Raw genomic sequence first — 144,179 nt, 5'->3', positions numbered from 1 at the left:
GTTGTACTTTGTTATCCCACCTCCCTGGCTCCCAAAGCATGCAGAGGAACTGTAAGATCTATGCCCAGGGAAATATCAATAGAAAATGCATTTAATGAGTTGGCGTGAAATGAACTGGTTAAGAAGTTATTTGGATTGGAAGGAGCCTTCTTTGTGAGCTATCTAGACACTTCCTACACCCTGTGACAAAACTGAATTAATTACCAGAACTGTGAAGAATGTTTACAATGGAACCAAAAACCATAGGAGAGTCACCTGGTTTCAGGTTTCATCACAAACTTGAGACCCATCCTAGGTTCACCAGGATGTTTACTATGGCTTGCAAACCTTCTGAGGGAACCTGGGCTTAGTATCAAGGAGATTTGCGCCAATTTACAGTTTTGCATCAAAACAAATGAAACTCTGATTTTGACTGACTTTCACTGACTTTTAAATCTTGGAGTTTATTTGCAGCTCAGTATCAAAGGGTACAAAATCCTTGTGAAATGAAACTGAAGACAGTGTTTTCAAATAAGCCTGAAATCCTAAACTACCAAGTCTCACATAAGGATCCATAAGTGTCTGTATATGAAAAGGAAGCCTAGTTTTGCTATCTCCAAAAATCTTTATCCATAGCTTGTTTAAATGACCCTTAGCCCAACAGCCAATTAAACAAGCAGCAAAGAAAACACATTCATTTCTATTCAAAATAGGAAATTAAATTGCACAAATTCTTTAGCTTTCCTGAATTCTTATATCAACCTATTCTAATTCAGGATTGTTTATATAACTTCATTTGCCAAGAAAATTTGTATCTGAAAATGAAGTTGCATAACCTTTAAACTATTACAGATCTCTGGCAGATCAAACACATTCAATTCTCTAATGATAGAGTTATCTCCTTAATCTCCTTGAGTAAAAACTCTTACTTCTAACAGAAAAGTGTTTTAACTGCTGTAATTGCAAGAGACTATGAGCTCTGAAGTGATCATGCTAATTCAATAAATTAGATAGTATTTTTCAAGTCTTTTCTACCTATTTATAGTGCACCAGCTACCCGAGGGTGGAATCCTAGACTTCAGTGAGGGGACAGACTTTGAAAGGTCAGAAAGATCCCATGTTCACAGAATACCAATCTATCTTGACCCCCGTCAGCATAGTATCTGAGCACCTCACAGTCTTTAATGTTTCTATCCTCACAATACCCCTGTGAGGCAGAGAAGTTCTATTACCCCTATTTTACAGAGGAATAGAAGCACAGACTTTCACCAATGTCACAGAAGAAATCTGCGGAGAAGGGAGGAATTGTATCCAGGTCTCCCCAAGCTTGCACCCTAACCACTGGATTGTGTTAACATAGAGTAAGTCAAATTCTACACCCATACAACCCCATTAGCTTTCTCAGTACTAGAGTGTAACAGAGCACAGAACCTGACTCACTCTGAAAATGGAGCTTTCTACAGGAACAGAGATTTGAAATTACTCACAGTCAAAAAGTGAAAACTAAAGGATATTACTACCAACTAAAAAATAAATATTAGTTGTTTATCACTCATTTCCCCCTCTATTTCTGATATCTAGGGTGGTGTTTCCTCACCAGGACTGCCTTCAAGATGGCATCATCACGTTTTCAAACATTCTTTCATATTAGGTTCACTTTGTTCCCTCTACTATTGCTGCCGTTCATCTGCCCTTTGCAAGTGTCCAGCAAAGACAAGCATGTTAGTCTCTACCAAAGATAAATATTAACTTTGTTAAGCAACCAGCAGAGGGAGCTGGTAAAGCAAAAGGCCAAGAAGGCTTCCACCTGAAAGCTTAAGGCAAAATTGATCTCTGGTGTAACTCCACTTTGATCTTCTCTTTCTGGGTACTTTCATCACAGTATCTGAGTGTCGCAGGTTCATTAATGTGTTATCCTTAAAATACCCCTTTGATGTCAGAAAGTATCATTATCCCCAATTTTACGGATGGGGAACTGAGACACAGAGGGTAAAATCTTGGCCCCCACTGAAGTTGATGGTGAAGTGTTTTGCCATTGACTTTAATGCGTCCAAGATTTCACCCAGAGAGATTACATGAGTTGTCCAAAGTCATGCGGGAAGTCTGTGTCAGAGCGAGGCACTAAACCCAGGTCTCCTTCGTCCTTGATCCAGTGACTTAGCAAAAGCGCATCCTTCCTTTCTGGATCAGAGGCTCCAGCAGCCCTAATACTGTTGATCCCTGGGTCCTGCTCGAGGCATTGCCTTGCAGGGTGATCCCAAAATAATTTCTCTGAACCAAAATTACTTGTATATGATTTTGTAAATATCCCGAGACAGCATAGGAAATCTGACTCTATCTCCTAAAACTTGGAAATAAAGTTGCATTTCCAATAATAAGAAATCCACAAGCAATTATGTATCTGTCTAAATATTTGTCAGTAAAGCTTCCCCCCCGCCCCCACCCCAAGCCTGCTACATCCAAAATAGTTAGTCACACCACGGAGCACAGCGATTTCTTTTTGAACGCCAGCCATCCAATCCCTGTTTTTTAGAAGCCACCAACAAAACTATGACCCTTTCCCCACACACATAATACAGCCAGTCACTCATGCATTAACAGCCATAAACCCCCAAAGGTCGTTTCCATGGCAACCCCAGGGTCCTTAATGACCCTGACAGTTCAATGATTTTGTTTTGTTTGAGAGTGAAGGAATAATAAGTCTTCTCCCATCCCCACCCCCTCTGCTGCACTGATATGCTGTTCATTATCTGATTCTAGGATCAGCCCTGGAGACAGAGTGGCAGCCAGCCCTGAAAGACAAGAGCCTCACTGCAGACAAAGAACAGTAAAGGAACTGAGCGTGCTCAGCATACTGCAGCAGCAGCAGCCTCATTAATTCCATCACCAGCCCGATGAGTTTAAGCAAGCGCCAGGGGTATTACAATAGTTTGTAGCAATATGTTGCATAAGTGAGCCCCAAATCACTGTGCAGTTATTTAGAAAGTACATCTTGCATACCACTAACAGGAGGGCTTTTATTAATGATGTATACCAGAAACACAATAAGACATCACAGCTACTCCGTAGCAAGACCTATCATTTTAATGATGTGATGAATAAGGCAATTAATGTACTTCAATCTATTCCCCATATGTATCATATTTAACGTCAGAAAACTAAAGAGATCTCCAAGAGAAAGTAGTCTAATAATGCATGGTTAAAACAGAGGAGGCTAGTCCTCTGCCACTGAATGCATGTTGCCTGCTCTGCTGCTGAGCGGGACTTTCTATTCTTTCATTTGAAACCAGTTTCAGCATCTGTAGACTTCCACTTGTGCTGTGAAACATAGCCCATGTATTCAATGGTCTAGAAACTGGCTCATTGTCGACCCTATATAGTTCTCTATTAAGCTCCGGGAAAATCTGCTTCTGTTTTTTACGTGAAAGTGTGTACATTCACCGAATCACATTCCACCATTATCCCATCACTGTTGACCTCAGTGCAATTATTGGCACTACATGGGGTGGCTATGGCTGAGATGTACAGTGTGTGTCTTGGAAGAGAGGGGGTCCAAAGTCTCTTGTATCTGCCCCAGGCCTGAACAAAGCTGTGCTTTGGGCTGGTCCCCGGACATAAATTGCAGAGCAACTTTCAAAACTCTAAAGTACACCGGCTGCCAATGGCCCCACGGTGCTCTTATAGTGGCAGGGGTATTGATTGTTGGTGTGCAGAGGCCTTAGCCACCCCCCGTTTGCCGGGGCTACATTCCCTATGCTGGCAGTTGGGAGGCTGATTGAAGGAGCCAATACCACTGGAGGATCCCTCTACAAGTGGGATGTTCACCCCTTGGCAACTACACTAACATTAGGGCTGGTTTGTGCCAGTGATATGATACAGAGTGACCACAGTGTGACCCAGGGTCATTATTACTGTATACACATTCTATTCCTGTCTGAACTGTATGGGCCTGATCCAAGTCCAGTCAAGTCAATGAGAGTCCTCCCACTGACTTCAATAGGCTTTGGATCTGGCCCTATATGATCTATCCATCTCATAACAATAAGGCTTATTACTTAGGACCCAAGCCTATGAGTTACTGAGCATGTACAATTCCGAATGACTTCAGTGGGGAAGCTGAGCATGCTAAACAGCTCAGGGGCCACTCAGAACCTGATAGCATTGGGCCGAAAGGGCAAATATCTTTGAGGGCTGGACCCTGTAAAGTGCTCAGCATTCTGAATTGTTCCTAAAGCACTTTAAGCACTTGGATAGTCCCAGTGAAGGCATTTTCTTCTGTAGATGAAGTCAGTGGGACTACTTGTGTTGACAGCTAGGCATGTGCATAAGTACTGTGCTGTCTAGGGGCCAGCAGCTGGCAGGATGGAAGAAAGCAAGGTCAGAATGAAATAACAGAGGTGAAAATTAAGGTGAATTTACTTGCCCAAGGCCAGAGAAGAACCAGAGTTGGTATTAGGACACAGGAGCTTCTGGCTGCCAGTCCTGTGTTCAGGCCAATAGACCCCTTTGCACTATCCTAGCATTCTTTTTCCTTGTCTATTACACCCTCAAATAAAGGGATTCGCTTTTTAAGCATGCCTGTGCTGTGTGTATTTCTCCTCCCTGCAGCCTAATGCAAGGTCACTGGAAAGTAGCACAGCAGCTTCCAAGCCTCCTGTGGGAAGAGAAGGAGATTTAAAAAAAAAAGAAAAAAGAAGAGTTGAGTGTCTTGCTTCTGCTGCTAATCAGCCTCAGCAGCATGCCTTGGTTGTATACTACAAAGGAAATGCAAATGATCAATTACAAACATATTCTTTAGACTAGCCCCTACGCTCCCAAATATCACATTTCTTCCTGTCCTCCATCCTTCTCTGTCTTCATGTTGGGCAGCAGCTCCTTTCCCACAGTGCCCTGCCCCCACCCCTTCAAACAAATTCTCTGCTTCTCTGTCTTTCGCCACCTCATATGTTATGTGGAAGGAGCTAAGAGTTTGTGATTCATCCTCTCTCCATCATCCCCTGTGTAGCTTGATAAAGTAACTTGTAATGTATGTCCGATAGCAATTAGAGATGCACAGATGTAGAGGGCTGCTCCCCCCTCCAAGTATGCACGTAACACACATAAATGTTAATGGGAGTTATGTACATTGTATGCATCAAGGGGTAAGAGTGGTCCCTAAAAGTGCTTAAAGTTGGGAAAACCCAGCTGGTGATCTTGATCATTTGGTGTGTTCATGCACAGGAAACAGCCCTCTGATTTCATCCAGTTTATGAGCCTAGGACACGCTTAATCAGAGTCAAGTCAGGAAGAGAATTAAGGCTGATATTTTCAGAACTAACCTAAGGTAGTTAGGGGAGGGAGTTGGGCATCTAATTCCTTTAGGATCCTTAGACAAGCCTAGCCTAAGAACATTATTGTTTATTTCTGTCCCTACAAAATACGAAAAAGTTAACTATGAAATTGTAAAGTTAACACTTTGGAGAGTTACTATGATTATCATTTGTAATATAGTCACATCCCCAGTGAGGTGAACTCTGTACAAACACATAGAGACATTCCCTGCCCCAAAGCATTTACAATCTAACCAGACAAAAGAAGTGCTATGATGCCCATTTTACAGACTGCAATCTGAGGCACAGACCTAGATGAAGTGTCTTACTGAACTTCACATAGACAGCCATTAACAGAGCCAGAAATAGTCCGCAGGTCTCCTGCAGTCTAATTCAGGGCCTCGATCACAAGACCATCCTCCACCTTCACAGTTTACCCTGGTGCTCTCCTTTTAAGTTCTTTGGTACCTCATGCAAGAACAACTTACAACTGGGCTGTTTGAAGGCACCAGGTCTCATCCTCTCCCTCATTTTTATTTCGTTCTGGTCACATGACACATACCAGTTCAAACTCTGGCTCCATCCAGGGACCAAAAAAATCACATTGGGTCAGATTCTGCAGTGCATATACCTACACCCCAAGTCATGGGCACTTGAAGGCACATAATTCTTGCCGCTTCCACTAACTGCAATATCTGTTGAAAACTGGAAGGGATAGTAAAACAGGTTTTAACTATGGGACAACATGAGGTGCAACAGCATCTGAAACCTTACAATGCAGATGTTTCCTCTGGGGATGTTAACGAGGAAGAAAAAAACCCAACATCTACAGTTTCTTCTTCCCCATGATTTATCTCCTCTTTCGACTCTGCTATCATCATTATTAAAGTGTAATTTATTTTAAAAGGAAAATGTTGCATTTGATTTTTTTTCACATGTGTAGTACTATGTGAAATTGGTCTGTTCCATGGAACACGGGATGGTTGCAACAGAGCACAGGGAGACAGGAGCGATGGATTCTATTCCCAGTTATGCCAATGACTCATTGCATGAACTTGGGCAAGTCCCGAAATTTCTGTAAACATCTGTGAAAGGGGTATAATAACCCCTTCTGCTAGGTGATGTGAAGCTTACTTCATGTTTGTAAAATATTTTAAGATTCCTGGATAAACAGTGCTATATAAGTGTCAAGTATCCTTAGCTCTACACCGCTTATTTTTTCAACTAACGTAGCCTATCCCTTTGCTTGTATATAACAGACTTAAGATGAGGCATCAGCAGGTGACATAAAGAAAAATGAGATTCCAAACTATACCCATACTTGTTTCTAACAGTACTTACCCTGGCTGTGATTTCCCTGGTAATCAGGGCATAGAGACTGAAATAAGAAAGACAGAATAACTATGCATTTTCCATTTCAGTGTGAAAAGGAAGACAATAACAGCAAAGGTTCAGCTACAACAGACCCCAAAAGCCATCTTTTTATTACCTGGATTGCTCAAATATAATCTATAGCAATTCGCCCAGGCCTCCTGAGGCTGAATCGGAAGATACTACTGTTATTCCTCTCAGTACTAGCTGTTTGTGATACTAGGGGCACAATTTGATGTCAGGACATAGGCTTCCACTTCCAGAAGGATAAGTATCTAGAGCTGGAATGAAATAAACAGAGCATCAGTAAATTTGGGCTCTGATGCTCTGGTTCTTTAGACTGGGATAATCATGAGATTTGGATATCCAATTTATTTCCCTTTAACTGCCAGGATCCCAGCTATGGGGGTATAGGTTGAGGCCAGGGTCTGGATTGGAGGGGACTCAAGAACATGGGCTAGGTCAGTCTAGAGGGTCAAGGCAAGAAGCTGTGACTTGTATCAGTGTCTCACTGTAGGAGTCAAGGGTCAATGAGCGGCACCAAGTGAGCCAGCCTAAGTAGGGTTAGTGGAACAGAAACAGGGCATGATATCAGGAGCAGAGCAGGGGACCAGGAACCAAGGCAGGGTGAGATGTCAGGAGTGGAGCAGGGGACCAGGAACTGTGGTATCAGGTATCAGGAGCAGGGAAAGATAGCAGGAGTGTGCAGCAGGGTCTGTTTTAAGCAGCAAGCCAGAGATACACCCAGTTTTACAGACAACCTCCAGCTCTTTCCCCTAGGCCTTAAATAGCATCTGTGGGCCAATGAGGAAATGCGGTAGGCTCTGCCAGTCAGGACCTCCATGGGCAGGACATCCAGTGGTGCTTGAACCCACAGGGCTCATAGGCAGAGATCTACCAAATTCACAGCCATGAACAACGCATCATGGGCCATGAAATCTCATCTCCCCCGTGATATCTGATATTTTGTGTGCTTTTACCGTATAGTATACTAGATTTCACGGGGAAGACTAGCATTTCTCAAATTGGGGGTCCTGACCCAAAAGGGAGTTGCAGGGGGGTCGCAGTATTGCCATCCTTACTTCTGTGCTGCCTTCAGAGCGGGGGGAGGGGGGCAGAAAGTGGTGGCTGTTGGCCGGGCGCCCAGCTCTGAAAGCCGAACCCAGCCTGTAGCCACACTGGAGCAAGGGTGGCAATACCATACCAGGCCATCCTTACTTCTGAGCTGCTGCTGGCGGTGGCTCTGCCTTCAGACCTGGGCTCGCAGCCAGGAGCCGCTGCTCTCTAGCTGCCCAGCTCCGAAGGCAGTGCTGCCGCCAGCAGCACCACAGAAGTAAGGGTAGTAGTACCACAATCCCCCCAACAATAACCTTGCAACCCCCCGCAACTCCTTTTTGGGTCAGGACCCCTCCAATTACAACACTGTGAAATTTCAGATTTAAATAGCTGAAATCATGACATTTACTATTTTAAAAATCCTATCACCATGATATTGACCAAAATGTACAGTGAATTTGGTAGGGCCCTATTCATAGGTTGCTGTCCCCTGCTTCACCAGAGCTGTTGGGCGGGGGTGTGGACATGGCTGCTGCCAAGTAGCCTGTAAACCGAGGTTCCTGACCTATGCTTCCTTGCACCAACCAACATAAAACAAGTTGACATTTATTGCAAAAAAAAAAAAAAAATTAACACGTTGGAACTGATTTCTGTAGGTTTTTCAGCCAATTCAATGACAGACGAGTATTATCCTTTATTCACATTGCAACTGATTGCTAGGCTGGTTTCCTGACACAATTATAAGAGCCTAAGGGTTGCTCTAATTTGTCTAATAGGACAACCAGGTTGTGACAGCTGTTGGGGATTGCAGGGGCAAAGGGCAGCTCTGGCGACTCCCCATTTCTGGCCCTGTCTTACAGCAACCACAAGGAGAGGCATGCTGTAGGAGCTGCTACACAGATTGCCCCCAAAGATTGCCAGAATTGGGGTAATCCTCCTGTGAGCAACTATGCCAAATCAGAGCCAGATCCCTAACTGGAGTTTTGCAACAGATTTTAGGAAGATGAGAATCAGCCCTTCAGTTTGCCAATACATTTTAGCATCTTTGATCAATGAGTGACTTGCATATAGCTACCTCATATTCAAGTCAGATTTGTAGCTTGCATACCCAGGCCAATTCTTCCCATTGCTGTTTTTCTGGATTGGGGGTATTTGCCATCTGTTTCTAAGCACAGCTTATCTAAACCAGCAAGAAAGGAGATGTGTCACAGGAAGAAAGCATGCAAGTAATTAAAACTGGCTGTTTTGGGAAACCTTTCTCTTCCACATTCACTGCAATGCCTGTTCTTTTTCCCTTCTCAATCCCTAATTTTTTTGCTTTATCTGTTAATGTCCTGATGAAGGACAGTACAGTAACTCCTCACTTATAGTTGTCCCGGTTAACGTTGTTATGTTGCTGATCAATTAGGGAACATGCTCATTTGAATTTGCTCAATACTCCCTTATAACCTTGTTTGGCAGCCGCCTGCTTTGTCCACTGCTTGGAGAAAAAGCAGCCCATTGCAGCTAGCTGGTGGGGGCTTGGAACCAGGGTGGACTGGCAGCCCCCCTATCAGCTCCCCTCTCCCCTAAGTTCCCTGTGCGACAGCTGCCCAGCAGGCTACCAATTGCCGGCAGTTCAGCTGTCCCTCCCCCCCACTGCCACATGCTGCTCCTGCCCTCTGCCTTGGAGCTGCTCCCTGAGCCTCCTGCTTGCTGTGCAGGGGAGGGGGGAAGGAGGCACTAATGTCAGGGTGCCCTGTCTCCATAGAGCAGGGGAGAACACGACAGGGCTCAGGACAGAGAGAGCTTGCTGGAAGCAGCTGCTGTCTCAACTTGCTGATCTACTTAAAAAGGCAATGTACTTAGAGTGGGTTTAGCGTACTTAAAGGGGCAATGCACAGCTCGCTCGCTCTCACACACAAGGTGTGTGTCTCTGTCTCTGTCTGCCATGCTGTCTCCTCTCCCTCCATTCGTGCTGCCTTGCGGAGTGTGAGGCTACATTAACAACAATGTGTTAACCCTTGAGGGCTCAGCTGAGTGCTAGTTCATCATTTAGCAGTAAGGCATTCCCTGGGAAATATCCCACCCTCTTCCGCCCTCTGACTTCACCACCTCAACCAAGCTTCACAATCATCATTGCTGTGTACAGTATTAAATTGTTTGTTTAAAACATATACTATATATATATAAATATATATTGTGATGGGGCAAGGCCAGATGGTTATAGGAAAGTAGTGAGAAACAGGTATGTTAGCCCCAGGCTAAACAAATCCCTGTTACCATGGTAACCAAATGGCAGTCGTTCCAGGTTAATCAAGACACCTGGGGCCAATTAAGATCCTTCCAGAAAGCAGTGGAGACAGCTTGGTTGATTGGGACACCTGAAGCCAATCAGGGGCTGTCTGAAACTAGTTAAAAGCCTCCCACTTAGTCAGGGGGGAGAGGTATCAGGAGCTGTAGGAAGGAGCCATGCTGCTTGAGAAACTGAGCAGTACAAACCTTATCAGGCACAAGAAAGGAGGCCCTGAGGTAAGGGTGATGTAGATATTGAGGAAGTGGGGGCTGCTGTGGGGAAGTGGCCCAGGGAATTGTACTCGTCCTGTTTCCAAAAAATCAGCTACCAAGAGCTGCTACTATCGGGGTCCCTGGGCTGGATCCCAGAGTAGAGGGTGAGCCTGGGCTCCCCCCTTCCCTCCCTGATTAATCACTGGGACTGGAAGACAACAGAGACTGTGCAAGGGAGGATAGCTTCTCCTCACCTCCCTTGCTGGCTTATGATGAAAATGGCTCAGTAGGCTGTGACCCTGTGGCTAGCATAATCTGCCAGGAAGCATGGGACCCACTGAGACAAGGTTGGAGCTTTGTCACTATATATAAAATACAGTCTTTTGTCTAGTGAAAAAAAATTCCCTGGAACCTAAACCCCCCATTTACATAAATTCTTATGGGGAAATTGGAGTCGTTTAACATCGTTTTGCTTAAAGTTGCATTTTTCAGGAACATAACTACAATGTTAAGTGAGGAGTTACTGTAATACACCAATCTTGAGGCTGTCTTAACAATCCTATTATTTTTTTAAAAATAATCAATGTAGGATTTTTTTCCATATGCTTTCTGGTGTGGGAGCATTTAGGGTTCATGACTGCAAGCTTTTCTCTGCAAGCCCAAGAGATGGAAATGTAATAAAAAAATCTCCAGTAAATCACAGGACTCCTGGAGCTGGGGTTTTAAGAAAAATACTCAATATTGTAAGATTCTCAGTAAAATTGAGAGAGCTGGTCACACTGGGATATTTTAAGCATCACCACTTCCTCCATCATCTCACCAATAGTTGCGAGCATGCTGCTGGAAATGAAAGAGGCAGCACACAAGTTACTAAAGCAGGAACAAATCTGTCTGAGGAAGAATTTTGTTTTGTTTTTCTGTCTCACTTTGTCTCTCCTGCTCTGAAAACAGCTGAAGGAGAACTCTTTGCATTCCTTTTACATTAATTATAGTTTCTGTATAGGTGTGATAGATCTCTGCCTCATATTTTACACAGGCTACTCAGTGTATTAATTATAGCGTTCACTGATCTTGTGAGAATAATTCATGATTTTTTCATACACAATACGATGAAGCTTGGCAGGATTCAGTTTAAATAGGTAGTTGTCAATTTCACCTGACACACAGAAATCAGTGTGGAAAAAGTCTATTGATAGCAGTGGGCGAGCACAGCTTTTTTTCATCGTGTGTACCCCAGCCACGCAGGAAACCCTCTGTAGGCCCACTGTCAGAGCCTTGCCCATTCAGTTATGGGCTGGGCGCACAGGGGCTGCCCCTGAGCAGGAACCATTCATCTGCAGTGTAGCTACCTCCATGGCTGGGGGCTCAGTCTCCTCCTCACGGCCCTGGCTGGGTGGTGTCTGCACTGTCCCACCAGGACTGCTGCCTTCCCTATACCTTATGTCTGCAGGGATCCGGTGTCACCAGCCCTGTGGCTGCGTGCGGGCCCCCTTCTAAAATTTATTACAATTGATAAAAATTGAAAGAAAAAGGTTAAAAGTAAAAGTCAATATTAACCACTGAATTTACAAAAATAAAAATCAAATTCTACCAAGCCTAACTTTGTGTGTGTGCATATAAATTAGATGTGTGCATGGGGGTATGTATACCTACATACCAACACACATACATGTGTTCATATTCATTCAGACAGACATGGTATGCAAACACACATGTACCTCAGACGGTGGCATTCTGGCTAAAATGCTACTCAGATTTCTCACCTGTTCTGTCATATCCAGGACTAAATTTACTGGTTCCATTAGCCTGAGCAGTTTGCAGTACGTTATTACCAATTGCCATCATGAACATATTTTGTAAGCAAGGCCATGCTACACTTGTGGACCAAATGGTGTATGCCAAATGATTATACAGTCCTTGAGGCACTGAGTGTATAAACATTTACAGTACAACAGATCTTTGGCCAAGTGGCCAAGTAATTGATTGCAAGCCTCTGAATGTCACTGGATTTTATTTATAAAACCTCATAACACTGGCTCTACTTCATGCAGAACTAGCACTGGCAGTTTTTAAAAGTAGGATGCTCTTAGGTGAACTCAGGAGCAGACAATCTTTGGAGCAAATCGAGTAGAACAAATAAGAGCAGGTCTCGCCCCAGTTACCATTTCTCCTGAATTCATGGTATCTGACAATTAAGCAAATGTATTACATAGATATCCTGTCTTGCTGTAGCATGAGTGAACACAAATAGAACTGCTCCATAGGGATAATTACAAGAAAAACAGCATTGCAATGAACTCTGTTAAAAATTATTGGTGGGGGGAGAGAAATCTCTTTGAACTATAATAGTAGAATGTTAATTTCTCTTGTTTAAAATGAGGGACTGAGAATGTGATTGAGGAAGCTATGAAAGTGATATGATTACGTTTGTTTTCTCATGATGCACTTTATTTTGGCTTGCTTTTCAAGACTTAAGGGAGGTTTTCAAAGGAACAGTGACAATGCCAGTGGAGTTAGGTGTCTTTCGTAGCAATGTAAAGGGACATACTATAACAGGTTAGATTCTTTTTTAAATTTTTTCAGATGAGTAGGATCCCGATCCTACAAAGACACATGCATAGGCTTAACTTTACACACTATATGTAACCCCTATGACTTCACTGGAACTACTCACAGTATGTAGAGTTAAACACGTGTGTAAGACTTCGCAGGATCAGGGACTGGGAGAGTTTCTGTCAACCTACTGCACTTAGAGAAAATGTTGTTTAGCCAGTTTCTTTTTCTGGCCCCTGATTCAGCAAAGCATTTAAGCATATGCCAGACATTAAGCAGGCGCTTAAGTATATCGCTTTTCTTCTGTTACCTGAGGAAGGATCATCATTCAGGGAGAAATCCACCTCTGAGAGAGACACTCATAAACCTTACAAATTTGTGTAGCACTTTGTGCACCAGTAGGCCAGGGCACAGCATCTGGAACCCTACTCTCTCTCTCCCCTCCCCTCAAATCTGGTTTTCTTTTAAATATCATCCCTGTCACATGTGCTTGTGCTGCTTCATGGCTGGTAGAAATGTTAGCTTTTTTTCAGGTAAGCAGAGCAGCATTGGGACAGTAAGTGTGCATGCCAGGGTCTAAGTATTTCACGTGACATCATCCTAGCCACTATCTTTATAAACAGAAATATTCTGACAGGGAATTAATGTACCTTTAAAAAGCCTGACACAGAAACAAATCTGAAAAAAACCCACATTTTTAAATGACTGAAGATGAACTACAAGAAGAATTAACTGGATAGTAGACCTAATGTGTCCAAGTTTTGATTAATCTGAGCACCTCCTTGCTAGAGGCAATTGTTCAGAAAGTGTGGGGTGCTGGGTTTAATATCCAGCAGCACTTTAATTTGCCATATGGTCTCCACAGTACAGAGTAAGAAGTTGATACTAAATGAAATCATTTCAAAGGTGAGTTACAGAAGAGTGCAATGTACCCAAACTCTAGTTAGAAATTAAACAGACAGGTCTGATGTATAATATTTATATTACAGTAGCACCCAAAGGCCACACTCAGGATTATGCTGGCTGCTGTATAACACTACTTCAAACATACTGAAACCTACCCCCATCTGACACAAAGTCAGGAAGAAACTCTCCTTCACAGTCCAGTGGCTGTGTTGCTAATCCACAACCACAATGACAGCCCTGCTTCAAATTACACAGGAGGGCATGCCAAACTGGCCCCTGGCAGCTGCAGGGATCTGTGGAATGCAAAGGTGGTTTAAAGCCAGCTTTGCTTCCCCTCTAGCCCTGCACTGAGCACAGGCTGGCCAGATCAAGGACTCAAAACAGCTAATGTGGTTTTCTTTGCTCAAGATTTATAATTATAAAGCTCTTGAAACACTGGGACATCAGCCCCACAGTTCAGAGAGACTGGCTAGTGAACTGCATCTGGCAGACAAACTAAATCCCTTCCAACAGGAAGAGGGCAGCAGCAGCATCTCCAGAATAGATACGGAATAACAGAACTATTATCGTGAGAAATGGCAATGACCTATTGATCCATCTGCCAATGCTGGATGGCTTTTACAACATATTTGCTAGGATTTTTCTGGTCTAACTTCAAAATTCCCAAATATTGGTATCTCCAACTTCCTTTGAGACTTCATTCCACAGTTTCACAGCTCTCACTGTCAAGAAGGTGAGTTTTGTTCCCTGAGATTTATCCTAAATTTTGAGTTTCTTAATTTCATCCCTGTGTGTCACACAAACAGTTCCTCTCCCTCCTTGGCGTTTACAAATATTTATGAAGGGTCTAGATTGCTCTGATGTCCTCTCTTAGCCTTCACAATGAACTGCTTAAATCTTGCCTCACATCAGTTCCCCCAGGAACCCATGATCATTTTTGTTGTTCTTATCTGTTCCCCTCCCCTCTCTCTGACTTGTCGAGCTCTTTCTGTCCTTGCAGTGCCCATGGTAGAGTTCTGGCAAACAGCAGCAGTGGAGCAAACACACTGGCGAGAAAAGGAGACCAGCAGCAGAGAAAACTACTGCGCTGAGAACCAGTAGGGTCATGCACATGTTGGGTTTCAGACTTTAGTAGAAGGATGAAGGAAAAAGGATGAAAGTCTTTTTAATGTTGTAAGTATAGGAGTTCTTACAAAACATTGGGCCAATAAGCACTAGAGGTGCCTAAGGCTAACCAGCCTTTAGGGGGCTGATAAAGGACCAGCATGTGTCAGGTCTTATTTAATGGAACCAAATTAATTATTATTCAGAATTAGATGCCATTTAGCATAGCTTACATTACTGATGACTTGCTAATTTGGCTGGCTCTGATGTAATTACAATTCATTTACGTCCTTAATCCTAATGCCCTAACCTGGTTTTGATTTAATCAGGCTATGTAGAGGTATCACAATCAAAGCTGCATTGAAGAGCTCAGTGCTAAAAAGAGATAATTACACCTTACAGAGCATATACTTTCCTGCCACCTACATATCTTGAATCACTGAATAAGAATAGATAATTCTCACTCAATATGTCAGTATCCTGAAAATCCAAGATGGCAAAGTTGGTTAAAGAGCAGCGGAGAGCTGCAGACTCTGCTCACTATACTAAGGTCTCCTCTTGGGAATGTACTAGGAATCTTCCAAACACCTCATCTGGAAACTAAAATCTGTGCAAAAGCCCAAAGTAAAAAAACAGATCCTCAAGCATGTGCGGAGGGCACAGCTGAAAGGGAGCAAAGCAGAACTGCCCTCCACCATCTAGAAAAATATTTTCATGCAGGAGAAAATGACTGACAGAGGGTCTGATTCAACCCTGCATTGGCACAGAACACTGTGATGACTGAGAAGAGATGGTTTGTGCTTCCCCTCTTGGGGGGGGGGGGGGCGGGTCCAGTTCAGTTTTTGGTGCAGCTGAGGGTAGTCCTTAAGGCTGCTCTACCTTGTGCGCTGACTGGTATGGTCCCTAAGGGCCTTCTGGCAGTTGCAATGCCCCCTTCCACTCCTAATATACCCCCTGTACCAAGTGGTCCTGCAGGGGGGAGGAGTGCGACAGTAGAGTTGGCTCTGCACCTACCAGACAGGTGCCTTCCGTTGAAGGTACTCCCCAGTGGGGGACTTATAGCTGAAGAGTGATCATGAATCAAGCTCAAAGTCTCATCCTGAGAAGTGAGAATATAAATATGTCCCCACACTATTTTATTAGCCTGTTGATGTATCCACTTAGCTTCCTGATTTTTCTGACCCTGTGAATAAAGTCGAATCTCTGTCTAATTTTCTTCCATAGTCCTTTTGTTATACTCCAGGGTTGTATGGGTCTCAGAACATTTTTCTCACTACAAGTTTAATGTGTTTTGTCTCTTTTGACTGTTAACTCCTAGGACACCAAGGCAAGATACACACCTTGAGCAAATGGCAGTGAGATACTGAGGAGGGATATACTTGTCTAGGGCACCTTAGGCAACCACTGTCACCACAGCTAAGAATGCGATTGGCAGTGAGCGTGACCATTTCTTTAGGATGTAGATTTGCTACACTCATCCTTTTTACTTCACAGTGAGACTACAGTAATGAGCTCTACATGCAGCTATGTGTTGGGATCACTCGGGAACATAACAAAACAGAACACCACAACATTTGGCCCATGTCCCAGGCTAGCACAGTTCCCTCCATTTCTCTCTTCTCCTCAAAACAAGTCCCAGTTGCAACCCTCACGATAAAGAGCCCCTCCACTCCAAGTTGGCTGTCAGCCTCTCTCCCTGCTCACCTCTCTTCGGCTTCATTCAGCAAGGCATGCTGCTTACTGAACTGAAGAAAGGAGAAGGATTCACACCTCACTAAGAGAGCTGACTGTGGAAAAGTGAGTGGTTTCCTCTTTGGGGATAGCTAGGGTGGAACTCTTAGGCAGGCATCCCAACCCAGCTCCAGTTCCCACCCATCACAAACTCTTTTTCCTCCCATGTATGGCAGCCCTTAGTGAGCTCATCACAAACCAGGAAATTAGCCAATCCCCAGGCTATATGCACCTGGGAACTGGCCAGTTTCTTGACTGGAATCTAATTCTAATCACCTTAATTATCATGCTTTGTAACTATCACACTGATTGGCTCTCAGCCCTTATAAACACCCTGCGGTGTCCTAGAGTACTGTTTCAAAACAATGACTGTTAGCTGTGGCATTTCTGGCAACTGTAGTAAAATTCCCTCAATCTTGCCTTCTCCCTCTGGTTACTCTCTCATTTGCCCTACCCCAGTCATAGTCAGTGGGAAGGATGGATGGCAGACCTTTCTGTCCCAATCTTGTCACATGCCTATCATTGTACTCAGGCCCCAGTTTAGGAAAACATTTAAACACTGCTTTATGCCCATCCTTGTTCAGCAAAGCACATAAGCTTGTGCTTAACTTCAAACATATGATTAAGTCAATGAGCTTTAAGCTCAGGCTTAAGTGTTTTGTTGAACAGGGATGGACTACTGAACCAGAACCTCAGAAACCAGCCACAGGCTTCTGACCAAAAGGTGGAAGCACTTCACTTTAGCTGTTTCATGGGTCTCTAAAGTCAATTTTTATATTTGAGTTTTGCTGGAAGAGAGAAGAGCAAGACCTATTTTTGGGGGGAAGGGGAGGATGGTATTAACATAGTCAGGAAAATGCCACCTCTACAGCAGACAGAGCATTCCCTGGCACTCCAGAGCTGATGTTCTGAGCTGACTACTCCATCTACAGTAGGCTTGCTCCAGAGACAATAATTCTTGCCATCCCACTGAGAAGGCTGTTATGAGTCACTTTCAATTATTTGAAATATGGACTTCACTCAGAGAATTCTAGGAATAGCTGCTCCAGCTGTTCTGGAGAGATAGAGAGCAGCCACAGGAGACATCTTTAGACCTCTGGTGAAATCAGAGGAAGCGGAGTGTGCATTAAAGATCTCACATAAACATTTAAGAGTTTTTCCTATTCAGCTGGGAGTCAAGGAGAAGCGAAATGTGGTCTATGACTAGAAGGTGGTTTGTATTCCATGCATCAAGGCTGCTCTTGAATTTGGCAGACAGAATAGCAAAGACCCTGAATGGATCCTTTTATCAAGTGTCTGAACAGTTACTTGATGTAAGAGGTTTGTATACCTGTAGCCAGCAATGTAAACGTCTGAGACAAATTACAAGGCAGTTGTAGTGTTACAGTGAAGGATGAAAGTGCACACAGGAAGGCGAACAAGCAGAGCATTACAACAGCCACTTAATGGCAAACACATTTATTAACATCAAGTGCCATGTTTGTAGGTTTTCCCCACTGCAACCAGCTGCAGATACTAGCTATTTAAAAAGGGTGAAACAGTACAGTGAATAAAATGGAGGGTTTGGGGTTTTTTTCAGTGTACTCTGCCTGTGTTCTTGGCAGTGGAACCAGCTCTTAGCTCTGCCTTCTATGGAACAAAAGCCATGTTGGCACACATTGAGTAACTTGATTTCACAGGGCCTCCTGGGAAGAATGTGCAGGAGGTGGGCTCTGAGTCTGGCAGCCACATCCTTGAATAAAAAGAGAAGGAGAAGGGCAGGAAGGAAAGAGCAGGCAAGGTCGCCATACCATACGTGAGAAGCGCTTGCACACACTGCCCCAAAGTACTCAATGAAAGAAGCATTCAAGGTGAGCCAATCTACTTAGTGTATATTATTGCAGCACATTTCACAGACTAATGTTCTTTTATTAGCAACTCTTCTCATAGGATTTTATTGCAATGTTATAGATCTGAAAGGAACAGATCTTTTTAAACAATGGGAAAAATAATAAAATGGTAAAAATGCATCAAAATTTGAAGTATTCAAATACACTAAAAAGCAGGATTAACATTTTTTCCTTCTATCACTGTGACAACACTGGACCACATCCAGTGTTGGAGGGATAGCTCAGTGGTTTGAGCACTGGCCTGCTAAACCCAGGGTTGTGAGCTCAAACCTTGAGGGGGCCATTTAGGGATCTGGGGCAAAATTGGGGATTGGTCCTGCTTTGAGCAGGGGGTTGGACTAGATGACCTCCTGAGGTCCCTTCCAACCCTGATATTCTATGATCCTCAGCCAGTGTAAATAGTCATACTCTGACTTTGATGGAGCTATGCCAAACTTACACTAGTTGAGGATTTGCCCCATTGTGTGGGTTTTGTGATGACTTTGGTGGGATATTTACAGAGAACAATTACAGAAATGAAAGTATGCTATCATGGAATTCCAGACCAATATAAAGGTGTGTTTACAGTCAGGTTGGATGGCTCAAGGATACAGAAACTTTAATCTCTGGGGCATTAGTATGCACCAGACCAAAGATGAAATGGCTAGAAATTGTTGCCATGTGCGGCATATGAAAAATGAGCTAGTGGCCTTCATCTAGTTCCTGTAGTACAGGTGTCTGTCTCAAAAACATCCATTACCATACACACTTTCAGGGGTGCTGGAACAATTTGTATAGTGGGGTGCTGAGAGCCATTGAACCGACTGTAAACCCCCTTCAAGCTAGGGGGTGCTGCAGCACCCCCTGCACCCATAGCTCCAGCATCTATGCACACTTTACCTGACAGCTCAGTAGAGAGGTGAAGGACAGAATAAGCATGGGGACCGATTTACTGACTCTCTCTAATCCCTTGAGGTGGTCCCTCGAAAACGGAGATGATCCACATTAACAGGTTGGGTTGCAGAAGCAGGCATATTGTCAGAGGCAGTACTGTATCTGCTTTGCTGAGGACTAGAGATATCAGCTGTGTTAAACCAGCACCAACTTTAAAAGAATATAACTTGCAGAACTACTGGACCATAATATATATTATATTCTCATCCTCTTTCTCTTTCTCACTTTCTCATCTGGGTAATCTAGCTAGCCTATTGCCATACTGTCTGTACACCATTTATAGCTTCATGTCTCTGCCAGCATAGCTATATACCACTTGAAGAGTTTAACAATATAAAGCTTCTAAAGGAAAATTGCAGTGCAAAAAAGAATAACTTCACCAAGACCAAATGCCAGAACTGCTTCGATTTGCTTTGCAGAGCAGGTTACGAGTATCTCTTTCTTGTCTACAAGTTTCTTGTCTACAGACTAGGGCAAGGTTCTTGAACTACGAAGCAACTGAAAACATGGGCAGTCCTGAAAATTACAAACTGCTACAAAGCTAAAGTTAAATCATGGCAGGACTTTGTTTTCCCTGTGTTTGTAATTTCCTGCTTTGACAGGTACGAACAGTATCCAAAGCACATTAGGGGAGAAATGGACTACGATTTTTACTCTGTCTCCAGTGGTGTCTCAGAGTATGACTGGGATTGGTCATTTAATTTAACATTGGTGTGTTTACTCTCATGCAGAGGGTTAAACTAATCATCACACTGGACGCCAGGGCAGATTTTCTTTCTGGGCATACTGGCATTCCACACCCCCCTTGACGCCACCCTAGGAGCTGTAATGGAGGGAGAACCCCTCTCCTAGTCTTCTTCACATTGGTATATACTACGGGCCAGATTCTGCTACTCTCCTTCATGATGTAGCTTCCTTGGCAATGGATTAGCTACTCAAGGCACAAAAGCACCACTCAGCAGGAGTAAAGACATGGGAATCTGGCCCAAAGTGAAAAATAATATTAGGTCCTCTAATCCAGAATGCATTAATAATAAAGAAAAAGCAAATATTATTCAGCAATAATCATGGGAACCTCCGAGTAAGTTACATTGAAGTAATAACAATGCCGGATGGATCACATTCTTCTTTGCTCTCCCAGTTTGAATCTTCTATATTTTTTTAAAGGTTCCCGACACATTACTCACATAAGTAATCCATCCTCACATAATTCTGTTTACTTCAATGGGACTAGTGGCAAGAGTAAGCATTACTCACATGCGTAAGCTTTGCTTACGCATGGATTTTTTTTTTATTTAGGAAAATAGATTATGAAGTGGCAGTTATATGCTGGCTCCTTGATCGATATGAGTTATCTTCTGAATCAGTCTGAATGAGCTGCTGGTTGAATAATGCAGATGATTCTGTGGTTTGATAACTGGGTATCCCAAACAAAATTCAGACAGTTTTGGATAGTTTACGATGGTCACTTCATTATTTTTGTTGGCATATCATCCTGGGTTAGTAGGTTAAGTAGTTTATCCTCAACTGAACCAAGTAATACTATCAGAACTCACTGGCCATCCACTTACACGTTAGAAGTCTTTCCTTGTTCATCTCTAGCTCAACTGATGTGAATGGTGATCTTGAACTTCTATTTTTGTTCCTTGTTTCTCTTAGTGTTCATGTGCTTCCTATCGTATTGCAGCTGCTGTGTCACTAAGGCTCCAGCTTCTTGTCTCTCTTGACAAGTCATGCACAGCACGTTCTCTGGCTCTTGTTAAGACAATCTCATTCTCTCACTGACTTACATTGATTTATCATCATTTTATTTCAGATATAGGCTACATAGCAATTGGCATATTTATTTCTAATCCGCTCTTTAAAATGGCATCATTCAGAGGTGCTTAACCACATTACTTAATTTTCAGTTTGTATTGCTATTGATTTCTAATATTCTTAAGATATGGCACATCACTCAATAAAGCATTCTCTTTATATAATTTATCTGAGAAATATCTGCTAAATATCTGAGAATTTCCACTGGAGGATTGTGAAACAAAGGTTTGGACTGGTTGCTAAGTGAGCTGATGCGGTTCATCTGCTGGATATGACGTGTGTGTGTGTGTGTTTATTGTTAAAATAATTTGTGAAATAAAAAGGAGTGTAAAGCGTACTAGCAAAATGGATCTTTCGTAGGCTGTGTTGGCTCTTTAAGGGAGGTTCTAACTCCAGGGCTGCCCTATTCCTGCTTTCCACCCAAAACAGAGGCACTGGAGGGCAGGTTGTTCTTAGCTAACACGGAACTGGTAGGCTTTGCTGGGAAAAGGAGTAGGGATATCAGGCAACCAGAGTAGACCCAGAGTGAAGGGCTGGTGGTTGCGCTCTCCAGTGAGGAGAGGTACTGGAAGGGAACCAGACCTCTGATGGATGTCTAGAGAGCTTGGAACAGAGTAATGAATGAAGCCTGAGGAAAAGGCTTGGATGGGAGGAGTTTGCTGTACGAGGGCTACAAGAACTACTCTCTGAGCAACTTGGTTTAAACCAGATCTCATAAGGGTTTAACATGTTGACAATTTTTGCAATTTATTGCATATCTCACGATACAAGGTTCTTTCCTGAAAGCCCCAGCGCCTGGTGTTTAGTGATTACATAAGAATATCAACTTTTACTAAAATCTTGGAAGTTTCTAGCCCTTCTGGTAGTAGAGAAAAGCTTCAAAACATAAACCAAATGTATCCCAAAGCCTCAGAAACCACAAGACAAATTAAAAAGAACTCAATATGTATTCTTTAAATCTCATGATTTCTGGGAGGCTGACTCATTTTTTAACACTTGGGATCAGCAATATCGGGTACATTTGAGACTTCAGTAGGGTTGTCCCTGGACCAAACCCCAGTAGAGGCAAGAACAGGTTGGAATGGGCTGGAGAAGAGTCACTTCTCTACACAATCCTATGAAGTCTCAATAAATGATAGGTTTGGTTCAAAAGAAAAAGCCCATCATTATTTTGCAAATATGAATGTCAGTTCAATTTGTTTACATGTGAAACAGTTAGTACTTGTGAATTCACCATCCTTCATGCTGGTCTGCATGATTCTGTCAAAAACAAAAAATTGGTTGATGTAAAATTAGGAGCATTAGATGGTGGATACATGAGTTTCCATTTGATACATGCATTTGCCCCACAGTGGCTTTGGTGCAGAAGTTTGAATATCAGTATTAGATACTACAAGAATAATCCACAGAATGCCACTTGGAAACGTATGCTATGGTTGAACATGCTGAAACATGAAATAGTCAGAAATAATAGGACTGCTTTGTAAAGGGAAAAAAAAAAAAGCCCAATTTTGCCAGCTTCTGTCTTTGGCAAATGCTATTCAACAAGCTGCTGCAAAGCTAAAGTTAAAAGTCAAACTTACACAAGTTGAGGATTTGCCCCATTGTGTGGGTTTTGTGACCACTAACCAGTGCCGATGATTCTACTGTATGCAGAGAGACAGCCTTATTTTGAGCAAGGAAGAGGAATCCAAATCAAATAAATTGAGAATCAACCCCAACATTCAACCCAAACTAATATTAAATACAAATTCTCCTTCAGTTAATAGAAATGCTACAAAATGTACCATGAGAAAGGCTGTTCATTAAATATTTCTGCCCTACTGGAAGAAAGGTAGTGCTGGAAATCTTATGGGAACAGCTTGGTCTCTTAAACAGACCTGGGCAAACAGTGCCAAAATTTAACTCTGAAGTTTTGATCCCATTGTTTAAGCTTGTTCACTTTGTGTGAGTATTCCAGCAACCAACTCTCCTGCTGAAAAGGGATCTATAGATGAAGTCGGCAACAGGTTCATAGACCGTGAAATTCAAATTAGCAGACACAAGTACTGGCACTGGAAATCTGGTCCTAAGCGTTATGCTCATCCAGTCAGAAAAAAACGTCACCTATGTGTGCAGTGAAAACCATTCAAATGGCCAATATGAATTTGGAATATTGAATTCTCAAAGGACCTCTTACAGCAAACAGCTGGTTAACAATTCACAGCCTGAAATATGTTAGCACCAAACGTTGGCTGAATAATTTTGGACAACGAACAAATTAGTAAAAACAGCCTGACGAATCATTTACAAACAGAAAAAAGGGCAAAATGCAAAAGATAAATTGTGTGTTGTGAAGGTTTTTGATGGGCTTTCCAGCCCATTATTGGCAGACTTGAAATCTCACTAAGCCTCTACACTTTTGAGTGTTTATGCTAATTATGATGCTATTAACAGCGCTGGGAATCCAAGTTATTTCTGCAGCTGGAGTTCTATTGTGTGTGACTTCAAATGACACTTTATACCACGGCAGGTCAATCAAAAGCCATTTTCTCCATAAGAAACAGCAACTTGTTGGAATTATTAAATATTGTGACTAGTATTTTGAATTAATCGGCAAGAATTTCAAATGTTCATCATGCAAAACTGTACACACATTTTCATCCTCCTGATTTATAGGCACCTACTTAGTCATATACATGTTCAAAATCCTAATTCTCATACACATGCCCCAGTGCTTTTGAGGTCAATATAATAAATTCAGCAACATACTGCCAGCTTCATGTGATAAAGAAAAACAAGGGCAAAAATGACTTCTATCTAACTAACAGATCGAAGAACCATTCCTGCTCTCACTGAAGTCGAGCCAAATTTCCATTGATTACACTAGAGTAAGACTGAATCTAGTGATGGTGTTCCTCAATTTGAATTATTCATTGTTCAAAACGGGGACTCTTTAGGTAGAAGACAATAGGTGCATAAGGGAATAGACGATGAATATGAATAAAACCAAGAGAAGGTAAAGAAGCCAGAGAGGACAAGGCATAAACAAGCCAATTACACTAGTTCTTGAACTGGAATCTTAAATAATGCATAAAGTAAGACAAGGACATGCAGCAGAGCTAATGCTTGCAAATAAATGACTGTACAATGCATAACATTCCCATTGTAAGGATGTCATGAAGAATACAAAATTTGAAAGAATAGGAAATACATTGAAAAAAGTAATTCAATAAAATAGAATTTTTAAAAAATAATTTAATAAAAATCATGGTCAGAGAAATTTAACAGAGAGAACAAATTGAAATCTAGTGGAGACAAGCGTATAGCTGTAAGCTAAACAGCCTATAAAATTAGCATATTTCCTCATAGTCTGTGAGTACTATTCGTTCAAAATCTTTGCAACTATTCCTTTCTAATGTTATTCAATTAGTAACCACCTCCCAGTGTTAGGTCTGCATGCTAAGGGTCCCAGGGAGCTGTCTGCTCTCTCCAGCTTTTCATGTGAATTTAGCATTGGTGGAAGATGCCAGAGCAACAGCTGTGAAGACTGGCGTATTCAGTACAATCACAGACAAGACTTAGCACTGCAAGTGTCAGTACAAGTTTCTAATGTGCCTAAATTGCAGATGGCTTCTAGAAGTGAAAGAGCAGTTCAGTCTCTATGCCCATGCAGGCCTTGGCTTCACTGCAAAGGCTAGCAGGAAGCTTACTGATTAGATATGGACAACAGTCTAGTGTCCAGTGGAAAGACCTCATTTCAAGCAGGCTATCATCAAAGGGTCACTTGTGGTCACCCTGACCCTGCAATGAGCTCTGTGCGGGTAGACTCCTTCAGCTGCAGAGTCCTACTAAAGTCATGGGGGCACCACATGGGCACAGCAGCCTGCGCTCATAAAGTACATTGCAGGAGCTTGCGTAACATTGGAAGGTCAATGAGGTCAGTCTGAAAGTGACAGTCTACACTTCCTTTTCCCAGTCTTCTGCCTCATTCAGTCCTGTAGAGAAAGATGTTTTCATGTGGAGGTTGAGTGAAACCATGAATTAACAGGTTTACTGAACCAACCCCATGCCACAGGGAATTCATTATTAAATATGAGGATCTCTCATATAAGGAGTTGAAAACCTGAGCAAAAACAACGATTGTCACAGGTAATACTGTTCGCACTGGCCTCATATCTCAGCCAAGAAGATCTTTGTTGATGTCTCACCAAAAAGGATGATTTAGTGGTTAAGGCACGGGACTGGGAGCTGGGAGACATGGGTTTTGCTCATGGCTGTCGCATAGATGCGGCACATGACTTTGGGCAAGTTGCTTCCTTTCTGTGATTCAATTTCTTGATCTATAAAATGGGGATAACTACAATTTCCCCCTAACATGCAAGAGATCCTGAGGCTAAATTAATTGATGGTTATATAGGGCCATTCAGTCCTCAGATAGAATGTGCTATGTACCATAAGAACAAGATATTGTTTTATAATTTTGATTTGTGACCTAGTGAGCACTGGCTGAAAGTGCCCTACTGAAATATCTTCAATACAAAGACTGTCCTCTTTGTAAACAAATTTGCCCTTTACTTTATCATAAGCAAAGGAGGTATGACATGTCATGACCTATCAATCAAACTTCAAACAGCAATTGCTAGTGCTATCATAGCAAGGTTAAATGTGACTGTACACAGAAACATTCCAGTAATGAAATTATGAATCAAACAGAAATCTTCTTTGGTTCTTAATGTAAATAGAACAGTCTTAAAGGGTTACTATCCAGGCTAAGCAAATCATTTTCAAATAAATGATATACTGAATACATTTTCCTTTTTGGATGTTTGGGAATAATCCATTCTGCAAACAGATCACAGAATGCCCTGATGCTTCTCAGATACATTTGTTATAACCACATTTCTTCAGTGGGTAATTTTTATAGTCTGCTGATCACTTGCAAAGACTGTTGGGGAATACTGACATTTAAAATTTGTGCTGTTTCACTGTTAGTTGTGTGTGACATGTGGTGGTATTTCCATTCCCTGAATGGAGCACTTATGTAACGTAGCACAAAACTCCAGTTGCAAATTTTACAATTAACATACAACTCAAAATTTGCACTATGTTGGTTGGTTATCTACTGTAAGGCATCAGTTCACACACTTTGGGCCTGATTTTCCTTTGTACCTTCTGCAAAATAGTAACATATGCCTGTGTAAAATGAGTGCATCAGCACTAGTCCTGGTATACATTTATTTTATTATTTTAATGTTAGATTTAAAATAATAAAGATGGCTATCCAAGACTCTAGACACCCTAACATAATTATCTATCTAATGGTTATGATTAAATTAAATCTCAGCAATATTAAAATCTTTAGTTCCACAGAAATCAGCCAGCCAGCCACCTATCCCCTTCATCCTCAAGGAAGGATAACCTCAGCTCTCCCTAAAACCGCTCTCAAACAGATTCAGGCTGTTTCAGACCAAGGGGGATAAAACAAGAGCCCTCATGGAGAATATCCTACCAGACACCCCCCTCTTTTATAACGAGGCGAACCCAACTTGAGCACCCCTGCTTGATGTTGCAGACCATGGCCTGCTGCCACTCACCCACACAAGGAGACGCAGAGGCCAGCATCCTCTCTGTGCCTCAGGTTTCCCTGAAGGGGCTTGACTGAGAAGCTGACTGCAGCTGTGACAATATGGGCCAGTGAGAGAGGAGATCTCTTGGGTGGGCTGGTCCTGGGCCATTTAGAGCTTTATAGGTGACCAAATACCTTGAACTCCCCCCCAGAGACCAATGGGAAGCCAGTACAGATCCTAAAGCACCAAGGTGAAACGACCCACTCAGTAAGCAAGTTGCTGCGTTCTGCACCAGTTTCAATTCCAAATGTTTTTAAGGGGTAGCATCACATAGAGCACACTGCAACAGTCTAAATCTAGAGGCGACAGATAACAGTGGCATAATCCATATCCAAAAGAAAGGTCACAACCTCCTGACTAGACGCAGGTGGTGAAAAGCTGACTAGATCACTGCTATAATACAATTCTCAAACAGCACCTGGGGTCTAAAATCACCCCTATGCTGTGAACGCTTCACTAAGGGCAGACATACTCCTTCAATCAGCGGCTGATATCACCTCTGCTGTCTCTTCCAGCTGCTTCCCTCACCCCACCAGGATCACCTCAGTTGTGTGCTGGCAGAAGCTCAACCCTGATACTTTCATCTGTGCCCCAATCCTGAGGACGTTATTCTGATCTGGTAATGTTTTATATCCACTTTATTCTATCATTTAGGCACCTACATTTGGATTGAGATGTCTAACACTAGCAACCTGTGGTTGAAAAATCTGGCCATGATTACTACTATTGTGCCTTCCCACAGTCAGTCATTTGTCCAAGCTATATCTATTTCTACCTATCTACTTGACAAGGCAGTGTGGCCAAGTGGATAGTGCACTGAACTGCCTTTCAGAAGCCCTGGCCTCTATTCCTGTTCTTGGCCTGCTGGGTGACCTTGGGAAATCACTTAACCTCTCCATGCCTCAGTTCCCCCTTTTGTGAAATGGAGAAAATTATATTTACCATCCTTTGTAAAGCGCTTTGAGATCTATGGATGAAGAGTGCCAGAGAAGAACTAGATAATATTATTTCTTTTCATCTTTCCCTATAATGTCAGTATTCCTGACCTTTATTATTTCTTTTCCTCTTTGAATTCCATCCAATTTATCAATGTATGTCTAGTATTGAGATGCTCAGAAGGGTAGCCAGTGAGGTACAGGATGTATCAACCTCAAAAATCCTACATAAAAAAAGATGGTCAATTTCCCTGGTCTGCAATAGGATGCCTTTTCATACATGGTCCAAAAATATGATTGGCTTTTTTGCCATCATCTCCCATTGCAAGCTGATAAATCTTAAAATTTGGAGAATTAGGTCATGGCCAAAACGTACAGAAAGAGGGCAAGGGAAGCAAGCAAGAAGGAATGAAAAACGCAGAAATAAAGGTTATTGGAAATAAAGGGATGATCTGGCAGATAAAGAATACGAGAGATGAGGAGACTGAAAAATAAAGTGACAGAGAATTTAAGAATCATGCAGAATATGAAAAGCCTAAAGAAGAAGAAAAAAATCCACCATCAAGCCGAGACTCGTAGCAGAGATGCAACTGTTCTTATCTGCACTTCAGGGCATGAAATAATTCCTTTTTTTAATTTTGTCTTTTTAATCCTGTCAATTGGAGCTGTCACTATGGATGTAATAGCAAGTATCCCCATCACGGTATCAAAGACTCTTCACTGACACTCCTTGAAATAGCATTAATGGCTGCTCACCAAGGGTAGTACATTTAAATTTTCTCATGCAATGTTGCAGCTCCCCTTTAGTCAGGTATCAAGCTGCTATTTCACGCTCTGCTTGTAAAATTATTAACAGCTGGCCTAACATACGATCCAACTGGAGTATGGTTTGCTAGAATAAGACAATGCTTAATATGGCTGTTTCCTAGCCTCTCAAGTACTTAGCTCCTTCATGTTTTGCAATGATCAGAACTGGCCTTTAAGCACAAAGCAGGGAGCTGAGTTTTGGGCAGAGGTGAGCCTGAACCAAGACCTCAGAGCTGAATGATTTCAAACTTGGGGAATGTATAAAATCCAAACCCAGATCCAAACTTTTCAAATGTCCCCATTTGTAATAGGCTGAGCTAATACCCCAGATATTGAACACCTGAGGCCTGATTCTCTTTTATACTAAGGCCCCCTTTACTGCACATTGGCAGCGTAAAGTGGGTGAAAGTCAGAGCTGGTTGGAAATTCTCTGTTGTAATGGTCTTCTCTTGGAGAATGCAGATTAGTCCAAATCAAAGCGTTTCATTTGTTCTCAAAGAAGGCCCAGTGGAACCCAGGCAGGGCCCAGCTGGAACCCTGCCTGCCAGGCAGGTTTTGAAAGACTCTTCACTGGCACTTATTAGAAAGGGCTGCCAGCATTCATAACTGTCTGCCAGGGTGGCTTCCTGCCAGCTCACCCTCTTGGCTCCTTGGCAGCCCTCCTGGATGGCTGATGAGGAGCAGAGACCCTGGACACTCAGCTGAGCTTCCCAAGGCTTCCAGTGTCAAGTTCTAGTGAACCTGTACTATTTACTGACTTGAAAAGCCATTTTACATTGCCAGAGTGGTGCAAAGAGGTCCTAATGTAAATGAGACTAAGGCCCCCTCCATTTTTGTGTGGGATAAAAATCAGTATTTCCTCATGAAGCTATCAAATCTTTCAAGGTTCACCCTCGCTCATTAAGAAGGGAGGCAGCAGTTCCGTATTTTACTGTAAAGAACCCAGGCAAGATCTTATATCCCATTTCGTCTCCATAGAAAATCCTGGCAGAAAAAGGAGGAGCTGGATTTGAGTTAAGCCAGACAATTTCAGTGAGAATCCTGCACCTCCCAACTTTGGCCTTCAAGTCAATCGGGTATTTAGTTTGCCTGACCTTGCTGGAAAGCGGCTATGGATGCTAACTGCTTAGATTGCAAGTAAGTGAATTGTAAGTACTGCCCTACCAAAAGATACAGCAAGATGAGCTCTAAACAGTGTACTAATGGCTTATCTAGTTCAAAACACCCTTTTTAAATGATGCACCTGCTGTTGCCTGAAAGTCTATTCACGGCAGGTAAGAAGGTATGAGTCAGTGTTTGCATTGAATTTTTTACTTACTGCTACTTTCCAGCTGTATTAACACTGCCAAGTGGGTTGATCTGATCATAATATAGCAGTTTATATGCTCTAATGCTTTACATAGTGCTTATTTGTCTTCAACAATCCATTACATACGTTATATTATTTTTGTCAGTGTGAAAAGCATGGTAGGCAGTTAACAATGAATGGGAGGAAAAGTGCAGGAACTGGGGAAAGCAGCTACAGGCTATCTTACGAACACCACCACCACCACTGGGGGCAAGCCACAACAGATTTGCTTACAGTGCTGCTGGGTAGTTCAGTGACAGTTTCAGAGCCTCCAGAAGCTCAGAATCAAGGTGGCACAAAAATAACTTAAAGGTACGTCACCTCTTCCCCTTCCCATGGCCTATTAGCCTGTGTTGTACCTTATGGTATGTCTACCCTTAGGCTGGAGGCGTAGTTTCCAGCTCAGGGAGACATACCCTTGATGGCGCCATCAGAGCTAAACTAGTCACCCTGAGTACATACCTAGGGTCTTGGATGGGTACATACTTGAGATGGCTGGACCCTCCTACCTCTTGCACTGCTGCGACTAGTGCACCAGCTTGATCAGAGCTCGTGCGGGTATGGCTCTTTAAGCTGGAAATTACACGTCCCACTTAGTGTAGACATGCCCTTGGCAGCAGAGCACAAAATCTCAATCAATATCTGCATCATTGGCATGCGGTATTTGTAGGAGTTTCTGATTTATTATCACCATCAGCCCTTTGTATTGAAGCAGCACGCGGGAGCCCCAGTCATGGACCATGACCCCATTGTGCTAGGCACCATACAAACACAGAACACCACCACAGTCCCTGTCCCAAACAGTTTACAATATTTTCAGGTGCTGGATTATTTGGCACATGTCTGTTTCTACTAGTTTCTTTGCCAGTTAAAGGGATTCTACTGAAGCTCCAAAACTGAAATGATGGCATCGGGTGGCAGCAATTGGCTAATACTGTCATGTCACATTGATGTATTGCTTTTTAAAGCTGGCGTGTGCCATGAAAACATTGTGGCTCTCAGTCCCAGACCATCTGTAACGTGGAAGAGTTTCAGTAACGGAATCACAACATTAGCAATGGAAAAAAAGCAAAAATGTCACCTGCTCTCCCACTCTTCAAGCAAAGGATTGTTCCCCACATACTCTCCAGTGAGTTGTCCTCTAGTTTAGCTTTAAATAATTCAAACACTGGGGCTTCTGGTGGGAGAGTAAACCAATTGCAGCACTTTGTGCACCATTTTATTACACAGCAACAGAGCATGTCTTATTGAAGACTTAAGGACTGGACTGCCTTAAAGTGAAGGCTATAACAAAGCATCCTAAATAGACCTAACTGGACTCTGCTGATGATGAACCTGAACCCCGGAGAGAAGAGGAACTGCATCCCATCTGAGAGAACTTGACTCTCTCTCCTGATCCAGCCTTCCGAACCACAGAGGGACCAAAAGCGAAACTGCCTGCTCGAGAAAGAAGCCAGTTGTTGGGAGTGAGCTGCTCACCACTCTCCTATTATCCAAAAATAGCTGAGCATTTGCTCCCTTCTACCTCCTCTTTCCCCTCCCCCCGCCTCTTCTATCTTTTTCCTCTGTGTTTAGTTTTGATCTCAAAAAGTAAGCTGAGAATTCTGGGTTAAAAACTAGTTAATATTTTCCATCCTAGACAGTTAAAATTAATTTTATCTTGCATACTGCAGTTAAATACTAGAGAGGCAGATTGTTTGTTTGATTTAGTCAAGCCCCATCCAGAGCAAGGCCAGAGATGATGGAGCAAAGATGACTAGAGATGCCAGGGGGCTAGTTATACTTGATTATCATTCCAAGAGGTCATTCGAGGAGCGGGGCATCATTGAAGCACACGGTCTCTGTGCCAGGCATCAGAAACGGACTGACATAATGATGATATACCCATGCTATACCACAGGTAGCTAGATCCACTGGCTTACCAGCTACTTTGCATAGGTGAATGCCACTCACCTGCCTCATCAGGTTGGAAACTTGATCAGATGGTAGTGTGGAAGGCAGGCTCAGAGGGCAGATAGCATGCCTAAGAATGAAGGGACTTGCCCCTCCTTCTGCAGAGGTTCTCTGTATCAGATGGGTAGCCGTGTTAGTCTGTATCCACAAAAACAACAAGGAATCTGGTGGCACCTTAAAGACTAACAGATTTATTTGGGCATAAACTTTCATGGGTAAAAAACCCACTTCTTCAGATGCATGGAGTGGGTTTTTTACCCCTGAAAGCTTATGCCCAAAGAGGTTCTCTTCCTACCATTGGCCAGCCAGAGAGAAATGGGAACTAATCACCTTCTTGCTCCCTCCCCTCAGTTTAAACCTGGTCCTTAGAGCCTCTTGCCCCTTTCTAGCTGCCGCACCATCTCTCTCTGTAACTGTAGTACAGGAGCTGTGTATTTAGGATGTGGTGGGTCCGACCAGTTGCCTGTTTTGCGGTTAGGAAGTTTTTCCTCATGGCATTTTGGAGGCACTCTTCACTTAGCAGAAGTAGGACTTTGAAGGATCATTTTGCTTGTTGCAACTTGCAGCTAATATTCACTGTGGTTAGAAGCCAAAAAGGGCCAGTTCCCAGAGGTAAGGGAACTGTGATCTTGCTGATGGACCTTGTGTCCTATGGGAGAAGAGGAGTCCTGATGTCTTCACAGACTAAAATCACCCCTTTTGTACCACCTTTCCCCTTCACAGAGGGAAGATGAGATGCTTTAGAAGAGTGAGCTGAATGCTAGGAGTAGGCTGAGGAGATTCTACCCTGAATTATGGGTTATATGGTGGGAGTCCTGTGACCTACTTTACTGGACCCACTTAAATGGTTGACATTGGGGCATCAGGGTAGAGGTGCCCCTCTCCAGCACTAATAAAAGTGCAGCCTGCTACTCAAATCCATTCTGGTGTCTGTCTTTGACCCTGACCAAAAGGCCCAAAGGTTTCACATCATCTGTGGCTATGAAGAAGTTTGAGACCATGAGAAAAGACCCTGAAGTCTTTAGTCACTAGTCAGAGAGTGAACTAAAGAAAATCTAATCAAACCACAAGCTATTATGTTTTATCAGTTAACAGGTGAGTTTTGGTAACTGTAATGGCTCTTTGCGCTGAGGAATGAGTCTCAATATTATGAGAGAAAGACACATAGTGTAAAATCTGTTTTTACACTCTCAAATTAGCACTGGAAGTCCAAACCAAGGATCATATACTGCTTAAACAAATACATAAAATATATTCTTGAGCCATGCAACCAAAAATGGACTTTCCTTTAAATTTTAGAGCCCTAGATTTTCTATCTGGGCCATGGAAGCGGTTAATGCTAGGGTAAAAACAAAATATGCTAATGTTCTTGTATAGAAAAAGTTCTGAATTTTCACCTTTTGGATCTGAAATCAGTGTGAAGTGAAAATACAAGTGACTGAGTGTGTATAATTGGGGCTGTAGAGCCAAATGCAATGATTTAGTACTCTGTGAACTATGCATAGATCATCCTGAAGTGACTTGCAATGATGGTTTAGCCCCTTAGCCACCTCTATCAAAAGAGCTGTTATATTTGTTCAAAGCTAAGTGGATGAAATGCATTGTGCCGGCTTTAATATTCATTACATCCAGTCAAAAAATCTATCTGTATTTAAATAGGTTCAGATCATTCTTTTATTCTAGTAATGTGTAAGTGTTTTGGCATAGAACAATGATGGTGGCTTCATTGTTTTCTACTTAAAAATAACAATTTAATAATAAAGTGTTTGACAAACTGAGTATGGTGTGTATGTGTGTGTACAGCATGCTGTGGACTACTCATCTTCAGAAGAAAAGAATGAAGAAAATGGTTATAAATGAGGGACCAAAAATGGTTTTATTTCTTAGAAGCTTTTCTGGCTTAGTTATAGAGAGGCCTTTTCCAGTGCAAAATGAAATCATTCTTTTACATTGCAGGGTTCAGATTGTATGAAACAAATATTTCTTGTATTTAAAAAATGGTTTAAGTTTCTTAAAGATTATTTTTCATGTTTGCTTTTCACTGTACATCCTAGGAATGACCAGGACTGGATGTGCTGAAATATCAGCAGAACAGACTCTTTTTTTGCAAGGAGGCAGTATGATCTAGTGGCTAAAACTCAGGCCTAGCAGATCTCTGTTCTGTTCCTGGCTCAGCCACAGACAGTACAGAAAAGGCAGTATTCCCCTCTAGGTTCATAGCACTTTGTTTATTTACACGTTGATAGATTTCCTTGGTTAAGGATGTTACATTGCTGCCCCTTCAGCACACCACACAGAAGACTGAGGGGGTTTGGAATGTTAAACTGTCTCCAACGCATCATCAAGGATCTATAACCTATCCTGAAGGATGACCCATCGCTCTCACAGATCTTGGGAGACAGGCCAGTCCTTGCTTACAGACAGCCCCCCAGCCTGAAGCAAATACTCACTAGCAACCACACACCACCCAACAGAACCACTAACCCAGGAACCAATCCTTGCAACAAAGCCCGTTGCCAACTGTGCCCATGTATCTATTCAGGGGACACCATCATAGGGCCTAATCACATCAGCCACACTATCAGAGGCTCGTTCACCTGCACATCTACCAATGTGATATATGCCATCATGTGCCAGCAATGCCCCTCTGCCAGGTACATTGGTCAAACTGGACAGTCTCTACGTAAAAGAATAAACGGACACAAATCAGATGTCAAGAATTATTCAAAAACTAGTCAGAGAACACTTCAATCTCTTTGGTCACTCGATTACAGACCTAAAAGTGGCAATTCTTCAACAAAAAAACTTCAAAAACAGACTCCAACGAGAGACTGCTGAATTGGAATTAATTTGCAAACTGGATACAATTAACTTAGGCTTGAATACAGCCTGGGAGTGGATGGGTCATTACACAAAGTAAAACTGTTTCCCCTTGTTTATTCCCCCACCCCCCACTGTTCCTCACACGTTCTAGTCAACTGCTGGAAATGGCCCACCTTGATTATCACTACAAAAGGTTTCCCTCTCTTCCCCCGCCCCCCCTGCTCTCCTGCTGGTAATAGCTCACCTTACCTGATCACTCTCATTACAGTGTGTATGGTAACACCCATAGTTTCATGTTCTTTGTGTATATAAATCTCCCCCCTGTATTTTCCACTGCATGCATCCGATGAAGTGAGCTGTAGCTCACGAAAGCTTATGCTCAAATAAATTTGTTAGTCTCTAAGGTGCCACAAGTCCTCCTTTTCTTTTGCGAATACAGACTAACACGGCTGCTACTCAAAAACCTGTCTTAGATACTTTAGCCACTAGGTGGCACTGTGTGTAAAATGCCTTATTTAAACAAACTTCAGCCATAGCGGGCAGAGCATTAAAGGACCTTATGATGAACACATCAGGTGTGTATAAGTGAGTCTGTAGCCAGGCCAGATCTGATACAGAAGAACATGACATGGTGTCAGGAGTAAACTAAGAAGAGAAACAGAAGGAACAGCCACAAAGACCGCAGGATCTTATCAATGTGTCTCTCTTTGATGCCCCAGAGAACTTCAGCTTTGACAAACCTTCAGAACAGACAGACTGCAAACAATATTTTGCAAGATTTCTCTTTGGTACCAAGCTGCACAAAGAAACTGCAGCTATAGAGGTAATGTCTTTTAATCTATGCTACGGGGAAGCAGGCAGAGCATATCTTTAAATCTTTTGACTTTAACTGAAAACAGTCACAAAGATGACTGTGAAAGGGTTCTAAGTTTTAATGCATATTTTATACCTCAGAAAAATGTGATTATGAAAGAGCATGTTTCCACTACAGAATTCAAGCACCATGGGGAAATGGTGAATGTTTCATAAGAGCTCTGCATACATTGGCTAAAAACTAAGATTTTGGGCATGCAACACATGAAAATATCAGAAACAGGCTGGTTATTAGATTAACAGATGGAAATCTTTCACAGCAGCTACAACTGAAGAGAGATTCAATCCTCACCACATTGAAAAAGATAGCAAAACAGACAGAATTAGTCGAACAGAGCAAAAGGTGGAGCAACTTGAATCTAACTTAGAAGCTATAAACAGATACTTGAGTATTAAAAGTCATTATCATAAAACCTGTGAAGCAAGGAGAGAGAAATCCCAGGCAAAGGGGGACAAATTCCACCCTACAGGCACAAGGTGATGCATGGTCAGCTAGAGGTACACTGTGTAAATACATGGATGAAATGTGGACATTTTACAGCTGTTTGCCACTCCAGAGCAGCCAAGAAGTTGACTCATATTACAGACTATCAGAAGCCATGTTTCTGGGACTAACACTTGTGATGACAAAGAGCAGTGGTTCTCAAACTAGGGCTGCTGCTTGTTCAGGGAAAGCCCCTGGCGGGCCAGGTTGGTTTGTTTACCTGCCGCGTCCGCAGGTTCGGCCGATCGCTGCTCCCACTGGCTGCGGTTCGCTGCTCCAGGCCAATGGGGGCTGCGAGAAGTGACGTGGGCCGAGGGATGTGCTGGCCGCCCTTCCTGCAGCCCCCGTTGGCCTGGAGCAGCAAACTGTGGCCAGTGGGAGCCACGATTGGCCGAACCTGCGGACGCGGCAGGTAAACGTACCTAGTTTGAGAACTGACATAGAGCCTCCCTGAAGGGGGGGGGGGTGAATTGAATCTTCATGGCAATATTATTGACTTTAAAACTGATTCAGGAGTTGATGTTAGTTATCTCAAAAGGGACTTACAATCATTCTCAACCTCTCCCGGAGTTGAAGTCATCTGACACAGCTCAGACTAGCCCGGGAAGTATTCTGAATTTCATGGGCCAGTTCACCACAGAAACAACTTGAAAAGACAAAGGCTATGCATTCAGAGTGCATGTGATAAAGACCAATAACCTTTTCAGTTTCTGTGTGGCAGCCAGGATGGGCCTAGTGAGAGAGGTAGAAGAACTCAGAGGATTTGATGATACTGGTCTTTTGAAAGGAGATCCAGTACAAATCAGTTTAAGAGGCAATGCCGAACCATACAGTGTGCAAACACCTCTACCAGAGAGACCCTGAACATACTAGTTGCAGAATTATGCAAATTCAGAGGACACTGTTACCTGGTTGTCAGACTATTTTTCCAAGTATATAGAAATAATGTACTTAAAAGAGAACATGTCACAGTGTTATCGATAAATTGAAGTGCACTTTTGCTCACTTTGGTATTCCAGAAAAATATAGTGAGAGGCAACAGACCGCAATTCACTGCAGCAGAATTGAATTTATTCCAAGTGAAATATGATTCGGATCACATCACTAGCAGCCCACATTACCCACAAGTGCATGGAGAAGCTGAGAGGGCTGTTCAGACAGCCAAGACAACCCTACAGCAGGAAGAGCCATGCCTTGCTCTTCAGAGTTACAGATCAACACAAAGAGCAGCTGTTAGATACAGTCCAGCACAACTCCGAATGGGAAGACAACTCAGAACTACTGTTCCAACTTTGGAAAAGAATTATCTCCGAGGTGGCCAGACTAGAAGAGAGTTGCCAACTCAGATACATAGGCTATAAGAGCCTACGTTTATAACATATGTCACTCAGAACTGCCAGGTCTAGAAACTGGTGATTGTTAGTGTCAAACTGGATGGAGAAAAAGGATGGCCAACTCCAGCTGTCAAAGAAAAACAATTCCGTGCCCAGATCATATATGATCGAGTCCAGCAGTGGAGAATTCAACAAAAAACCTCAACATCTACAGTTTGCTCCTTAGAGAGAACAATCAATAGAGCAAACTCTACAGATGGCGGATGCAGCACAAAAAGATGACTCAAGAATTCAAAACCAACCACAACCACTCATTGCAGCTAATGGACAGTCAGATGACCAAGTTGTTACATGTTCGGGTCATGTAATTAGAACGCCAGTACAATTCAGAGACACTCAACAGACTGATGTGTAACGAACCACAAAGAAAGCATGATTGTGTATATATTGTAAATGGTAGGGAAAAAAGAGGGAGATGTAACAGAAGGCTAAACTGTATTATACAGTTCAGCCACCAGACGACACTACGTATAAATACTTTATTTAAATGTAAACCTGGCAGAATATTAAAGGATCTTATGATGAACACATATGGTGTAAAGAGAAAAGGAGTACTTGTGGCACCTTAGAGACTAACAAATTTTTTTTTTTTTTTTGCAGATAGACTAACATGGCTGCTACTTTGAAACCTGTCATTATGCAAGACACTGAATTTAGCCGTATGGAGTGGAAAATATAAATTTGTTAGTCTCTAAGGTGCCACAAGTACTCCGATGAAGTGAGCTGTAGCTCACGAAAGCTCATGCTCAAATACATTGGTTAGTCTCTAAGGTGCCCCAAGTACTCCTTTTCTTTTTGCAAGTACTCCTTAGTCTGCGGATACAGACCAAGACGGCTGCTACTCTGACATCTGGTGTGTATGAGCAAGCTCTGTAGCCAAACCATACCTGGTACATATCCATACCCCAGACTAGCACACTTCAAACAAATGCCATTGGGAACCTCTGCGTATACTGACCTTGGAAGTGAGACTCAACTCACTCAATTTACTGCTGCTAGGAATATCTGACCAGGTAAATGATAAAACGGAACAAAGATTGTGCTATTGAGAAGGAGGTTACATAAGAATACAGGGAGATGCAAAACAAACTATCTATGCTAAATTCATTTGTAAAATAACATTGTAAGCCCAAGTCAATACCATTTCTGTCACTGCTATTATTTCATTAAGAATTTCTTAAAACATCATTAAAATTAAAGGGAAACAGGCAGTTCATCTTTAGCATTCTAGATGCATGAAGTATTCTTGATCCCTAATCTAGCAAAGCACTTCAGCCCATGGGACTTAAAGTTAAGGATGTGTTTAAATGCTTGGCTGGATCAAGGTTATACCAAATGTCAACTCTGTGGTCCAACACAGTTTTAAAACAAACATGAGTGGGCAATCTAGTGGCGCAGCACTGCAGCTTACACTGTGGTATTTGTGAGAATAAGTTCTTTGCATGCAAAATTTCCATCACTAGGTATCAGAGGCAGGCTTTAGTTATGACCATTGTTAATTTCTTTTATGGAAGGGGTTGACATCTTCCACATTAAGAACATTATGGGACCAAGAGAAGAACTGCTAACAAAATCAAGGAAGAAAGCATAGGAGAACTACTGCAACTGGGGAGGAGCGCAAGTTACTCTGACAAGAAACAACATTCATTTAGGAATTTGCAAAGCACATCTCAAGCTGATGGACATTACTACTTGCAAGGAAACTCAGTCACTTGATCACTTTAATAGACTGCTACGGCCTTTAAAAACATATGTAGTCTGGATTAACTCTTTGGGAATGCAGAGGTGGATTTGGTTTCCTTTCAAAAGGAAGAGAAAATTGCAAATTTAAAAACAAACAAGTATTTAAAAACTAAGAAGGAAAGCAAATCTATTCTAAGGGAGTTAGCTGAAAAGCCGATTAAAAGACTTCTAGGTTTTAAACAAGTCAAGAGTACTGAAAAGCAGAGAGTAGCTTCTAGATAGACATGCAAGAATGTTGAATTATTTCACTTTAATTCTGAAAAATGGTAAACTGAGGCATTCATAGCCACCACAAAAACTAGAGCTGATAACTATTATTCTCCTTTGAATACACTGTTGTTGAAAATAGAATCCATGGTATTAGATTCTTTTATCTTAGTCATATTCAGTGCAAACTTACTTGGGATAAAATATGTAAAGGTTACAAAGGAATGCCATCTCTCATAAAAATGATTATAATTAATAAATCAGCAGCACACAAAGGACTCCTTGCATCACTCCATTCCCCCAACAAGTTCACTGTGTGCCACCCTCTCATTCCCGTCTATTTCAGGGATGCCTCTATTTCAGCATCATACTGGAGCATGATCCACAGACCGGAGCTCCTTTATGGGTTTTTTTCATTGGTTGTTCTTTGTTTCTGGTTTCCGATTTCATAGAGCTATTTTTTTTAAAAAATGGGTTTTCAGCAGAGTTCTTTGGATGAGCACAAAGGGCCCTAACTGCATTGGCACCACATGGAGTAGCCGAGTTTGGGGAGCACATGCTGCCTTGAAAGACGGGCTGGAGAGGTGGGCAGTGGCAGCAGTTCAGTGGATAATTGGGGATGGGACTGGTTGATCTGTGTCTACAGATCTAGCTATTTCCCCACAATGAGAGGAGCTGCAAAAGTGTGTGCAAAGTGTCACTCTGTGACCTTCTGGGAGAGAGGATTCCTTCCCCCAAGCTTCATGGCCCTGCTTAGCGCACAGGCTGTTTACCTGAGGGATGTGCTAGGGCCGGAGTTGGTCCTTGCAGGGCAAGTGCTCAGCACTTTCTGAAAATCAGGCCCCTTTATGGCACAAAACACTTTTTAAAATCATGTCCATTTTCTTGTTTCCGTTCATGTAGGTTGGCACTCCCCAAGCTTCATGTTTGAACATCCCAACATTTCAAAAGGGAAAAAAAATCAGAGTTTCACCTGGTTTCATGTCCAAGCTATGGAAAATTGAGATTTTCTTGTTATGATGACATAGGGTTGTTGTCTCTGACATACAAAAAACCTGGGACATCATGAGCCCATAAAACTGGACAGCTGGCAGTGTGTACCAAGCAACCTTACAGATTCCCCTGGATAGATACCTCAAAAAAGGGAGGATCTTGGGAAAACCTGGACAGGTGGCAGCCTTATACAAAAGCCATAAACATGTCATTCAAAAAGTTTTAGCGCCAGCAGAATCTTTCAGCCAAACGAGTCAGTTCCATAATCGAACTTAAAACCAGGCAAATTTCATTTCAGGTTTCACAGCTCTAATTTCATGAGATATGCGAGATCTGTCTACAGTCACAGGGTACCAGTCCCTGAGTTGGACCCGAGTTGGACCCAAATTGGACCCCTTTGCTGACTTTGGCCCTTGGGGTCCAATTCAGTGCTTGCTGAAATCAATGGAAAGATATCAGTTGGCTTCAATGGCCACTGGATCAGGCCTTTGATTGTCTTGCAGCATAGTTTTAGATCACCTTCACTTCACCAGACCTGCCTTCATGTTTGCTGGGAACTTAAATATACAGCTTGCCATCATGGATGTGCTTTTGGCATGTTAAGTTGCTAAGTGTTAGTTTTGTTGGGTCCTTCCATAGAAGGTCATCTTCTCATAAGCCTCTGTTTTGTTCAGATGTAAGTCACATCTCAGTTACTGCACTACTGGAAGGCACCCAGATAACATGGTGATGAGGATGATACAAGAGCATGAGTAGAACTAGAAGAGCTAGTCAGTTCAGTCTTTGACACGTATGAGGTTTACTAGATAGTACTTTAAACTCAGTGGGAGTTTCAGCAGCTTATAACTGTGCAGAATTTTACCTCCATCACTGTAAAAAGAAAGACCTTACAGCCTGATTTCAGTGATGCTTAGCACCTACAGCTGCCATTGACTTCAGTGGGAGTTATGGATGGTCAGACCTACAGCAGGTAGAAAAACGTGAAACATTTTTTGTGAAACTTTTCATGAAAAAAGTCCATGCTTTTTGCTGAAAAACATTGAAAATAGAAAATTTTCAAATAACTTGACTCAGAACTGCAGATAATCCGACCTTTATGCTACATGCTTTGACTTTCTTCTTGTTAAAGCACTGATTCTGCCAAAAAAGATGATCTGTATAGCTTTAACTGTAGTCTCTCTCTCTCTCTATATATATATATACACACACACAGGATTAGGAGACGATATTTACTGTCAAAGTACTTGATATGCTGCAGTGATTGTAAAGCACAGAGTTATTCCTGGGGCTCAGATCCAAGGCAGATATTGGAGTAAACAAAGACTCCAGAAGTGACATGATTATCTCATCAAAGAGAGTTTGACAAGATTCTTAGTTCTGATCCTCTGTATTTCTAGGTCCTAAAATAGGGTTTTCAAGGCCAAAAAGGTGAAGACATTTTCTGAATAGGTCCCTCTCTCTTCTGTGAGAAACAGTTTTGTATTCTATCACTCCCAGTACCTGGAATGGACTGAAACTATCAGCACTGGCAATGAGTCAAACAGCATTAATAAAGACAATTGATTCAAAGTGATTTGTTTCATGTTCAACTTTGTAGCTCATTATGACTCCTCAGTGAAACAAAATATTTTTCATGTGTGTTTGTGATTTTCAGCAATGATTTAGTTTGATTATGCAGTACAATATAGTCATAATTTTAACCTCTCTTTGACAGCTAAATCTAAATTAATACTCAGAAAAATCTCAGTGATAATATCAGAGTTGCCTCTGAAAGGGGGTAAGCAGAGCTCTACAAGGCAACAAATTTCACATGAATTAGAATAAAGAAAGCATATTAAACCCAAATATAATGTAAATATGTTGAATCATATTAAAGAAGTTCTGTATTAAAATCACAAATGAGTTTGATTCCCCATAGTTTAAATTCCAGGGTATTACTAATTAAGAGGTCTCTTGGTTTTTGGTACTGTTTCTCTCCCTCTATGTGTGAAACTTGCAAGCTGCTAATTGCGTTAGTACATTCTAAGACAGAGTCTGTTCTCAAAGCAATTCGCACAGAGAGAGACTCAAAGCAATACTCTGTAACAACAGAAACAGCACCCAGAGACTCCCTGCCCTTTTGCTGTATTAACAATTGTGATTAAAATAGAGATAGAGGATGTAGGTGGATGAATGCTTGGTGTGGATAATAACTGAATGATCGGGGAGGTGCCAGCCTAAGAATCCAGTGTCCATCAGCTGAAGAAGGCGTCAAGTGGAAATAACCAGAGGACCGCCCGGAGGGCAGACTGGAATCCACCCAACAGCCTCAAGAATGGGAGAACCAAAGAACAAGATAACATCTAGCAGCACGGAGCCGTCAGGAATGTGCCATCTGCTGATTGATTCAGCAACAGCATGATGAAGCAATTCCCATAGACTGGCAGAGGAAGAAATTCCGATAAAAATGGACTCTAGAAAGTGAGAACTTTGGGGTCTGATTCTGCAAACCAACTTCCAAGAGCATCAGATGTGCATCTGACAAGGCCCTGCTCCCTCCTCATGTCCAGGCCACCTGGCCAGTGGCTTGGCATGAGCAACTCTAAGGCTGGTAACTATGATAACAACCTTGCAGAACCTGTGTGTGTGTGTTTGTATGAATGAATGTGTGAATAAATATGAGATTGAATGGAGTGTTATAGCTATAACTAACTACTTACTATGATTCTTTCTATATTCACAATAAATGTGGTATTTTGACTTTTCCCCTTTAATAAGATCCTGCTGGTTTTTATTTTATTGGTATAACAAATGTTTTAAACTCTTTAGTTACAATTTCCAAATCCCTGTAAAAAGCACACAACACCATTTTAGAGTGCAAACTAAGATGTTTTGGTACAAAATCCAGCACATCCTTGAGAGAGAAAAATCATACTGCAAGGTTAAATAAAACATAAAATAAACTAACAATAATAATAGGCACTCATACTACAGTGCGTCTCATCGGAGGACATCAAATTCCTTAATATACATTAATTAGGCCTCACAACATGACTATAAGTGTTATCTCCATTTTGCAGGTAGCATAAGTAAGGCACAGAGAGGTTCATTGACTTGGTATGCCTCACACAGAAAACAAGTTGCAAAATCAATACTAGAGCTCAGATGTAGAGTTAGCTGAAAATGGAGGGGGAGGGTTTCCACAATGAAAAATTTGCACCTTCCAGCAAAAGTTTGAAAGCTGAAAACTTTCAGTTTTAAATTGAATATTTCTATTTATAAATGCTGCTACAGTGTCTCATGTGAATTATATACTGAGTACCCTCTGCTCCTACTCTACATTATGGGCCAGGCTCCCTGGCACAACTGCATTTCCCAAGATGCACCATGATCCCTCCCTCTTGATGAGCTACAATTGTGCAACATGGAAGAAATGGCCATGGTGCATTATAAGAGATGTAGCCCAAGAGGGGAACCCAGCCAATAGAACAGAAGGGGGGGCATGACACAGCCATACTGGAGCTCCCATGAAGCACTATAGCAGTATTTTTAAATCAAAACTGTTCAGTTTGTAGCTGAAAATTCCATTCTCGGGCATTCAGTTTTTTGATGAAAATATTCAAAATTGTCTGTGGAAAGACGACACTGTCTCATGAAATAAAATTCATTTTTCAGTCAAAATACAATTTCAGTGGAAAATTTTCAACTAGGCCTAATCAGAAATTCTAAATCCAGACTTCTTACATATCTTTTCCAGCAGACTGCTAGTCTAAGAGGGAGGGCTGCACCATATTACATGTATTCTGTGGCTCTACACCACCATCCCTCAGGCCTGGTTGCCATGAATTACATTGGCTTGGGCAGAGACACAAATTATACTTCTGAGAAAGTGGAAAAATTGGGTAACGGTATACTTGCCCAGTGCACAATAGAGGTCCTTCTGGAATCCATACTTTGGAAGCTGTTGCATCCATAAGTTCTCTCATATAGAAGGTTCTCAAAGATTTTCATTGTAGGTGAAGCTGGGTTTTCTGTTGCTTACAACTTTGCCAAACATTAACCATTTGGGTTGAAATTGCGCATGCCATGTGTCTGCCTAACACAACGTTTTGGGAAACTTCAGCCATGTCAAACAATTCTGGTGACCTTTTCTTTGACCTTTCCAGTCTACTGCCCTCACCCTTTGGTGCAGAGACTTTAAATTTGGCAGGGAATTCACCCTGGTGTCCTTAATGTGTTTTTAGCCATCCCCATGAAAATCCACCCAAATTTGGTCACACTTTTCACAACAAAGTCACTTTAATAAACAGAAGGGTGGCTGTTTGTTTATATCTCTGTGTGACAGATGTGGGGCTGTGTATAATAATGCTATGAATACAGCAATGAAATGTTATAAATACGGTAGGTGACCTAGGCAGGGATGAGAAGTTACTCTATAAGGGCGTGATAGGACTTTCCAGAAGGAATGCAATGATGTAGGGTAACAGGGGACTGTGGGTAAAGAAAAAAACAAGAAGGCAACACAAAGGTCCCAAAAAAGCAACTTTCCACAATCAATGGGGGGCAGTTACAAAACAATGGCATGTTTCCAGGCTCTAAGCAGGCCAATGTGATGCAATTATTTTGTCAGACTGGGAGACTAGAGATCAAAAGAATAGTAAAAAAGGCTTGTGAGGAAAAGAAAGAGTATGGGTTGCTAGGCACTGTCGGTGAGCTCTGAGCGGGAAACAAGTAGCCACAGAAAAAGGACCTGTGGAAGAGTTTATTGGGAGTTAGGCCTATCATCCATTTGGAAGATGGCGCAACACCTGGCAAGCTGGACATGAGTTCAGTCAATTCACTGTTGTTTTTAAGATGTCCTCTGAAATGCTTTTGATCTACATGTGTTGGGTCACAGCTGTCATTGCCCCAGTGGTCTGGACCTCGGTCAGTCCTGCTGAGATAAATCACAGTTGATACCTAGGGGACTGCAACCCAGCGCCTAGCCTGAGAGCGAGAGAATCATGTGATTCCATCCTGAGAAAGGCGATGGCGCAAGGCCTAAGAGACCCCAGGAGAGAGCAGAGGAGTTGCTCACTAGGTAACTGACACCCTGTATTTTGTATCTGTGCTGTTTATTTCTTTTTCCTGGTTACAGAACTTTTGCTAGTCTCCTTCTGCCTGCAGGCTCCATTGTTCTAATCACTGAAGGTCACTTGGCTGCTTGGTTCTGTCCTCCTGTGTGTCTATACACCTCAGGGAGTCACATTTGCAAATTGGATTGTGGTTGAAGTCACACCAAAAGGAAACCTTTCCAAATCAACCTGTACAAGTCACACAGGACAGCCTCTGAGGCTTGGCTTTATTGGGTCCGTTTATTTTGTATGAAAGGGAAATCTAGGACAGTAGTTTTCAATATTTTCCATCCTTTCCCATACCAGGACCCATCCCCCACTGCAAAACCTCCTTCCCATTGAAATGGGATCTAGTTGTGACCTAATCTCCAGTTTATTAATCTGGTAAGGGTAAGGTGATTGCTAACTCCAGGTCGAGAGCCTTGTCATGAAGAGATTCTTGGACTGGGAAATAACTAGCTTCTGTCATTATTTGACACTGAAAAATGCTTCATGACTGTAACAGAAGCCATTCAATGGACTACCTGGAATGGCTCCTCAGTCTGCCAAAAAAGACCTCAATCTGAGAACTTCTCATGTAGCAGAATCTGGACTGCACAAAGTCAGAGGGCAATGCTGAGGAAAATGAGGGTGGCAAATAGAATCACACATAAAAACTTTCATGGTTCACTTCTCAGTGGCACCTATTGAAAGAGAAACAATATAAAATATCCTTGCACAAAATTAGTCAGTATTTTCACAAGTTTGTTACCAAATCATTGCAGCCATTTGAAATGTGAACCCTCAAAATTTCCTCCTATTTGAACGAATAAACTCACAGGGATGTTTTTCTGGGACAATGGGCTGTTTCAAATGAGACTGCCCCTCATGTCTTCTGCTTTGGGCTTATGGTTAATTAAATAATGCACATTCCCTTTTTCCTGAAATACATTAAACATGAAAAAAACAGCAATAATGAAAGTGCAAGGTATTAGCGGATATAAATGTATATGCCAGTTTATGCCAGCTGAGGAGCTGTCCCATTGTGAATTTCCTCCCAGCTGTAAAGGTTTATATCTAAGATGAATATAACACAAACCCAGTTTAGGGCTTAGGATACTTCCATTTTTTTGGATCAAATTAACAACACTGGAATTCAGGGGTATTTCTTCTCCTCACATTGACTGCAGCCATAGGATGATGCTTCTGCACATTTCCAAAGAGCTCCCTAGAGGTTTGGCACTTAAAGCTTATGGCTAAAGACCAAAGAGCTCCCTAGAGGTTTGGCACTTAAAGCTTATGGCTAAAGACTGAACAATGAAGCAGGTCACCATGTCCTAAGAAATCAGGTCATTCTGCTGAATTTCATGTTATCTTTTTGACAACAGAGGTTGGAGGAGCAGATACGAGTGCAAACCAGCTTGTTGGAAGAGCAACTTACAGAGTGTAAGTGTAACAGCTAATACTTTCAGTGTAAAACCTACTTTATCTTTACTAGTGCATGATACAATAATTATATTTGTTATTTGCACTAATCTTTTCCATTTGTGTGTAGAGGCATCTATTTATCAGCCACAAACATATATTTGATGTAAAGCCCACTGTAGGGCTCAGAATTTGAGAGGGGAGGGAAAGAATAGATGTTATTGTTGTGAGTGTTTGTAAGAACTAGTTGAAAAGTTATTACATTCCTATATTTTGATATTGTAGAATTTTAATTTATGTGAAGATGCCCACAGTTTGGGATGGGTACTTACTCAATGTTTATAAACTGAAAGGAATTGTATCCTTATCATACATATGATGGATTGAAAGAATTATTTCAATCTATATATATGAGCACATATAAGATTTCTTTCTCCACATATATACACTTGCTTTTTATCGATGAGGCAGTGAGGTTACTGAAGATTTCCTGAGAATGTGCAAAGTCTATTTTCTGATGTAGACTCTGGATCTCAGCTGGTGTAAACAGAAGTCAGTGGAGCTATTCACTAGCTGGGGATCTGACCCCCTACGTCTGTTACCTAACCCCTAGCTAGGCTGCCACATAGATGGTGATAACCTGGCACAGAGAATAAACCAGAGGAATGGTGAAGGGCATTATTGTAATTTTGTTGGGGCGCCTGACTGTTCTGGTTGCTTCTGTGTACATTGAGAGCAAGCTGCTCAGAAATGAAGTTGTGATCTGCTGACAAGCTGAAACAGATGGGAATGGGCAAGCTCTTCAGAACATCTGAAATCTTAATTAAAAGGCAGGCATTTTCACAAGCTTTCACAGCTCTAGTCAGAAAGGTTCTACTTACACTTGTACTTGCTGACAGAAGTTTTTCCAATCCTTGTTTGGTGGATTGTCCAGTGAGGTGGATTGTCAAATGAGACGCAGCCTTAAACTGTGCCTCTCCCATCACCATGTCTCTAAAATGCTATTGGCAGACTGGCATGACAAAGAGGAGCAGTCACATCTGTAGAATGAAAGAAACTGTTGTTGAATGGGGATAGTTTTTTCAGTATAAAATTCACTATCAGTGGATCCCAAACCAGAGAGTTGGCTGGTCGCACAGGGCCTAATTCAAAGTTAGTTAAAGTCCACAGAAAGACTAACATTGACTTTAATAGCCTTTGGATCAAGCCCATGGTATTAGTTCCCCCTTCACGTAACCAGATGCTGTACCACATAAAAGACAGCTAAAATACATTATATGCTGTTGTAATATACTTTTCCCTTCTGAGCAATTGCCATAGCAGCTGCAGGGGTGCTACGTGATCACAAATGAGTGCATTTCTTCTGCTCCCACATGGGAGTGGGAGAGCAGGTGGGTCCATAAGACAAGCTCTCAATTAAGATGTGGTCCAGACTATGAAAAAGTTTGAGACTCCTATGCCAGCCAGAGAAGATCACAGTTGTATAATGCATCTTTCCAATAGCTATTGTCATGTTAAAACAATTGTTAGAAGGGTCTAGAAAGATGGTTCTTGTTATAGGTTTTTTTAAAATAAATGTAAATCAATATGGGTGAGATCACAGGAAACTGGACCAGAGAGAGAGATTGACTAATTTTTTACTAAAGTAACCATCTTTCCTGGGGTTTTAAAAGGTTCGTTTTTTTCTTTTTTCATTGTCATGAAGCTCTGCAAATCTAGGTTCTACACAGAACTTTAAGGGCCAAACTACAGTGAAAAAGTCTGCTCTCTCTATAGTTCCATATCCATTAGAAACAGGAAGAACCAGAAATCTTGTTCCTGTGAGATTTCCACTCCTATACTACTGTTTCAGCATGGGTTAAATTCTGATTTCAGCTACACTGGTGTGAATCTGGAGTAAATCTGTTGGCACATGTGATTGATATCAGTGTAACGGACCTGAATCTGATCCAAAAGATTCAGAAAGTTTGGATAAGGATCAAACCTTTAGGGCACTTATAGAACACTTTTCCAGGTTTGCCCGTTACCATTAGGCCAATCCATCAGGTTGCATAAATCATCATATCTCCATTGGAGCCAATGGAACTGCACCAGCTGAAGATCTGGTCTATATTTTCTTTTTTTATCTTATAGTAAGTGTATATAAATTTATGCTACTTGCAGAAAATAGCCACTTTGCCTACCTCTGAAGCACTTGAACACATTGTCTGTTAGTGTTGATGCTAAGCAGTTCTACACTGTATCCATTATCAGGCATTCAAAATACATAATGTTCACTGGACAACATATTAAAGAGGATAAGAAGCAGTTTTGTACCATGCTAACTCAGCTGGCTTTTGGCAGCAGGAACTGCATCCATTTCAACAATCCTCCCTTTTAAAAAACACTTTCCCCCTGGCAGGAGTTCAATAGGACGATAGCTCAACTCATACTGAATATCCCAAACCCTTGAAGATAGTTTGCGAAATTCTAACTCCAACACATCATAAAAACAGTGCAGAAAAACCATCTGTAGAGCTACATGACAAACTCTTCTTAATATCACAAGCACTCTGCTCAGACCATTTGGAAGAGACATTATCTAGATAGGCCCTTCTGTTAGTGCTTATCACAGAAATTTTACCAAATCTACCACCTTTTATTAAACCCAGGGGAGATTTTAAAATCACCCCATTATTCTGATGGCTTTAGAGAGACTATTTTCTTGGGCTAAAACATGCTTAAATGTAACATGAAAGAGACCTGGCTTAACTCGAACATTAAAATATGTGGAGAACTGCTTTAAATGGCAGAGCCAGATTGAAAGAAATATTTTAACTTTGGCAGACTTCACAAATTCAGGAGTAGTGTCTTTTGATCAATGTTCGCCTGAATGCAAGCTGCCAGGCTGCTGTTTGCAGACTGAGCTCCAGTTTAGAAACACTTTGGTCTTTCCAGCATTGGCCCTTGTTTAAAAGTTAGCAATCCTTCAGGTGATTCAAAATCTGGAGCCCAAGATATTCATGGAGCATCTGGACTCTGCAAGGTAACAACCTTTAAGAGTATTGCAAATTCTATTGTAAATGGAAAGTGGAAAAATAAATGGGTGCAAGATATCAATCAATGCCCAAGTGCCACCTATTAAACTGAAGAAGATAGTGATGCAAGAATATTTAAACAAATATTTACAGTTTTAAAATCAAAAGCCATTGAAGCCCCCATTTAGGCCCTCTAGCAAGGCACTTATGCACATGCATAACTTTAGGCTCATTAAATGCAATGGGACTACTCAGGTGCTTAAAGTTAAGCACATGCATGAGTTTCTGTGCTGGTTTCCTGATCACCAGCCTAACAGTTGAATATTCATTCTTCATAAAAAGAAAAGGAGTACTTGTGGCACCTTAGAGACTAACCAATTTATCTGAGCATAAGCTTTTGTGAGCTACATCTCACTTCATCGGATGCATATTGTGGAAAGTGTAGAAGATCTTTGTATACACACAAAGCATGTGTGTGTGTGGGGGGGGGCAGGGAGAGAGAAAACCTGGATTTGTGCTGGAAATGGCCCAACTTGATTATCATACACATTGTAAGGAGAGTGATCACTTTAGATAAGCTATTACCAGCAGGAGAGTGGGATGGGGGGAGGTATTTTTTCATGCTTTGTGTGTATAAAAAGATCTTCTACACTTTCCACAATATGCATCTGATGAAGTGAGCTGTAGCTCATGAAAGCTTATGCTCAAATAAATTGGTTAGTCTCTAAGGTACCACAAGTACTCCTTTTCTTTTTGTGAATACAGACTAACACGGCTGTTACTCTGAAACCTGTCATTCTTCATAGTTCCTCACTGGATCAGGACGTGAACCACCATGCTTCAAGTGTGTGGTGGCACATGGGTATAATTTATTTCAGTATTTTGCTCAATATTCCAACCATTAAAGGCTAGATTGTGAGGTGGACTGGATTCCAGGGCAGGGGAGGAAGGAGGACCGGGACATACCGCCCTCCCCACCCTAGCTCCTCTGCACAGGTTACCCTGATCCTGCTCCAAGTGCACAAAAGTTAGGGGCAGTGTATGCCCATTTACTCCTGGGTAGAGAATGACAGGAATGGGTGGAAACTTGACTCTTCCCCTGCAACACTGTTTCTTTAATCTAATTTTCATAGAAGAATTGAGAAACTAGATGTGCAGAAATTTTAGAGATGATGAATGTTGTGCCATCAGTTTTTAAACAAAACTCCCTGAGGGAATGATCTATCCCAATATTTGGCTACAAATAAATTGATAAATGTACCTTAAGTTTGGCCAAGTTTTTCGCAATCATGAAAAGTTCTCAAACAGGAAAATGTCCAGTTTGCTCCTCTTGGCCAAGTTCTGTTCTTCATGTATAATTTATGAGCCCCCTTTTAGACTTGAGTATCATCATCTCCTCATGAAACAAACTGCCATCATCCCTCATCAAGGCTGCAATGCTCAGTTTTAAAGCCTAGGAGTGAAAATTATTCGGTGAAGCCTAATTTGGTATAAACTGCCTGAGTCTGAAATATACAAGGTGCAGATGTCATCTGGTTAAAGAAGAGTCATATAATGATACCTATTTGTTGGTTATATCCAGGTCTGAAAAAAGATACTTGATGTGAATTAGTCTAGCTTTCTTCTAGAAATCTATTGTAAAAAGTGAGTTTCTTCCTCTGCAAAGGAAATGATGTTCTCTGCATAAGATGGGTGAGCCAATATATATTATTGGACCAACCAACTCTCTGTAAGAGCTGGAAAATGGCTGGCTCCCTTTTTGTGACCAAGGATGACAAGAGCTAGAAGATACACATTTCTAGGATCCAGGAGTTTATCATTGTACCATGCAAATATAATGGAAAACAAACCCGCAGGGCCAGATCTGTGTAGTTCCATTGAAAGAGCTATGCACAAATTTAAATCAGCTGAGGACCTGGCTTTTAGTTTGCAGATGACTGTCTCTCAGTAAGGCCAAAGAGACTACTTAGATCATCAAGTTTAGCAGAACTGTTTCATGTAACCTTTCCTACTAATTAGATAAGACATTACCTTGTATTTCTAGGGAAGGTGCCCGGGCACCACTACTCTTGGCAGCCTTCTCCAATTTCCAAGAACTCTAATTCAACCATCCATCAACTTTTAGCTTTCTCACCACTTTCTAAGAGAATCTTTCCTGGACCACCTAACCTTTATCTCTCTGCCCTGGTCACTAAAACTAAACTGCCCAAGTCTCTGCTCATGTGTCTTGTTCCCAAATACTATATAATTTTTCCTTCTATGTATGCTCTTGAGTTCTTATGGTTTATGCAGAATGGCCTAACCATCATTACACATGTACATATCTGAAGATAGTACTGGCTCACTGCATATTTAGTTCACCCACGAGCACCCACCCACTGGTCTTACTGACTCACTGCTTTCAGGATTTCCGGCCACCCTGATTTGGATCTGTGCAAGGCTAAACACAGGCTACAAAGATTCCTGACTTGTGGCCTTTAGCCTACATGTTCCTCTTCCAAAATCAATTGTAAAGCAGACACATCAGAAACAAACAATTAGCATTTTTCAAAAGAAAGTTGAAGAAAACAGAGGTTTGGGTGTTTTCTAAGGGATGGGGAGAGATTTTATAGTAACATTTTTTAAAATGATTTTATCCCCAGGTGTTTCAGGACTCATCTCAATGCTTATGCTAAGAAACCCACTATGCCTTGATTTAAAATAAAAAGTGGCAGGTTTGATTTTTCCCACTTGTTTCCACAATTGTATTTTATAATCTGACTGGGCTGCTAAATTTTCAGTTATTCTTCTGATTTAACAAGGATGGCTGATGAATAGCTTCATCTTAGTGCATTTATGGGTCGTGGCACTGGACGCTGTCAGGCAGCTTAAGTGAGGATATCACAGCAATCTGTCTTTTCGCTACCCTGATTACTTTTCCAGCTACAGCATTAGAGATCTTGAGTTATCTCTTTGACAATCAAGCGAAGAAACATATTCATGTACAACAGCGAGAGACAATCCTGCAATCCTCTGAACTGTCCGTGCTGCTTTCCTTTCTCCACAGACTCTGTAAACTTTAGAACTAATCTTTCTCCTTTGTGCATGTTTTCCTGGTTATGTTGCTGCTTTTGCACAGCTCTGCTCTCGTATTTAGTAATAACATGAATTAGCATCCACATTTCAGACAATACCACCTTTCACTGTACTTTGGCACTTTAAATTTGACAGATGCAGCTTGGAATCTGGAATTTCTGCAAATGCTGCCTCTTTCTATGACTAGTTTATAAGACTACTCACCTGCTTAAAGTAAAGCACATGCTTAAAAAGTTGCTGAATTAGGGCCAATGTCTGTAAAGGGTTATGCCTGCAGTGGAACCTCAGCATGAGAACCCCTACATTAGAGAAACCATTAATCTGAATATAGGATTTTATATTGCTGGGGGTCTGGCCATTCCTCCTCAGCCACACAGAGATCTGAAAATAAAATTATGCTCAGAGAGGTAATGGGCCAAACTTGCAGATGTGTTATAGGTTTACAACCATCTCTCTACAAGGCCTAAACATTCCCCCAGTTGAAAATCAATAACAGCTATAATATAGTACATATGGAAGATTCTCCGGGGACTGGATAGCACCTAGTTGGCCAGATGGTCTATTTCAGCCATGCCTGGGAAAAAAAATAATGCAGCTGAATGGGTCAAGTCCAGTACCTCTTTAGCACACAGAGGCTTCCTAGTATAATCCAGTAGACAAGTACAAAAAACCTTCATCTTCATTAACACGCTATATTTTCCCCTTTGCTTTGTATCTGTTTTGCTTCTCATCAGCAGCAGTACCCACAGCGATGTACAATGCTGAGGCTAACTAAGCTGCATCAGCTCTTTGAATGTCTCTATCCTATTACTCCACTCAGTGGGCCATAATTTCAGCAACACACGCTCAAAGCATAGTCTCGTATCTTATCCTCCTTTCTTATCCCTTTGGAATGATCATTTCAAGACATAGCACCAGTTTGCCTTTTTTTTTCTCTTCATATCAGTCAAGATCAGAAACCTCAGTGCTTTGAACATATTTGATTTTTTTTTTGACTGGCAGCAAAATTGAAGTCACAGCCTCAAAAGTATAAAGAGTCTAATATACTAAAGACAAGAGTGAACAACTATGTGTAATCGCTGCTTCCACTCTTTGATAATTTTTTCATCTCAGTTAGTTACATCATGAACAGACAGATGTGTGTTCTGTGATGATTACAATATACATTAATCAAAGGCATGTTATCCTGAGAGTTGGAAATTTATATGTTCTATTTCTAAAGCAGTAAAATTCATTCTTTGGTTGGATCCCACACAGCAAAACATTTTGCCCTATAAGAAAGCAGGCGTGAGCTTCAGTAGTTAAGGCCCAATTCAGGATACTGATGTACAATTAAAAGTTATTGCATAGCTATTTCATTAATTTGCCAGGGACCCTTCTTGAACAGGGTAATCAGACATTATGGAGACAGAATGATAATGCCAGAGTTAAGGTTGGAACCATTAAGTCCTGTGTTTAGCTCTTCTGTAACCTGTGTTAGCAAAATGGTTTTATCCTGAAAATTGCAATGTTTACTCTAGAGGCAGAGGAGAACTTTTCTGTCAAGTTTGAAGAAAACTGGGTCACAATGTCTGAGTTGCAGATTATCAAAATTTACCTTGATAAAGTGTTTTTACTTTTGTCTATTGTTTCTTTTTGCCTCTAACTAAAATTATAGCATTTTACTACTGCTTCAAACTCTCCATACAGTTACATCTCTTTGAAAACTTGTGCACAGTCTGTATTTGAAGAAAACAGATTGCAAGTAATGCTTGTTGTATCTAACTGCAATAGTAACACAGAAATGCATGTATGATGAAGAGTCTTTCTATACTTGACCATTATAAATAGCAATTTTTCCTTAGCTCAAATAGTAAAGGTCTTTGGTTTTGGAACTAAAGGAGCAGGGTTCTAGAACCCCAGTTTTGCAATTGTGTGTCTTAGCTTGTAATTCTGTTGAAGGTGTTTTGTTTGTTTGTAGCAATGGATTCATTACAAAATGGCATACAACTGTGAAAAGAACTAGCAAAGCTGTTTGAGTTAAAGATCATTAATTATGCTGAATACAGAGCTGCTGCAGAGCAGCTCCTTGGCTAAGTTTGCAATCAAAGTTTCATTTTAAGCCCTTTTCCTTTATACCTGCATGGGAGAATTATTTTTGCAATTACCTTCCAGGTACACTAGAATTTTCTAGAAAAGGTTGAAGGCAATTAGTCAAACTATTGACTGGTAAGGAATGGATAAAGATGAGTAACCGCTGAGAGCGCTGGACACTTTTGAAAATCAGGCAATATGCTGTTTCAAAAATTTACTCAGTTGACGTCAATGGGACTTAAGTATCTGTTTCTTGAAAGAGAGGCTCTAAGAAGGTTTCTGCTGTATAGGAGAAATCTGATTGGGGAATACGGAGGTTACATTTGTTATAATATTCATTGTGATATTTTACACATGTACATTGAAGAGATTGTATAAACCTACAGCATATTTGAATGTTTTTCAAAAAACTGTATGTAATCTGAACCTTTTTAACTTTTCAAATGCATACTTTTAAATGTTTAGGATTTCTTACCTATACGGTAATGGTATGTTATATGTGTATGTATAAACTTTAGATACAGATAGCCTGTGATCTACAGAACGTTAGACTAGATGATCTGTTTAGACTAGACAAGATGAGATGATCCCTTCTGGCCTTAAACTCTACCTCTATGAGATCGATATATATATATATATATATATATATATATATATATATATATATATATATATATATATATATACAGAGCAACCTTAAAATAAAAATTTACTTTGTTTTTGTCTTTTAATTACATAGACTATGGAGCAGAGGGGAGGCAAGAATTAATGCACTAGTATCAAGTATAAATATATGTCCACTGTAGTATTATTCTTTGTATCATACGAGTGTCTAGAATCTCCATGAAAGATGAGAGTACCATTGTGCTGGGTAGTAACAAACAGTTCATGCCCTGAAGAGATTGAAATCTAAATAAACAAGACAAAGGAATCACTGATATCCCCACTTTACATATGGGAAATGGAGGAACATAGCTATTAAATGACAACCAAGATGTTACAGAAATCCTGGGAGAGCCGGGAATTCAACAGAGATCTGGAGCCCTTGTTCCATACACCACAAGGCTATCCTTCCCCATTGATGCCCGGAATTTACGGTTTTATTCTTTATTAGAACTCAGAATGTTTAGCATTTTCAGAATCTGGGGTTGTAGTGTGGGTGTGAAGTTTTCATGCCAAACTGTTCACTGCTATGAGAAAAAATGGCTATGATAAAACTAAGTAATTTGCCCTGATGAAATCCGAGTAAACCTAACTTGAAAAGGAAAAGTGTATCTAAAAATAAAATGTGCATGGAGAAAAAAATTTAGGGTTGGGGGATGAGTAGTGTTCAGAAAGCACTGAATTGTGTGCCATGTAGCAGTGAAGACAAATGACAAGGGGAGCTACATTTCGGCAGAAAAGCTCAACATGGCCCCACAGCAGCAAAATGTGTCAGCAACAGAGTTTGCTCTCTCAACTCTTATCCTGAGATTTAGAGTTTCCAGGTCATAACTACAAGGAACACCACAAGGTTTCCACATAAACAGAAAAAGTCTTAACTCCAGCTGTATCAAAACCAGCTCTTTCAGTTATAAGGTGTTTAATTCTGCTCCATGAGAGACTCCCTTTTAACCACCACAGAGCTGATTTTATAAAGCTCCCTTGGTTTAACTCCTGATTGGGCCTTCAGCCATCAGCCTTTGTCTTGAATGCCAGCACTCTGGAAGGGCTTCTGCAAGGGGGGGAAGTTCTTGAGCTGGCCCCTTTATGCAGCTCTAGTGCAGAAAGAAAGGGCATAGAAACAGTCCATGGGAAGCACCACTGGTTTAAGGCAGGTTTCAGAGTAACAGCCGTGTTAGTCTGTATTCGCAAAAAGAAAAGGAGTACTTGTGGCACCTTAGAGACTAACCAATTTATTTGAGCATAAGCTTTCGTGAGCTACAGCTCACTTCATCGGGTGCATAATTCCACAGTATGCACCCGATGAAGTGAGCTGTAGCTCACGAAAGCTTATGCTCAAATAAATTGGTTAGTCTCTAAGGTGCCACAAGTACTCCTTTTGGTTTAAGGCAGTCTCTTTACAGGACTTATAACTCCCAGAACAGCCCTGTGCTGGCCTCCCTCCTGGCCTTTGTTATGGAGGGTGGGGTTCAGTGACTTATCTGCAATGTGCTATGAACTCGCTAGTCTTGTCTGACGACAGCCCATAGGGTAGCATTGTAGCCAGAGCATAAGACATAGCAGCCTATGGTCTGCTCTAACTTACACCTGCCTCCTCCTCCCCCCTTCCTCATGCACACTCCATTCCTGCATCAAGGGCAAAAACAGGGTAACGGAGTAGCCAGGGACTTTCAGATTCTAGCAAACTCAGGGGAAAGAACAGTTATTTTGCACATTTTGTGAAGGCCGAGACTATAGCAGGGTTCAAAAAAGAACTTGATTCGTTCATGGAGGATAGGTCCATCAATGGCTATTACACATTGCAAAACCATGCTCTGAAGTGTCCCTAGCCTCTGTTTGCCAGAAGCTGGGAATGGGCCACAGGAGATGGCTCACTTGGTGATTACCTGTTCTGTTCATTCCCTCTGAAGCACCTGGCAACGGCCACTGTCGGAAAACAGGATACTGTCATATGCTTCTTATGTTTTTATAATACACATACATAGACAGTATTTTTCTGAGTTCCATTTGCCATTCTTTAGGACATCTGTGATTTAATATGAAATCTTCTCCTTACAGCCCAGCTTCTATTTATTCCTGATCCACCAGTGAAGCTGTAAACTTCAACTATCTAGTCATTATGATTTCACCAGTTCAGCATCATGAACATCCAATTCCCACTGAAATCAATGGGAGTGTTGTCAGTGAGTGTCAAAAACGCCTAGAAGCCTGACTTTAAAAATCTCACCATATGTGCCTTCACTGGATGGTCAAACAGGGTGTGAGTGGCCTATCATCATAAAAGCCATCAAAATAACTCTTGAATGGTAACAACTTTTAGCCACTACCCACAACAGGTGGGATGAATTTTAACTGATGACCAAGATATAGTGTTTGTTAATTTAAAAAACCCTCCAACAATCTGCTTCTCTCTTTAAGCACAAATTCTGTAAGTGGACTTCAAGAAATAAACAAAGCTTTTTTTTTGGCTTTTAATTTCAAAAGACTAAGTTGTATTTTCCCCAAGCTGACAGTCAAAACCACAAAGTTTTACCCCAAATACTGTAAGCATTAAATCACAAATTGAAATGGGTTGAGAAAAGCCCAGCGACTGAAATGAAAATCTATTTTCCAGAAAAAGCAGTTGGTGCCTCTGGACATCCAGTGAGTCATGTGGGAGCTTGGATGCAAGATCAAAGGGCAATGGCAGTGGGAATGACATGAACTGTAAAAAAACTATGCCAAATAGTAGAAACGTCACGTAACTTTTTCATACCTAATCTGAGGATGGTCAGCAGCTATAAGCCACACTGTTAAGTGATCGAGGGCCATATCCTATACCCCAAAAGTGGGTGGAAAGCCTCCCAGTTGTATGTAGACACTTGTACCCTTATCCCATCCTATCCGCGCACCCCATAATCATTAATGGATATGAGCCATACATCAGAGGGGTAGCCGTGTTAGTCTGTATCCACAAAAACAACGAGAAGTCCGGTGGCACTTTAAAGACTAACATTCATTTGGGCATAAGCTTTTGTGGGTACAAAACCCCACTTCTTCAGATGCATGGAGTGAAAATGACAGATACAGGCATAAATATATTGGCACATGAAGAGAAGGGAGTTACCTTACAAATTGAGAATCAGTGTTGACAAGGCAATTCAGTCAGGGTGGATGTGGTCCACCCTGTATGATCCATACAGAACCCCTACTGAGCTAAGGGAGAATAACGACCATTTTATAAATGGGAACTAAAATGCAGGGTGGATTATGTGACTTGCCAAAATCGCACAGAAAGTGTGTGGGAGAGCTAGAAATTGAACCACATGTCTTGAGTTCCTGTCTAATGCCCTGTCCATCACACCATTGTTCCTATCACTCTTCCACCAACTTCAGGGGACTTTGGATCAGGACCTGAATGAAATGAGTGGCCTCTCAGAAGCACAGCAAAAAAAGTTAATCAGATGTTGTTCCTTTAAAAAAAAAAGTTTTGGAAGTGACACTCCTGTCTATTAACTTTTGTTGAATTGAGCTGTGAATTCTACCAAGGGCAAGTACATTCTGACAGCCACATTAATGCCAAATGAATTAATTCTAATGAGTGTTGTTACAGTGAATTGCAAATGGATTTGTAACGATCACTCAGCTAAAATAAAGGTGTCACTGTTTTCTCCTACAGTATGATGTTACTAATTTAAACCAAAGAAATAAACTCTAAAGAGCTTCGCTGTAAGAATATTGCTTTAGGCTGACTTTTGACAAAGGTCTCAAAATGGTAATTTTTTCTGAATAAGTGTTATAAATTTGCAGTTTTTAACTTTAAAATGAATAAATATAATCTAGACGTATTATGACTTTGGAGGCTTATTGGCATTCCTATAATTCAGAAAAATGACTTGGTCTCTAAAATAACCTATTAAATGTAAATATCAATGACAGAAAATTTTAATACTGGATGTAGTGGTTACTATTCTGAGTGGAGAATGGTCCTACTGTGCTCAATAAGATGTCTCATGGTAGTAAGCATGGTGACATATAGTAAGCATTTGCATAATCTGGCCCGAGTATTGTTGTGGGTTTTTTTGTTTATTTTAAAGTTAGGAATGAACAACAAGAGTTGGAGTGAATTGATGGCTAAACCTTAGGAACATCAAGGTCCAAATTCAGAGGTGTAAATCACAGGTTAAGGAGTCAGCATAAGTGAATATTAGTCGCTGTACTCTACATGTTGATGGAGAAGAAAAGTATGATTCTAATAGGAAGTGCAGCACTCTTTACTTTATCTTACACCTTCTTACATCTCCTGTTGGCTGCCTTATCCATTATAATCCTATCATAATTGATGCAATTTCAGTCCATCTGAGACAGGAGGCATTTATTATAACTGAAAGAGCTATCACTATAGAAAAACAACCTCCCACACAGCTTGAGTTCTAGCTTTTCCTCCACTATTTACCAAGTATCACACCCTTTCTGGAACCCTATGTGGCGCACAGTGTCATCTAGTGGCTGAATATTATACTACAAGTAAATATTACAAAACTCACCCTTCAGTCACAGTAGTGGGTAAATGACACACACACTGAGCAAGATCCACCTTTGCAGACTGGCAACCAATGGTTTGATCCAAAGCCCATTGAACTCAACAGACCGTAAGTGCATCTCTTAACAAGTAAGACCCACTGTCTTCAAGAGAGCATTACCCCACTGGAAAGAAGGCAGCACTTCCACCAATGCCCTCGCTCTAGTCTGGTCAGCCAGAGTAGCGTTTGTTTCTAGCAGATCCTCCATAGGAGCTCTGTTTGAGTCATTCTAGGAAACATGGTGTGTAACTGTACCACTTAGGTGCCCTAGTCCTGCTCCATCCCCACCCAATGCCACCGGCACTTCATGACCCTTCAAGACATCAGTAGGCTATGGTTCCTTTCCATCATTGCAACCTCTCAACTACAGGATTTTCTTTTGCCTGAATGTTGAGCTTGGTTTACAGAAATATAAGCCAAGGTTGAATCTGGCCAACTTTAACTGACTCTCTTTGACTTAACATTATGAAGCATACCTCAAATTTATGTGACCTCTGAATTTGGCTACTATTATTCTTCCTATCCCACTTGGCTAAAATTCCTCTCCCTTCAAGAAACATGAATGAGAAGGTGATCAAACAAAGCAGATTACACATTTCAGTTGAACTATAAAAATAGTCAGAATTAAAAGATTATTCCTATAATAAAACATTAGCCTATAGTGTGTAGTGCGGTAGAGTGGCCTCCCATGTACGGGGTGGGGGTTGGGGGGAAGCAGAGCCAGGCCATGCTCACCCCTCTCACTGGAAGTCAGTGAGCAGGACAGGAAGTATAAAAGGTGGGTCTGAGAGCTCAGTTGGGCTACAGCAGCCCACCTTCTGCTTGCTTCTGAGCTGGCAGACTGTTGCAGGGCCCTGGGGAGCTGAGGACTGGCCAGAGCTGTATGCTGACCAGACTACGGAGGAGTTGCCAGGACTACCATAGGACTTCTATCCTTATGATCTGGACAACCCTCTACAGACTCAGGTACACCCCAAGGGGAAGTTAGGATGTGGCTCAGGGACAGCCAACTCTAGTCCGGCTGTGTTCTTGCCGTAGACCCAGTCAGCGTGTTGTGGTCAGGATCCCCTCTGTCACTGTTGGGGCCCTGGGCCGGGATGCAGTGGAGTGGGTAGGCCTGTGTACCCCCTGCCACCCGAAACCTGGGGTGATGGTCTCCCCATCTCTAGACTGAGAAGTCAGTGCTTGTCGGCCATCCGCCGGAGCCAGGATGCCTGAACCCCCTGCTGCTTGACCCTGAACACTGTTTATAGCTTGGGCCAACCCTGCTTGGCCCAAACTATAAACTCTCCTTGCCCTGCCCTACTTAAGGGCCTGGGCACCCTGACTGTGTTTGTTGCTTGGCTCCTGAAGACAGGCCTGAGATATAGACTCTCAGTGCTCTGCCCTGCCTAAGCAACTGGACACCCTGACTATATTTGTTGCTCGGCCCCCAACCACAGGCTGAGCTAAAGACTCTCATTGCCCTGCCCTGACTGAGGGCTGGGGCTCCCTAACTGTACTTGCTGCTAGGCCCTGACCACTGACCTGAGCTACAGACTTGGGCTGTAGACTGTTGTTGCCCCGCTAATTCCCCATGGTAGTCTACGAACAGAGACTTATTGAGGCAGAGTGGCCTCCCATGGACCCAGTGGGGGAGGAGCCCCTGCCACTAAACCATGATATAGCAACATTCACAAACACTGATGAGGCAACAAGCCTAAAAGAATCTCCAGAATAAATAAATACACAAACACACCAGAGATTGTAATAATTCTGCTATTATTCCTTATGGGTAAAAAAAAAAATGTTTCAGACATGCTAGATCCGTCAGCTTTACTTTTAAGACAAACATTAACCGTTCATTTTGAAATATGTTTTAATATTAAACTGGTCAGAATATTGTGGTTTGCAAAGCAGTTTGGGAACATGCTTCTCAATTGTTTTTCACATGGGATTTCTTTTTAAATATGCAATTTGTACTGAGTGTACAGAATAAACAAATGCATTTAGAGAATTCTATGTAGATGGAAAATGAGGACTATTATTAAAATGTACCATTATCATGTAGGCACGTAATTTAGGGCCAGATTCTGCCATCTTTATTTACCAGGAGTTGGAATTTATTTTTCAAGTAGACTTACTGAAATTAAGCATAAGCACAAATAAAAGCTTCTCCCCAAATATCTGTGCAAACCAAAAATAGCTGCAGTAATAATAATAGAAAACAGAAAAAATGGGTTTGATAATGACCAGAACTCTGATTTTGATTTTACAAACATAGTCACAAATACCTGTTTACATTATTTGTCCAGCTCTAGTTGCAAATGTTTAACGGTGCATGGTGACACTACATAGCTGCTTAGGACATGATACAAAGAATACCAGGCAGGAAACAATTATCCAGCTATCCTGGAATTTTGTCAAGGCACATAGGTTCAACCTGTCCTCTTTGGACCTCAGGATTTTAAACAGCCATATTTGGTTGGCTCCATTTTAGGTCTTAAACTCCATTAGATTTGAAGTTTAGTGATTACAATCATCTAGCCCCAACTCTAGAGCTGCAAATGACTGTCCTGGAACTCTTCCTGTTAAATATATACTGACAGTATGTACCATGACTCCTGGCTTATACATTTTCAGAACCCTGTAGTTTTGAATCTGTTATGGTCCATGATGTTTTTAAAAAAAGATGTGTTTTTAAAAGCCCCGACCAGATTTTTGTTCGTATATGCCATCAATTCCTTAAAGCTTCCATTTAATGAGAAGTTATTTCTCTTTAAAAAGCATCCTAACTTATATCAAATAGATGCTCCCGCTTGCATTTAACAATATTTTACAAAAAAGTCCATTTTTATTTAAATGTTTCAGGTTTGTCAAAAACCTAAACATTTGTTTGCTTTTGTCAAATTTCTGAAGGAAAAAATATAATTTGCCTAAAAACTCTAGTCTCGTAATTGCTAATGTGATGCCTTTCACCTCTAATGACCATTTCAAATCCAGTTGAGACCTGTAATGACTGGATGCCATTAGTACAGCTAGTCAAAAATTTTCAAACAAAAGCATTTGTTGTAGAAAAATTACTTTTAAAATCACAAAAATGTTGCTGCAATATTTACTATTTTTAGACCAAAAATTTTACTCAACTGAAATGTTTTTACCTCCAAAATTTAAAAGAAAAATATTTCACCAGTCTAACTTTTGATTGGTGAATTTTGTCACATGGGCTCATGTGATGTTATCCTGCTTCCTTGAGTGTCGACATAAATATTGGAAGACTATGCAATCTGATCAGTTGACTTGCACATCACAGACGGTAGATTGCTGCTCTTCTTGTGATGAGGATAGGTCAGGATACTGAATCAAACTTGGAGGAAAGAAAAACATGGTTTGGACTGGGTAAACCTTACACGGTGCAAGATTGACCATCTAGATTTAGGGTTCATTTGAATCTGATTTGTTCCGGTGACTGGATCATAATTGTATACATCTGGAGTTTACTGTGAACACCTGCATTTTTTTCCCCTAAAAACTTTCCATTTTCTAAGTGTTTCTCTCTCCTCCTTTCTTGGCTGCTAAAATCTCTCACGCAGTGGCTTACATTCCCACATCCAGCCTGCCTTAGAACATGACAGCTTCACCTTTGCAACACATTTCTGGCCTGCACTGGAAATCTAAGTGCATACCAGTTCCCCACCAACAAGCAAGTACTATAAATGGAACCAGAAGACTATGCGTTTCCTTAGTAAACCTGTGTGATAGGACACATTAATTCTACAAATCATAGATTTCAGTGGAGTGCAGATTTTTCCTACATTGAGTGAATCCTATACTTACATTTTCAAATCAAGGTAACTTCTGAGAGATGTATGATAACTAGACTTGTATAATTACAGTCCCAAGTCATAAGAACACGGAGTGCCAAAAGTCTTATAATACTAGAAAATTATAGGGCATGTTGGGGACTAGTCAACATGGTTTTTGTAAAGGAAAAATCATGCTTCACCAATCTACTAGCATTCTTTGCGGGGGGTCAATAAGCATGTGGACAAGGGGAATCCAGTGGATAAAATGTATTTAGATTTTTCAGAAAGCCTTTGACAAGGTCCCTCACCAAAGGCTCTTAAGCAAAGTTAAATTGTCATGGGATAAGAGGGAAGATTCTCTCATTGGTTTGGTAACTAGTTAAAAGATAGGAAACAAAGCGTAGGAATAAATGGTCAGTTTTCAGAATGGAGAGAGGTAAATAGTGGTGTCCCCCAGGGGTCTGTACTGGGCCCAGTCCTATTTAACATATTCATAAATGATCTGGAAAAGGGGGTAAACAGTCAGGTGGCAAAATTTGCAGATGATACAAACTACTCAAGATAGTTAAGTCCCAGGCAGAGTGTGAAGCGCTTTTAAGGGATCTCTCAAAAGTGGGTGACTGGGCAACAAAATGGCAGATGAAATTCAGTGTTGATAAATGCAAAGTAATGCACATTGGAAAACATAATCCCAACCATACATATAAAATGATGGGGTCTAAATTAGCTGTTATCACTCAAGAAATAGATCTTGGGGTCACTGTGGATAGTTCTCTGTAAACATCCACTGGATGTGCAGTTGCAGTCAAAAAAGAGAACACAACGTTGGGAATCATTAAGAAAGGGATAAATAAGAAGACAGAAAATATCATATTGCCTCTATATAAATCCATGGTACGCCCACATCTTGAATAATGTGTGCAGATGTGGTCGCCCCATCTCAAAAAAGATATGTTGGAATTGGAAAAGGTTCAGAAAAGGGCAACAAAATTATTAGGGGCATGGAATGGCTGCTGTATAAGGAGAGATTAAAAAGACTGGGACTTTTCAGCTTGGAAAAGAGTTGGCTAAGGGGGGATATGATAGAGGCCTATAAAATCATGACTAGTGTGGCGAAAGTAAATAAATATTTACTCCTTCTCATAGCACAGGAGCTAGGGGCACCAAATGAAATTAATAGACAGCAGGTTTAAGTATTTTTTCACACAATGCATGGTCAACCTGTGGAACTCCTTGCCAGAGGATGTTGTGAAGGCCAAGACTATAACAGCATTCAAAAAAGAACTAGATAAATTCATGGAGGATAGGGCCATCAATGGCTATCAGCCAGGATGGGCAGGGATAGGCAGGGATGTTTGCCAGAAGCTGGGAATGGATGACAGGGGATGGATCACTTGATGATTACCTGTTCTGTTCATTCCCTCTGGGACACCTGGCATTGACCACTTTTCAGAAGACAGGATAATGGGCTAGATGGACCTTTGGTCTGACCCAGTATGGCCATTCTTCTGTTCTAGCTAGAAGTTATTTATTTGTGTTATTGTGGTACCTAGTGGCCCCAGCCAAGATCAGGGCTTCATTGTGCTGGGTTGGACTGTCACTGTTCAAAAGAGTCCCTGTCCCAAGAGCTTACCAGCAAGAGAGACAAAGAATGGGAGGGAAAACAAAGGCACTGAGAGGTAAAGCGACTTGTCCAAGGTCACACAGCAGGTCATCAGTAGAGCTGGGAATAGAACGTTGGTCTTCTGAGTTCCATTCCAGCGCCCTACCCACTTGAGCAGGCTGCAGAAATAGGGAATTTCTGATGCTATTTGTGATGAGTTATGGCCTATAAGATAGCTCCTAACCTTTAAGGAGGTCACATGGTAAGCAGACCCTGTTCTAAATATAAACGTACACATTTTGAAGCAAAAAACCACACCCATGAAGTGTTGAAACCTCAATTGTAGGCAAGAATATGCTCTACCAGAAACCAGAGCTCAGTCTTTGCAAACACTCCCTTCATTTGAAATGGAGGCCAGAAGTACAGAAAGACATTCCTACTGAAAGACTGACTCTTGATTTGAAGGGAATCCTAATTTGAAGGGAATTTCACACATAAAAGAAGGTGGCACTTCTTCAACTACCTGAAATTAAGCTGAAAATATGTTCTTGAGCTTTAGGACTGAGTTTGGATGGCAAAAGAAATTGAGTGGATTTCATGTTCAACTTAATATTTGCTATAAGAAGTAGTTATGTTAGAAGTAGCTGGTTAATGCATTATTTTATTAACAGTGATAAAATTGGTTGCTGATGATTGGAATGTCAGCATTAATAGTTCATTAGGACTTTAAAACTTGCCTCCCCTTAAAATGTGGTTCTGTTCTGAGGAAAGACTCTGTACGAATGGTGCAGAGGGCTCCAGGTTTAGTGTTTCAGGGACTCCCTATCAAGCATGCTTAGTTTACAAGTAAAGTAACCTGGGGAGGTTTCTGATTGCCAGCCCTGAAATTCCAAATGCAAGCAGGGATCTGACAGTCATACAACTCAATTAATAAGCAAGCCAAAGTAGAATAGAATCCAGCACCCTTCTCCAGAGATGCCTGGGGTATTCAGCAATAAACAGAAGAGGGAAGCAGTAAAAACCTCCATCATTTACTGAAGTAACAATCTGAGTTTGCAAACAATAAATAGAACTTTTAATTGAGATGTCACAGACATACCAAAAGACAAAGTTAACGTCTGACTTATTAATTGGGCCAAGCCTGGTTCCCTTCTCATTTATCTGTCTATTCAGAGGATTTCATACTGCTGCCCATACATTTACATCAGTTTTATACTGGTGTAACATCAGTGGAATTATTTCTAATTTGCAGTGATGTAAGTCAAGGAATCCACTACCATGTAACAACATCAGAATTGTCATACCAACCCTTCCATTGGTCCATCAAAGGGTCCAGTAGTATTCTAGCAGGGGCAAAAATTTGATGTTTCCAAGAATAGTGAATCCCCTCATAGTACCTTAGAGACAGGTCCACTAAGTCAATGGGAGTTTGCCTGGCTCAGAACTGAGTGAAAACTGAAAGATCTCAGGATTTAGACCTGTGTGCGTTTGAATACAATTTCAAAAGTCATCTTTATTTAAACAGATTTCAGTATTTGCACATCTGCAAGGCATGAAAGGGTCTGAAAAGGTTCAGATTCAGATCTGAATGAGTAAATACAAATATCATGAAAGCTAGATACAGGCAGTCAAGCCAACATGTTCATATGCCTGTCAGCAAAGTAGTTATGTACTCTCGGTCTAAGGTGATGAAGCTACAACCTCCAAGCAAAGCATAGTGTAACCATATTGTATTTCAATACAACAGAATCCTTGAACTTAAGCTGAACCCTGTTTAGGAGCTTTCTGCAGAGAAAAGAAACTGCATTTGCATTGATTCTCCTAGCTGCCGTTCTCTTCAGAGCAATAGATTGTGCATTCTTGACATTAAGGCTAGAAAGCTGACTTTTCTCCTTGTACTGTATTTACATAAAGGGTACTTGTAAATTTCCAGGACTACACATGAATTCTTGACCATTTTGCTTTCAAGATATGTGATAAAAAAGCAGCAAATTATCTATTCACTTCTGTATATATTGTCCCACCAGGCACTTATATGTTGGAATATAATATTTCTGATTTATTGTCTTATTTATTCTAACAGTGGTAGGTTGTGTTGGGATCTTTCCTATGAGAAACCAAGGGACTGTAATAGTTTTGGGTCTTGACCTGTACTCCTTTCAGCAAAAAAGTTAATGGTCCAATTAATTATTCTGAATTCATGGGGAAAATCATAAAGAACTGGGTCCATCTAGGGCTGTGAAATACCCACTGGTTTGGATTTGTAGGTGTTCCAGCAAAAGCCCCAGGCACTGTTACTTTTTCCATGGTTTAGAGATCCGTTGCTTTGCTGTGTATTTTGGGAAACTTAGTTGCATTGAGTTTCTGCTTGACCTTTCCATGAAGGCCAAGCTATTTAATTAAGGTTTTCTATGGCACTCATCACTGTATATGAGCACATCACAAATATTAATGGATTTATCATTTCACATATCTGTGAGGTAGGGAAGCATTATTATTCTTATGTTACAGGTGGAAAAACTGAGGCAGATATTAAGTGACTTGCCCAAGGTCACAAGGAAGTCTGTCAGAGGTGGGGAAAACCCTCAGATCTTGATTGCCCTCCAGAGCCTTAAGCAAAGCCACATTTTGTTCCACAGCTCTTTCCTGGCTTAGTAAGAACCCAACTTTCCCTTCTCAAGATATTGATGAAGCACTCTGCATAGTCTATACTTCCCTGATATCATGCTGTGTTATATATGGCTCTTGGGCAGAGCAGAGTAGATCCCACTTCTCGGAAGGAGGAGAAGTTACAAGTGTATTTAAACTGCAAGTGGCCATCTTGAGAAAGTTGATGTGTCTGCTTCCTCACAGCAGTTCCACAGTCCAGGTGAGCTACAGAGGATCCCTTATGCAGAGAACTGCAGTGGCTTCACATATACTCAACCAACATAGAATCATAGGACTGGAAGGGACCTCAAGAGGTCAGCTAGTCCAGTCCCCTGCACTCATGGCAGGATTAAATATTATCTCGGAATGGCGTGGGCCAAGGGACGTGCTGGCCGCCGCTTCCAGCAGCTCCCATTGGCCTGGAGCAGCGAACCGCGGCCACTGGGAGCCGCAATCGGCCGAACCTGCAGACATGGCAGGTAAACAAACCAGCCCGGCCCGCCAGGGGCCTTCCCTGCACTATTGGCAGAACAAGTCTGGGAACCACTGATCTAGACCATCCCTGACTGGTGTTTGTCTAACCTGCTCTTAAAAATCTCCGATGATAGAGATTTCACAACCTCCCTAGGCAATTTATTTCAGCGCTTAACCATCAGGAAGTTTTTCCTAATGTCCAACACAATCCTCCTTTGCGGCAATTTAAGCCCATTGCTTCTTATCCTATCCTCAGAGATTAAGGAGAACAATTCTCCTCCCTCCTTGTAACAATATTTTATGTGCTTGAAAACTGTTATGTCCCCTCTGCATATTGTAATGTTTCCAGTTCAGGGAAGGTGGCCCTATAAATTTTGGCTTCACATTCTTTTGTTTCATACATATGGCTCATGGAATAATTTTCTAACATAAACTAGTGTTAATATCTTGCGTTTGTGTGGAATGACTTTCAGCTCAAAGAAGCCTCAAGCATACAACAAAGATTTGTGTTCAGCAGAGCCTGGCCAGAATCATTCAAGCACCATGTACAAGCTCAAGGAAATCTTCTTTGAAAACTAGCTACCTCTCAGCTTTTCTGTTCAAAGAGAATTGCTAGATACCGCTCCATCAGTCCTGGCAAGCAACATTCAGAAACTCTTCTACTAGTAGCACAGGAAATTAAAAGCATCTCTCACATTACTCCAATCCTTGGTGTAATTTAAAAGTCTCTCTGGTGCCACCTGGCATTCTACTTTCATCTCCCCACACTTGTAAACCATGTAATGCTCACAAAATTAAAAACATACAGTTTTTTGATCTCTACTGTCCACAGTGGAAAACTCATTCAGTGCTACTATGCCCCATGGCTCCATCTTTAGGTCAGATCTGCTACTTATTTCGCCCAGTGCTCTGACAGAAGTTAGTCAGTAAAATTACCTTTTTTTGGTAAATGATTCCACCTTACATCACTTATTCTCATTAAACTGCTGATCTGCAAAATTCTGGCCAAGTGATAGGAGTCCTTGCTCCCTAAAGCTACTTGCTCTAAATCTGCTCCTTTAATGATCTGGTAAAGCATTCACGTGATACACCCGACTTGTGACTCATGGGCTTTATCAACAGTAACTCTCTGAGGTGAACAAATGGATTTCTCTTGTTATGTAGGAATCCACTATCATGTAACAACATCAGAATGGTCATACCAACCCTTCCATTGGTCCATCAAAGGGTCCAGTAGCATTCTATCAGGGGAAAAAAATTGATGTTTCCGAGAATAGTGAATCCCCTCATAGTACCTCAAAACCAACTATCCAAAGTTATATGGAAGATACAAATTCCTGCCTACTCCCTGCAAGCAAGTAGTTGGAAGCATGAGGTTTGATTAGTTCTATCTTAGCATAGCATAGCATGTAGCTATTGGTCATAGCATTTTTCAACCACGTTCACAATCCAGCTGTGAGATTCACATGCTTTGCAAAGGACTAATGCCAGTAGACACTTCAAAGGGGACATGAAGGAGACTTGATCTTGCCGAATTAAGTTGAGGCATTTTTAGGTATAGACTATAAAACTGAAGAAGAGGGTGAGACGCATAAGAGTAACTGTAGGAATGTGAACATAGAAATCTTCTAATAAATTCTAGAAGAGCTGTGGGAAGGCAAAAATCAACCACTGAACTCTCCACTATTCTTCCCCATGTTCAACAGAATCTTATGTCTTCCCAGAGCCTTTGGGCTCAGGAATAATCTAAGATTTGCTCTTCTTTGGGTCTAACAGTGGTGAGTCAAATGTGATTTTGCTTTTTAGTTATTGACTTTCCATCTCAGGTCAATGACCTAACATCAGTCAGGCTCAATGGTTAACTAGAAGTGACATAATTTTCAAAATGTACCCTGCAGCACAGTGAAAAATGATGTAGTTAAATAAAAGCAAACAGTGGGCTAGGTAATTGTGAGCTGAATGTATTTTGTTACAAATTGAATGAATCTGGGGATCCTGTTAAGTGCAGCTTCTGAACACAACATATACAGGGAAAGCACTGTTGTCACCCATTAAGTACTGTTCACCAGATTATCTATTTCAGCTCATCTGTGCTCAGCACAGGAGAAGGGAAGAAGAAAGGAGCTGAAACCATCTTGGGTAAGTCTACACTGCATAGTAAGCCTGGGCTCTGACTTAGGATTGAGCCCAAGCCTCCCTTTCATCCACACACAAATCAGTCTGACTCAGGTCAGCAAGCACTCAGGACCTGGGTCCTAAGAGCCTGTGTCATAAATATAAAGGGAAGGGTAACCACCTTTCTGTATACAGAACTATAAAATCCCTCCTGGCCAGAGGCAAAACCCTTTCACCTGTAAAGGGTTAAGAAGCTAGGATAATGTTGCTGGCACCTGACCAAAATGACCAATGAGGAGACAAGTTACTTTCAAAGCTGGAGGGGAGGGGGAACAAAGGATCTGTCTTTCTGTGTGATGCTTTTGCCGGGAACAGATCAGGAATGCTCTTCAGAACTCCTGTAAAAAGTTAGTAAGCAATCTAGCTAGAAATGCGTTAGATTTCCTTTTGTTAAATGGCTGGTAAATAAGCTGTGCTAAATGGAATGTATATTCCTGTTTTTGTGTCTTTTTGTAACTTAAGGTTTTGCCTAGAGGGATTCTCTACGTTTTGAATCGGATTACCCTGTAAGGTATTTACCATCCTGATTTTACAGAGGTGATTCTTTTATTTTTTCTTTAATTAAAATTCTACTTTTAAGATCCTGATTGCTTTTTCACTGTTCTTAAGATCCAAGGGTTTGGGTCTGTGTTCACCTGTACAAATTGGTGATTTTTATCAAGCCTTCCCCAGGAAAGGGGGTGTAGGGCTTGGGGGGAAGACATGTCCAAGTGGGATCTTTCCCTGTTCTTTGTTTAACACGCTTGGTGGTGGCAGCATAGGGTTCAAGGACAAGGCAAAGTTTGTACCTTGAGGAAGTTTTTAACCTAAGCTGGTAAGAATAAGCTTAGGGGGTCTTTCATGCAGGTCCCCACATCTGTACCCTAGAGTTCAGAGTGGGGAAGGAACCTTGACAGCCTGCAAAGCCAGAGTCCTGCTGAGACTCGGGTCCAAGCCCTGTCATTTTGCAGAGTGGATGCAGGTAAAGCCACAGACCCACGTCGGAGCCTGTGTAGAGCCATTTGGATGTGTTGGCAAAGGCTGAGACTGAAGGCTCCAGCAACTGTAAACCCAGTGTGGATGCTCAAGCATGGGCTTGGAAATACCAAGACCACAAGCCATGGTCCCACAGACTTGGGTTTACAGTTCAATGTAGACATACTCTGTGTCCTCTCCTCCTGCCCCCAGGCCATTTAAGAGGTTGAACTGGTCCCTGGCATGAAATAGATCAGCTTCAGGGCAGCATTACCTTTTGCTTGCTTTTCTAGCAGCTGGGGACTGCCAAGTTATAAGGAAGCCATGGCCATACTCCTCTCCTTTATTCACCCTCCTCTGTGTGTGTGGGAGGGGAGAAGGGGGAGACTGGGAAGACAGTAGTGGAAGGGCTGCTACCTGGGCCTTACACCACTGCAAGATTTCCCTCCACAGGAAGAATCTTCCACTGGCTTGTTAAACTGACTTGAAGGTTGCCTAGTGCTCCCAGAACAGTGCAAATCAGTCTTCGCAAACCAGAGAATTTGGCCAATTTAATACATGGTTATTTAGTTACTAAGCAAATCAGGTACTGCTCTGCTCAGACCCCCTGTATGTTTTTCCTAGGGAATAGAAAAAGAAACATACATCTAATATTTTCCTTATAAATCAGCCACATAAAATTGAGCCATATTTGATATCAGAGGTAAATCTGGAATAACTCCATTAACTTCCAGGGAGACCCTCCAGATTTACTCTAGTGAGAGTTAATCAAGCACAACTAACCCTTACTCTCAGCTCAGACAGTATTTAGGGCAAAAAGAAAACAAAGTTAGTTTCCTTATTTTACTTGCATTAACAATAGATACTAAAAGATATTCAGTTTCATTCTTCATTTCTTTTTCTCGTTGGTATAAATTTTCCATTTGGATATTTTTTTTCCATTTGGACTGATTTTTGCACTTAGCCTCATAATATAGAGAATAATTCAGCGTTGTTCAAGATCACAGCATTTTATAGCAATATAAAGTTGTCTTATCCTATCATATAATATCTCTTTGTCCTTCTCAAAGTTACTCATTAAGCGCTGATGAGCAAATTGTACAAAACAATATAAAAAAAGTTAAATCTTGGGGCAACATGTTGGTTAATCCTGGGATAAAATTCACCCAGATGAAGGGCTTTTATGAAGTTCTAATACAATAGTAATACATGAATAGTTTCATTTTGATTAATAGCATTTTAGGCATATTCTTATGGGTCTATACCAGGTGCGGGCAAACTTTTGCCCCTTTCCATTCTGAAAATTTACCATTTATTCCTACCCTTTGTTCCCTGTCTTTTATCCAGTTCTCAATCCATGAAAGGATCTTCCCTCTTCTCCCATGACAACTTAATTTACGTAAGAGCCTTCGGTGAGGGACCTTGTCAAAGGCTTTCTGGAAATCTAAGTACACTGGATCCCCCTTGTCCACATGTTTGTTGACCCCCTCAATAGAACTCTAATAGATTAGTAAGACATGATCTATTGTTACAGAAACCATGTTGATTTTTGCGCAACAATTTATGTTCTTCTATGTGTCTGACAAATTTTATTCTTTACTATTGTTTCAACTAATTTGCCCGGTACTGATGTTAGACTTACCAGTCTGTAATTGCCAGGATCACCTCTAGAGCCCTTCTTAAATATTGGCGTTACATTACAGTAGCTGATTTAAAGGACAGGTTACAAATCATAGTTAATTGTTCCGCAATTTCACATTTGAGTTCTTTCAGAACTCTTGGGTGAATGCCATCTGGTCCCGGTGACTTGTTACTGTTAAGTTTCTCAGTTAATTCCAAAACCTCCTTTAGTGACACTTCAATCTGTGACAATTCCTCAGATTTGTCACCTACAAAAGATGGCTCAGGTTTGGGAATGTCCTTAACATCCTCAGCCATGAAGACTGAAGCAAAGAATTAATTTAGTTTCTCTGCAATTACTTGATCATCTTTAAGTGCTCCTTTTGGACCTCGATAGTCCAGGGGCTCCACTGGTTGTTTAGCAGGCTTCCTGCTTCTGATGTACTTAAAAAAAGTACTTAACCTTAGTCTCATCTCAAGCTCTTTCCACCCATGGAATGCTCTGGTGATTTGCTGCCTTCACAAGGCATACCAGATTTCTCGCCAGATTTTTCCAGTTCTTTGTTCCTGTAGAACCCAATATGGCTGGAACATTAGACTGGAAGAGTTTGCAACAAAAACAGTATGCAGCATTTTGGGTTTTTGAGTACATAAGCCCTGGCCTCTCCACTTTGTCACCATTGAGGATTTCACGCCAGTAATGTGTTGGATGGAAACTTCTGTTTTCATTGTCTTATGAAGTTTTTCACTTGCTGTGGCCCAGGCAGTATAAGGAAGTCTCTCAGGCTACTGCTCAAGTGGGTCCACAGTCCTGGATCATCTAGACTTAAGGAACTAAACTCAGCAGCAGCTGTTTCTTGCGCCTCCACCACACTTTTCTCTGATCTACACTTTTCTTCAGGAATGTGCATGGTTACATCCATTTGAGATGGCGATATGGATGCTGCAGTAGCTGCCAGGTCACCTGCACTCTGACTACCTGGAAGATCTGGCATCTTCTCACCGCTCACATCCTCACTGGAGCAGGAAGGCTCACTGTGAACATTTGTGTTTATGTATCTCAGGAGAGCTGCTTCCTGCTTAGGTACAAAAGCTTCCTTTGCTTGCTTGCTTTTTCTGAATGCTGCCCCAGAGGGGTGTTTTCTCCTTTCACTCATGACTGCTGTTCTGTGCCAGCGATAGTGGCTCTCAACACTCAGTTGAAGAGGACAAATAAGCAGGCTGGTAGCAGGGCCTGAGTGAAGGAAGATATCAGCGTCTTAAGAGCCTAACTGCCTCCTCCTACTTCAGTTGACTGCCTGTTCTCCTCAAGTGGGTTCAGGGAAGCAGCAGGAAACAGGAAGCTCCCTGAGAAACTGGTGTTAATCAGTCCAGGCTCCTGGGGGTGCTAGAGAGGTACATAAGAGGCTCCTCCTCCTCCTCTGTCCCTGCAGCTCCTGCTGCTTTCTGTTGTTCCCTCTCACCTTTTCTCCTGCCTGCCTGTCTCTTGTGCCCTCTTTCCTCCAGCACAGCACTCCACCATCTCTGTGCATCTAGAGCAGAGAGAATACATATGCACCAGCAGCAGACACAATTTTCTACACTCTGGGTCCTAGTGACCCCCCTCCCCCGTCTGGCAGCTGAAGCGGCTAACTCAGTTTGCCTCATGGTAAGGCCAGCCCTGGTCCCACTAGACAACAGCTAGGTCCCACTAGAAACTGCCTGACTAGCTAGATTCTATTATAAGAAAATCTCCGTATCCCTCAGGGAGGGGTAAGAGTCTGAATTGATCAAAATCAAGATAAGGATTGTGGTTTGAGCTGAGCTGCAGGTTTCTTCTGAATCACTTCAACCATCCCTATTTCACGCAACTTTAGACATTTGTTAAACTATTCTTTAAGAGCGGAAATATGCACTGTTGACTCACCTAGATGATCTTAGACTTGAATATCTAGATTTCATTTTACTTTGGATTTTATCATCTTTTAGTTTTTAATGCTTTCTTCCTTGCTTTGCAAATCATCTTGTAAAAATATGCTATCATTAAAATGGTTAGGCAAATAGAATCCACAAGCAAAATGTAAATTGTTGTAAGTGGTTACTACTGTAATCCGATGGAGTAGTTCTGATCTCAGTTACACAAGGAAAAGTGTGGAGTAGCTTCCCCTGAAGTCAATGACGTTATTCCAGAATTACCCCAGTGTATAAAAGATCAGAATCTGCCCTGTACAATCTTTATGTACAGTTCCAATCACACTTCTTATTCAATCAAAACTCCATTGGCTAGGGAGGAGATCTGGATGAAGTCATTTTGGCAAACAGTAAATTAATTGAGAAATGCATTTTGGGTGGCGCTGAAATGATTAATGAATTCACCAAATAGTCACCCCCATTTAATAATTCATTTTGACAACTTCAAAACAAAATACTTAGATTTTTCATTTTCAAACGTTTTGTTTAGACATTTATAAAGATGAAAAAACATCCAAAATCAAAATGAAACCAAAAAAATGAAAATATTCCATTTTGAATCAAATGCCCAGAAGACTAAATGAAATGAAATAAAAACGTATGAGTTTCATCTGGGCTTTTCATGTTTTGGGTGCTGCTTTTTTTTTTTTTTTTTGATCCAAGCAAAACATTCTTATTTTGTTTGTTTTTTTGTTGTTGTTTCAGCAAGGAAGTCTAATTTCAGTTTTAGTAGAAACTATTTTTTTTTTCAGATTTTTCACTTCAGTCAAAGAATCTATTTGCTTGGGTCTACTAGTGAACGAGCAAGAAGTGCTGACCAGAGTACCTGGAGAATGCTGTCCATTTCTTTTCCAGATGAAATCTGTTACATGCATTTATTTGTCATGGTTCAAGGACTTTTCTAGAAGATTTTACTTGCCACAGTAGTTACTATTTGGGTACTAGCCATAGAAGCATTTAAAGGCTTGCATCTTGGCTACACTAAGCTACATTGTGATTCCCTTTCAGCCTCCTATGATTTAAAAATCACTAATGAAACTATCTGGTTCTAGCATCCATCCTTCCCCACCTAGAACCAAATTCAGCCATGCTGTACACAGGGTCAACAACAATTCAAATTAAAGGAGTTATGTCCACATAGTGCTAACTTTGGTTTATAAGGTAAAATCCAGGTTTCAGTGAAGTCAATGCAAAACTCCCGTTGACCTCAGTGTAGCCAAGGTTTCATTCATAGTGTTTTAATGCCAGTGCACTTCTTGCCAGCAATTAAGGGTCTGATTTAAAGGAGGAGTGCTGAGGACAGGCAGCTATCATTCATTTCAAAGGCATGAGTGCTCAGGCTCAATGTTTTTAGTAGTCCTTGTTTATCTCTTTGAGATCTACTCATTAAAACACCTCATAGGAGCTAGGCACTAGTATTATTTTAGTTAACAGTTTGTTTGACACGAAAGACACAATGATAAGCTAAGAGAATACATATACGAATCTAAATAAAATAAAAGCTAGGAATACATTTAAAACTAGTAGGATTGAAAATTGAAAGGCATGAATCAACAGCCACAAATCTGACTATCATTTTTGCGTGTACTCTGCCTTTTCCCTTCGGCCTGTGCAAGGAGTCTTTTACCATGTGAGATCTTTTGCTAGCACAAGAAGTCATTTATCTAGAGTATTAAAATGCCAACCACTTGTGACTATACAGCACTGATCATTTAAACCCCAGATAATTCCTCTAAGGAATGATGCGTGGCACATGGATGCTAATTTGTCCCTAGTGGTGCATTATTGTTAGCTTTTGTTTGGATTTGCTAGAGCTTCCTAGGGAAGCTTGGCAAAGTGGGATCCCATGACAGATATCTCTGTGATAAGTGAGTACCACTGACAAGTGGAATCAAACTATGCCCCATGAGAGCTACTTGGCTTTGTTCCCTACTGTTGCTAAGTTGGAAAATATACCAGCGTTGAAAAGAGGAGAGGAATGAGGGGAAAAAAAGGCTAAATGCAGGCCAAAACTCCGCATACCACATGAGAAAATGCACTGAAAACTGAAATATAACTTGTGAAATCCACTAACAGATGTAAATCATGGAAATTAACCCTTTTGATCGGCAATTTTCTTTGTAGGCAATAATCAGCACTAAAACCTCTTCAGGTGAATTAGAAACTGAATTTTGATTCACTGTTTACTCACCCTTTTTGTATTCATTTTTTCAAACATTCATATGAGCAACATTTTGATTATACAGACACTAATTAAACTGACTTGCATGGGAAATTAATTTTGGGCTCATCACCAAAATTCATTGCATGATGAAACTAAATTCATTTGGGACGGAAGCAGGAGACTCCTCTCTAAATGGCCCCAAAATTCCATAGATTTGCCATCTTGGCTCTTCCTTGTGAGAAAAACTGCTCCTACTCTCTCCACCAGTGTGTCATAAGCATATGCAATTGATCCTGCCCTTTCACTCTTTATTAGCCACACTCATCCAATCAGGGAACAGAAACCTTGCAGTGTCAAGACACCATGGTAATTAAACTGTCTGGAGGTGCTCAAGAACATGAGTACCAACCTCAGGGCAGACTGTTACAAACCAGGGCACAAGCCCGACAATGATTGTGAGTTCTATACTTAGATTTCACCAACCAAGCACCAAGTGCAAACTCCTCAAGCACTGTAACAGCTTAACCTTGGAGTCACAGACTCTCCTCTTCGGTACTCCAGTCTATTTTGCCACCTAGGCAAGCTTGCCTTTGTGATATATATGATTTTGGGGGAAAGAGCCCATCAATATTCAGGTTACTCCCAGTCCCAAAGGACAAATCACTTACCCCAGCTCAGTTGCACATTAGATCTCACGCCAAAGACAAAGGTTGTAGTCAATCTTATAATAAACTAAGAAAAATAAATGAATTTTTTGTTACAAGGTTAAAGCAGGTAAATACACACATACAAATGAGTTACCTTTTGTAGACCTAACACTGTAATAGAAGCTACTGTAATATGCAAGCTCTACATGTCCTTGAAGGCTAACCCTGGCCAAGCACTGGGGATCTTTTGCTTGAGCTAAGTAATCCTTGTCCCTCAGAGTCCAAAAAGCATAAAGAGACAGTTTCTTTTGCTGGGGATTTTTATTCCCTTCTCCCAGAGTCCAAGCTGATGGAAGGAGTCCACATGCATGTCTCCCATTCATGGATGTCTTTTGTCCTCTGACATTCCACAATGGCCCACTCAGTTATAATGGACCTTCTTGGTGGACAGGACATAACACCTTCTCTTGGAAGGCAGCATTTACATTAATACTCCTTCCCTGTTTTATGGCTTACATAATTACAGAGGATTACAATGCAGACACTTAATATAACCTTATAACATGCGGTACAGATGTTATAAGTGAGATTAATAGATGTAGCATCCTACAAGGATTTCATAAAGTCTAAACACATTCTTATAAACTTAAAATCTATTTTAACAATGTTAACACACAAGTGAGACACACTGGTTTCCAGCTGTGTATTTCTCAGTATTCAGCTGAGGCCTAGGGGCCCTGGCATGAGCTGGCACCTGGTCTGCCAGCATCACAGTTATAACAAATAGCACAGACTGAAGTTGCTTCACTTGAAGCATTTGGTGAGCAATTTTGAATAACAAATGAGCAAAAATCAAAATTCTACAAACCATTAGCAGAGGAAAAGAGTGAAATTCATGCACTTGTTTGCTACAGATAGTTTTCCCAGCATGATGTAGAGTTACTGGCCTAGTGGATAGGGGGAAGTTATAGACGTGACAGATCTTGATTTTAGTATGGTTTTTGACACAGCCCTCATGAAATTCTCATAATGAAACTAGGGAAATGTGGTCTAGATAAGATGAAATTACTATGAGGTGAGTATACAATTGTTTCAAAGACCATACTCAAAGATTAGTCATCAACAGCTTGCAGTCAAATGGTGGGGTCCTGTAGTGGTCTGTCCAGTCTCTGCTACTATTCATTATTTTGTGAATGCCTTGGATAATGGAGAAGAGTGTATGCTTACACAATCTGCAAATGATACAAAGCTGTGAGGAGCTGCAAGCACTTGAGGGCAGGATTAGAATTCAGAATGACCTTGACAAATTGGAGAATTGGTCTGAAATCAATAAGATGAAATTCAATAAAAATCAAAGGCACAACTACAAAATGGGGAACAACTGAATAGGTGGTAGTAAAGGCTGACCAGCCTCTGGGGTTTATAGTGGATCACAAAATGAATATATGAGTCAACAGCATAATGCATTTGTGGAAAAAAAAGGATAATATTGTTCTGGGGTGCATTAACAGGAGTGTTGTATGTAAGACAAAGGAAGTAATTGTCCTGCTCTACTCAACACTGGTGAGGCCTCAGCTGTAGTACTGTATCTAACTCTGGGCACCAGACTTTAGGAAAGATGTAGCCAAGTCGGAGAGAGTCCCAGAGGAGAGCAAAAAAATGATTAAAAGTTTAGAAAACCTGACCTATGAGGAAAGTTTAAAATAATTGGGCATGTTGAATCTTTAGAAAAGAAGACTGAGGGGGCACCTGATAACAGTCTTCAAATATGTTAAGGGCTGTTATAAAGAGGACAATGGTCAATTGTTGTCCATGTCCCCTGAAGGTAGGACAAGTAGTAATGGGCTCAATCTTCAGCAAGAGAAATTCAGGTTAGACATTAGGAAAAAGATAAAAACAACAAATTCCCCCTCCCCCCAAGGGTATTTAAGCTCTGAAACAGGCTTCCAAGAGAGGCTGTGGAATCCCCACCACTGGAGGCTTTTAAGCACAGGCAAAAAAGAGGGACCAACAGATCTGGTGCTAATTGAAAGTTTTGCCATGCTGAGATACTCTAAGCTTTTGTGATTTGTAAGGACCTGAACCAGGCCCCTTCCAGGAAGCTTCAAAAGCTGTCTTGATTACTAAGAGTTCTTTATCCCAGAATTCATAGTTTCTCTCTGCCAGGGTTAATTTATGGGATTAAAAAGTGCACAGGTGAAGTTGGTTATTATGGGCACCTGTTTGCTGAGATAATACTGCTCCAATGGCAAAGTTTGATGCATCAGCCTGATGGAGTCTAGATGGAGGAGGATGGGCACCAAAGTGATAGCCTTTTTCAGTCTATCAAAGGTGCATTGGGAATTTGAGGACCAGATTAATGTGACTGTATTCCAAGAGTGCCATCCAATGGGCTATCAATCTGGAAAACCACTTGATTACATGCCAGTAAAAACTGGTGAAACCCAGGAATCTTTGTACCCCTCATACATCCTTCAAAGCAGCCCAGTCAGAAATGGGAGTTACCTTGCACAGGTCCCCAGTTAACCCTTCAGGGAAAAAAATGTAGCCAAGGAACTCAATTGTGTTCTGAACAAATTTGAACTTTGAATTTCACATAGAAGTGGTTCTGGTGGAGCCTATCCAAGACATGGTACACATTTTAGTCATGAAGAGCCTGGATCTTGGAAAAAAGATGAAGCTATCATCAACGTGTATAACAAACTGATCCAGCATGTCCCTAAAGATATAATTAATAGAGTGTTGGAATGTAGTACAGTCCAGAAGACATGACCGGGTACTCCAAGCACCCTTACTAGGTGCAGAATGCAATCTTCCACTCCTCCCCTTCCCAAATCTGGACTAGGTTATGATAAGGAGTACTAATTTTGGACAGTTACCTTGTTCAACGCCCGGTAATCCACGCAAGCACACATGGAGCCATCTTCAAAGACTCATAGAATATCAGGGTTGGAAGGGACCTCAGGAGGTCATCTAGTCCAACCCCCTGCTCAAAGTAGGACCAATCCCCAATTTTTTTCCCAGATCCCTAAATGGCCCCCTCAAGGATTGAACTCACAACCCTAGGTTTAGCAGGCCAATGCTCAAACCACTGAGCTATCCCTCCCCCAATCTTTGTTAGTTACAAAGAGGATTGGGGTATGTGGGTATGTGACAAAGTGAATGAACCCCTCTTCTAGGTTCTCTTGGAATGCCTGCAACTCAGGTTCTGAGAGGAACTAGATATGTCCTAAGGAAGTCTTCATTCTGGGCTGGACTCCCATAGTCATGAGGTCAGCCATAGTCACATGGAAGTGGCAAACTGTCAGCTTTCTTCTTATCGAAAACAATAAAGTGTCGATACTTTGCTGGTATAGCTGAGGCTGCTTGGGAGATTATATGAGCTAACTGCCATCCCTCCCCCTTGAACTGACCCCCTCTGCCCTGAATCCTTGCGGGTGGAGTGTTTGCAGAGAGTCTTTGACCCAGAATGAGGAGACTAGACTGTTAACAGCATGGCAAACTAAAATGCACCATACATGCTCTTCACAGGATGTGTGGCTCATAAGTGGTGAGCCAGGTGATGGTGAAAATAACTGGGAAACATGGGGCATGGATCTCATGATAGCCCTGAAATGTGGTGACTTCCAAGGATGCAGTCTCTCACATGACTGGGTCTTAATAAGAGGTGGAGTCCATCAATAGACTATTAAGTCAGGGAAAGCCTTGAACTGAACTGGAATCTTTTGTGCTTGAGTGAACTCCAAATCCATAAAATTACTGGAGGTGCTGGAGTCCACTAGTGCTTCCAGGCTGATATGGTGGAGTGTCAGAGGTGAAATGGAAGCTGAAGGTGCATTGGGCACTGACTGATGTTGCCAGAATACCAGTAGACAAACGTGGGAGCTGCAGGTGAGAACAAGGGATGGAATGTCAGCCCAGCCTGGACCCCTCTATTGGGGCACTTCCTGACCAAAAGGTGGATCAGGCAAAACATCCAGGTGTTCCACAGTACAGAGATACACCTGACACTGGTGGTTCTTCATGTTGGAGAGGTGAGACTTAGCAGTACTGAGCTGCATCAGTTCAGGATGTAGGGCAGGTGTAGGAGGTTGTTGGGCCAATGCCATCGAGACAGGCATGGGTCAGGAAGCCATCCTCCTTTCTTGATAGCATTCCAATGGGCAAATTGGTATCTTGGGACTTAAGCTGATTAGGATGTCCAGGCAAATTGGGGGTTTGAACTGTGCCAGATTATCACTTAAGCTGAGCCAGAAGAGATAGTGGTGCATAGTCTCATGCCATTCAATGTTTGCCACCAGACACCAAAATTCAGCGACATAGTTATTGACCAGCTGGTGTCCCTGCCTCAGTTCCTGGAGCTTGGCTTCTGTTGTGTGTGTATAACTTGGGATAGTTAAATATCACTGCCATGGCTTGGAAAAGTTTTCCAACGGGCTTGGGGGTGGGGGGACAAGATCTGTCTAGAGTGGATATGTCCAGGTCAACATCTCCCAAGTCAGCAGGCTAATATGTCCCATCCTAAACAGTTGGTGGTGGAACACATGTGTTCTCATTGATTTATTCCTGAAACTGCCTGGAGTGAAATAGTTAAGTTGCCTCTGCTGTGGGTTCTGAAAACCCTGGGTAGCAGTAGGAAGCAACCCAGGGAGTAAGCAGCAAGGTTGGGGACTGATACAGCCAAGCTTTGTTGTTGTAGGGTCCCTGCGCTGGAACCTGGAGTAGTGGGTGGGCCCAGGTTCTTCTACCTGCCACTGGGGAGGTGGCATTGGCAGTGAACTAGACAATAGCCTGGGTTGCTTTTGGAGTGACAGAGACAGAGTGAAGGGGGCTGTGGACTGAGAGTGAGAGACAGAGAGAGAGATGGTGTGCAACCACAGAAAAGGGTGTCGGCCTCCCAAAGCTAATCCCCAGAATGGCCAGGAAGAGATGCCATTCCAGTGGTCAGTAGAGTGCCCCATCACAGGGCACAACAATAACAGGGACAGCACTGATTTACAAACCCACAGAACTTTCCAGAGTCACCACTGAACTTGTATCTGGCAAGGGAACATTTGGTTCTCAATGGGCCTGGGTCACAGGCAGTGTGGCTTGGTCCTGCAGAGCTGCATTCTGCACCTACAGGAAGCTGACCTGGGTTTGCAGGTTCTGCAAGGCACCCAGTAGCTCTGATAAGGAGATGTTAGCCTTAGTAGTGCCCATCCCAGCTGTCAAAACTATCCCTTCTCTTATTTGTTTGGGCTGCTCAGACTGCCAGGACTGGGGTGTGGGTGGTCAGGCTTAGTGGTTGGAGCTGGAGTCAGAGGCCAGGAACAGCAATGACAGAGCAAGAATCAGGAACCAGGAGTCAGAGAAGAGTCAAGAACCAAGAAAAGAAGCAAGGCAGTCACAGGAGCAATTACACCTGCAGGTGGAAGCACTGACCTGCCAGCAACCTGCTGGTGCTGCCAGGCTTAAGAGTACACCCGCTGGCTCCCTTCAATCAATCAATCAATCAGGCAGGTCAGCCAATCAAGTAGTTCTGCTGTAGCCCATCTGGGTTCTAGATTAGTCTCCAGGAAAACTGCTAGTCCCAGACTCAGCTGCAGGCCATCATTCCTGACTGCTGTGAAGTGTAGTGACTTTCCATATCTGTCACCTGGTAAGTAAATCAAAGTTGTTCTGCATGTTGTGGTATTTACAGAAAACTGGAAATGCAGTTATTTGTGAAGTGTTAATATTTATGTAAGAAATTCTTTCCTGGGGAAGGTGGATCAGTAACTCTGGTTCTTTTATTAACAGACAGACCTGCTGTGGGGCTCAGGCACGTTATGGACAAGGGGGAAAACTCTGCTCTCATTTATACCACATGTGGGCCTACTGAATGCAGGTCAGGGCAAAACGTGGCCCATAATATATTTGAGAAGATGCTGGTAGTTCACTACTTCAATTCCTCCAGGCATGCAATTGGGGATTGGCAATAATAGGATCTTGAAAAAAGATCACCCCAATTGTTACTACGCCAAAAGGGACATTTTGTTTTGAGCATGTTAGCAAAGTTATTCAGAACTCAAATTGGTCCTCGTCAGACCTGATGATATAAAGGGCCCTCATAGGAAAAACACAAGGACCATCTCTGCAAAGCTTTAGCATTAAATGAAGCCAAGGCACAGGTTATCAACCTAGTGCCGTTAGCATCTTTGAGCAGGAAGTTCTCAGGACAGCGAGCCATTGTTTCCTAGGGAAACGCAATATATTGCCCGCATGAAAACTCACATTGTTTATTGTGAAATGAATATGCACTTCACCTGGGTCAGCTTAGCACAGAAGCATTTACAGGGATATTAAAGCAACTGCTGCCATCTGATCCCTGTGTAAGTCGTCAATCTCACAACAGCAAGTTTAAATATCGGGATAAAACGAGGTTGTCCATGAACTAAAGATTTCAAACAACCACATTGCTGGAACTCCATTTCCATAGTAAATTCTTTCCCTTGATTTTTACCTTCCTATTCCCTTCAAGAACTAAGACACCCTTTTTTATTCGTAAAAAGACACAAAAAAATTGAAAGAGGGACATCAAATTCTTCCCATTAGACTCAGATCACATTGTTCCCAAATACTTAACACTGAAATAGATTGTACTACACAGGGATATTTAGAAGTCATCCACTACTCAAACAAGCATCTCTCTTTCACTCACTCACTGTCTAGGGAATATTTATTTCTCTGGGGGTAGAATTATTATGTTGGATTTGGCAGTACTGTGGAAACATCACATGGCTTATAATGAAGGCCCAGAGTGCTGTTACTATTATTGGTAGCCGGTTATGTCATCAAAATGTTCTCACATGTCAAGAGCAGGTGTCCCCACTGGTCTACTATAAATAAAAGCATTTTTAGCCAGGATTATGATTTAAAATGAAAGTAGCAGTAAGCAAGCAACTCTTCGTAAGAGCATTCAGACAGAGCAAGAAAACTGATTAGGCATGATTTTAGTTTATCTAAGAAAAAAGGCAAAAATATGTTGCAAAGAGAGACAATTCAACACAATGCAGAACACGTTATAGTTAACAGAGTATCATAAAAGCGTGAGCATTCTCGTACACTGCTGGGAGATTACTCTTCATAGAGCAGTTTATTCTAACATACTTTGGAGAGTGTTCTAGGAAGAGTAAATCATGAGAAAGTAATAGCTAACATGAACCTTCTCTCAAAATTTGAACCAAACCCTAACTTTTTTTAAGGTTTGAAAAAAAGGTTCCGTTTATGTTTTCACTGATTCCAGCAGCAGAAGCTCCGAGATTCCAAGAGGGCGGTTTTTGCAGTTTTTAACAGGTGGCACCCTGCAACTTATTCATAATCAGCCTCAAACCTACCCCATCGGGGCCTGAATTCAAGGTCCTCTATAGTCTGCAAACCCAGCACTTGTTCAAAAATGTCATAGGCTTGCACACCTGAGAAGCTGACATATATATTCCTGACCCTTCCACCCACTCCAGCCCCTTCATCTTGCAATGAGCCCTGGGATACTCCTATGTAAATTTTAGGCTCCAGGTCTAAACACATGAGGTTATACAGCTTAGGGAGACAAAGGGACACTATGCCAGTGTATAACAGCTGGATTCAGGGGAGTAGCAATGTCACCCTCATCCCACATTTTCTCTGAGATTTTGGAGTGGCTGTCAAGCAATTGCCCCTTCTATAGGGGAAACCATGAAGCCCCTACAGCACAGGAACAAATCTACACAGACACACCCCTAGAGCCCCATCCAGGGGTATTCTATCTGCTACCCAAGATTCATAAACCTGGAAATCCTGGATGCCCCATCATCTCAGGCATTGGCACTCTTACAACAGGATTATCTGGCTAGTTGGACTCTCTCCTCAGACCCTACGCTACCAGCACTCCTAGCCATCTTTGAGACACCACCGACTTCCTGAGGAAAGTACAATGCATTGGTGATCTTCCTGAAAACACCATCCAGGCCACCATGGATGTAGAAGCTCTTTACACCAATGTTGCACATGAGGATGGACTACAAGCTGCCAGGAACAGTATCCCTGATGAGGCCACGACACACCTGGGGGCTGAGCTTTGTGACTTTGTCCTCACCCACAACCATTTCAGATTCGGGGACAACTTTATACCTTCAAGTCAGCGGCACTGCTATGGGTACCTGCATGGCCCCACAGTATGCCAATGTTTTTATGGCTGACTTAGAACAACACTTCCTCAGCTCTCGTCCCCTAGCGCCCCTCCTCTACTTACGCTACATTGATGACATCTTCATCATATGGACCAATGGGAAGGAGGCCCTTGAAGAATTCCACCTGGATTTCAACAATTTCCACCACACCATCAACCTCAGCCTGGACCAGTCCACACAATAGATCCACTTCCTGGACACTACAGTGCAAATAAGTGATGGTCACATAAACATCACCCTATACCAGAAACCTACTGATCACTATACTTACTTACATGCCTCCAGCTTCCATCCAGGACACATCACACAATCCATTTTCTACAGCCAAGCCCTAAGATAGAACCGCATTTCCTCCAATCCCTCAGAGACAAACACCTACAAGATCTCTATCAAGCATTCTTAAAGCTACAATACCCACCTGGGGAAGTGAGGAAACAGATTGACAGAGCGAGACGGGTACCCAGAAGACACCTATTACAAGACAGGCCCAACAAGGAAAATAACAGAACATCACTGGCCATCATGTACAGCCCCCAGCTAAAACCACTCCAGCGCATCATCAGTGATCTACAACCTATCCTGGAAAACGATCCTCCACTCTCACAGGCCTTGGGAGGCAGGCCAATCCTTGCTTTCAGACAGCCCCCAAACCTGAAGCAAATACTCAGCAGCAAATACACACCACACCCCAGAAACACTAACCCAGGAACCAATCCCTGTAACAAACCCCGTTGCCTTCTCTGTCCCCATATCTACTCTAGCGACACCATCAAAGGACCCAACCACACCAGGCACACCATCAGAGGCTCATTTACCTGCACATCTACTAATGTGATATATGCCATCATGTGCCAGCAATGCCCCTCTGCCATGTATGATGGCCAAACCGGGTAGTCGTTATGTAAAAGGATAAATGGACACAAATCAGACATCAGGAATGGTAACATACAAAAGCCAGTAGGAGAATACTTCAATCTCCCTGTACACTCAATAACAGATTTAAAAGTAGCCATTCTCCAACAAAAAAATTTCAAAAACAGACTTCAAAGAGAAACTGCAGAGCTACAATTCATTTGCAAACTTAACACCATCAATTTGGTCTTGAATGGGGACTGGGAGTGGCTGGTTCACTACAAAAGCAATTTTCCCTCTATTAATATTGACACCTCCTCATCAATTATTGGGAGTGGATCACATTCACCCTGACTGAATTGGCCTCCTACGTTGGTTCTCCACTTGTAAGGTAACTCCCTTCTCTTCATGTGCCAATTTATATTTATGCCTATATCTGTAAATTTCACTCCATGCATCTGAAGAAGTGAGGTTTTATTTACCCACAAAAGCTTATGCACAAATAAATCTGTTAGTCTTTAAGGTGCCACCGGACTTCTTGTTGTTTTTATAAAGCCCCTTTAACACCTACACATATATATACATAGCACAGTGGAAGAGAGACAGTTACTGTTCCGTACAGACAGCTGATACTGAATGCTACCTTCTCCTAAGGTTTGCACAGGGTCAAGTGTGCCAAAAATGACAAGCTAGAAAGTGAAGCCCTATATTTCATACTACATGGTTGCTGAGTCCCCAGGGGCTTCATCTCCATTGCATCACATCTTACGGAGCACATGCCATGCATTTCTCCCACTACAGAGGGATTTAGAGAGGAGGGTGCCAGCCTCCTAGAGAAACAAGAAAAAGGAGTGACCACCCCTGAACATCAAAGGAGGGGCCACTCAAGCCCAGGAAGGAGAAGAGGCTGCTAGCATTCCCTGAAGACAGAAGAGACAAGCAGGAGGTTCTTGGTTTGCTGGTGAGGTAGGGAAATGCAGAGGGGATGTTGTGGGGAGAGCCCAGGATTCTTTTGTAATGTGCGTTCATTGATTTTAAAACGACCAGCAATCTTGCAGTGTCTGGTTGGATTCCACCCCCTTGCAAACTAAACTTCAGGATTCAGTTCCTAAAACTGAAGACTAGATCATCAACGGATGTAAACAACAGTAGCTCCATTGACATGAGTGCAGCAATACAAATATGTACCAGTTGAGGTTATGGCCCTTCATCTCCATGAAGTTCACCCAACACTCATGCATTCTGGTACAGAGGGGTATTTACATGCCTCATTCCCCACACACACATATGACAGACACGTAACATTACCATTTTCTCGCCATTTCTTACCGCAATAAAATTTTCACTTTTTTTTCATGCCACATCAGCAACACTACACCTACATTCTGGTGGGCTATTCAGGTTTCCACTACATGCTTGTTATTACATCTGGCCTGTAAGCTCCTTTCTATGACAAAATCCTAACCACAAAAAAATGATTTACAAGATAACAAAGGGAGTTCATGATCATTATCTGAACCATATAAATAAAATCCATTTTAATTCAATGAATTTAAGGTTGGGACAAGTGCAGCATGGATTTATAGTCCTAAGAACATGCATCTGCTATTGGGTCCATAAGCAGCAGTGAAATCTTTCTAGTGTGCCTAGCCCATCATTCTCTGCCCTGGCCTGGAATAACTATTTCTACTGGAAAGAAGGGATTTCATTCTCCATCTTTGTTTAGTCTTTGGTCTAAGCTCTGAGACTGCAAACAAAGGGGGCTAGTTATGGGGGTGGCATTTCTAATGTCACAAGCCCTTAAGGAAATGGACAGACACCACAAACTAATTCACATAGGCCATCATACAGGAATGACTATTTCAGTCACTAGTCTCCAGCAGCATATGAACCAGGGACCAAGAAGCACAACGTCCTATCACCTATTTACTTATTCATTCAGTCCCTAGTATAAATACCAGGGCCAATTTGTGCCTAGCACATGGCCAAGAGTTCAATGGTAGGAGGCCGTAATCAGCCGTTCCCCAACTTGTGCCCTATGGAGGAACTGGGCAAAGTGGCAGACCGTGCCCTCCCTGAAGAGCAAGGATTGTTTGTGGTTAGCACTTTGAGGTTAGCAGGTGTGCAGCACTTCTCCCAAAAGGGTTTTATTTTGGAGTTTAGTGTATCCACTCTACACACACCCACATCCCATATCATTTGAGAGATTATTTTATGTATCAGATGAGGTCTGATGTAAAATGGTCAAGTGGTGCCATAAGTCTGGAGGTGAGGTGAAACAAGTGCACTCAAAATGAGTGTGTGTCATTTTTTGTGTAAGTGGGGGAATAGTCTCGCTATTGTGGGGAACTTTCCTGGCTTCGACACTACCCCGGTGAAGTGGGCTAGTGAAAGGATCTGAGTCCTCGCTCCCACTTCCTTTACGCAGTGGCCTCCCTGCCCTTGAGGACTCCCCTTCCACTCTCCTGTCTGGCAGAGTCCTCGTAACCCCAACAAGTCTGGGCCCACAATTCCTGGGGGGCTTGACCCCCAACCCTGCTGTGGTCACCTAGGTTGTCCTCCAGGGTACTCTCTCTGCACTGGGCACTTCTCTGACCCACTGACCATTACATACAAGTTAAAGGAAATGCAAGTTATTTAATCAACAATGGGAAAGGTTAAAGGAAACACATCAACCCGCTCTGTGGCAGGGAACATCAAAGGCAGTGTCTCTGGAATGTCAGGCAGTTCACAGTCTGTTCCTTGAAAGTCCCAGGCCTTCTTCTCAGGCCCTGGCTGTGCTGTAGGGATGCTGTGGGTTGGACACTTGCTCTGGTGGTGGCCACACGCTCCCAGGCTCTAAGTGGTAGGCCCCTTCTTCCCAGTGTCACCCCCGCCCTGTCGGGGTTACGATCCAAACCTGGCCTGCCGAGCCTCTTGTCTGAGGCATCTCCCTGTGCTGGTCCCGCTGCCCAGGGTCCCCCTTGGTCTCCCCAGCTGCTCACGGCACCCAGCTCCGGACTGCTCCAGCCCCAGCTCCACCACTCTCTCTCTGCACTGCCGCTGCTGCTCTGCCTCCAGCTCCCTGGGCTGCTTCTTTGGCCCCTCTGCCTCTGGTTGCTGTGGCTCTGCTTCCAGGACAGGTCTGCTCTGCAGGCTGCTTCTGTGACTCTGCTCCCAGCACTGACCTGCTTCGTGGGCTGCTTTTCTGGCCCCTCTGGCTCTGGTTGCTGCAGCTCTGCTCCCAGGGAAAGTCTGCTCTCTCTGGGCTGTGGCTCTGGCTTTGGGGTTGCAGCTCTGCTCCCAGGACAGGGTCTGCTCTCTCTGGGCTGCTTTTCTGGTCCCTCTGGATCTGGCACAGCTCTGCTCCCCAGCTTAGCTTGGGCCCCTGCTTTCTCCTTAGCTCGGCCCCACTCTGTCTGACCCACACAAATCCAGCTCACATGGAGGATGGGACCTCCCTGGCCTTCTGACTCTCTGATTAGCCTGCCCACCCTGTCATTCAGGCTGACCTGGAGCATTGGCCTCTCCCCATTGTTCCTGGGGACTATCAGTCTCCGGGTCCTGGTTTCCCATAGACTCTTCCCCTTTTAGTACTGGGAGCTAGCCAACCAAAACACCCCCACTGAATGTTAGTAAGGGGGCAACAGTCCCCGTACATTTGCACAGTTCCAGAAACACAGCGACCAGACTATGACAGAGTACTAGCTGTAGCATGCTGGCCTCTTAGGAAATTCCATAATGGAAAATATCACAAGCTTAATTGGAATCCGATAACGTACTATGGCAGGGATTGTGGACATTTGGGGGAAATGAGTGGGCTGATGAGGTAGTTAACTCCATTAAGGGAAGATATATAACTGGAACAAGGGGAGTTGCCCAGAGGGTGAGATGGCTGTGGTAGAGGAAGCTGGATGGAAGGCTCCACCTGACACATGGCTGTGCTATGCTGTGCAATGTCCGGAATCTAAAGATTAAAAGTACACCTGGGGAAAAGAAACTGTGTGTATGTTGTCAGTAGCAGACCAGGGAAAAGGACCAGGTAGCGCAGCACACCAGGTAGCTGAGGGAGTACCCTATGACTACAGGTTTTACAGTTTAAGTTAATTTCAACACCTTAATGTGGTGTTTATTGGTCAAAGCTACCAGACAACAAAAGTATTAAGATTCCTTTTTATTGGTTTTGCATAAGCAAGTTTCCCGCCCAGAAATGATGAAGCTTTTTAGCATGTGGTGGTGGTAAGTAATGCTACCAATGTACTTTGGGAATATCACCTATACAGTGTGTGAAGTTACAGTATAAAGGTATGGAGGATATAAGTCTCTTAAAGCTTACATTAAAGAGAGAGTCTCCACAAACTTTGAAAAATATGTGATTTGTCAAGAAAAATCAAAAGAATGCAAAATTGTCCAAAACCACCAAGGCTGGACAGATTTCTGTGTTGCAGGCAGCAGAAGCCAGGAGAGATGAAATGTACTGATGGTTCCCTGGAAGAGTAGAGTAGTTTATTTTAGAGTATTGGTGGCACCTCATCTGTCACTGGGATTACTTTCAGAAATACACAAGCAAGTTAAATGTGGATCATGTCTGAGTTGTACTGAGCACAGGTAAGAAAACAGTCTCTGAATCTGATCAGACAGCTTCATGTTCACCTGTTTCTATAGACACCAGACCAAGCACATCTCCCAGTGACTGGCACTGTTGGATTGTTTGCTTGAGGGGTAAAAAAGCCAACCACACACACAAGACAGCAAGAAACATTATAAAAAAAGATAGGTTGCTCTCAGATATTTCTAAGGGAGACAACAAAAAGGAGATGGCATGTTGCACAGAATATCTGGGGAAGACTTGATTGCTAAGGATGCAGGTTATCACTCAATGTGCCTTTCTTTCTACTTGAGTAAAATTAATCTTAAAGCAAAATCATTTAGTTACACTGCAACAGTACAGTCACCTTATGGCACTGTGTGTTATCAGATGATCGAACACCTAGTCAATGAACTTATGTATGACAATAAGACACTTCTGTCCAAGCTGCTGCAAGGATACAAAGCCTACTTCCTTCAGATGTAGTGTGACAGTGTAGGGTCCCACTCGTGTCTCTTTTCAAGTTACAAACAGCTCAGACACCACCTTCTGGTAAGCACCTCATGTGGTTTATTTCTGGGTCCTTCCCCCCACCCTTATAGACTTGTGCAGCCCTGTATTTGCAGTGACACACAATCCTTAGCTCCCTTGCGGGGAAAGATGGTAGGATCTTCCCCCTGGGAGATCTCTCTAGGCTCTGACTCTGAAAGTCTCTCTACCCCTCTGCACTTCCTTCCTCTGTCTTTTCTATTTTTCTTAGCCAATCCATCAGCTAGGCACAGCTCTTCTTAGTTAGGTCTGCTCTAGAGTAATCAATTTTAGTTGCAGTGATCAGAGTGCTGGATCAGCTACTGTTGCCCACCACTGTCACAGGTAGAAACTGAAAACTATTTCAGTAGCAATTTACAGGCAAGGTTAGAAAAAACTATCATTCTGCAATTTCATTCCATGCACAGTATGAACAAGACAACTCTACCATTGTTCTACGCAGTGCAACATTAGCTGATACTATCCAAACTGCTAGCAATCTGCATTAGGAACTTAATGTGACGTTGCACTCCATATGCTTTATGAAAATATGCTTGGAATGTAAATATAATGTAACTAGAAGATGCTTTATTCAAAAGATTTCTTGTAAGGTATTACAAAGTTTATAATCTACTGAGTGTGTTCATCCTATTTGTATGTATGTATCATTCTTGTATCTAAAACTAGAAATATGAAGTTAACTCTGAGGCCCTATTGTAATTATGCAAAGTGTAGGCCATTAATGGTGGTTTAGAATCTTGATGGCACCCATTGACTAGGAGAATTGGCTGTAAATGACTTCGTTTACCTGCAAGCCTTCCCGTGTACGTGAAGCGGGTAATGAAGAATGAGGTCTCACAGGACATGTGACCAGGTCACATGATACTGGAATCCATCTTAAACCTGGTGTTTTTCCATTTAGAAGGAGGGGTAGGGACCCAGAGAGACAAAAGATTCCCACCTTATGCCAGAGATATAAAAGGGGGTGGAACAGAACAAAGGGGGTCCTAGTCATGTGAAATCCTCTGCTTTTCACCTAAGATGCCTGCTGGAACTAATAAGAACTGTACCAGGGGAAAAGCTTGGGCCCAGACTAAGGATGAGTCTAGTCTGTGAAAGAATCTTATTGGACCATCTCTAAGGGTGAGATTTATCTGTATTCAGTTTCTTAAATGTATTAGGCTTAAACTTGTGTGTTGTATTTTGTTTGGTAACTTACTTTGTTCTGTCTGTTATTATTTGAAACCACTTAAATCCTACTTTTTATACTTAATAAAATCACTTCTGTTTATTAATTAACGCAGAGCGAGTGGTTAATACCTGGAGGGAGCAAACAGCTGTGCTATTTATCAGTTTATAGACTGTGGACAATTTATGAGTTTACCCTGTATAAGCTTTATACAGAGTAAAACAGATTTATTTGGGGCTTTGGATCCCATTGGGAACTGGGTGTCTGAGTGCTGGAGATAGGTGACTTGCTGAGCAAGTTTTGGTTAAAGTCTGCAGCTTTGGGGGTGTGGACCAGACCTGAGTCTGTGTTGCAGCAGGTTAACATGTGTCGCTCAACAAGGCAGGGTTCTGGAGTCCCAAGCTGGCAGGGAAAATGGGCTCAGAGGTAATTCCAGCTTGTCAGGTGACAGTCCCAAGGGGGTCTCTGTGACTGAACCTGTCACACTTAAGTCACAGAATCATAGAATATCAGGGTTGGAAGGGACCTCAGGAGATCATCTAGTCCAACCCCCTGCTCAAAGCAGGACCAATCCCCAATTTTTGCCCCAGATCCCTAAGTGGCCCCCTCAAGGATTGAACTCATAACCCTGGGTTTAGCAGGCCAATGCTCAAACCACTGAGCTAAATGGCATCTAAATGTGCTGTGGATGTTTTGTTCTGGCAAATGAGCCTGATAAACAGCTTTCAAATGAACAAGTGGTTTTATACAATGCTGCTTCAATCCTTTGGTCTGAAATAGCCGCAATGAAAACCTCAGAATGTTATCCAATGTCAGGTGGATTGTAGATTACAGAGGTAAGTTACTTGTGTCACAACTGGAGCAGGAGTTTATCTTTTGGTTGATCCTTTGTTGGGGAGGAGTAAATGGGCTTCTGCAAAGGGAAATCATGCCTCACCAATGTATTAGAATTCTTTGAGGGTATCAACAAGCATGTGGAGAAGGGTGATCCAGTTGATATAGTGTACTTGGATTTTCAGAAAGCCTTTGACAAGATCCCTCATCAAAAACTCCTAAGCAAAGTAAGCAGTCATGGGATAAGAGGGGTGGTCCTCTCATGGGCTAGTAACTGATTAAAAGATAGGAAACAAAGGGTAGGAATACACAGTCAGTTTTTCCAGTGGAGAAAAGTAAAGAAAAGGGTCACCCAAGAATCTGTCCTGCAACCTGTGCTGTTCAGAATATTCATTAATGATCTCGAAAAGCAGGGCAAGTAAAGTGGCAAAATATGCAGATAATACAAAAGTACTCAAGATAGTTTAGTCCAGAGCTGTGAAAAGTTACAAAGGGATCTCACTAAACCGGGTTACTGGGCAACAAAATGGCAGATGAAATTCAGTGCTGATTATGCAAAGCAATGTCAGTTGGAAAACATATTACCAAATATACATATGTAATGCAGGGCATCTAAATTAGCTATTGCCACTCAAGAAAGTTCTTAGAGTCATTGTGGATAGTTCTCTGAAGACATTCACTGAACATGCAACTGCAGTCCAAAAAAAGCTAACAGAAGGTTAAGAACCATTATAAAAAGGAGAGATAATAAGACAGTAAATATATACATAATGCCACTATATAAATCCATGGTACGTCCACACCTTGAATACCGAGTGTTGTTTTGGTCACTCCATCTCAAAGAAGATATTAGAATTGGAGAAGGTACAGAGAAGGGCAACAAAAATGATTAGGGGTATGGAACAGCTTCCGTATGAGGAGAGATTAAAATGACTGGGACTGTTCATCTTGGAAAAAGGATGAATGAGGGAGGATATAACAGAGGTCTATAAAACCATGAATGGTGTGGAGAAAATTAATAGGGGAGTGTTATGTGAAAGGGTAAACAACAATAACCAGGGGTCACCTGATTAAATTAATAGGCAGCATTAATTAAAACTAACATAAGGAAGTACTTCACATAACACACAGTCAACCTGTAAAACTTGTTGCCAGAAATGTTGTGAAGGCCAAAATTATAAGTGGGTTCAAAGAAAAATGAGGTAAGTTCATGGAGGTTAGGTTAATCAATTACTATTAGCCAAGATGGTCAAGGATGCAATCCCATTTTCTGGGTGTCCCTAACTTCTGATTGCCAGAAGCTGGGACTGAACAACAAGGGATAGGTCACTCAATAATTGCCATGTTCTATCATTGCCTCTGAAGCATCTGGCCACTCTCAGAAAAGACTCTCAGAAAAGACTGGACTAGATAGACCATTGGTCTGACCCGTATGGCCATTCTTATGTTCTTATGATAGATAAAAAAGCATATAATTCAGCCAGGATTGATTATCGTCTTTCAGAAGACATTCAAAGAAGGTGCCTCTCTACTGTGGCATGCATAATATGTAACAGTTCAAAAATTATCACACATCTGCGGCTAAGCCTTGTTGCACAACTACATCATGAGTTTGGGTCTAACCGTTTAACTGATACATGCTACACCTTCATGGATTCTGCATTCATTATGATGAGCTGAGGCAGTTCATCACTAGTGCTGCCAAAACTGACGTAGAAAGACTCCAGGGAGGTGTGTCATTTCCAAATGGAACTGTACCACTTCATGCTGGTGGAAATCTCATCCATGAAGGAGATAATATAGACATCAACATAGAGACCAACGATGGAAAGAATACCTTCCATTCAATAGCTAGAGTGGTATAACAAGGACAGACTGCAGATAGTCCAGCATCGCAAGAAATATCGCTGACGCATGGGAAAGAAAATTCACTTACTCTTTCAGGGCAATCAGAGTCTCTTTTGTAGTGTCTGTAATCAGAACAATCTCTGCACAAAACTGTCTTCATGCCAAGGCAATGAAGACAGTGGTAACCCACATACTCTTGACAGAGATCCTAATGATTAACATGATAATGACATTGACTAGAAATGGCACCAGCACCATTACATTTCAATGATACCTGTGCAAAATTATTATTAGATTTTGTTTTACCTTTAGATTGTTTTTGTGATGCTTTCAAGTCACAAAGAAATCCAATTTTATGTCTTAAATGCACAGTCATTAACCTAACAGAAACAAATGCAGATATTTCCAAGTGGCCATTTCAATGAGGTGATGGTGTCATTGTTTATCCCCATTTCTATGGTATTGGCACCACTTGACAGCTCCACATCACACCTCATCTTAAAGCAGACCTAAGCTTTCAGATGATGTGCATGAGTGTAGAGAGGGTACAATACATTCTGGCCAAATCGGTGGTGTCTGCCGCTAACCTATAGCAAGTCAGAGTCACAGCCCCTCCCTCCCCCATGCCAGCTAGTAGAATAGAATTGAGAGAAAGTTGGAATTTCCATCCCATGGGAAATCCTAATATGTCAACATTGTTTTGTCCTGAATTGTGATGAAATGTTGAAATATCAACATTTTTGCAGAACAAAGAGTTCCAAACAATTCAGTTCAGACATGACTAAACATTTTGGCATTTTTGACACAGATGAATCCAAAATCTAAGTATTTGTTTTGTTGAACTGACCTGAAACACTTCATTTTGAATCAGTTCAGCATTAAAATGTATTTCCCTATTGGTGCATTTTGCCTCCTGGGATCTGTATTTGGATTTCTGGCCCAAAAGAAAATATTTTGTTTCCATGTTCCCAATGGCAAATTGAAAATTTTCAGCAAAAAACAATGTTTGACTATGCCAAATTTTACAGAAACTGCATTTTCTGTCATAAAATCAGCCCAGTGGGAAATTCCCAACCAGCTCTACAGTAGAGTTAATGGGGCTTTAACATAAGCACATGATGGGCACTTCCAAATAATTGCTCAATACATAGTAAGAGAGTGCAAAAGATGAATATTTCCCTAATACTGGCCTAAGAGCTAAAAGTTCAGTGCTAAAATAAAATGAATGTGTAAAAAGAATAAAAATCATCATTAAATAGCCATTTTCACTCAGACAAAAGAGAGAGGGTAGAATAGAAGTCTGCTGATATGCTTTTACTCCTTTGCTATGAAATACACATAATAGTATTTGGAGAGCTATGTATTTTTTTCCCATTTCAGCAATGGAATCCCCATCACAATGTGCACGTATGAACACATAAAAGACCCCCCAATTCTAGTCTGTATTTTATTCTATTTAGAATTGCATTTTCATGTAATCTTTAAAACAAAACACCAAGTGTTAACAGAAAGGAGCAAAGAAAAGTCCACATTCTTTTTGGATGCATTAAAAGAAAGTTTCCGTCAAACTTTCAACACTCCACAATTAGACTCAAGTAAGCTGCAATTCTGAACTGGGAGTGGAGGAAACAAACATCCCATTTTGCAGATCTGAGGTCTTTCTGAGATAAATAAAATTCTGCTACAAAAAAAACAAAAAACGTAAAAAGAGAAGTGGTGGTGGTTGGGCGGGAGTGGGGTGCATAAAAGTCAGTCTGGAGTTTTATACTTAATCTTTCCAGACCTGAAGTCAATTAATTATTCCCCATATTTGGAGGCTTGCATAGACTTGGCAAAGTGGGAAGCTCCTTTTCTTTCTTTAGTTTAATTTAAAAGAATCGGAAGCCCCAAATTTCTTCCCAATTTCTTCTCCTACTCTCCAGAACCCCAATTCTGCCCACATGCACCTATCTCTGGAGGTCTGTAGACACAGTATTTCCATCCTGCAGACCTCAGCATATCTGCAGGGTGTAGTGACTGGTGAAAGCAGGGGGCTTGTGAGGGAGGAGATTAGAAGATCATCTGCCCCCTTTCTATAGGCCTTTTAAATTTAGCAGATGGGAAGAATCCAAAGCCAGCCCCTCTCCTCTCCCCCCCCCCCCTCCGATTCTGCTGCCCCCGCTTGCAAGATTTTGGAAGTTACGCATTTCCTGCACACCTATGAGTCTTTTGCAGATTATTTTTTTAAATGAAAGCTTAGGTCTCCAGCAGTCCTTTGATATCTCACATGAAGCTCACCTTCCCTAACAATGTTATTAAAAAACAACAACTTTAGCTGTTTGATTTTAACCAGCTAAATTATCCTGAGCACAAGGCCTTTGCTATTGAGTAGAGAGTCCAGTAAGGTAGGTTGTGTCACTCATCTTCTTTCAATTTATTTTACTGCACAGTGACAAAAAAATTCAGAACTCTTTTTAAAGCTCTAGGATGCCATAATTTAATAACCACATGTCTGATTCCCTTCAAATTTTCTTCAAAAATTCTACCTTTGATCCAGATCTAACCTACCAATTTTGAGTCCCCTATAGTTCTTTTTGAAGGGACAAGGGAACAAAATGAGGCTTCCAATGGAAACTCAGTTGTAACCTTAACCGTTTAGTAACTGCTGTCACTCCACAATCTCTGCAAGGATTCATTCTAATGCACAAGTAAATCAAGAACAAGATTTTGCACCGGGCAAATACTTGAAAATTATTATCAGTCCTAAACATCTAGGACCTCAATATAAATATCTTGGACATGCTAGATGAGATACAGAGGATGACTGGACAAACAGGCAACAAAATTATTATTATTTGCAATCTGATGATCTTGAGTTGGTGGTGTTGTCTCCATAAAGCAGATACAGATTTAACTAGATAACCTTGCTATTGATTGGGTGAAAACCATAGGAAGCAATTCACAATGTGCCCAATCCAAAGTCCATTGAAGTCAATGGGAGTGTTTCTATTGACTTTAATGGATTTTGGATCAGACTCTTGTCAGAGCATCTCAAGGAGGCAAATTTAGTTTAGCATGCAGATAATATTTCCTTAAATAAACAAAAAGTTGAGAGCTGTGGGTGGGACAAAGAAATGGTTTGATAGCTGGATGTGCAGAGAAACAATACAATCCATACCATCAACTTCTCTTCACTGTAGGCCCAGTCCAAAACCCATTTAAAAAAAAAAAATCTATCGGAAGGCCTCCACTGACTTCAGTGGACTTTCAAACTGCTCATATAGTGTCACAAGAATCTAGAGCAGAAGCAAATGTAACCATATTGTTATTTAAAAGAATGCTTACAACACTATAGGCTTACAGTTTTTGTGTAAAGCACTGTGTAAGCCTGTTCCTTGCACATATGAGCTTCCAATTTAAAAGAGACAAGACAGTACAATGAACAACTGAAACACTGCAGCATTCAGCACTAGTCACTCCTTAGTTCTGGCCAATTTACAGGAGCTCTGAGCCCACAATGAAGTTTTTCACAGTGCCACAAGGTCTGGCGATCGCTGGTTCATTTTTCGTCTCTTGCTCTGACTAGTAAATACAGAGAGAGGCAAATCCTACCTCCCTTCCCAAAGACACAGCCTCACCTCTGCAGTCTTAAAGGACTGCCAGTGGAGCAGACTCAGTGTGCTCCTGCTGTGTGATGTGGTGGGGGAAGAGTGACTTGTGCTTCTGAAGGGGCCACACCCCCTGGGCACCACAAAGCACAGTTCCAGGAGGACACCTGTGCCCTAGTGTAACTCACACTAGGAGAATGGAGGCCTTTGTTCCTCTCTTCTGGCTGGGCCACATAAAGCCTTGAGGCCCTATCTAGCAAAGCACCAAGACATGGGTTTAAGTCAATGGGATCACTCATGTGTCTATACTGTAGTTAAATGTGCTCAAGGGCTGTGTTGAGTAAGGGATCTTAGTACAGTAGCTCAAGCAGTAGCAGCTCATACTTTTACATCCCCACCAACAGCCTAAGCAGCACTGGATATACTAGACTACAAGGGGTTTGGAGAGGTACAGTGGGCTCAGGATAGGGATGTCATTACTGGATCCATGACTGTGGATCCATGCCAATCATGCCTCCTGCAGGGAAAGGAAGGTGCAGCAGCTGCAGAGTGGGTCTCTAGGTGCTCTTTGATGTGAGAGAATGCCTGCCCCACCTCTTGTCTGTCCCAGGGCCCTCTGCAGAACTTCCCAGTGCACAACCCATACACATGGGTTGTGCATAGGATCCCAAAATTGTTATTGTGCCTGGTTATTGTGCAGTAGGATAATACATGGCTATAAAACAAAGATGTGCATAGCAACAGAAGCCTACAATACTAAGGTTGCTTTGAGAAATATGCTTTTGTTATCCAGCACATGCATTCAACACACAACTGTTATTGACTTTCACCAAGGAATACATCACCCTTGTTGCTGTAGTTTCCTTAATGAAAAATCAAGAAAAGTTATTCAACTATAAGTCACAGGGGACCTCTAATTGCGCTAAGAAAGTTTTTGATGACCCACATGAAAATTTGCATACAGGCTTTTTGGATATGTCATCAGACTTGAATCTTCTCTGAACAGTTGTGCTCCTCACTGTTTTAATTGTTAACTGTTATTTTTGGGGTTTAGTTTAGCCATTAAGGAGTTTTTTTAAACTACTCTGTGTCTAGATACACTTTGTCTCATAGTAATTAACAAAGCTGACTAAACTTTATTCACAACCTGCTGAGTTTCATGTTCTGATTCTTCTAGTGTTGTGTTTATGAGATTGCAATTGTGTCAGAGTTGCAGCTTCTGGGTTGGTTGCTTTGGTTGTGTGTGTTTGTAACCACTGTGAGGATCTGGTTGGTTCCTTATTACCCCATAAAAGACTATGCAATCAGGCCCAGGTTTTAAATATGTGGCTGTGGATTGGTTAGACAACTGATATGTTTCACCCCAAATGCTTCACTTAAGCATCATGTAGACTCCCTTTTTGGAGAGTCAGGAAAGCATTGTTCACTGAAGGTGGGAATGTTGTTGCATTATGCTTTTTTATAACGCAAAGCTGCACCTTAAGGACAATGTCCATATATTCCCCAGAACTTCCCTCTTACTGTCCCCACAAATTGATCACAATATATTAGATCACAGTAACTGCAGGTCAAGTTTCACATTTCAAAAAATTCTACAGGCAGCAGAGAATAATCAGTGGATCTGGCATGCAACATTTGCCCATGCCACAAACATGGCACAATTGGTTTTAATCACAAAAGATAGCTAAGTCTGTTCGATTACATGATGAGATTTGTTTTACATTTTCTTAAGTCATCTCATATCCTGCTTTTTCCAAGGCTGTCTTCTTGCTTCTTATAGCTACTTAATTATTGGTTTCTTCAGTCTGAAAAATTCAAGGTAAACCAAAGGTCAGGCTCAAGGCACTGTATTGTACATGGACTGTAAATAAATGTAGTGGAGCATATGTGGGCAAAATACAGAACTGAAGCGTTTCATATTGACAACGGGGCTCAAAACCTTTCGCTACACACAAAAACGGCTAAGTTCACAAGCTGGCGATTGCAAATCATCCCATCACTCAGGATGGATTTGCCCTGGCATTCAGAGTACAATGTAATTAATGTGAATGTCACAGTTTATGAAGAAGCTACTAGAAGGGCAATTTGTGTTATAAAGGATTAATCTTTAGCAGAAAGTTTAAAGGTACAGCATATCTTGTAGGCCAGTATGCAGCATTACACTTGTTGATGACAAAGTCTGGTCATAAAATGGGGGACTCTTTTCCACTACAAATTTGAAAACACAATGAAAATTTTTCTTATTATTCAAAAAAGTTTCCCAAATTTTTCTGAAGAAACAATTATGAATGAAAAATCTTCGTTTTCAGTCAAATTCAATGGGATCAAAATGGATAGGTTTGTTACTGGGTCCCCTCCCCAGGGAAAAGTAGTAATAATATTGGACGTGAATTTCACCCTATATAAGCAGCAATAGTTTGGTAACAGCTACTACTTCTTAATGGAACTCTTTCATATTTTATGGCATGTTGTCTGTATTGAAATATGTGTTTAGCTACAACTGGGAGTTGCTGCTCTTAAGAAAATACTCTCTCCTTTTATTATTTGTATTGTAGTAGGGCCTCGGAGTGCCTGTAATACACCAGTGTACAAACACAGAACAAAAAGATGGACCCTGCTCCAGAGGATTTGTAATATAAATGGTTTTGAATTATCTTTTCTCTTCTTGGTACATGAGTAATGTGGCAAATTCATCCCTCAACACAGAATCTGGCAGTATGTAACGTTGCCTACCTGTACCTTTTGTGATGTCTATGAAAGAGAAATCCTCTAAAAGGCTGTTTTCTCTTGGATTCTGATTTTATGTTTTGGGGTTTTCATTTTGTTCTATGTTTCATAAACACATGGATTTACCAAAGCACTCAGTGTTGGCCTACATCTGCTACCACTGGAGCCAATGGGAGATTTACTTACAAATTCAGTGAGAGAATAGTAAGGCTAAATGCTACAGCTGTTCAAATAAATTTAACGTTTTCTATTTTGATTTAGTTTTGGTTTTAAAAGGGACAACATTTTCATAGAAGTAGACCCCACTGTTTAACCAAATTGCCTAAGCACTTTTGAAAATTCCATCCTATAAGCATTGTGTCCCTCTATCTGGGAATAGGAGAGTTCTGCACAATTTCCTATCTCCCGTCATCCAGACAAAACCTTTTCTTTCAGCACAGTCCTCCGGCAAAAAAAATCAAGAGATATAAGCTGATGAAAATGGAAGATAATCCTGAGAGGTCTTTTTTTTCCTCCTAACCAGCATACTTGATAAGTGAAGTATACTGCATGGTGATTTATATTCTAAGGCCTGTTTCACAGAAATGGCATTCTGGATAGTAAATGAAAGATGTTGATTTGTGACAGGAACAAACCTTGCAATTTATCCTTCTTCCTGGTCTCTTAAGCTATACCTTGAGAGATAAAATAAAAAATATTTTCCAGGCAGTACCTTAATTTGTATCAGCGTAAAGCTAAGAATCCACTGAATCCAAAATTTGTTTTCCAAATGGACTTTGATTTTCACATTATTTCTAAGACAATGATGTCAAGAGGGATTATTTTGTTTGGTCCCAAAGAAATTAGTATCCAAATAGTTCCAAATAGACAGTTCTCTTTAGAGACTGTGTAAATGAATGCATGCAGATTGAATGTCCAAAGATTAACTGAGTTTTGATTGTTTCTGTTTTATTCAACATTTTACTAAGAGGAAGAATGAGGATCTACAGTATAATGGCCTGATCCTTTATAGGGAGCAAAAGCAGGCCATCAATAAAGATGTGAAACAGAGCTGTCAGTGCATCTTGAAACTCACCTGTTCGTTAATGTAAAACAGACAGACAATGACGAGGAATGCTTAATCTTACATCCATTCAGACTCCGTGTACTGCCACTTACTAGCAGGTGTAAGAATCATGGACCTGATTTTGCTCTCACATCAGTGTAATTCAGGAGTAATTCCACTGAAGTCAATGGAGTCACACTGGGTAAAAACACTGAATATGAAAGGAGAAAAAGTATTTTAAGAAAATGGTTTCAATTTTCAAGTGATTTTTAGTAACCGTGAAAAGTGCCTCAGGCCTCTTCTGTGGAGACCATCTTCTCTATCAGTATGCCCATTCAGGGGCTGATCATGCAGTCCAAGAGTATGAATAAGCCCTCAGTCCCTCATCTCTCTTCTGACACTGCTAACAAGAATCCCACCTGCAGCGGTAGTTTTAGTGGGAGATTGTATGGACACTTGGCCATTAGAAACTGGAGTCAGGGATCCAATTGTTTTCACATTTTGGTTATTCTTTGCAATTTCACCACAGGACTCATTGTAGCCCCACATGGAGCTTAAGTAATTGCATCCTCCTCTTAAATTATCTCAAGCCTATTCACCAATTGGAAGATCATTCCTGATCTAAGGATCATGATTAATCAGTTGTGAGTATCAGATATCTAGAATTTAAGAAGCATTGGTCAGTTTTCACTGGATATACAGGTGACATGGCATTTTTCTGTTCCCTGAATGGATGAGCATAACTCTAAGAATCAGCTTTCTGGTGCAAATACTTAAGATTACAAATTCAAAATTCAGTGATTCTCATTTGTACTAATGCCCCTTTACACCCCTCTGGCAGTAGAACCGAACAAGTGGTGTAAAAGTAAATGATTATCTCCCCTGCTCTGTCTGAACATGTTAAGTGAATTTTAGACTATTTGCTGTTTTGTTCATTAAGATTCTTTCCAGCAAACTCATTGATGAGAATGGGCACAAAGAAAACACTAAGGGGATGTGAACACAGTCAAGGGAAATTAGATGCAATATCTGAATGACTGTGTAAATAGAATTAATATCCAGTTTTAGGTCCCTTTACATGGCCAGGGAGGTGTAAAGGGGACATAGTGCACATGAGAATCAGACTCATTTCTATCTAGTTGTTCTCTAGCTATCCATTACAAGCTGAAATACCTGTAAGTTGGCTATACACAGCTGTACGCATGCTATTGCAGGACCATCTGCAGAACAGGCTGCATGCCAGCTGCTTGACCAGGGGAGTTGGCAGAGGAATGAGACAGGAGAGAAAGTCTGCAGCATTTTTATAAGGCTTGGAACTGGAATTACAGGTCAGCTGAAGCATGAAGTTTGATTTCTAACTAGAGCATCTCAAGAGGGCTTGGTTTACCTGATCTCTGAGCTTGGCAAATGAGGTCTTCCTAGCCTGTGGGCCTGAATCTTCACTCTTTTGCCCCACCTTTGTCCCTGTGTGACTCTGCTGGCTTCAGGGAGTTATGCCAGCATAAAATTGGTGGATAATCAGGGATATAGGATCTGATCCATTATCGCCCTGCACCTTGCACAGTCAATTTATTTCAGTGTGAAGTGAGCATGAAATGCTACCTACTCAGAATGGGAATGTTTTACACCCACCTTATACTTCTGTAAAGGCTTGACATGGGGCAGAGCAAGAGAGAATCTAACTCCAGGTGTTCTCACCATCAAGCAGATGGCCCCATATGTTTACAGCTGGGAAATGGTGGTGGGTTGTTCTCCATCGAAGTCATTGACCAAGGAACTCACTTCCCCCAGTTGGAGTAACAGAGGACAAGCCTGTTTATGTTCAGGCTACAATGGAAATACTGTTTAATTGCCCTAGGTCTGTGCTGAAGGGAGAAGTTGGAATGTTGTGCTGATCTGTTTAGTGTTACTTAGAGGGGTTATTGCTAATGTGTATTTAAAGGTTAAGGTCCCGGGAGTGGCCTATAGGCACAAAAAGGGTGTAAAAGGCCTTTCCCAATCGTGCACCCCTTGCACAGGGGGCAGGCATACTTGGAAGAGACTGTTCCATGCCACAGTGAGATCTGGCTAACACATGCTGCAAAGGGGTAGGGGGCACATTGACAGCAATCCCCCACAGCACTGGGAGAAACAGTGCCTCAAAAGACAGCAAAAGACACCTCCTGATGTTCCCCATGGGGGTGGTAGAGCTCCACATTGACCCCTAATGGGGGCTGAGCCTAACACGCCCTTCATGTTTGTGTGCCTAGGGATACTATGATAGGCAGCCCGTATATGCTGAAATAAATAACTCTGTTCTAAATGGCTGGGCTTTTCAATAAACCCCCAAGCTCAAGCCTCAGCTCACCTGTTGGACCAATTTTCAGTTCACGGAGTCCTACCTCGCCTCCAAAGAAAAACAACTCTTTCAAACAGATCCTGACCCTCCACGGTGGGCTCCTTCAGCCAATAAAAACAGCATACAGCTGCAGTTTTAATGCCTGGTAGACTGACTGGCTTGCAGAGCTGCTGCCCTGAGTTCCTCAGCAGAGATTTAGCATCAGCAGAGACCAGGCTAGCATTTACCAGCCTCCCTTCAACTTGCCCTACTCCACTCTACCACTGCATAGGCACTCATTCCTTTATAACCTCAGAAGGGGTGCCAGCTGTCTCCTGAGAGCAGAAGAATGGGCAGAGAAACATCAGTGTACAAGCAGCCTCGTGTGCTGGGCTCGCTCCTGAAAAACAGGATTTTGTTTAGCACAGCTCATCTCTTTCCAGAGCCTTCACTTTGTGGCTGCTGCAGCTGCAAAGCAATGATGGTTTTTGAGGTGACACAAGGGATCTGACTTCTCAGCAGCACCACATTTTCAATTGTATGTCTGCGCTGGGGACTCTGCCCCTAATACTGAGGAAACATGGAATGAGGCAACCCAATCTTTCTGAAGAAATCTTTCCAATTCCTATAGGCAGCACACACCCCAACAGAGCTGGATCAAATGTATTTTGAAGTAATAGTCAGCTAACTTTTTTTAATGCACTCCCGAGGCTTCAGAGCTTAAAAGACCTTTGTTGCCAGGTGTTTGTTTCCAAGCTTTCATAGTGGTCAATAACACTTTTTTGCTATTTAAGAAATGCTTTATACTTAACCCCCCAAACGGTCTAATGCATTTTCATGTAGAATTTAGCCATAATAGGTATTAGAGATATTTCTGGCTCTGGATCTTCACTCTCCCTGAAAATGTGCTATTAAAATTAAAGTGAACTTTTAGACTCAATCAAGGGAGACACAAAGAATTCAAGTGCGCTCTCTCTTTGTCTGTCTTCCTCCAACACTAAGTTTGCTTTTTTTGTGTAGAAACAAAAATAAAAATCTTATACCATCAGGAAAGTATTCAAAATGCATAACAAATAATTGCTCCACGACAAAGTAAAATTGTTCTCCAGTGTGGGTCCCTCAACAGCAGTCTTTTTCTTTTCTTTTTTTTTAAAGAGCCAAATAAAAGGAACAGATGTTAACGTACTCCTGCCAAAATTGCCGTGAGCCCTTGTAGTCAGAACTAGTAACTGAGCTGAGGTGACACCATGGCACAGTTTAATTCCAAAACTAACAAACACACGGAAGAAAATTACACAACAGTAAAGTCCACAGGACAAACACTGGGATAATTGGTGGATCTGATTTTTGTACATTTCTTTAAGCCATCTTTGCCTTGCTATTGTTAGAAATGGTCATTGTTGTAACAAATTCCCTCCCTTCAAGTCTAAACTGATTTCTGCCTAGACAAAAAAGGCTATTGTCTTAAAACTATGAAGACATTTCTAGGTAGTTTCTGGGCCAAGTTCTGCCCTCGGTTCCACCCATGGAATGCCATTGGCTTCAATAGGATTTCAGGGGTGTAGTTAAGATCAGAATTTGGCCTCCAGCCATTCAGCGAAGGTCTCAGAACATGGTGGCAATCCAGTAACAGATGAGGTGTGGTATGTAAAACCAGTGTTTTTTTAACTCCTGTCTTCAAAGCACAGTCTCGCTCTTCTGAAAACTGACTCTGCTAATCTCACATTGCAGAGCTTCTTGTTTGTTCTAGATGAATGTGTACACGTGAAAAGATGTTTTTACTAACTAACTGCCCAGCCAACTCAAGCTGAGGTCTGTAAATTAAGATGGGTGTTTACCTGCTCATGTGTCATTGGCAGTTATAAGCAATTCCACAGGCCAAGCTAGGGTCATGGCACAGAGCTATGCCAGTAGACATTTTACAGTAGCTCTCCCATTGTCGCTTGCACCGGTGGAGCTGGGAGAATACCACAGCCACTGTGGGAGACTTACAGACAATTAAAGACATACCTATGCATTCCCACCATTTTCAATAGGTGCACAAGAGTTACTGATTGAAACTCAGTAAATGATTCTGCTGAGGATATATTATTGCAATATATTGATTCTAGCTCACTCCCTTTTAGCTGTTTTAACTCTGCAGTGTTACAGCAGCAAAAAGCATGAACAATTTTCTTTGTCACTTAAATCAGCAGAACTGACTCAGATTACAAACAAGGAGCAGATTAATTAAGTGAGAAGGTGCTATTTTTACAGAGTCACTTTTTGAAGCAAACCCCCCACACTTTAAGCCCTAATTCATTCAGATAAGAGGAATGCCTGGTCAGTTTCAGCTCAAACTCTAAAATTATTAAGAAATAGGAAAACTTTAGTAAACTTCCCCAGCTCTAGATTTTTAATAATTGAGGTTTATGTTTAAAGTACCAATAGTTCTTTTACTCAGCAGCAGAAGAATTTGTTCTTGGCCAGAAAAACTAAATCCAAATATAATGGAGAATGGCACAATTGTCCCAAAATTACCATCTGCAGATCACGATGCACATTGTACCTCTTTGCCAAATCCATCCCCAAGGAACCCAAGAAGACTGGGAAAAGGGAACACACACCAAAAAAAGCAACCCTCAGTTAACTGTGAAGCAGGACAAAGTAAACAACCAGCCCTTTGGCAGTTCCTTGGCTTCTTGGAGTCCAATTAAATAAGCCTAGAACCAAGCCTTCATCACCCCTAATCAAAAGCAAACCACGTTATTTTTAAGATTTGAAAAAGTCTGGTTAGCACCCTGTTCCATCATTCACTCATCCTGTAGCTTCTCTCTCTCGCTGCCTCTCCTCCCCCGCCCACCACCCCCCTTTACTCCCCCCCACTCTCCTCCCGGTAATAGCTCACCTTAAGTGATCACTCTGGTTACAGTGTGTATGGTAACACCCATTGTTTCATGTTCTCTACGTAAATAAATCTCCCCACTGAATGCATCTGATGAAGTGAGCTGTAGCTCACGAAAGCTTATGCTCAAATAAATTTGTTAGTCTCTAAGGTGCCACAAGTACTCCTGTTCTTTTTGTGAATACAGACTAACACGGCTGCTACTCTGAAATCTCTCCCGCTGGCTAGATTACTATGTAGACCCCCCATCTGGAGTATCAAAGTCCCTCTGGACCAGCTGTCCAATTGCTGACTCCAGCAATTCTGTGCCACTTCCTAGTGACAGGTAGGGGAACCTGGGCTCGCCTGCTACTCCAGGTTCCAGCCCAGAGACCTTACAGTCAGCAGCCAAAGTCTAAACAATCTTTACCCTTACTGTTCTTTCACTGGGCTGCTTCCTACTCTGCCTCCCACTGGCTTTCTCCTCCCCCTTTTTGGGTAAACCCTTCCCTCAGAGCCAGGATCCTAGGGCTTTTCCCTCTCTAACCCTAGAGAGCAACTACCACCTTCCACACTGCCGCCTTTTCTGCTGAGAACTTTCTGGCTTTATACCTTAGCCTGCTTCTCCTCCAGTTAGGCTTTATCAGCCATTAGTCATTTTTAGGCAAGCAAGACTTTCCACCAGGTGCAACCTATAAGGATAACTGACCTTTTCCGCACCACTTTAACCCCTTCAGGACTGGGGTGGGGTGAACATCCCATCACACTCTCCTTAACCTTGGCTAGCCTGTCCACTTCCTTGTTCTTTTCTGGATGCACCAAGAAGAAAAAAGATGTTGTGGACTATCCAACCAAAAGGATAGCAGTATAGGAGAGCATCATTATAGAGCCTGATCTTGTCCCAGCCCAGTTTCATGACTCAGAGAGGTTCCTGTAACTCGGTCAGGGTCCCGAAGGCTCAGTATGATCATCCAAACGGCACCTCCAAACCTTAGGGAGGCTCACTTCTTGCTTATAGAGACCTCTCCTTGCAAACGGTAATTTCTAGAAATCCTGCGGAGTCTTCGGTCATAAGCAGCCTGTGCTCACCCTGATATAGCAGTTTACAATATGCTTAATACTAAAAGCAGTGGATTCCCATGATTATAAGAAGCAGGGGTGGGGAGAAAACTTCACCCTGTAGTTAAATGAAAGCCAATACATTTCTGCAAGGTTTACAATGACTGTCTTTACATTAGAAGAGCCAGTGGATGATGGTCAGTTGGTTGTTTAAGAATGAGCAAAGCTGGCTTCATCTCAGCTAGTATTCCTCTCACTGCAAACCACTTTTTTTCTTGTATCTGAACAGAAAGGGGGGAAGATTTAAGCAAGCCATCTCGAAGATTTATCTAGAAAATGTGCATCCTTCATTTTAGAGGATAGGATTTAATGGTATGTGGAGTAAGAAAGAACTCTGGATGTCTGGTGCAAGCTGCTTCTAGACACCCTTACCCAGGAAATGGGCTTCCTGAACTGACAGCACAGTGAAAGGCTGAAAACATTTTTATTGTACACTGCCCAAATAGCCTGTAAATGCTTTTTATTAAAAGGTCCCTCTAATATCCTGGGACCAACATGGTTACAACAACAGTGCACATAGCTTTTGTGTAGCGTTTTTCCCCATCAGACCTCAAAACACTTGACAAAAGTGTCCCATTATCACCATTTTAGAGATGGGGAAACCAAGGCCCACAGATGCAGTGAGACTTTCCTGAGGTCAGCCATTAGGCCAGAAATTGAATCTTAGTCCAGGGCCCTAACCATTGGACCACATTGCCAATTCTCTGGGAGAAGTAGAGAGACCTTGCAACTTGCTGGGGGAAAACAGTAGGAAAAAAACACTGTAAAAATGTAGATAAAAATTGCCATTAGTCCTGTTCTTTCTCCCATAATGGTTCTGAAAATGGAAGGAAAATGAGCTCATTTTCCTGTTCTCTCTCTCTTACAAGAGGTTATGAGAGAAGGCAGGTGTGAATGGAGAATGTTACAGGTGATAATCTTAAAAAAATAGTAATCAGGCAACGGGAGTATGCAGAGAAAAACTAGGAACAGCGCTCTCCCCTCCCACAACCACACAAAAAGTGTCCATACAATTTAAAAGACTGAGCAGAAGGCAGTGGCTGGGACTGTGATTATGATAGCAGCGCTAGAGGCAGGAGCTAGTTGAAGATAAGGACTGCACTCCTTGTAGCAGGCACTGATTTTCCCTTCCTTTCTCCCACCGTGGAGAGCTATTGCCTGTACTGCTGATAGCACTATATTTAATCACTTTCCCTTCCAATCCTTCCTCATTTGTTGCTATGTGTTTGTAGATTAAGCTATTTTGTTATGTTTTTATTATAGTGCATTTGTTTTTATTCTGTTGTTCAGTGCACTGACTGCTTTGGCAGTACGGTGGGATGAAAAAAACATGAATTAGTTATCTATAATACAGACTTGTCCCATATTGACAAAACACTCATTCTAATAGCCCAACAGGGTCACCGTGCTTCATTCTAGCATGGTGAAATTCACCCAGGAAAAAGCTGATGTGCCACTCGAGCCCTCACGTTAAAAGCAAAATGGGGCTGAAGTGGCGCACAGATCCTGGTTTCCAGGAAACTCAGATTTGAGGTTGTAATCTCAGCCATCAATCCTGCTACCGGTGGGCAGGCTAGTCCCTGCATCTGAATGGAGCCCCTGCTGGAGTCATCAGGGCTCTGTGTTGTTTGTGCAGAGTGAGCTGCAGGATCAGCGGCCTAAAAGTTGTCTGAAAGTTTCCAGAGTACTTTACCAAGTAAGTAGTGCATATAGTAATACACATTTCCAGGAGATGCCCCTCCATTTGAACATACATGACTTTGCTCTTACAAACAGCATTTTATGCACTAAAATGAGTTTTATAATTGAAAATTCTTTCACTGACTTGTGCAGCTGCTAGACTTTTGCAAACTGCGTGCTCAGATGTTAATCTCCAAAAAAGGCAGGTAGAGTTGTTGACATGTGCACAGTTGTAAATACACAAAGGAGAGCAGGTTTGAAGCCCCTTTGAAAAGCAGGCCCATCACAAGCAATAAAATAGCCACACTTCTCATAAATATGCAAGCATCCCATCCCCGCTCCCAAGTCCACACATCCCTATACCCTTCCAAACACATTTGATTTATCTCTTACTGCATCCTGTTGCACTGTATGTACAGAACACACAAACATATAAAAATATATATAAATCTTTTGAAATAGAAAAATCTCTCCAAAGAAGGCATCCTGTAGCCTGTAAATCAATTTATTTTAATCTAATCTTCATCTGTAATGGTTTTCTTGGCTGCAGCCATCAAGGACACATCTTGGCAGGTGGGAAAGAATGAAAACATATAACATATAATAGTTTCCAGTTTCCAATATGGCAATGCCTGCAAAACCCATGAAATATGACTGAGCCTTGGAACTGACCCCTGATGTAAGCTGAGATCTGCACAGATGAGAACTCACTAAAATATGAACATAAAGATGTCAGAAACTCCTTAAAACTTTTTAAATAATTGAAGTAAAGTCACAAAAGTGAACTTCTCCTTCAAAAGACAAGGAGAAGCTGAAGTGGAATTTCTTCATCTAAACAACCCAGTTGTGAGGCAAGTCTGAGCCAACTTTCTATTTTGTCAGACTTTCCCTTTTACCCACAGAACACCAGTTTTTCTTCAGCTTCCCTTTTTATGAGCTCTATTTTGGGGCTTAAAAAATATTGTCGCTGTGGTGCAATCCTGGCAAAAATATCACTAAGGTACTAAAGGAGGGGTCAGCCTGGTGGCATATTGATTGTGCTCTTGACAATCCAGTAGAGTGGCTGAGTGTCTTCCTAGCTGTGGCAGTGTGCAGAGCACAAAGTGCGCAGATGGGTAGCAAGTGCTGTACATTGCTCAACAGAAAGTCTTCTGAAGATGGGGTGTGCAAGGGTTAGCTTGAAAAAAGCACATTCATGGGGTACGGTAATTAAAGCAGTATAATGACCTAAAGGTATGGGTAGCAAATGAAGATCTGCAATGTTTTAACTTGGTGTTTCAATGGAGGAGTGTGTTGTCACCCAATAGCCCATGGAAAACTTTGTCTCCAGTTTGAGCATTATGATTAAGATTTTATTCAACTCAGTTCTGTTGGTGACTCATCTCCGGAACCTTAATTCCTTTTGCTCCGAATATAACGTAGGTCAGTTAATCTAGTGGCTTTTGCTGTGCTTTTGTAGGATCTCCTCTCTACTCTCCTTTGTCTGGAAGAGCGGTGGCTGAAATGTGTGGCTTTCAACAAGTAAAGTCAAGGAAAGTGAGTCCTGACGATTCCTCGCAAGTCAGTAAATAGTCTCAAGTGTGGGGCAGGACAACCTTGGAGGATGAGAAACTGAATAATTAGGGGTGCTGTAGTATTCAGGGCACTCGGGCTACTCCTCCAGAGGTAACTAGAAATCCCAAACAGAGAGAGGTGTGTTTCTGGTTCTGTTCAGCGCTGGTTATATTATTCCCCATAGCACAACTGGAGAACGGTTATGTTAGTACTGCTGCTGTGTCCCACTGAGCAACACGATCTAAATAACAATCAATACTCATGGCAGTTGGTCCTTGTTGCAATCCTTACAATGGCATTACAATCCTTTCTACCCTGGGGAGGTTGGCAGATAAACACACAAGGCACAAATCTATTCTGAAAAGGGGGGGCGGGGGGAGGAGGGGGAGGGACGTGGCTGAATCAGGATATTGGCACGAGCACATTTTATTTTTAATTTGTAAAAATGTGCCCAACAAAATCCCTGGGTGCCTATTAAACAATTAAAAACCTAACCAGAGCCACAAAAGGAAGACAGCCCTGTTCACTCACAACAACATCTCACATCTAACACATCTTCGCTCTGTTTCTTCCTACCTATCAGCTTCATCTGTGTTTTGTCTGGACTCAGCTTGAGTCAGTTCACTCTTATTTACAGACAGAAAACAGATACGGGATCACCTGGGTCTGATCTGAAGGTGACGGAAAGCTGGATGTCATCAACATTTTGGTGATGGCACCAAAGCCTAAAGCAGTGGTTCTCAAACTTTAGCAACCCGAGGACCCTCATTTTGATTTTAAAATTTTTGGGGACCCCCCAAGTCTCCCCAGTCAGCCCTAGGCCCCGCCCCCACTCCACCCCTTCCCCACAAGGCCCCACACTTCTTCCCACTCCCGCTCACTCCATCTCCATTCCCCTCCCTCCATTGCTCGCTCTCCCCAACCCTCACTCACTTTCACCAGGCTGGGGCAGGGGGATGGGAGTGGAGGAGGGGGTTCGGGTTGCAGGCTCTGGAAGGGAGTTTGGGTGCAGGCTTAGGTTGCCAACTTTCTAATAGCACAAAACCAAACACCCCTACCCCGCCCCATTCCGTCCTCTTTCTCTGAGGCCCCGCACACTGCTCACTCCATCCCGCTCCCTCCCCCACCTTCAATCACTTTCACTGGCTGGGATGTGTGTGGAGGCGACAGGCTCTGGGGTGAGGCTGGGGATGAGGGGTTTGGGGTGCAGGAGGGGGCTCTGGGGCAGTGGGTTGGGTGCGGGGTGTGTGTGTGAGGGCTTAGGCTGGGGGTACAGACTCTGGGGTGGGGCCAGGGATGAGGGGTTTGGGGTGCAGAAGGGGGGCTCCAGGCTAAAGCTGAGGGGTTCAGAGTGTTGGAGGGGGCTCCGGGCTGGGGCAGGAGGTTGGGGTGCACGGGGGGTATGAGGGCTCCAGCTAGGGGTGCGGGCTCTGGGGTGGGCATGCAGGAGGGTGCTCTAGGCTGGGACTGAAGGGTTCGGAGGACAGGAGGGGGATCAGGGCTGGGGCAGGGTGGGAGGGTCAGGGGCACAGGCTCCATGCAGCGCTTACCTCAAGCAGCTCCCAGAAGCAGCGGCATGTCCCCACTCCGGCTTTTATGCAAATGTGCGGCCAGGTGGCTCTGCATATTGCCCCATCCCCGCAGTTCCCACTGGCCATGGTTCCCGACTAATGGGAACTGCATGGGCAGTGCTTGGGGCAAGGGCAATGTGCGGCGCCCCCTGGCTGCCCCTTTGCATAGGAGCCGGAGGGGGGACATGATGCTGCTGCCAGCCCTGCTGCTCAGCTCTGCCACCTGGACAGTCAACAGCCCAGTCAGCAGAGCTGACCAGAGCCACGAGGATGCCTTTTCAACTGGGTGTTCCAGCTGAAAACCAGATACCTGCAGGTTCTGCGCTGGGGTAGGGGGTTGGGGTGCTGGAGGGGGTGAGGGGTGCAGGCTCCCAGCTGGGTGGCGATTACCTTGGGCAGCTCCTGAAAGCGACCGGCACATCCCTCTGGCAGCAGCTCCTAGGCGGGACGGCCAGGAGGCTCCGTGCACTGCCCAGGCAGCTCCCATTGGCCACTGTTCCCGGCCAATGGGAGCTGCAGAGTCAGCGCTCAGGGTGGGGACAGCGCACGGAGATGTCCTGCCCCCCTGGGGCAGCAGGGACATGCTGGCTGCTTCCAGGAGAGTCTTGGAGCCAGGGTAGGCAGGGAGCCTGCCTTAGCCCCGCTCCAGCGCTGGACTTTTAGTGCCTAAAATCTCCCAGTTTGGCTTCAGTAGCCTCCGGGAGATAGAGGGAAGGGAAGGAGTTGAGGGAGGGCCAGAGAGAAGTTGATCAGTGGGGTCCGCAGATCCCCTGGAGTTCCCTCGGTGACCCCAAAGGGTACATGGACCCCAGTTTGAGAAATGCTAGCCTAAACCATCTCATTACATCCTGCCACAACCTCATATGCCAGAAGGAAAGGAGTTGTGTCTGGCACCATGGAGCCTTGTGGTACTGGGAATGAGATATCACTCAAGACAGATGGTTATGGTTCAGCATCACAGAAGCATGGCTTCATCTACTCCTGCTAAGAAATCTGAGGATCAGGTGGTCAGTCTGTACCCAAATTGAACCCAATGGTGGGACTCTCACACTAAATGGGCACATTCAGCTAAGTCCAGTTTTAGTCCAGGCTAAGGATGCAGTTCTTGTAAACGACACAGACACAGCTATACTACCTTCCTGGCTCTCTTGGCTCCTGGAAAACTACGTACCTGACTGCAGAAAGCTGAGCTAGTAGAGGCCCAGACAAATTATCCAATAAGGATTTGATAATTGGTGCGAAGTCAGTGGCACTCTCCGTGGCTAAGTTAGGAACAGTGGTGAACTTCACCACCACCCTTCCATCAAACAGCTTTTCTTTCCTGCAATATGGTGGGCATCAAAAGGGTGCAGCTGCCTGTACAATGACGGTTCTTCGGGCCAGGTTGTAAAGGACAGAGCATCTTCAGTACCATATTAAACCCCCCACAGAATAACATGTTGGATACTAGAGTAGGAAGATACGATCCTGAAATCTCAGTCAGAGTCAGAAAAAATAAAAGAGGGAGTTACAACCTCCCTCCCCGAGTTAGACAAAGCTCATCCTGAGCACTTGAGGTTCGTGGGAAATGAGTTCCAACATCCCGGCATCCGTTTGTAACCATACCATTGGTATAAAGAGCAGAAAAATAGTTGCCAGTTAAGCTGCACAGATGTGGAAGTGACAGTGACAGAATCCAGGACCTTTCTAGTTTCAAAAGCACAGGCTTCTGAGCTAAAAGGAGGACCACCCGGATACGACATTAATAGAAACCAGCTTTAGGACAGAGACATGACACACACTTACCCAATACATTTCACACTCTGCTCTACAACATCCAGAACTCCTGTTCCTCTCCACACAATACCAACCAAGCAATCACTTCACAGTAAAAACCCACAGCAGCAAAATCTTCTACAAAGACCAGCCATCATAGGCCTGCTTTTGTTGACTCCCCTACTGCTGAATGGCCGTAGTGGTGCTACAGAACTGCCTTCTCTTGTAACAATATTAATAATATACATGGTTTGTACATCCACAGGAGAATCCTTTACTTGGCAGGTTGGAAAATTCTAAGGATTGCGAAAAACTCAAAGCAAATTAATGGCAGTGCCAGAAGAAAATGTGCCATGGCAAAGTAGATGGTTATATTTGTGTCAATTGTACAAGCATAAATCTGTGGAGCAGAATCCCTGGATTGCTAGTTTAGAAATAGAGTCATCATCAAAACTTCCCTTGTTATGTAATTAGCAGGAAAAGGAACCTGATGGCAAGTTACATCTAAAAAGGAGATCATGATGCCATCATATCGATGCATTTGTATTATAGGATAGGATATATCATGTTTAATATGAGAGCTTGAGACTATGAGGGAGAATTATACTCCTTTATTTACCATTTCCAAATTTTAATTTTGGTTGTCCCCACCCCCGCCAGTAAATTACCACCTTTCAGCAATGCCAACCGTTGCATGGGGCTATTACACATTCCCCACAGATGCTGGTGCACACGCATTTCGCACAGCTGTACAACATGCACTTTTCAGTGGGATTCATTGGGGCCAGGGAAACAGGAACCCTGCTAATGAAAGGTTGCCGTATTAGTAGGAGCCCAGTGTTTTGGATTTGCAAAAGCAAAACCATGCAAGGGTTGGATCTGGGCTACATTTTTACCTCCAAACCCCAAAGGACAGCTGTAAGGTCTCTGCTTCTATCTAGATTTCTGTACCACATTCTTTACAGAGCATTTCTCTCTTTTTGGCTCTATCTCCTATAATAACTGGTTCTGTTCTATTCACTTTTATATATTTTATTTCTCCATTTTCACAACTCTTTCCCCTCCCGCCACAGGACAGTTCTTCAAATCACATTAAAATTGTTACTCATCTTAGACAGCACATGGAAAAGCTGCATCATCTCTTTACCTTCCAATGCTTAAATGGAAAAAGTAAGAGATGGCAAAATTTTCATGGAAACAGTTACTTCTGCAGGATGCTAGGTTTAGGAGGAGGGGGCATAATATGTTTATTAACGTGGGATCACTGCGTGTAAAGCAATTAATCAATCCAAGGGTCTTCAAACAAGCTTCTTTAATTGCAATTGACAGAGACAACTTTTGTTTCTGTTGTCCTGTCTGCTATTAAGGCAGATTCACCCTCTAAGAAGGAACGCTGCAATCAGTGTCATAAGCAGGCAGATGACTTCTAGCTTACCATTTGAATCGGGACTACAGGAATTAGGCAGAGGGTATGGCAAGTTTTCATCAGTGAAACTGAGAAGACATACTGTACATGGTAGCATTTTTAATTAACAATGAAGTTGCTTTCTTTGCAAGGACTTTTAGGTGACAAGAGGCATTTGAAGTAACAAGGGGTGAGCCTTAAAAAGGCTGGAAGTTAAGTTCAGTTCAAACAAGCAGCTACACAATCAGATGCTTATATCAACTGTTTCTAAGATGCCATTCTAGTTATAGGCCCTGACACAGGATTTTCTGGTACTTCTTAAGTGCATTTGAGCCAGAACTTCAGCAAGAACAGACCAGGTTCCCCTTTTATACTAGCACAGCTGCTTCTGGTCCCTTCTGAAACTTGAATACACCCAGGCAAAAGTAAAAGAAAGTGAAACTTAAAATTTGGAACCTGCAGAAGTTAGAGATGGACCCAAACCACATCCACATGCCCAGGCAGTCCTGAATTTTGTGGTGATGGAAATCCAAGCTTGGATCCAAATTATATCTATGAGGAGAGATCTTGAGAGGAACAAATGGGAGTTGGAGGTGCCTACTCCCCTTGAATTTGAATAGGAGTTGGGTACCTAACTGCCCTTAGTGCCTTTGAAAATCACCCAGTATGTTTACAGAGGAGCACAGCCACAAAGCTGTAGATCTTCAGAATATGCAGCATGCTCTACCTTCTAGGCCCACTTTCTCCCTCCCCTTTTGAGACGGTTTTTACAACAGGGACATTTTAGGAGCAATCACTGCCCTCTGGAGAACATGGGGTGAAATCCTGGCTCCATTGAAGTGAATGGCAGAACTCCCACTGATTTCAGTGGTGCCAGGATCTCACCCAGGGACTGAAATTGTGTCTGTCTCCTGTTCAGAGGCCATGTGTAAGGGGTGGCTTCTTGCACCCTCTGCCACCTGTGAGCACCCACACAAGTGACAATCTGGCCCATACCAAAACTTGGAATTGAATCTTTCTCCCAAGGAAGTTTTGCTATTTGAAATCCAAATCTGCAGCTTTAGCCCTTCTCTGCTAAAAAGTGTCCAGTTCTGGGTCATTTCAGGGTGTGTGAGATGATCTGGGACAGGTTTTATTTTATCTGAACTTTTTCCACCACCCTTAATTCGAGGAAGAGCTGTTTTCTATTTATGAGTGTTCAGATTGGGATACCTAAGGGGATGAATCATAAAATATCAGGGTTGGAAGGGACCTCAGGAGGTCATCTAGTCCAACCCCCTGCTCAAAGCAGGACCAATCCCCAACTAAATCATCCCAGCCAGGGCTTTGTCAAGCCTGACCTTAAAAATATCTAAGGAAGGAGATTCCACCATCTCCCTAGGTAACGCATTCCAGCGTTTCACCACCCTTCTAGTGAAAAAGTTTTTCCTAATATTCAACCTAAACCTCCCCCACTGCCACTTGAGACCATTACTCCTTGTTCTGTCAGGTGCTACCACTGAGAACAGCTTAGATCCATCCTCTATGGAACCCCCTTTCAGGAAGTTGAAAGCAGCTATCAAATCCCCCCTCATTCTTCTCTTCTGCAGACTAAAATAATCCCTGTTCCCTCAGCCTCTCCGCATAAGACATGTGCTCCAGCCTCCCAATCATTTTCGTTGCCCTCTGCTGGACTCTTTCCAATTTTTCCACGTCCTTCTTGTAATGTGGGGCCCAAAACTGGACACAGTACTCCAGATGAGGCCTCACCAATGCCGAATAGAGGGGAACGATCACGTCCCTCGATCTGCTGGCAATGCTCCTACTTATACAGCCCAAAATGCCATTGGCCTTCTTGGCAACAACGGCACACTATTGACTCATATCCAGCTTCTTGTCCACAGTAACCCCTAGGTCCTTTTCTGCAGAACTGCTGCCGAGCCACTCGTCCCTAGTCTGTAGCAGTGCATGGGATTCTTCTGTCCTAAGTACAGGACTCTGCACTTGTCCTTGTTGAACCTCATCAGATTTCTTTTGGCCCAATCCTCTAATTTGTCTAGGTCCCTCTATATCCTATCTCTACCCTCCAGCATGTCTACCACTCCTCCCAGTTTAGCGTCATCTGCAAACTTGCTGAGGGTGCAATCCGTGCCATCCTCCAGATCATTAATGAAGATATTGAATAAAATCCGCCCCAGGACCGACCCTTGGGGCACTCCACTTGATACCGGCTGCCAACTAGACATGAAGCCATTGATCACTACCCATTGACCCCGATGATCTAGCCAGCTTTCTATCCACCTTATAGTCCATTCATCCAGCCCTTTAACTTTCTGGGAAGAATACTGTGGGAGGCCGTATCAAAAGCTTTGCTCCAGTCAAGGAATAACACATCTACTGCTTTCCCCTCTTTCACAGAGCCAGTCATCTCATCATAGAAGGCAATTAGGTTAGTCAGGTATGACTTGCCCTTGGTGAATCCGTGCTGACTGTTCCTGATCACTTTCCTCTCCTCAAAGTGCTTCAAAATTGATTCCTTGAGAACCTGCTTCATGATTTTTCCAGGGACTGAGGTGAGGCTGACTGGCCTGTAGTTCCCCGAATCCTCCTCCTTCCCTTTTTTAAAGATGGGCACTACATTAGCCTTTTCCCAGTCATCCGGGACCTCCCCCGATCTCCATGAGTTTTCAAAGATCTCCATGTGCTCCTCAGGATTTCTGAAATATTCTCTCTGCCTGCCATCCCAATCCTTTGCTACAGACCTGGGGAAACGTGCCTTGTTTACAGCTAAATATCAGTTTCCTTATAAAATGGCGTGATTTGCTCCTGCAGAGATTCAGCCTTCCAATCTTACACCCCTTTTAATGTGGTTTTCGTGGCGTGGGGCATCTCCTCGCTCCTTCCCTGGCCACGGTTGCTTTTCCACATGGCCTGGCTCCCAGTCTCCCCATTATGCGAGCTGACATAGAGCCAGGGAAAGCCTGAATACCTGGGGACCTCTCAGCTCCAAAGCAGCCCACCAGGAGGGAAACCCGGGAGCTAGAAATCCCGGGGAGTCTAGTAGCCAATCAGATGAGCAGACAGATAGACTGGGAGCCCAGCAGCCTGCCAGATGGGCAGACCAGGTGTGCTGCCAGCAGGCAGGATGGTAGGTAATCAGGCAGAGGTACAGGATAACCTGCCTCCCTGCCTGGTTTCTGCTGAAAGCTTTGATGACATCAACATATTCCTGTGGAAGATTTCTGTTGTATGGAATTTTTGACAGAACAGTGGTCTCTCTCAGGGAATTTTCAACCAGCTCCAGACTTATTCTATTTTCTTATCTCCCCGAACCCTCAGCAAGAAGAATCTGGATATGTGTACACAGCCGAGAAAAACTCACTGCTGGCTTGTGCCAGCTGACTTGGGCTGCAGGGCTGTTTCATTATTGTGTAGGCTTCTGAGCTCAGGCTGGAGTCCAGGCTTTGGGACCCTCCAACCTCTCAGGGTCCTAGAGCCTGGGCTCCAGCCTGAGCCCAGCTGCCTATCCAGCAATGAAACAGCCCTGCAGCCTGAGCCCTGAGAGCCCAAGACAGCTGGCATGGCCAGCCACGGGTGTCTAGTTGCTGAGTAGACATACCCTGTGAGCCTAACATAACAAGAGACCGAGGGGACATTTCTTGTACTTGCTGCACTGTGGAAAACAGCAGAAGGAAGACCAAGGAGAAGCCCCTCATGCTATTCTGAGTGTATACCACATGATATCCGCACTTCGGTAGAATAAGGCTCCTCTAGGAAACATCTTTGAAAGGTTATGGCTGTAATCCACATTAAGTCATGCAGCTCATACAATTGAAAAGCTGAGTTACTTAGCATTAAACACTGGCTTTTTTGGCCATTAAGGGCATCTCTCCATTTACCGATAGATCAGCACTGCTGTAATCAATGCAGCAAGTGTTGATTTAGTGGGTCTGGTGAAGACACGTTAAATCAATGGGAGAGCACTCTCCCATCAATTTGTGTACTCCACCTCCCCAAGAAGCGTAAGGGAAGTCGATGGGAGACGCTCTCCCATTGACACAGTGCAGTGTAGCCACTGCAGTAAGTGGATCTAACTATGTTGACTTCAATTACAACAAAAACGAGGAGTCCTTATTAAAAATTAATTAATTAAATGTATTTGGCCCACGGAATTTATAAATTTATTTATAAGCCCACGAAAGATTATGCCCAAATAAATTTGTTAGTTTCTAAGGTGCCACAAGGACTCCTCGTTGTTTTTGCTGATACAGACCAACACGGCTACTACTCTGAAACCTGATTTCAGTTACGTTATTCACGTAACTGAAGTTGCGTAAGTTAGATTGATGTACTGCAATAGTGTAGACCAGCCCTAAGACTTGAAGGAGACAAGGTGGGTGAGGTAATATCTTTTATTGAAACAGCTTCATCAACCCTGTCTCTCTAGTATCCTGGGACCAACACAGTTACAACTACACGCCATACAAGACTAGAAGGAATCCGTTCAGTTTTAATGTATTAACTGAAATGAGATTGGTGATCTCAGGTTAATTCTCAATGGAGTGTCACCAAAACCTGAGCAACATACTGTCTCGCACATGTTATCTCCACAGCTTTGCTGAAGACAAGCCAAACTATCTTAGATACCAAATAGCATCATCTGTGGAAGTGATGATGCTTTTCAGAACTATGGGGAGCTTTTCATCAGAGGTTCAGGCCATGCCAAACAGGGCTGCACATACGCCCACAGGAGAAAGCGGGTTAAATTTACCTGTTAATTCAATAGGTTTGCTTTTTTGCCAAGTTCATTTGACTGTTGAAGCTGGCTGTAACAGAGAAACTGCTCACATTTTCACTGAGCTCTCTGCTCTGATCCTTCTCTCAGCCAATTTGAACTGGCTCAAAAGATTCTGCTTGAAACAGGAACCTACTGATTTTGGCATTTTCTATCTCAGTTAAAGGGACACTATCAGATCACATCTAGTCCAGAATTAAGGTTATGTAAAAATAAACTTTTATGAAATTTGTGACTAACAGAAATATTTTTAGTAGTATTTTTAATTCCAATTAAAAAAATGAGGAAATGAACTTGCACTTGTAATGTTTACACTGTTAACATTGCAGTGAAAATCACTGGTCTTTTTTCACTGTGAGAAAGGCAAAGAATAAACAACACAAAAACTAAACATATCTGAGATATTTAAGGTTCAATTTTAATACCTGAAGGTGTTACTAGTAATTATTGATCCAAATTTAAAGGCAAACTTTATACCATATGCCTAAATAGCTGAAGAAAATGTGAAATGCTCTAATTCTCCCCAGTCCATTAAGACAACTGCATACTTTCCCCCGAGTCTTTAGAAATATATTTGTTTTGATCCTTTAAAGACAATGACAATCCTGTAATTGTAACAAAGGAAATCAGACAACGTGAGAAATATATAGAGGCTCCCACTTGTATACCATCTCTGCAAAAAAGGGGCAGGGAGAGAGAGAGAGAGAGAGAAACCTTAATCATTCAGTCAAGATTAAAAGATACCCATGTTGTTTTGGGCACAGCAAGTTACAGACATTCCATAAATCCAATTTACCATCAAATATCTTTACTAGTCATAGTCATGTACTAAAAAATTATGCAAACACATTCTCTTCCTTAGGACCCCCTACCTTCTCACCTCCATTTACACAAGCTTCCTTTTCTCCTAATTATGTAACATTTATTTTTTAACTCCGATGAAGCCAACGTTTTCTTATTAAGTGTGACATGGAATTCAGTCAAACTTTGGATCAGATCCACGCCGATGTGCACAGAGGGTTCAAATTCCATGTTCCAGGCCCATGCTAATGTCTATCCCTGCGGAGAGGTACGACCAGCTCCTTAATATAGGTGTTCTGATGATGGAGGACAGTTTGCAAGCTGGGGATGCAATGTGTGGAAGGCATACCATGTCAGGGGCATGCAGTGTTGCCTTGGGCGTGCTGTGTTTGAGTAATAATATTAAAGAGTCTGGAGGCAAGTTGGAAAATAACTATTATTATGAACCCAAGTTATTTAAAGAAGGGCAATAATTTTAAGTAAAGCAAATGAGGTGCAGCAAGAATGGAAGGTAAAATAGTTGTGATGATATTAATATTTAAGTGCCTTTGAAGCAGACAAGTAGGACCAAAAGCTCTCCCCACTTTCATCTTTTGCAGCCCCACTGATGAAAGCAGAGCAGAGTTTTATCCATCATGCACTAGTATACACTCTGTGATTAGAGAAGTGTGTGTGTTGGGGGGAGAATTCAGGACCCTTGAATGCTGTTCCTCATCCTGCCATCGACTTACCATGGGATTGGGCTATTCATCACATAACTCTCTGCCATTATCAGATGAAAAAAAAATGGAGTGAAAAGAGTTATTATTAAAACATTGATAAATACCTGACTATAGATATAAATATGAATATGAAATATTAAATACAAGATCTTTTTAAGACTTCCAAACCTTACGCCTCATCAAACAAACACCATTTTGGCAGTGTGGCCCAGCAGACAGAACACTGGATGGGGACTCAGGAGATCTGCTTTCTATTCCTAGCTCTGCCATTAGCCTGTTGGGTGACATGGGGCAAATCACTTGACCTCTGTGCCTCAGTGTCCCAATCTGTAAAATGGGAATAATGAGACTGGCCTCCCTTGTAAAGCACGTTGAGATCTATGAATGAGAAGCACTATTTTATTTTAAAAAGTCAGCCTGCCACAGAAGTGTTTCCTTCTCCTCCCTTGCACTATGGAATGTTTCACTCCAAATCACACCTACCCAAGGTCTAGAATGGAGAAGATTCAGTCCCAGGCGGACAACAATTTTTTTATCCATAACACTATCATGGCTTTTACGTCTGATATCTCAGGGCCCACAGGGCTAAAGAGAGGAACCATTGGGAAGGAAGATCCTCAGAATCCCAGTGAAAGACACAGCACTCACCAATAGCCATAAAAGGTATTGGGCTTTAAAGCCATGATATTTTTATATATAGAAAAGCTATGTTAGGTCATTCTTGCAGGTGTCTTACATTCATTATTTTTAATTTCTCTCCCACGGAGGCCTTCACAGTTGGGATTCATAGTAAACTAAGACACCTATGAAGGGAGACAACAAATCGTCCCAATAAATGTTACTGAAACTGTGTAACACATTGTTAAAATAGGGTTGTTGGTTTTTTTAACTCCCTCCTGGAACACATATAGCATGTGAAGAATAGATAACATTGTTAGCAGTGCAAATGGGTTATATTCATAAACACTCCACATTAATAAGGATTTGGACATGGTAGTGTATGTATGTGTGTGTTGGATAATCTTGTTAAATTGTACTATGCTAATTGTTGCTCACTTACGCTAAGTCATATATCCCACAATGCCCTGGGACAACTATAACTCAGCACTTGGCTTAAGAAAACAAACACTGTCAAAAGCTAGACAGTCAGGTATTATGAAATAAAGATGCAATGTGGCACAAGGAAATGATGTGAGACGTATAAATGACTTGTATGAGGGACCATCTTCGTGCCCCGCCCCTTAATGTTTTGAATTTACTATTCAAATGAAAGATGAAAAAGTACAAGGTGGCAACCAAGACAAAGCTGCCACAAGTTGGCTAGTTAAACTTCAATTTTAAGTGACATGAACTGTGTTCTGTAATTTGTGAACAGCCAGTTTAAGGAGTCATTTAAGACAGTTTAAGGGGGCATCTTCTGTATTAGGTGAACTGAATATGCTGCAACACTTTGCTTCTGGGAAGGATTGATGATGCATTAACTCTTTTCTGTACTATATTGCTTTGTCTTTAGGCAAGAAATTTGGCTGAACTTGGTTATTTGGTTTCTTGAACATTCTTAATATCATGTCATAGTCAATTAATTGATTATATCTTTTAGTCAATAGTGGGGTATAAAGTTTTTAGCTGCTTTTATCTGAAATTACCTATTCAATCCAAAAGTCAATCACAAATAATGCAACCATTCCCAACTACCTGCAGCCTTTATACCACCCCACCACACATTCCCTATGTACATTATATATTAATTTAAATTTACACATACAATATCTGTATCTATTTCCACATTATATTATACTCTATAGCTATAATATATATTTCTTTCCCATACAAAAAAGTTGGGTTCTTCATGAGAGGTAGAGCCAGGGATCGCTTCATTTACATGCAGACAGGTGATGGACTCAATCCCAGTTAAGACTGGCATTAAACCTCAGGACTTCATCCAGCATTTTCAATATAAGTCAAAATGACCCATTTTCCAAATGTCATTATATAACAATCCACAGAGAAATATACTGCAGTGCTCTGCTGAAGAAACGTCCTGTAAATATTGGAAGGTTCATATAACTGGTTTGTTGTATAAATCCCTCAGACCAAATTACCCCAAGGAACTTTGCTTAGTCAAATGTAATATGAGACAGGGTACCCAACTTAAAATTACAGTGCACAGTTGGCACGGTAGCTTCGCCAAAGAGACTGGTATTTTCGGTATAAGACAGTAATCAAATCAACGCTTCTATTCAGGGTGTAACTTTTCTTCTGATTCTGCTACCCCCATTTGTTGTTGGTTCTTCCAATTTTTTTTTCCAGTTTAACACTATTCTTATTACAATTTTTTGGCAATACTTTCTTTACAGCAAATGCCAAATCTAATCTCTCTCTTTTTTCTTCATTTTACGAACTTTAATCAAAACATATTCTTTTGATAGTAATGTAAATATATCATGTAATCTGGCACTAATTAATGTCACTTCTCTAAAATGTGAGCAAAACTTAATGCACAAGTGGAAATCACAATTGCAGGTTTTTTGGTTTTAGCTATATGGATCACACTGTTTTCTATTGACTGTGTAGAAAATGCAGATTAAATATGGTTTCCTAACCAGAGGAGGATTTTTGAAGCAATTTTGGGATCAAAAACTGAATCAGTGATTTTACTATTAACTGGATCTGCAGTAAACACACATTCCAAAACTCTCTTTAGGTCGCTACATCTGACATTTGCCAGGAGGCTTTGAACATTATTCTGTGTGAGTTTCATTGCACTTCCTTATCTGAATCCTTCCAGTGTCTCTACATTTTCCGACAGACCAAATACAATGGGTGCTCTGCGATTGGAACACTTACAGAATCTCCCCATAGCTCCTAGGAGTCTTTTCCAAAGTGTACTTTCATTTGAAGTTCGCTTATCACTGAAAATAACTAAATCTACCAGTGACTGTAGATCCTGATGTAGCTGGGAAGACATCTGTGTTTGTACAGTACCTAGCAAAATGGGGCCTCAATCTTAGTTGGGGCTTCTCTAGCTGCTACTGTAATACAAAGAACAGGGTTTTTAAGATCAGGAATTTACCAGACTAGTTTTTATAAGATGAGCACCAGCTCTTCATGGATTTTACTGGGAATGAGAAAGGATTCTTTTGGGATTCTCCCTGTTCATTTCTCATCAATTTCCCCCCTCAATGACCTCTTGTTGAGCAATCCACTTGGGCAAGCCTCACTGGATTCAGATATTTGCTGCCCTAATCAAACCAATATGTACACCCTCCACACACTACCATTTGCTAAATATTTTCCTGGCCTCAGCAACTGCCTGCTCTGCCTGTAGGATAGAACCAGCCCTAGCAGCACACTGCTCCTTTCAGATCCTGTCAGCCCTGATCCCAAATGAACCAGAAGATGTCTTTCAACAGCATTGCAAGGGCCTCTCTCTCCAGAAATTGAATAAATTGGTAAGCCCATCTCCTGCTGAAAACAGAAACTTGGCCTTGAACCTAGAGCCTTTCCAGGGAAAAAGAATCAAAATCAGACTGCTGGTCTAGCCTCAGTGGCGTGGAATTTCAAAGTAGCCTAAGGATTATAGGCCCCCAATGAAATGAAGAAAGATTTGGGTGCCTAACTCCCTCGGGGTCCTTTGAAAAATTCCCGCCTATATTTCTGAACTAGCATGAGCAGCAAAATCCTCGCCATGCGATCTGACTTGACTCACTAATCCTCATGCAATAAAACCGACTGCTTATTTGCATTTTTGTGAAATAGAGCAGGCTCAGTAAGTCTGATTATTCAATATGAAAGTTGGTTAACTTCAAGCATACCTATATTAACCAAGGAGCCCTTGAACAAATGAATTTTTACCATTATGACAAGATAGCAATAAGACATTTCCATTTCTGTAATTCCTCTTAAGCTACTTTTTCTGTCCCTATAAATTAAAAATAAAAGTGAGAACAAATTTTCATACTTAAACTTTCTTTGAAATGACAGTATCTTCAGAAACATGCCAGAATCAACACCTCTTTGAGCTCTGCTAACATCATCTTTAAATAAGAAAGGCTGGGGTTGGAGCTGGCCCATTTGTTTTGCTAGTAATTCATTTAATAGTAAACTAGCCCCATTCACTAGTCCCTGAACATCACATACATTTACACTCCCATTTTGTGCTGCAGTACATCAGTCTGACACTTTCTCTCCAGGGGAATGGTCTATATGCACTCCAAATGGCTTTTTAGATGAAAAATAAGTGCAATAGCCTTTCATCTCAGGAGACTTGGGTTCAGATCCTTGATTAGGTCACAAGTTACGATTAGTTTGGTGGTCTTGTCCTTCTCCGTATGTGTGCACACCACACAACTGCTGCACACTCAGGCTTTGTCAGCTGTGATTGGCAGTCTGTGCTCAAAGGGAGCTAGAACTCGAATGAAAAGGGGTATTGCAGGTCAGCCTTCAGGCAGGAAAGTGGGGGAAGCTTGCATTGCTTTTGCTTTCACTAAGTCTGTCTCTATCCAGTTGTGTTTGCAGTGTTATTATTCCCTCCCTACATTTTTTCCGCATATGAAATTAAAAAAACCCCCACACACAATGCATATGGAACTTTGGCTGTATTTCTCACGCACAGCAGGTATTTCCTATAAGGAAATAACTTTCTTTGAAATCTTATTTGGCCCTATCTAGCTATGGACAAAACACATGGGTTGCTTCTTGTTACTGAATAGTCCCAGAAACAAAACAATGGAGGAAACCTGTACTTTTAAACCCTCTCTTGCTCAATCAAGGACAACCTCATTTCAGATATGTATTGTACCCCGTGACATTCTTAACCACTTGACAAATAACTGCCACTTGTCAGAACAAACAAACAAAAAAACAACTGATGACTTGGTAGGAGAATTAGAGTTTTTATAATGGAAACTGGGCTTGGATTATTTACCTTGGGCTCACCTTGATTTTCAGCTTTCAGGATACTCAATCAGCTAGAAGCATGAGCGATCTAGATTCTTGTTATTCCTGTCTGGAATTGTCAATTGACTTCTAACAATGAAAGGCTTCCCATTACTTCATAGAACATAGCAGTAAATCAGTGTCATCTGCATTATAAAGGTCTTCCTGAAGTACCTTATTGCATTATACCACAATATTAATAGGAAATTGTCCAAAATTCTGCTGTGTGGCTAAGCGTGTGTGCTAGTTTTTAGTATATCCTGTTGTTCTGTTGCATGGAAATTTTCCTAGTAGCAAGTACATGTAACCCTTCTGACAGGTGGTTCTGACAACAAGAGCCGGGTTCAATACCTAAGGGTTTCTCTTATCATTAAAAAAAAAAAAAAGAACCAATTTGACCACTCAAAATCTGGGAAAACCAACCAGTATCCCAGGTGCCTCTAAGAAGTAATACTTCCTCACATGCAAGCACTGAGTGCGTATAACAAAAAAAAAAACAACTTTTATTGAAAGGAAAAGGGAATTCAGCATTAAGTTGGGAAAACACCATAACAAGGATTTGTTAAGTATGCAAACCCTAAGTAAACACATGCCACACAGAACCTTCGGCAGTAGTCCTTTGCCTCAGTTTCGCACCTTGTGGTTTGAAAGTTTGACAGATGAATGTTGCTTAAATACACCACTCCCCTTTTCCTCCACTGCACCCCATTTACAGTTGGTTGTCCAAAGTCAGCAAAGTCCCAGAACTTACGGTTTGCCTCCCATCCCTGGAGGGGAGGGGGGAGGTTGAGCAATGTCTCTGTTGCTGACCCCTTTTCTTACTGCAGTTTCTGCCACCACTTTCTGCTCGCTGTGGCTCGCCACCGCTGCTGCCTCTAGCTGTGATGCTGTGTTCTGAGGTTCCAAAACACAGCCCAGTTTTAGGTGATTTCACTGGGTAGCAGGGAACCTCAGTGCTACTGCATCATCCTCTGCATTGTCTTTCACTGCACCACTGTCCCCACATCCTTTTGAAGGCAGGTAACTGGGGACAGTGACTAAGCAACTTGTCCAAAGTCTCAGAAGTCCGGCAGAGCAGAATTTGAACCCACATCTTCCAAATCTGAGGCTAATGCCCTAACCACTGAACCATCCTTCCTTTCTCATAGCCATTACTGAACTAAACTCCTCTATACAAAACCGTATGTAAAGACAGCATTTTTCCAACTGCTACACAGTGAGAAACAAATACTGAATCACATGGTGCATTTCAACCTCTAAATCAAAAGCCACCCAAAATTCATCTACTGATGAACAGAAGAAAAACAATAATTGCTGCAGAGTTCCAAATCCTTGTGCCTTTATTGGGCATGGTTTTTCCCACTTACACTAGTGGTTGGAAAAGGAAGATGCTAGTTCTTTTTTAAAAAAACAACTGTGTGAATTAGATTTATTCCCAGAACTGCCATGTTCCTCTCGTCATGCATGCATAATATTTCACTTCTTCCTCCTGTAATTAATTGTCTCCATTTCACAGATGAACAATGAAAAGAAATTCCTCTTGCATTTGAGTAATACCATTCCATTCAACTTGTTAAATCTTTATCCTTAGCAATCTGAAAATTATAGCCAATGTGAGATATGCAGCTTAAGACATAAAGAACAGGGCTGAGACAACACTGATTGCAACTGTAGAATTTAAGGACATCAGGATATTTTCAACAAATATTTGCTCTTCAGGAGGATGTAATCGCTCAGTGTTGGCAGTCTGCTGTTCCACTGTATTGGTGCACAATCATATTTATAGCTATGCTTGATGATGTAAGTGCCTTAGGACTGCTCATTAGTTTACTACAGCCAAATGTATACATCTAGGAACAATGAATGTAGGCCATACTTACAGAATGGAGGACTCTATCCTGGGAAGCAGTAACTCTGGAAAAAATTTGGGGCTCATGATGGACAATCAGCTGAACATGAACCCTCAGTGTGGCACTTGGCCCAAAGAGTTAATGTGACCCTGGCATGCGTAGACAGGGGTATCTTCAGTTGGAGTAGAGAGGTAATGTTATTTCTGTATTTGGCACTCATGTGACTGCTGCTGCAATACTGGCTCTAGTTTTGGTGTCCACAGTTTAAGAAACATATTAATTAATTGGAGAGGGTTCAGAGAAGAGCCATGAGAATGATTAGAAAACCTGATTTACAGTGATTGATTCCAGGAGCTCAATCAATCAGTTTAGCTTAACAAAGAGAAGGGCTGATCACAGTCTATCAGCACCTATATGGGGAACAAATAATTGGCTCCTTCAATATAGCAGAGAAAGGTATGATATGATTCAACAGCTGGCAGCTGATGCTAGACAAATTCAAACTGGAAATAAAGTGTAAATTGTTGACAGTGAGGGTGTTATACAGGAGGTCAGACTAGATGATCACAATAATCCCTTCTGGCCTTGGAATCTATGAAAAATTACTTAGCCTCTCTGCTACTCAGGTCCCTATCTGTATGGGGATAATAGCACTTCCCTACCTCACAGGAGTGATGCAAGGATAAATACATTACAGATTGTGAAGCACTTTCAAGATCTACTGATGAAAAGTGCTATATAAGAGCTAGGTATTATTAATTATTATTTAACTTTTGAAATCACACTTTCAACATAGTTCCTGGCCTGATCTGTGGAAATAACGTGTACTGCTCGCCTAACAGTGTGTTTATCATCCATTTATTCATTATTACCGTTAGCCAATCCCAATAAATCAAGGGATGATTGTGCAATTTACAACACATAAGTGATTAGTCCCATTCACTTCAAGATAGGGCCCGAAGTTTTAAAGGACTGAAAGCCTAGCTCATTTACACTAAGGACCCTTTTGATCGCACTGCCTTAAAGTTAAATATAATTTATGCCCATCTTAAAACCCTATTATATGACCAGAACTGTGTAGAGAGGCCTCAGAGTAAATTGAGAATCAAGCCCTGAACCAGCATTTATCACACCCACTAAACAAGAGGTTCTGTACCTATTGCTTATATGTCACTTATTTGATATCACCTAAAATATAAACAGGCATTTCACAAGTTAATTGATATCTAACTAATTTGATACAGCTACTGTATCTCGCTAACTAATGATTACATGCCTAAATACTCAGTGAGTTTGCAGCATCCCACTAGCAAATTTATTTATTTGAATATGTAATCTGCAGTTAATTACACCAACCTTTTATGCTAATTAAACTTCAATAGGTGCTGCTTTTACAATCCATGGATAGTCAACATACAACAAATGCTTTATTAAATATAAAGTAGGTACTTTGTTCAAGATTCTCGTTAAGATGCTTCAAGCATGTTGTCTATTGTTTGCAGCTTACAACAGAAGCTATGTCCTGTTTTAGTCTTGTGTGGGCCCTGGGCTGTGCTACATGGTCTATTGTCACTTTAACGAAGGACGCTTATATGGACCTGTGATGTATCCTGTATATCAAGCCTGCCTGTCAATTATAGTGAGCTTGGCATTAAAAACAAAACAACAGGTGGGTGCACTTCAATAGATTAACAGGTTTATGCAGCAACTAATTAAAATTACTGTGTCTCATAGCAAGAGATGTGGCAAATTGCTTCCTGACGGCAGAAGTTTAGGAAACCAACCCAAGGTTTTAAGGCTACCCAACAAGAAATGAGGGCATCATGTCAACAGTCACAGGCAAAAGAAAAATAAGATCAGATTATATTTTTATATTTTCAACCAAATGTTGAAATGATACCACTTTAACACCACAGAGTCACCCATTTTGACAAACTTATCTTTATAGAATACGTGTAGGGCCAGCTTTTCAAAGCTATTTAGGTGCCTAAACACAAAGACAGGCCCTTAGTGAGATTTTCAAAAGCACCTAATCAGCTTAGGCACCTAAATCCCATTGAAATTAACGGGAGTCAGGCAATTAACATGCTTAGGCACCTTTAAAACTCATCCCAGGTGCCTATCTGTATCTTTAGGAGGCTAAATAGCTTTTAAAATCTGGTCTGTCATTCTCACCGTTCATAGATTTTCCCCTCAGATGCTCTATTTGCTAACAGACAAGTTGAAAAAAGAAGCTCCATTTAAGGAACACTTGCAGATTTCTCTTCAAGAGTATTTTGTGAAAAATCTATGAATGGAAGAGGTAGAATGGCAATTTTTGCTAGCACAGACTTGGAGGATTTTTAACATAGTAAAAGTCAGTTTGGATCAGCGAACAGTGCAGCATAGATAGCTCTGTGCCAAACCCTGGTTGGGTTACCCAGTAAGACTTTGTGCATGAGTATAGCAAGCTGTGTTTGATCCACAATTAACAGGATTTTGCAAAATGTTGCCAAAATATGCAATACCTGGTGTAGCTGAATGAATGTCCTTTTGTTTATACAGACACACAAAGCACAGAATCAAGATAATTCATCCATTTCTACATGCAGCAGCTAAATATGAGAAACAGGTGATTTATCTATCTGAGTCTTGAACTTTTGTGGACTTTTCCTCTGAGAGTGAGTCAAAAGACCCAATCCAAAGCCCATTGAAGTCACTGGGCATTGGATCAGGTCTTAATGCTGTAATAACAAGGAACATAACTGTGACTACAGCAAAAACTTTTTTTTTTTAAAAGGTTACTGGTTTACAGGGTTCTTCAACAAATGAAATACATTTGCCATGAAAAAAATCAAAATTTCAAAGTTGCTAATATTTTACAGGATTTGAAACAGATCATTTTTAATAGAAATTTTTGTTGCAATTTTTATGAAGATGTTATCAAAAATTTTATTTGCCAAAAGTTTTTTAGTAAGCATAAAAATTTCCATAATGACTTCAAAATGTCCACAATGATTTCAATAATGTTTTTCATTAAGTTTGCAACCAAAAATATCCCAATAGTCTCATGAAAAAATGAAATATCTTGAGAAAATCAACAGGTTTTCATGAAAAATTGCTTTAAAAAAAAAAGGCAATTTTTCAAATATAAAGTCCTTTACATTTGAAACATTTTGTCCAGCTGTCTTTGTTATTATTGGATGTTTTGTGACTTGGATGAGAATTATTCATTTTTCTAATAGGCATTAATTTGAAAAGGCAACACAAAATCTTAAGCTGCTTTTGTAGATAGATGCAATGCAGTTGATCTCATGCAGTGATCAGGCACACGTTTCACTGTTTCACAGTTTATGTTTATATGAAACAAACAGTATGGTCCATGGATAAGAAGTTATATATTGTAAAATAATAATTCTAATAGGTGGGGCTGAAGATGATTACTGGCTTAGTGCTTGTAGAATAAATGTACTATGCGAAGGCTGGAAGCTAGGAAAGATGCATAGAATATATCAAATTTAATCAGGCAAATGTATCCCTCCAGGCTACTTTTGCCTGACCTAAGCTTTCCACTGGGAAACTGGAGTTCAAAATAGTATTTCTGCAATGTAATTTCAGGTGCAATGAAGTCACATTATAGAAGAGGCATGGAAGCTATTTCTCATGCTGTGATTTGCATGGCTAGAGAAGCAAAGGCTATGCAAGTTTTCCTTCCTGAATCTATAGTGAAATAAAATATTTCAGAATGCTCAAAGGCCTTCAATTCCAGTTGCCCACAGCTATACATTACACTCCCCAAACCATCTTTAATTGAGCCATATCTCTGACAGAGATGGGAAGAATCAGTTTGAAAAACTGTATTTCCAAGGTTTCCAGTGAAATGTAGGTTTCATCTTGAGTTACCCACGAGTTTAGCTAAGCTACCGATTTTTGCTGGTCCATTACACAAGTTTTTGCACATCCTAAACTATTGGGGATTTTTTGTGTGGGTATGCTTGTTTTTCTTTGTTGTTTTTTAAAAGCTAAATATATGGGACCAGTTTCTCAGCTAGTATAAATCATCATAGTTGAGTTGAAGTCAACAGAGCTAAGCTGATCTACACCAGTTGAGAATCTGTCCCATAACGTGCCCAAATGTGAATAATATGAGATTGACAGAGCCAGAAGAGTACCCAGAAGTTACCTACTATAGGATAGGCCCAAAAAAGAAAATAACAGAACATCACTAGCCATCACCTTCAGCCCCCAACTAAAACCTCTCCAGCATATCATCAAGGATCTACAACCTATCCTGAAGGATGACCCATCATTCTCACAGATCTTGGGAGACAGGCCAGTCCTTGCTTACAGACAGCCCCCCAACCTGAAGCAAATACTCACCAGCAACAAAAACAAACAAAAAACAAAACAAAAACAAAACAAAAACACTAACCCAGGAGCCTATCCTTGCAACAAAGCCTGTTGCCAACTGTGTCCACATATCTATTCAGGGGACACCATCATAGGGCCTAATCACATCAGCCACACTATCAGAGGCTCGTTCACCTGCGCATCTACCAATGTGATATATGCCATCATGTGCGAGCAATGCCCCTCTGCCATGTACATTGGCCAAACTGGACAGTCTCTACGTAAAAGAATAAATGAACACAAAACAGACGTCAAGAATTATAACATTCAAAAACCAGTCGGAGAACACTTCAATCTCTTTGGTCACTCGATTACAGATCTAAAAGCGGCAATTCTTCAACAAAAAAACCTTCAAAAACAGACTTCAAAGAGAGACTGCTGAATTGGAATTAATTTGCAAATTGGACACAATTCACTTAGGCTTGAATAAAGACAGGGAGTGGATGTGTCATTACACAAAGTAAAACTATTTCCCCTTGTTTATTTCCCCCCCTACTGTTCCTCACACATTCTTGTCAACTGCTGGATATGGCCCACCTTGATTATCACTACAAAAGGTTCCCCGCCCGCTTCCCCCCACCCCGCTCTCCTGCTGGTAATAGCTCAGCTTTCCTGATCACTCTTGTTACAGTCTGTATGGTAACACCCATTGTTTCATGTTCTCTGTGTATATAAAATCTCCCCACTGTATTTTACACTGTATGCATCCGATGAAGTGAGCTGTAGCTCACGAAAGCTTATGCTCAAATAAATTTGTTAGTCTCTAAGGTACCACAAGTACTCCTTTTCTTTTTGTGGATACAGACTCACACGGCTGCTACTCTGAAACCTGTTAATATGAGTAAGTGACCCATCACTGAACCCTTATGATTTACTTTTTCAGCCACTAATGTAATGCACACCATTGGTTGCCTAGCAAGGAAGGAAACATCCATAACCCAATGTCCCATTCCTCTGCCCTTCCCTCAAACATATAACCATAATTCTGAACTCAGATTTCTTTAAGTAATAATAAAACACTCTAGACTTTTGTAGTGCAAAAATGTCTGTTCATAAGAATATCATTAGCTCACTGAGGTCAGAGTTAAGGTTATAAATCTGTGATTTAGAGGAGCAGGTGCATGTATTGGGGCAGCTGTATGTTAAAAATGACAGGAAGTTTGTTGTAGAGGTGAGGAATATTTAATAATGTTGGAGTACAATGGGCTAGACTATAACCTTACAAGGCTATTCTAAGAGTCCCAGTTCAGTCTTTCTTGCCCCATGTATTTTATATCAAGTTCACCAGCCCTTTTTCTAGCACAGCTTGCCTCCCCTCCATGCCAGCTCAGCTGTGCTGGCCAGTGCATTAGCACTGAGGGAGAGGGAGAGACAAAGCCAAGGCTCCTCCCACCTGTACAGGAGAGAAATTAACAGCCCAATGGCAACTACTTTCCCCCTTCCCTATGCAGAGTAGCAGAAAATATGAGGATCCTTGTATCACCACCCTCCTCACCTGCATGGGTGCTAAGTCCAGACATACTTTTGAAACAAGGGCCAAAAAATGACTTTTTCTGCATGCCAATCTTACCTTAACTGGTGATTTCCTTGATTTTTAGAGAATGTATTGACAGGAAAGGTATTTAAGCATCCTTAGCTCTCAGTTAAAGATTTTTGTGGGGGACTTGATTGAAAAGTTGGCTTTAGCATGGCTGTGGGTTTATAAATGCACCTGAAACCTGCTGCATGGAATGTAAAGAGTAAATCAACCCACGAACTACTTAACAAAAAAGTAAAATCACACATCAAGATGCATTTGTGTTCCCTTTTTTCAGTATTTTGTCTGAAGTAACAATGTGCCTTTTTGTACGTAAACCCAGAAAGGTCTGTCACAGTTTCTTAATGTCTGTATTTACATTTACAGTAATCAAGTCAGTCTACACCACCAACTCCCCTAGCAATCTGTGCTTGGCAAACAGCACACATTAACATTTAATACAGGCCATATTATGTTTCCTTTTCTTTTTTTGATTTGCCATTTTACATCTCCGCTTAAGTAGTATCTCAGAGATTATTTACAATGGACAGGGCTAAGGAATCCTAATCTGAACAATTGGGTATTTTTTAGTTTTCGGCCATAAATGAGTTTCAAGTTTGCAGCTGGTTTTAGGAAAGTTGACCACCTTGTTCTTGCAGCCTCACATTCAGCTCCTTGGCATAAATACTTTATCTGCAAGCTGCCTTGGCTGGCTACATTTATATAATTGAAAGCCATCACACATGGTTTATTGTGGAGGGGAGTTTTGGGAGTGGAATGGGGAGGGCAGGAGCCAAGTGGATTCAGCTTGCAGAGTGATCCCCAAGAACCCAACCTTCACAGGTGTTCCTTTAAGAGTCTCTCTATGGAATGATGAGCATCTCCTGAGCCACGCTCAGCAATCACAACCTCCCATGCCGTCAGTGGAAGTTCTGAGCACCTGCTATGGGGTGCACCGCATCTTGCAGGATTGCACCTTTAATAGGGCTTTTGCCATCAAAGGTCTTTTCATTACCCAGAGGATCAGAATTTAAGAGCTTCTTGAAGATGAGTTCAATGTTCTGTGTTTGGACATAAGTTAGCACTCACATCAACATTAACTTCATGCAGTGTGGCACCATTTCCACCGTAATGACATTCTGTTGCATTCCACAGATGTACTATACATTTTAGGCACTTTTGTAGCAACTGAGCCAGAATAGTTTGACAAACTAATTAGTCTTTCATCTACAAAACCCTTATTCTATAGAACAGGGCTGCATGTTTACATTTTAAATGCAATTTTTGCATAGTACTGAAGGCTTCTTTTTTTGCTGTTTAGCATTTACTAATGCTCCTGTACCAGTCACTGGTAACATTGCTCTTTTTAACTTGCTTATATCTATTATTTGGTTTCATTTATAGTGAAGTTTCTATAAAAGTGCCCTCTTCACTGAGTTCTCATTCACTTTGAGGTGGGGGAATGGGCAAAGAGGATGGGGGCAAGGATTATGAGTAGCCATCAACAACCAGCATGGATGATCAAATATATAAAAGAAAAACCAACCAAGAGCTTTGCCAATAGGGTTTTCTTCATTGCTCTCTCCGAAGCAGTGTAAATAATAAGCCAGGCAAAAAACATGGGACTTCAAAGAGCTGCCAACAAGATTTTTGAAAGGGTGCTGTGAACCATGTTCAATCTGAATTTCAAGAGAACCGTGCCCTGGAAGGCAGAGGGTTAGATCAGAGCTGCCAGGCTAAACTACATTCCACTGCGAACAATATGGGGGAGCGACTGTGTCTCTAAGACAGACAAAAGCCTCCAATAATTCAGCACAGAGCAAGGCTAACCCATGGGCTGAATGGATTTGACAAATTTAGATTCCTCCAGACTTAGGGTGCCTTGCCTACCCATCCAACCCAGGGTATAATGAGCAGGGGTGGCTCTGGGTCAGGTGAGGCAGCCTGCCAATGTCTAAACAGTGGTCTTTGCAGCCACTTCAAGATGGTGACAGTAATGCACACTTTACTGTTCTAATGAAGGGGCTTTGGGATTTGCAGAGGAGGTATAGCCTTCTATTTAAAACAGTGGGCTGAAATGGGTGAGGTCTGGGTTCACTTGCTAGATCTGCCAGAGACTTCTTGTCTCATAATATCCCTGTGCTTCAGTTCCCCAACTACAAACAGGGGTAATGATACTTCCCCATCTCACAGGGGTGTTGAAATGATAAATTTGGTGCTATTCATGAGGCACCCAAGTATTGTAATACCTTACACATGCCTAAGCATGGCTCTGACAGCAACGGTTTTGCAATGATGGGTGGTGCTCCCAAGATTCAGAAATTAATTTCATTTAGATTCAGATGCCCATCTGAACCGCTTTCATCTGAGAATCAGCCTCGAAATTTCTGAAGTGTCCCTACAGCCAAATATGTCAAAAATAACACCAAAAACTAGTGGGAGCAGAGTGTTCTAGGGCAGAGGGAGTGTTTGGTTTTTGATATTTTCACTACTTGTCCTGGCTGAAACCTGGAAGTGTACAGGCAGACAAGCATTTAAAACAAACAACATTTACAAGATTCAGATTTTAATGCATGTTTGGGGTGAATAATTAATTTTGCCCTGATATTGTACCATCGATTTGAGCCATCCCTAATATTTCATTAACAACCCATCACCCGCATGTCAAGAAGTGTGAACCTAAAAGAATTTGTCTCTACTGAAGACTGCTATTTCTCTCAGAAAGGAGAGTCTCTCTGAGATGAGTTCTCTCTGACTTTTCAGCACTGCTGCTGGGTAGCCATTTTTAGCCAAGGATGAGTCAACATATGTTGGCTAATTTCATACCCACTCAAATATAGCAGGTTCTGAAGTCCAACTCTAACATTATTTGCTTTGTGCTCAAATAATGAGAAAATGCAGAAACATTAAAAAGGAATGGAGCAGACAGTAGGCCCAGGAGAGGAGAAAACAATGCAATAATGTAATAATGTTTATGCTGATAGAAGCATGCTCAGTGTGTTTGGATGAAGATTCCACATTCTAGGCCCAGGTCTGCTCTCCTTTACCAGGGTGTAATTCCCACTGACTTCAACAGAAATTAGAGCAGTTTCACTGAGGGCAAAATATAGCTAATGCAATTACAACAGAGTTGTCTTCTTCAAAACATCACTAAATAACATGAACCCTGAACCGCCATGTACACAAATCCTAGCTCATGTTAGCCCAGCCCCCGTTATCACCAATTCTTACAGCAATCCATGGTACCCACATTGATTGACTATTTAAAAACCCATCCAATTTGAACCCAGGAGTAATTTTCTAATTTTAGAAATGGAATTACTGTACATAATATTTCTACAGCTAGAGATGGTAGCTAAGAGAACCCAATAGGAACAGTTTATTGAAAGCCATTTTGGTTGATTTAACGGTCTGTTAGGTTTGGCTTTATAGAGGATGGGGCAGACTCAAGCAGTTTATTATCTGTGCAAATAAACCCAAACAGACATTAAGGGACAGATGTTCTAAAGTGCTCAGCATCCACAAATGGGGCCTGTTTTTCAAGACAGCGTTGTTCCTATTTAAGCCCGCTATGAAGTGGCTAGATTTTCAAAAGATCTCAGTGATTAGTAGCCTCTATTTAGAACAATATCACTGCCTTTAAACAACACTCTGACTCTAATCCAGTGACCAATGATGAGCCACAGATTATACCTTCCAATGTCAAAAGCTACCATAGGGCTAAAATAAGGCAGAAAAACCCATGCTTTTCAGGAGGAATCAAATTTGTTCTCACAGGCAGGTTGCAGAAATCTGCAGCTGTTTAGCAATAGTCCAAAGGCTACAGAATATCCCATTTGTTGGGATAGCAGCTGCCACCACTCCACATTCTCTGTAGACCAGGTAACTGAAGCAAAACCTGCTTAATTCCGCTGAAATCCAAGTGTAAACCTTATATGCTAGAAAAATTGGGGGAATTGGAGGTGTCCCTATCCATTTTTCTTCCTTTATACGTTACCTTCCCTGTATCAAGCATCTTTAATTCTTTTTATCCAGACTTCTTCTTTTATAGATTTAATGCTTTTTTATGTCCAATCCGCTTCTAATTGGGAAGAAAGGACTGCCATCCAATATCCAATGGTCTCAGGAAATGGCCTCCGCAGGAACACATGACTGCATTTACATCTAATACAGTTTATTAATATGTAGCTGCTACATCTGGTGTATCTGTGGCTAATGTTATGCAGCCATAGCATGTATGATCCAGTTTGTTTGGCCTTTTCCATCTCTAATTCATGGCTGTCTGGACTGTTAGACTTTTTTGTTCTATAAAATTGTGAAAGATTAAAATACAATTCCTGGATCAAGTCCATTAATATGTTCCTAATTTTAGGGTTTGACAAAGCAGGTCAGTTGGATTGTGATACTACAGGCTCAAAGGGAAGCTTACACGACTCTTCACTTTTATCTTAAAGTAAGTTCTGTTGTCAGGTCTTTCTTCCTATAGATACCAAGGCTAACAGGGGCCATTGTGATCATCTAGTCTGACCTCCTGTAAAATGCAGACCAGAGATCTTCCCAAAAATAATTGCTAGAGCAAATCTTTTACCAAAAGATCTAATCTTGATTTAAACACTGTCAGTGGTGGAGAATCCACCACAACCCTTGGTAAATTGTTTAACTACCCTCACTGTCAAAAATTTCCCCCTTATTTCCAAGTCTGAATTTCTCTAGCTTCAACTTCCAGCCATTGGATCATCTCAGACTTTTCTCTGCTAGACGGAGCAGCCCATTATTAAATATTTGTTCCCCATATAGGTACTTATGGACTGTGATCAAATCACCCCTGAACCTTCTGTTTGTTAAGCTAAATTAATTGAGCTCCTTGAGTCTATTGCTATAAGGCAGATTTTCTAACCCTTTAATCATTCTCATGGCTCTTCTATGACCCCTTTCCAATTAATCAACATCCCTCTTGTATTGTGGACACGAGACTGGACACAGTATTCCAGCAGTGGTCACACCGGTGCCAAATCCAGAGGTAAAATAATCTCTCTAAACCTGCTTGAGATTCCCCTGTTTATGCACCCAAGGATCGCATTAACTCTTTTGACCACAGCTTCACACTGGGAGCTCACCTTCAGCTGATTCTCTACCATCACCCCCCCAAATCTTTTTTCAGAGTCACTGCTTCCCAGGGTAGAGTCTCCTATTCTGTAAGTATGGCCTTGGTTCATAGATGAATACATACAGTTAGCCATTTTAAGTATTATATCTGCATGCAGTTTGGTTATTCCCAGTTCATTAGCCTGGTCATCCCACCCTTGGAATCTTTGCATTGGTTTCCAATAGCTTTCTGTATTGACTTCAGGATCTTGCTTTTGGCTTTAACCCCATCTTAAGATTTTGTACTGCCGATGTATTTAATGGTTGCCTCAAAACTCCATTTAAATCACAGCATAATGTAAGCATGTGCCTGGTAAAATAAGTCAAGCATTTCATAGGCTAGGTCCATCATACATATATTTTGTAGTTAATTATTCTATATAATCTATTATGTCAAATATGATCTTCCAAGCAAGAGATGTTATCACTTCCCTCACTAAGCTAAAATTCCTTTGGGGATACAGATTCCTCTTTCTGCTATTCCTCATTTGTTGCTCTTTGGTAGCTGAAATTCTGAAATGGTTTCTGTTACTAAGGCTGAATTAAAGACCTCAGGCCTGATTACACAAAGTGCAAAGCAATAGAGAGTCAGTTACACTTGTGAAAAGTGAGCTGCAGACTCCACATAAAACCTTACCATAGTTATTGGGTAGCATTTGATAGTGACCTAGCACAGGAGCAAGGCAGCTGTGAATCAGGCACGTACACCTCAATTCAGTTGACATCAATGAGCACCACGTCTGTGTAACTGAGGGCAGAATTGGTGGAACTTGGCTCTGGGATTTGGATTTGGATCCTCCCCTGACAAAGTTCAGTGGTGTCTGGAGCCACAGTTTATTAGTTCATCTCTACTGTTGAATCTAGTATTTAGTCAATGTGTCTTAGTTTGTCCTCTATTTGTTTTATTGGAAAAAGACATGGGACACTTATATGTGAATGGCTCTATATATCGTACACACATTTGCACTGAACTGTAATAGTGTTTGGGTTGGTTGGTTAGGTGTTTTCAAGAGATGTATGCCACAGGATTTGTTTATTTCTGCAAAGAGAAACTTTCTATTTGAGTAGCTGACAGTCATCTTTGTTGCAGTTCCAAATGGAAAGCGAATATATTGGTTGGACAAACTACAGTTACATTCCATTTTCCTCCACCAAAGCACTGGATTTAGGGAGAGAAGAGAACACATATATTAAGCTCAGTGCTGAACTGCCATACAAATAAGATGCATCCCCTTGAAACTGCCATTTACTGTAATTGTGAGCCTTGGCACATGAGCAGAAAGCTGGGCAAGGATAAAACTAGAGTTGTGTGGGAGCCTGAAGTCAAGACGCTATTGTCTTAGGAAAGACAGAAACAATCATTTTTACAAGCCTCTCTAGCTTCTTATATAGCCCCTGTCACTAGAGTATCCCAGCACCTCACAACCCCCCTTGGAAGCTAGGGAGGCATTATCATCTCCATTTTACAGACAGTGAACTAAGGCACAGAGAGATATGTGCCCCTGATTCAGCGAAGCACTTGTTTATCTTTAAGCAAATGCACTTGTCACAGTGACAACAATGACAGTTAGGCATCTGCTTAAGCCAAACCGAAGCCAAAGCAGCTTGCCCAGGTCACACAGGAAGTCTATGGCATAGCCTGGAATTGGACCTAGATCACTTAAGTCCCAATCTAGTGCCTCAACCACAAGACCATCCTTCGTCACAATGCTTCAGAGCTCCCTTCATTCTCACCTATGCTTTTTTCTCCTGGTTTGTAACACAACTTTAAAAGGACATGTATACCTTGGTGGGTAGTAAAATTTGTTTGTATTGATAAAAACTGAAATCAAGGCTTATTTCTGTTTTACTTGCATGTTAGAAAATATGCTTCAAAAATAAGAGGGAGGAGTTGGACATGCAGAGCCTGAGTCTGAAACGTCCTCAACACTTGCAACACTCAGTTACTTCCAAGAAAGATGCAGACAGACGTACACCACCACTTAGGATCAGATGCAAAGTGAGAGAGTCTGACTTTGGCTGTGTTCCACACTCATATTTCCAGCATCTGTGACCTAATTGTGCCATTGATCATTTCCCTATGGTCAGGAGATGTGAATTAAAACCGGCAAGTTCACATCCTGGCATCAAAAGGAAAAAACCTGTGCCTTGATTGGTGGGAGGAAGTAAAATCCCTTCACATTCTCAAGACATTTCACACT

The sequence above is a fragment of the Lepidochelys kempii genome, chromosome 7 (genome assembly GCF_965140285.1).
Source record: "Lepidochelys kempii isolate rLepKem1 chromosome 7, rLepKem1.hap1, whole genome shotgun sequence".
Classification (NCBI taxonomy): domain Eukaryota; kingdom Metazoa; phylum Chordata; order Testudines; family Cheloniidae; genus Lepidochelys; species Lepidochelys kempii.
This window is presented reverse-complemented; position numbering follows the sequence as displayed.